This window comes from Dromiciops gliroides, chromosome 3 (genome assembly GCF_019393635.1).
Source record: "Dromiciops gliroides isolate mDroGli1 chromosome 3, mDroGli1.pri, whole genome shotgun sequence".
In the NCBI taxonomy this organism is placed as follows: domain Eukaryota; kingdom Metazoa; phylum Chordata; class Mammalia; order Microbiotheria; family Microbiotheriidae; genus Dromiciops; species Dromiciops gliroides.
Window position 1 is genome coordinate 442,549,542 of NC_057863.1, and position 134,850 is coordinate 442,684,391.

General features: G+C 37.8%; 1 protein-coding gene across 2 annotated transcripts; it reads left to right on the forward strand.

Moving 5' to 3' along the window:
- The first annotated feature begins 1,166 nt into the window (after nucleotides 1-1,166).
- Nucleotides 1,167-118,601, forward strand: SLC25A12 (solute carrier family 25 member 12). 2 transcript variants are annotated; one of them, XM_043994392.1, is made up of 18 exons: nucleotides 1,167-1,448; nucleotides 2,469-2,522; nucleotides 18,797-18,939; nucleotides 31,573-31,688; nucleotides 40,901-41,040; nucleotides 46,891-47,037; nucleotides 50,443-50,581; nucleotides 52,681-52,774; nucleotides 55,063-55,147; nucleotides 86,180-86,261; nucleotides 87,620-87,778; nucleotides 92,393-92,445; nucleotides 92,732-92,812; nucleotides 109,474-109,614; nucleotides 112,179-112,317; nucleotides 115,145-115,303; nucleotides 115,403-115,493; nucleotides 117,949-118,601. In XM_043994392.1, the coding sequence occupies exons 1-18, from the start codon at nucleotides 1,437-1,439 to the stop codon at nucleotides 118,145-118,147; spliced, it is 2,034 nt and encodes a 677-aa protein (XP_043850327.1). In that variant the 5' UTR covers nucleotides 1,167-1,436; the 3' UTR covers nucleotides 118,148-118,601. The 2 variants fall into 2 exon arrangements, with proteins under 2 accessions (XP_043850327.1, XP_043850328.1); XM_043994393.1 differs by lacking the exons at nucleotides 1,167-1,448; nucleotides 2,469-2,522; nucleotides 18,797-18,939 and adding an exon at nucleotides 37,082-37,185 and having other exon boundaries at nucleotides 31,656-31,688.
- Nucleotides 118,602-134,850: the final 16,249 nt, after the last annotated feature.

Here is a 134,850-nt window from a genome sequence, read left to right on the forward strand (position 1 = left end):
ATTAGAGATTTTCTAGTAGAGCCTGGATGATTGATCACCTGTCAGATATGTTGGAGACAATGTTGAGGGTACCCTTGTTTAGGGAGTAGTTGGAGCAGATGACCTGTGATCTTCCTTTCCACTTTGTAGTTTGTTGTTGTTGTTGTTTTTAATTTTATAAAGTGGCAGCACTCTTTAGATAATTAAAGGCACATATCAGTTATTATGTGTTCAGGGTATGGTATAGGTGACCATGGAGGGAGGAATGGAAGGAAGTCTTTTCAAGTTACAGACACAATGAGGTAGCTGGGTGGTACAGTGGAGAAAGCACCAGCCTTGGATTCAGGAGGACCTGCATTCAAATCTGACCTCAGATACTTGACACTAGCTGTGTGACCCTGGGCAAGTCACTTAACCCTCATTGCTCTGCAAAACAAAAAAGAGAGAGAGAGAACAAAAAATCTTAATTTAATAAAAATCAAGGAGCTAAAGTTGAAGAGTAATACATATCTGTTTCCTAAATTGGATGGGAAATGGTTCCAGACTATTGGTAGACACAGGACACAGGCTGAGTCCCAGAAAGGTGGTAAAAGGTTTAAAAGTTTTGTTTTTGTTTCTAGGCTCAGTTTTTTAGTTTTATTTTTTCAATCTCAATAGTATTTTATTTTTTCCACTTCCAAGTAAAGATAGTTTTCAACATTCGTTTTTATAAGATTTCGAGTTCCAAATTTTTCTCCCTTCCTCCCCCTTCCCTGCCCCCTCCCCAAGACGCCAAGCAATCTGATATAGGTTATATATGTGCAATCACATTAAACATATTTCCACATGAGTCATATTCTGAAAAGGTTTAAAAGTTAACAGAATATTCGTGGGATAAGCAGCCCAGTCCTACTCTAGTCAGAAAAATATGTATTCATCAAATCTTTTCATCTTGCTTTCAAATCCTCTTCAATGTAAACAATACTCAATCTTTGTTATCGGTATTATTTATTTATCCATTTTAGTGGCAATAATAACATAACAATAGTAATAATAATAGGTAGTGTTCTGTAACCTTTGGGATTCTGGACTAAAGTCGGGATAAAGAGACTCAGAGGTCGGAAACCTAGTCTTGCCGGAGACAGTGTGCAAAACCACACCCACTAAGAGGCCCAAGGAGAACTGGGGCTTTCTCCTTGGTGGCGGCGGCGGCCTCTGGGCCCGTAAGCAGCAAACCCAAGCTCAGCCCATAGCACGCGACCCTCCGGCTTGGGCTTCTCCGGTCTAAGCGCTCCCCTCCTGGCCTCGCGACCTCACACCTGGACGGTCCCCGGCCCAGCCCGGACCGTGTCCTAGTCCTCCCAGGGTTCATTTGCATAGGGGCGCGCGCGACTTCGGCCAGGGAGGCGGCGCGCGCGCACCCTGACAGCTCTACTCGCTGGCTCGTTCACTCGCTCGCTCCCGGCTTCGAGCACAGCATGGCGGTCAAGGTGACTCCAACTATCTGCTGCTGCTTATGGCATAGGAGACGTTACCGGGGCTTTTTTTTTTTTAAATTTCTTCTCTTTTCGCATTTCCTTTTTGCTTCGCTCTCCGATAAACGCATTTCTGGTCTCCAGCTCCTGGGTCGCGGGGACAAGCTGTGCATGGGTTGGGAGGAGAAGATGCCTGCCTGGGGGAGGGGAGGAGGAGGGACAGGGAGTTTGAGGGTCTTGTGTGGACCATGAATCCGGTTCGGGCACTCTGCCAAGGGGGTGGATTCGGGGGCATACACCCGTGAGCCTGGGATTGTATTGTGGCGGAAAGAGGGTGGGAGGAAGTTGCTTGTCAGCCCAAGGGCGGGGGGGGGGGGGGGGGAGAGTTGCAGTGGGGGAGGGGAATGGATATTTTGTGATTAGGAGCCTCAGAGCTTTAATCAGGGGCCTTAGTGCGGTAATCGGGGGCCAATGTGGGTATTAGCAATGCCGGTTGCAGTTGAGAGCTTTTGAGAATGTTGCAACAGTCTTAATTGGAAGTAGAAAGAAGACTTCATTTTCTATTTCATTTCACCGGCATCATGTTTTAAGCAAGATCGTTTTCCATTTGGAAGGCTACTAGGCCATGAGTTTAACTTGGGCATTTTGACTTCCCCGTTGCTGACCCCTTCCTGGCCTCTTGGTGTGGAGGTGGGCGTTTGCTACTGTGTTGCTAGCAGAACGGGAAAAAATTAACTACTTAATCTTGGTGCCTTCCTTTTCTGTTACAGAAGCACTGTGTATTCAATTTGCAGTTTCCTCCAGTTTTTCACACTACTAGCTATCTCTCTGCCCTTCAGGTCGCAGCCATCCCATGTGACAGCTGTAATCAGCAGCTGGTGTCTTTTTATTTTGTTTCGAATTTAAACTAAATACACTTATTAAGGAGATAAGCGCATCGATTATCTGGAAGTGAACTCTAATCTGCTTAGATTGTAGTAAATTTTTCTAGTGAAGCATTAACCAGCTTTTCTCTCTCTTTTTTTGGCCTTACAGGTGCAGACAACCAAGCGAGGTGATCCTCATGAGTTAAGAAACATATTCCTGCAGGTAAACTTGTTTATGCATCATAGTTTTAATTGAGATTCACTTGGAGTCATGGTTAGGTCTAAACTTTCAAAAATGGCCTATTATTTTTTCAAAACAAAGTCGAACAATACATTCTATGGTTCTGCTTCTCAGACATAGTAGAAAAATTTCATTAAACTTTTCCTACAATTATTTTTCAGAGATGTATATACAGAGAACTATGGGAAGGATAGTAAAAGAATTTCCAGTTTTCCTCAAGAAACTACCACTTAAAATGTTATAGAATTTGCTTGTGTTCATTCTCTTAAAAGAATAATAGGTTATAGTACCTGAAATTCCTTTTCCCTTGGAAATTTGTGTAGTTTTCTTGATCACTAAGTAATCCTTACCTTAATCTATAAATAAGAAATGCAGCTTGTTACTAAGATGTTAGCTTGTAACCCTTTTTTGTTTACTCTGAGTTCATTGGTATTTGACTATGCTTTTAAAAACAATCTGTTATTGTTATCTGTGTATCAAAATGTGCCTTTGTAGAATTCTTTAAAAGATATCCCACAACGTATAGCAAACTTCAAGTCTGCTCAGACTTCAGGACTAATGACCTTGGCTCTGACCTTTTTTTTCCCTTCACTCGTTGTATATGTGTGTGTTTGTTTTGTATTTCTTTCCTTTCTTATGTTTTAGAAGTTCTATGTACAGGAAGGTGTTCTTTAGAAATAGAACTAAAAGTGAGAGAAGCCAAGTTTTTATTTTATTGTAAAGTCTTCTGTTTTCCTTTTCAATTTTGTATCCTCAGCATTTAGCACGTGCCTACCTGAGTAGACATTTGTTTAAAGCTTGGTGAATGGCTATTAAATGTTGTCAGAGCTTTCTTTAAGTTGTTCAGATCTCTAGGCATAGTGGTGGAAGTCAAGAAACTGGAGTTCTTGTCCCAGCTTTTACCTACTCTGACCTTAGGCAAGACACTTAAACTTTCTGTTTGTCAGTAAAATGAAGTGGTCCCTTTAAGTCCTGTAGATATGTGATAATTTAGAAACAGTAATAGCTTCATATATATATCTTCTAGTTAGAAGATGTGACTTTAAAAAATTGGAGACATGGTTTGCTTATTAAATGTAAGTGTATATGTATTAAAATTGAGATTTGATAAACAGATCCAGATTGAATACACAAGGTTATTCTGCCTAGGTTTTAGAAACATCTCATAATAGATGTAACTTCCAGCTAATAGTAATAATGTCAGCCAATGCAACTGAAATGTTAGACTTTATTTCTGATTTTAAAATCTTAGTTCATATAAATATTCTTAAAACTAATAAACATCTTCTAGCCATTGACAGTTGGTCATACCATTATCTTCATTTGCTGGGTGAAATTACCAGATGTATTTTATAGACTTTCATTTATCTGAGAAATCAACTGAATTCTTTCTAATTAATAGGGACTCCCCCCCTCCCCCATGTAACTTTTACCAACATTAAATTGAATATCTTAGATACAATATTCTGGCACCTTAATATCCTTTCAGGTGGCACAGTGGATAGAGTGCCTGGCCTAGAATCAGGAAGACTTCTCTTCCTGGGTTCAAATCTGGCCATTTACTAGCTGTGTGACTTTGGGCAAGTCACTTAACCCTGTTTGCCTCCATTTCCTCATCTATAAAATGAGCTGGCAAAGGAAATGGCAAACCACTTGAGTATCTTTGCCAAGAAAACCCCAAATGGGGTAATGAGAGTCAGACCCAACTGAACAATATAATCTCAATATAAAATATCTTTTCAGGTTAAAACTTTATAGTAGACAAATTGCTGATTTGCACTTGTGAAGGAAGGACATTCTCCACACTGATAAAATCTCATATCTGGACACTCTTTTCCTCCCCCATACCAAACAGTAGTGAGTCAGGTGGAATTCATTAGTGAACTTCTTTTGAGCACTTACTGTTGGCTAAAACATTCCTAGAGGCCTGACTCTCTGACTACAAGGAGATTATAACACAGGAAATTTCAGAATATTTACTTGAACTACCTTGAGGACAATTACAAAGTATCATGTCAATAAGTGAAAAATAAAAATACATGCTCAGTGTGTTATTTTGTATCCTTTTTGCACCTAAAGATGAATCAGAGTGGGGTAGGACAGGATGTGGTGAGAATCAAATCATGGAATCACGTGTTTTGAGCTGGAAAGATCATTCAAGGTCATCTAGTCCAATTCTTTATTTTACTGTAAAGTAAACCAAGGTCCAGGGAGGTTAAATAACTTGCTTAGTCACAGGGAGTAAGTTACAGGAACTGAACGTAGGTCCTAAAACTCTATATGTAGAATTCTTTCTACCATAGGCTGTAAGTTTTTAACCACATCTTGAGGGACTGTAGTTGTGTGCAGGCCAAGAGGAAGAGTGTTACCAAGAACAAAGGCAGAGTTGAATGGAGAGGATAACAGATTGGTTTAGTTAGAGGACAACAGCCATGTTGTGGAATGCTGACAGATAAGGTTAGAAAGGTATGGGATGGAGGATTGTTGGCAAAATACAAAGGTGATTCTTGTTACAAAGCTATTAGAACAAACCCTGATATCAAAGGATTTAACATAAACCAACAGTGTTGCACTGTGTAGTAGTCTTGAATACTAGGCAAAGGACTTTGTATATGAAAAAGCAAAGATCAATTGTAGGTTCTTAAATAAGAGGTAAAGAAAATGGGGTTTATAGAAGGCTGTCCATAACAACAGCTGTGTATATGATGGATGAAAGTGGGAAGAACTTGGTGGGAAGAAGGATGACCACCTACCAGACTCTCCATTACAATAATTCAGGTAGGAGGCAACACAAATCTGGAAGAGGTCTGTCTGTAGAAATGGAAAGAGAGGGATAAATCCAGAGGCATTGTAAAGTTTCTTGTCTAAAGGGCCCTAGGCATTCTTAGGGCATAAGTTCCCTCTACCTATAGCAGAATGCACACAGGCCTAGTAGGAATGACTGACTGATTTGCTGTGTGAACTTGGGCAAATCTGGAAATTGGAAATTTGAGGCTCAGTTTCCTTATCTTATAAAAGGAGAATAGACTATATGATTTGTAAGGTACCTAACAATTTTAACATTCTTAAAATTTATGGAACTTAGTGCCTGGATTGATAGTGAGGAGGCACTAGATGAAAAAGAGGGAAAGAAGTAGAAAAATAACAATAAAGTTTAATGAAGGGCTTTTGGGAAGTCTGAAAGGACCTGAGGCAGTCCTGAAGCAGCCATATGGTATGGAAAGAACATTGGCTCTAAAGTGAAAAGATCTGGTTTGAGTATCCAGTTGCTACTGATGAGCAGTTTGACCTTGGATGAGTCACTTCACCTCTAGTATCTTCATTTCCTTCATTTATAAACCATATTGCCTACTTCTTGGGATTGTCAATAGAAGAGCACTTTATAAACCTCATAGTACCACTGTCATTATCATTATTAATTTCTTTTTAATATTTCAAGTTTCGGTTGTCAAATGTATTCCTTCAGTCATGGAAACAGGAAACTGGGGAGTGAGGCTGGACATATATATATATATATATATATATATATATATATATATATATATAAGTTTGTGTAGGTGAGAGTTGATCTTATGAAATTGAAGGGAGAGAGTACAGAATGAGAAGATCTGAAGATCAAGAACTGGGGTATAGGTGATTGCTAGAGGTAAAGGGATAAGGCAGAAGAGAATAAGCAGGCCCCATGACATGAAAGCCAAGAATAGGATTTTCAGGAAAAAGGGGAGAATTGAAAGTGTCAAATATGTAGATTATCCTATTATACTGAGTGGTTTGATTTTGAGAGGATTCTTGGTATTGTAGTAGTTTTAGAATCACTTGGGTGACTGTATAGAATAAAGGCTTAATTTTAAATTTTAAAATAATTCTACTGAAAGCTCCTATTTTGACTATTTTACCTAGTTCTGGGTCACATCTACCTAAATTCTTTCAGGGATAAGATGTCATTTTATTTGTGTGGATAAATATTAGTATTTCAAGACGTTGTTGGTGGGATTGTGTAAAATCATTTTCCTAAGAGGCACCTTTGGGGACAGTAGTAAGTACGCTGATGGGAAATCATGAGGTCTGAGTTCCAATCCTGCTTCTGTCACTGAGTAGCAAGTTGTATGACCTTGGGTAAGTCATTTGACCTCTCTGATATTTGGTTTTCTCCTCTGTGGGACTTAATGATGTCTGAGGTCCCTTTCATTCTGGTTGTGAATTGTGATGTAAAATAGCATACCAATATGAAGTAGTATGTGATAATACCTATTCATGTTCATGTGGTGCTCATCACAAAAATTCCATGAGATAGTGAAAGTATTACTTCCCCCATTTTATAGACTAAAAAAAATTGAAGCTCTGAGTGGTAAAATGATGAACAGTAGGACTTGTGAATATGTTGCTGTCAGCACAGATTTGAACCTGGATTTCCTAATACAAAATCATTTCCACTATATCATTCTGCCTTGCTGTATTTCATCAGCTTTTAGCATCTGAAGGGACCAGATTCCCTCCATTCATAAATATCTTTAATGGTAACTGCTGGCATTCCTCATCTCCATTCCCAATCTATCTCCCAGATCTTTGGCCTGAGAGGGCAGTGAATCTACATCTATCCAGGTCACCTGTGCAATAATTTCTAAGCTAATTGTTAAGTTAAATGTAGTGTTGTTATCTGTAAGGTCATTTCTTGGTTTATTGTTTCTTTCTTACCCATAACTCTCACTGACTTGCTTTTGTTCTACTTACAGTATATGGTAGCAAAAATTGGGGCAGGGCTGGGAAGAGTTTGAGGGAAGTTAGGTTGGAAGATAGTAAAAAACTTTAAGACCCTCTTTGATTATTTAAGGATTGTAGTTAGCAAAACTGTGCTGTGTTTATTTGCAAAATTTATCAGAAACTATTTTTGGTAAAATAAAATTTTAAGAAATTATATTTTTCATCCTTTTTTAACTGAAAGACTGAATGCTCCTCAGTATAAAAAGAAATGAGAATTGGGTGGTAAGTGCCCCTTATTCCAAACCTACATATTATATATGTTACAACATAAAGGGAATGAAAAGTAATAATAGGGTTAAATGAATGGCCATTTATTTTTGTGATTCCTCATGGATGATTGTCTAATTTGAACCAACTGGAGTACTTCCTCGGAGTGTTTCCTTGGGTTTTCCTCACTGTGGTTACCTTTTCCCATTCTTGAGCTAGTTCCAAGTTAGCATCCTTAGGAGTCATCTGCAATTGAATTGCCCACTGATTCTACAAGAAGATAACTTTGTTCTCTCAATTATATTGGCCTGTTATGTCACTTAGATAGTCAGTCCACACTGAGATACTTGAAGCTAATAAACATGTATCTGAGTGTATAGCTGCATATCTGTGTGTATGTATTTAGGAACATGCTTCATTGAAGAATCAAGATGTTGGGCTCCCAAAGGCAGTTCTGTGCCAGCAGAGGGTAAATTTTGACTGGAACTTCTAGTTAAAAAGTATAAACCTAGGGGCAGCTAGGTGGCGCAGTGGATAAAGCACTGGCCCTGGATTCAGGAGTATCTGAGTTCAAATCTGGCCTCAGACATTTGACACTTACTAGCTGTGTGACCCTGGGCAAGTCACTTAACCCCCACTGTCCCGCAAAACAAAACAAAACAAAGTATAAACCTGGTAATAGATTGAGATCCAGTTTCCTTTCTGTTCTATCACACTGTATCTGTGTCAGAGTCTCTACCAGTATTGACTGGTCATTCAAGGATGTGGCTGCTGCATTGAGCTGGAGAACTACTTGTTTTTAATATACTTCAAAGAACACTAGCTCATGGGCCATTAAGGAGACTCCTCGAGGAGTATTTTTTTTTAAACTAAAAATGGGAGTCTGCATACCGTTCTTCTTCTTGCCAAGAAAACGCTTCTTCTTTTTTTTTTTTTTTTTTTTTTGCAGGGCAATGGGGGTTAAGTGACTTGCCCAGGGTCACACAGCTAGTATGTGTCAAGTGTCTGAGGCTGGATTTGAACTCAGGTACTCTTGAATCCAGGGCCGGTGCTTTATCGACTGTGCCACCTAACCACCCCAAAAGGCTTCTTTTTTTTTTTTTAAGTGAGGCAATTGGGGTTAAGTGACTTGCCCAGGATCACACAGTTAGTAAGTGTTAAGTGTCTGAGGCCAGATTTGAACTCAGGTACTCCTGACTCCAGGGCCGGTGCTCTATCCACTGTGCCATCTAGCTGCCCCCAAAAGGCTTCTTTTAATCAGAAATATTGATGGTTATTCAGGTTGATCTATTTCTTACCAATATCTAAGCTCTTCATAGGTCCTTATGAGTCATACTTTGATTGTCAAGAGACAGGAATTGATCAAACATACACACACACACTTTACATATTTGTACATATTTTTATATACATATGCATATATATTTTTCCTTGTATGTTCCCATGGTTACCTAGACTGAGAAATTAAATGTTTATTTTGGAAACAATGCAGATTAATTATTCAACTTAATCTGCCCTAGAAAGCCTAGTTCTAGTTACGCTACTCCCTATGGTCACCATTTTCCTTTTCAAGGATTTTGGCCATTTCATGGGAAAAAGTATTTTCAGAATTTGTGTATTATGTATGCCAGCACTAATTTCATTGATTAACATGTGAAATGAACAACCCACCCCACTTTTCCTTTTTTGGGAAAGCGGTATGTAGTAATTTGGCAGTAAGCTTCCATAAAGTGGACAATACAAAAATATATTTCAAAGCAAAATGAATGAATGAATGAAGCAAGTAAGCAGCATTTATTAAGTGCCTGCTGTGTTCCAGGCACTCAGTTTCATGCTGGGGATAGAAATACAAACATATAACAGTCCTTGTTCACAAGGAGCATACAGTCTATTAAGGGACACAGCAAGTACACATCTAAATAAATACAAAATATATACTGAGTTTACTGTCAGGTAATTTTTTTTTCACCAGGGGGAGAGAGGGAAGAAATGGAAGCTGGAGGGGAAAGGCCTCATGTAGGAGGTAGCTTTTGAGTAGAGCTTTGAAGATAGCAAGTGATTCTAAGAGGCAGAGGTAAGGAGGGAATGCATTCCAGGCCTGGAGAAAGAGCCTGTGCAAAAACAGATGGGAGATGGGATGAATTTTCAGAATAGCAAATAGGTCAGTTTGTTTAGAGATGGGTTTCTTTCTGGATTTTATTTGTACAGAACAAGGGTGTGGTGTAATAGTCCTGGTTTCCTCTGTGTGTCTCTATGTGTATGTATGTCTATGCATGTTTGCATGTGTATATACATGTATATATATATGTGTGAAATGTACAAGAAAAACTGGAAATTATATATATGAAACTATATTAATATTAGTATACATGAGGATCATTGCATAATTTTTAAAATTCTGCTAATATGAATTGTCTTCCTTGATCTGTGTGGCGTAGGTTTGGCATTTACTGCTTCTTAGACTATTTTTTACAGTGCAAGTTATGTTTTCATGTTACAAAGAAACCAGAAGGTCGAAACAGGATTACTGATCTATTACAGTCTTAGAAAAGTCTTGTAGGCCCGCTTCGCTCAACACCAGTCATGCAAAGAGCATACCATGCTGCTAAAGGGCATACATTCCTGCCTAAATTTGGCTTCTGTTGGAAACAGATCCCAGGAAAGGGGGAAAGACCATCAGGACGGAATAGCTTTGTGTGTTCAATTATTGACCCAGGACATGCTGTACCTATTTCTAGTGTCTGGTCATGTATACGTTGCTTTATTTAAAATGCACAGCAGTTTTATATATTTTGTTACCACACCCTATTGACATTGTCATCATTTTGCTGTTGAAATCGAAATGTTGTTAAGAAACAGGTATTATGTAAGTTCTCAGGTGAAACAAAGTCATGCAACAGTTTATGCTCATGTTACAGTTGCACACAGGAAAAGCAGGGAAGTTTACTCTAACCAGGCCAGTCAGGACTGATCTCCCTGCTAAGCTGAGGAATAATAGATGCCAAAACCAAGAAAACTTTTTGAAGACAAAGAAAAGTTTTAGAACAACTTTTTCCACTTGTTTAGTAAGACCAATGAGAAGAGACAGACAGACAGATACTGAGAGAGTTGGTGGATATCTTGCCCATGAATGTGTTTTTTTTGTTTGCTTTTTTTTGTTTGTTTTTGTTTTTACTGGAGATTTTTTTTCATTATTCCTGAAAAAGAGATCCCGCATATGCTATCTGGGGAAGTTCTTTTTTTTTTAATTGAATAGAATTTTATCTTCTAAAATATATGTAAAAACAAATTTTAACATCAATTTTAAAAAAATTTGTGTTCCAACCATGAATGTGTTTTAATGCTTACATTGATTTGGCACTTTAGAGCCTCCAGATTTCTTTCACTTACATTATCTTATTTGATCTTGACAGCTCTCTTGGGTAGGTAGAGAATGTTAGGGTGGTCCCAGTTTCAGATGAGGATATAGGACCAGAGAAATTAAGTACCTTACACAGACTCACAGCTAATTAGGGGTAGAGTCTTGGTTTTCTGACTTAGTGTCCATTGCTCCATACCTTAGACAATGCTGCCTTTCAATGAATGGGAGACATGTAGTTTTTATGGTATGTTCTTTGTTTCCAGTGAAGAGGTCTTTCCTTCAGAAGTGTTAAGAAATATGAACCTCTAGGAGTATTTCCCAGATTTTTGCCCAGAAGTATTGTTTCTGGATACATGGTTATATTTATTTTATGCATATTTTTTTTAAAGTGAGGCAATTGGGGTTAAGTGACTTGCCTAGGGTCACACAGCTAGTAAGTGTTAAGTGTCTGAGGCCGGACTTGAACTCAGGTACTCCTGACTCCAGGGCTAGTGCTCTATCCACTGCACCACCTAGCTGCCCCCATATTATATGCATATTTTAAAATAAATTTCTTAGATATGTTAGAAAATATGGGGAAACAAATCAGTCATAGCATATGCCTCAGATTTGAATTCTTCTCTTTAGTCATTTGCAGTTATTTTTTTCCATTCAAAAAACTTTTCCCATAAATCCGAGAAAAATGTACTTGTAGTTTGTTTATAGCATGTAAACAAAGGTTCCATGAACTTTGATTCCTAAACATTCTCATTTTTTAAATTTAATTTTCATTTTGTTTCATATACAGATGTGATTTAAGGTTATAGCTGACAGATTCAGTCCCCATGTTTAGCTTGTGATAATTGTTTTGTAAATCTCAAGGTCATTTAAGACTAGATTCAATAACTGATAAAAGTGGGTAATTTGCCAAGTTAGCTTAGATAATCAAAGTCTTGCTGTGCTGGACTGTTGCCAAATAGTATGACCTCATTGGAACTGGAAGTAACTTGATCTAATCACCACATATTTGCATGTGATACTTACATTTTTATTATTTTACAAGCAACTACTTTGACTTAATGTACTAATATTATCTATCTTAAGGAAATCAGTCTAATTTTCAAGCTTCAGAATATTAAGTTTTCCTGTCATCTATAGAGCCATATTTTTTTTAAGTTTTGAATTGTTTGTCAGAGCATGCACACTTTTGCCTGAAAAATAATTGAGTTGCATTTGAAAAGTTTGAAAAAGAAATAGCCTCTCTACTATTTTTATACCACTGCTGTCTTCACACTGGGATTGTCTTTCACTTGTCCTTGACTTGGTGCCCATCTAGGATTCCTAGCTGTTAAGAAGGCATCTTCTAAATAGCAAGTGATTGACTTTGAAATTAAAGTACATTTAAGTTTGTATTAATTGTTTCCATAGTCATTTGAGTTCACTATTAGTACAGTCTTTGGAAGTTTGGTGGGAACAAACTGGATATTATTATTATTACACTAATGCTGAATCATTTATATACTATTGAATTATCAAAACTCCCCACACACTTTTTCTTACTTTTTCTTATCCCATTCCACATTTGAATCATTTGGATTCACCTAAGGCAGAGTCAGTGAAAGAATCCAGATGTTTACCTGAAGTTAGACTATGTTCTATTTCCTAGTAAAAAGTTGTGTCTGGGGGCAGCTAGATGGCATAGTGGATAGAGCACCAGCCCTGGAGTCAGGAGTACCTGAGTTCAAATCCGGCCTCAGACACTTAACACTTACTAGCTGTGTGACCCTGGGCAAGTCACTTAACCCCAATTGCCTCACTAAAAAAAAAAAAAAGAAAAAGAAAAAGTTGTGTTGTCATAAAATATTCATAATGGGAATAGAATCACATTGGAGGTATGGAAGTTTGATGGCTTATTTTATTAGTATTTTATTACCTACATTACATTAGAATGTAAGTTTCTCAATGACAAGGGCTGTTTGCTTTTTTGGTTTGTTTGGTTTTTGGTATGCTCAGTGCCAGGCACATGATAGGAGCTTAACACATGCTTGTGGAATTGAAATGAATTTAATGATTAAACATCATCAATTATTTTCTGGAGTGTTTCAACTATTTTCTTTTCCTGTGTCCTAATTTAGTGTTTCTCTCTCCAGAGTCATCAATGATTTCTTCTTTTTACAATTTACAATTTTATTTTTTCCAATTCCATGTAAAAACAATTTAAACATTCTTTTTTCAAATTTTGAGTTCCAAATTCTCTCCCTCCCTTATCTGCCCTCCTTATTGAGAAGGCAAGCACAATGATTTCTTTTTTTAAAAATTAATTTTTTTTTTTTGCGGGGCAATGAGGCTTAAGTGACTTGCCCAAGACCACATAGGAAGTAAGTTTCAAGTGTCTAAGGCCAGATTTGAAATCAGGTTCTCCTGCATCCAGGGCCGGTGGTTTGTCCACTATACCACCTAGCTGCCCCCAAAATTATTTTTAAATTAAAAAAATTTTTAAAAATTTTACAATGATTTCTTTATTGCCAAAATCTAATGGCCTTTTCTCAGCTGTTAGTCTCTCCTCAGGATATTATTCTCTCCTGATTCTCTGCCTGTCTGATCATTCCTTAGTATTCTCTGCTATATCTTCATCCAGGTTAGGCCTACTAACTGGGTATTTTCCAAGGCCTTGCTTTGAGTCTCCTCCCCACTCTTTCCCCCACTATACTATCTGGCTTGATGTTTTCATTAGCTCTCATGGGTTCAATTACCATTTCCATGTAGATGATTCCCAGCTCGATGTATCCATCTGTCATCTCTTTCCTGAGCTCCAGTTCTCTGTTGCCAAGTACATCTTGGACATCTCTTGAGCTGAATATGTCCAAAATTGAATTCATTATCTTTCCCCCTTTCTAAAGGTACACCTTTGCCTCTTCACAACTTTCCTATTAGTATTGTGGGCATCACCATTACAATGTTAGCATCATCTTCAACTCCTTTTGCACTCAGCCTACATATCCAATCTGTTGCCATATCTTATCATTTCCACTTTCACAACATCTTTCATAATTCTCCTTCCCTCTGATCATATAGCTACACTCTGGTGTAGGTCCTTATTATCTCTTGTTTGGATTATTGTGAAAACCTTTTAACTGGTCCTCACATCTACTGCCCCTGAGGATGCTCCTTTCCTCTGATTGAAGAGCAGACAGTGGAGAGCTCCTCCCAGATCTTCCCTTTAGGGAGGGCCCCAAGGCAACCTTTCTGTCCTGGCTGTACTCTTCTTTCTTTATCTTGCTCCTGTGATGGGTACCCTTCTACTCTTTCCTCATTCTTCCCCTATCTTCTTTTTAAGTGTTGTCTTCCTCCATTATAATGTGAGCTGGGACTCTCTCTTTTCTTTGTATCTGGAGCACTTAGCTCAGTGTCTGGAACCAAATAGACTCTTTTAGAGGGTTTTTTGTTTGTTTGGTTTTTTGGGGGGGGCAATGGGGGTTAAGTGACTTGCCCAGGGTCACATAGCTAGTTAGCATGAAGGGTCTGAGGCTGGATTTGAACTCAGGTCCTCCTGAATCCAGGGCGGGTGCTTTATCCACTGTGCTACCTAGCTGCCCCCACAAAATAGACTCTTAATAAAGGTTTATTGACTGTTGACTTTTGAAATCCATTCTTTTAATGTTCAAGCAAATTGATTAATAACCGTGTGCCTTAGTTTTCTTATATGTAAAATAAGGTTGAGGATGAATCTTCCCCTACTTGACTCATGGGCTTTTTGTGGCATTAAAAAAAAATCTATAATTTTTGTAAATGTTAGCTGTGATGATTATGTAAGGACCACATATGTATGTCCAAGTACATGCCTGGATTTTTCAACTCTATACTTACTAGTCTTAGACTGCCATTCCTCAGACAAAACGCCCACTGAATTTGCCAAGTAATTGCTTTTAATTTAATGAGTTAATTAGTTAACTGCCTCCTGTAGAAGTCAAGCACAATACTTCTTTTGAATGAGAAGACTTTTTCACCCCTCTGAGCTATACCTAGGACTGTTTACACTTTATCTTTCTGTTAAAATTAAATTAAAATAGATTGGGTGAGGAAAAAAACACTTAAGGGAGAAAGAAAAAAGGAAACAACCTCAAGGACAGTGATTCTCTCTAGCATCATTTGTAACTGTTGGCACTAGTAGGACCTGGCTTCAGTGAGTAACAACAATGAAAGCAATTGTTTTTTCCTAGTTGTTAGCTGTGGCCTTGGTAGCTTGTGGGAATGAAGCCCCACTTTTTGGCACTCTGCAGGTCACTGCTTCTTGTCTCCAGAAAACTATGACATGCTGTTTCTGCAACAAGTACAATATGCTTCTATCCTCCGTGTGTGAATGTTGGTCACAGTGTTAGCAATCAAACTCAGAAATTAGAAGACAGATACCCTCTGGTGAATCAGATGGGTTCTTAGCTTCTGAATAGTAAACCAGTAGAGTTTGGACAACAGCTAAAAGTAGAAAAAACATAACCAGCAGGAATCAAGATAACCAAGAGTCACATTCTTTCATCACCCTAATTCTGAGTGTCTTCTGTGTTTATGACATTTTTCTTTGAACTGTGGTTTTAAATTCAGCAAATATTAAGGGCTTACTATATGCAAGACCCCAGGGCAACAAAGATAAAAAATTCCTTAATTTCTGCTCTTAAGGAACATACACTCTATATCACAATGCAAATATAGTACAAAACAGAATGTTGTGAGGGAGGGTTCCACAAAAAGTCCTCTCAGAAAATTTGAAGATAGAGAATACTTTCAATTGGGAAAATCAAGAAGGGTTTCATGGAGGAGATGGTACCCAACCTCCTTGAAGGAGGATTTTTGTCAGGGTTTAAGAGGGTAAATGCTTTCTAGTCTTGCATCCCAGTAAAACAAGATAAGGGAAGAGTATGTCTAGTTTGACGAGAATGCAAGAATACATGATGGTGAGTAATAAGATTGGAGAGATGGTTTGGAGGCCAAATTGTGGAGGGCCTTAAATGCTCATGTAAAAATGCTTACTTTAAGCCAAATGTGTTATTTTATCCTATGGGCAATAAGGAGTCAATGATGGTTTTTGAGCGTGGAAGTGACATGTCTGGGCCTATGCTTTCTTGTTGAGTCACTTAGTCAAGTCTGATTTTTTTGTGATCCCATTTGGGGTTTTCTTGGCAAAGATACTGAAGTGGTTTGTCATTTCCTTTTCCAGTTCATTTTATAAATAAGAAACTGAGACAAACGGGGTTAAGTGAACTGCTCGAGGTCACACAGCTAATAAAGTGTCTGAGGCTACATTTGAACTCAGGTCTTCCTGACTTCAGGCTTGGAGCTCTATTCACTGTTCTACCTAGCTGCCTTTTCATTAGGAATAACCATGTGAATGTTGGACTGGAGAGGGAGAGAACTTGGGAGACCAGCTAGGAGGTTATTACAATAGTTCAGTGAATAGAATTTAAATGTTAAATTGGACATAATCTTTACCTTAAGGGATGTTCAATCCAACAAATATCAATTAGTGCTTACCTTGCAGTAAAAACTATTCTGAGGGGTGGGCTATTTGAGGCTATCCAATTGAAATCTTTTCTCTATAGCTTTTTACATGTTTGGCCAGGAGTGAGCCCCTTAGTTTTCTAAACTTCAGTTTTCTCACCTATAAAGCAGAGATGATAATATTTGTAGTAACCACTTCGCAGGATTATTGTAAGGCAGCCATGAGATTATGTATGTAAAGTCTTTTGCCATTTTAAAGGGTGACAAAACTGTCTATCGATATAATAATCAAATGAAGTTGTTGACAGAGGTTGTGAGAAATAGGAAATATATTAAATGGGTGTCTTGGAAAATGTCTAAAATTATTCAGTCAATAAACATTTAATTACTTATATGTACCACAAAGTAGCATATTATACCTGAGGGGAATGGGGAATGAAAAGCCGAGGCCGACTCTGCCATGAGTCCATAAGAGAATAACTCTGGGGCAGCTAGGTGGCACAGGGATTAAAGCACCAACCCTGGATTCAGGAGTACCCGAGTTCAAATCTGACCTCAGACACTTAACACTTACTAGCTGTGTGACCCTGGCCAAGTCACTTAACCCTCATTGCCCCTCAAAAAAAAAGAAAAGAAAAAACAAAATAACTCTAAGCTTCCCAAGCTGAGTTTACCTTTTTCAGGGGAGAGTTGGAAACCACTGAAATTTTTTTTTGAGCAGGATGACAATGTGTTCAAAAATACATGTTAAGACTGATGTACAAAGAGCAGTTCAGGATTGGTAGTAATAGTTCAGGTGAGAGGGAATGGAGATAATAAATGAAGACTTAATAGGATATGCTGGTAAATGTTTAATAAACAGCTCAATGGAAAAGTTTAATCAGCATTATTAACATTTTTTTCTCCATAACATTCTTAAGTCTAGACAATCAACAAAATAATATATCAAGGCCTGATTTGTACTTTTTTTTTTCCTGAGGCAAGAAAGCACACATTGAAACTTGAACAGCTATATCCAGTTTGAACTGATTCTAGCACACCCCTGACTATACTGTGAAGGGAAATAAAGGAGACGGTATGGTTGCTTTCTGGGGTAGCTAAGTTGAAAAGAATTTTGTTTGATTTTTAAGATACAAGCATGTTTAAGCATATTTATAACAGAAGGGAACAGGCTAATGGAGAAGGAGAGCGGATGTGCTAGAGAGGAGGAATGATCGATTATGCAGTATTCTGGAGGCAAGAAGGATTGTGATCAAGGTCTTCAATGGAGGTATTAGTCTTGACAAGAAAGAGGGTCTCTTTCTCTAAGGCAGATGGGAAAGAGGAGAGGGTAGGTAAAGATAGAGCTTTTATCTTTTGGTGAGGCAATTGGGGTTAAGTGACTTGCCCAGGGTCACACAGCTAATAAGTGTCAAGTGTCTGAGGCCGAATTTGAACTCAGGTCCTCCTGACTCCAGGGTCGGTGCTCTATCCACTGTGCCACCTAGCTGCCCCCCAAGATAGAGCTATTTTGAGGTAATGAGTAGGATAGTTGAGAATTAAGCTACTTCTGAAGGCTTTATTTAAGTCGAACTATGAGATTAATGGTATCCTTGAATATTTACTATGCTGTGGGGTGTTAAAGATTGGAACTCTCTAGTTGTATGGGTGTATTCTGCAGAATTTCAAATGTTTTATTAATTCCTACTTAAAAGGAAGAATTTAAATATCAATGAGAGCAAAAGGTAAACCTTCACAAAAGTGCACAGAAAACATTATTTGATATTAAGTTTTTTCCTATGGCATTTTGGGGTAGATTGCTTGACAGATCATCTCAGAAAAAAAGAAATTATAGAAATTAGGGCTTCTGTTATCAACATTTAAGTAAACTGTGATTATTTGTTGGCATTGCCAGATTCAGCAAAAGAATTTCTAAAAAGAATTTGTCAGTTTGGATTGATTTGAGTCAAATATGCAGATATTAATTTAATAAGAGACATTTCCCATAGAGCAGAGGTTTTGGTTGATCACATTGGTCATCCTTATAAATAAAATCCTTGATAAAATTTTCAAGGAGAAAACATCTTCTCTAATTTCTTGTCACATGCTAGAAATTGGGACCAATAAGAAAAACTGGAGTTCTCCATAGCAAGAATTTCTATTATGGCTAGCTTCTTGACCTCTTTTATGGGTAAGAAAGTCTCTGAAAACTTGAACATTTTTTAGCTTCTGACTTTTAGGTTTTGGCCGCCGTCTTAGCCTTCATACTCTGAAATGTCTTGTTTTTCTGACATTCTTAAATCTGTCAGTGGAATATTCCCTCTTTGTTTTATTTCACACAAAAAGAAAAGATCCGTTAATGTCCCTTCATTTCTCTGCTGAATTTTAATTTATTATTTCATGGATGGTTTGGTTGTTAACAAAATGTTATTTAAGTTATTCTTATCCTTACAATGTTTGTTTCTTTCCTCTGTAGTATGCCAGTACTGAAGTTGATGGAGAACATTACATGACCCCAGAGGACTTTGTCCAGCGTTATCTTGGATTATATAGTGATACACATTATAATCCATGGACTGTGCAACTCTTGGCAGGAGTAGCTGACCAAACCAAGGATGGGTGAGAAATTGAAACCATTTTCTGAACAAAATGCTATTTGAGCAATATTTAAAAAGAAAGTGAAACTAGTGCCCACCTATAACTTTTAAACAAAATATAACCAAATATTTATCTTAAAATGCTTTTGTTTACTCCTGGTAAGAAATATAGTATGAGAACTGTAAATTGATTTTTTTTTGTACATTGGCTTTTTAAAATTGTACATAAAATTAAAAATATTTATATATAAGGATGGGGTTTATAGCACAGAGAGGGGACAGTGAATATTTTTTCCTTTTATGTATATAAGGATGAGCTCTAAATAAGTAAAACATCTCTAATATATTTCTTTCATGATTACAAGAGAGAATATCCATTGTTAATGCTGGTGGTTGTGAATAGGTATTTGGTTTATAGAAATACACAGAAATGTATGACTATATGACTATATGAAATAAGGATATTATAGTAGAAATATGTAATATGTAAGTAATGGGGTACTATTATGTCAAAATTATAGTATATTCACAGTTTTATGAATGGTTATATCAGTTGGTAAGGTTGCTGTGAACTATTCATTCACTAAAGAAATCTACCAGTCCAAAGACAGGCCTATAAGAACTAATTAAAACTAATACAGGTTTCTGGTAGCTTCTGGAGCATTTACTGTTAATTGTTGTTGTTTTTTTAAACTGTCCTTCAAGTCCAGTCTGCACAATATCCACATCTTTTCACATACTTCCTTTTGACCTCTTCTGCTCCAATGTGATTTCATTTACTTATTTTTCAAAGCTTCCTTGGCTCAGTTTGAGAAGAAAGAACTCTTGATACAGTCAAGTAGGGCCAAAAGTTAAGCTCTTAGAGGAAAGTAGTTCAAAAATATTATCAGAGGAGTGGGTATTGACTGAAGAAGAGGAGGAAAAAGTCTGTTAAAAATGGGATACTGTCCACCTTTTTAAAAGGTAGATTTCATTCATTTCAAATTGAAAGCCTCTTAACTCTACTGTTTCTTTTGGTTGCAGATCTGACCCATAGGAATACTTACTTCAGTGTTACAAATTGTAAAATAATTTAGGAAGATATAAATTACTTTAAAACCAGAGAGAATTAATTTTCTAGGATTATTAATATGAGGGAATTTTCTTTTTAGGCTCCTAAGGAGTATTTTTTAAAATGTAGGTTTCTTTTTTGGGTTGTTTATAGCCTAAATGTAACTTGGGATAATTCAGATAGCAGAATATGGCAAAATATGACTCTCTTAGGATTTTATATTACATAATCTTTTTTTATTACATAATTTGCTATGTTTTACTATTTAGAGTTAATGAAGAAATATTATTTGATTTTTCAAGTATTCGTAGTTTTTGTTATTAACATTTAGTTCAGTGTGGTTTTTGAAGAAAAGACAACTAAAATCAAGGCATAGGTAACCCTTAGTTACCTCTTCTGATTTCTGCCAGATGATTGTAACTATCCCCAAAAGATCCAAGAAATGAAATCTACATAAAAGAAGGACTGTAAAATGCTAAGGGTCAAATTCCATTTGATAATTCATCTTGAACTGGGTTAGAGATAGATGCAGTTCTTTTCAATACTATACATTTTCATATTGGTATATGATTCTTAAAATATCTAATAATGATTCAGATTTTCATGGCTTATTAGCATTATTTAATTACAATCACAAGTTTTCCCTGAGACAGCTTAAATATAATCTGTTCATAGTTTAATTTTTAGTGTCTTGAGCACTAAATCATAATGGAACCATATGTTTTAAAAATGTGTTGCTTGGAGGCAGCTAGGTTGGCCCTGGAGTCAGGAGTACCTGAGTTCAAATCCGGCCTCAGACACTTAACACTTACTAGCTGTGTGACCCTGGGCAAGTCACTTAATCCCAATTGCCTCACTAAAAAAACAACAACAACAACAAAAACCAATGTGTTGCTTGACTTATCTCTATAGCCAAAGGGGGAGAAAATGGCAATACCTCTTTTCACACTGAAATATTTCACACTTATGTCATTATATATCACTTGGGTACTCTCTGGTTATTCCCCTTTCCTTCTTTCATTTTCTTCCTTCACTCTACATATGAGGGAATAACATTTCTCCTTTCACTTTTCACCCTAAAAAGGGATAGAGGAATTGATAGTATAATTCAGTGAGTAAATTTATTCAACCCAAGGTGCTTCTTAATTTCATTTTAGTTGTTAGTGGGAAAAGCTCCAAATAATTCTTCTAAATAGCATTTCATAATTATATTTGTACTCACAAGGGAACAGAAATGAAATACTAAATTTTAGCCTATATGTCTCTTAAGCTTTTGAATGAGTAGGAATGGGGTGGTTTATATAAATTAGTCCAGGAGTTCTCTGCACCATGCACAGATCTTTATTGCGCTGATTTTCTTATATTCTCAATGCCAGCAAACCCCCAACTTCACCCCCTAAATGGGCAGAAAGTAAAAGCAGAATATTATGGGTATTTGCTATTTGAGACATATTATAAAGAAGCAGTTGGGCGTGTTATAAATAGTTTGATTTGTTGTCTAAAAGTAGAAGCAATTAGCCAAATGTGTCTCTTTCTTAGTTTCAACTAAAACTTTGAAGTCCTTGTAAATGAAAAGTACTTCATATACAGGTATCTGAGAGACTATTATTGTACAATTTAGATTTGAAGTCTAAAATGTTTAGACAGTTGCTTGTTTTAAGCTGTAACTTACAGAATTGTAGGTTCTATATTTGTCCCTACTCAGGTTTACACATGAAGGCTCTGTTCTCTCATAAAGTTGAAGAAGAATCTAGGTTCTCTCCATTTTCAGAAATTTATTTCATCAGTGTTTATGATGTAAATAGCAAAATGTCATATATCTATATATTTTGGTGGGGCAGTGTGGGTTAAGTGACTTGCCCAAGGTCACACGGCTAGTAAGTGTCAAGTGTCTGAGGCTGGATTTGAACTCAGGTCCTCCTGAATCCAGGGCTGGTGCTTTATTCACTGTGCCAACTAGCTGCCCCCAGTCATTATATATATATATATATATATATATATATATATATATTTAAAATTGGCCTCTTGTATAATAACTATAAAATTTATATGCCACTTATTGGGGGAGGCATTAGGTCTTTGTTAAATTGAGCCTGGGGCATTTGGGAAAAAACTGAATGCCTTATTGAAGAGTAAGCTTTGTGCTGTCAGAGGTATACATTTATAGATTATAGATTGGTTAGATTCTTACCAGTGATATCAGAAAGAAATCTATAACAAGCTAAAGGACTGGAAACTAATTGAAGAATAATTGTCCTAGGAATTTGTTTCTACTTTCATGAAGATGCTGATTCTCAGTTTTCTTTAAAAATGAATATAGTTCTGTTGTAATAGTATAAAATGTGTATGGGATCAGAGGTGCAAAAAGATGAGTCAGAATTGTGAAGTGATTTATTTTAAAATGACAATTTTTCTGTACATCATTTGCTAACTATGCTACTTTTAAAAAATCTTAATTATGTCTTTTGTTTATACATCACAGCCATTTTCATATATTCTTACTATAATAATAACAATAGCAAGCATGATAATAGCAATAGCTAATATTTATATAGCATTTACAGTATGCTAAGCACTGAACTAACTTTACACTTATTTCATTTGATCCTCACAACAGTCCTGGGAAGTTGGTGCTATTATTATCCTCAGTTTACAGATGAGGAAATTGAGGCAAATAGAGGTCAAATGATTCACCCAAAGTCACACAGCTAGTGTGTTAATGAGTCCTCCCTTCTAATAATGATAAACCATTAAGTGTGACCAAAAGAAAGTGGCTAAGTGACCATGTCTGTCACAGTAGATAGCATTCCAGAGTGATAGTCTCCCCCCCCCCACACCTCTCTATCAAAGGAAGGGATCTGTTTTCCTTTCTTCTTTAGGGTCAAGATTGGTCATTATGGTTACCCAGCATTCAGCTTCATTATATCATTTTGGTCCACATTTTGTAGTTACTATATATATTATTCTCCTTGTTCTACTTACTTCACTTTGTATCAGTTCATACATTTTTTTCCAATTTCCCTGAATTCCTTATTTCTCACAGTAAAGTTCTGTGAAATTTGGGAAGTAAAATTTGTTCAGCCATATCTTAGTCAATGCATGCTGCCATTTTGTTTCTAGATTTTTGCTACCACACCAAAATGCTGCTCTGAATATTTTACTATATTTGAGTCCTTTTTTTCTGTCTTTGACCCTCTGTAGGGTATATGTTTACTAGTGGAATCTCTAGGTCAATAACATATACATTTTGGTCAGTTTTATAGCATAATTCAATTCAAAATTGTTTTCAAGAATGGCTATACTTGGGGGCAGCTAGGTGGCACAGTGGAAAGAGCACTGGCCCTGGATTCAGGAGTACCTGAGTTCAAATCTGTCCTCAGACACTTGACACTTACTAGCTGTGTGACCCTGGGCAAGTCACTTAACCCCCATTGCCCTACCAAAAAAATGGCCATACTCATTTGCAGCCTTAGTGCATTAATGTGTCTGTCGTCCCTCAGCCCCCCTGCATTGAATATTTCCATCTTTAATCGTTTTTGCCAATTTGTTGAGTATAAAGTGAAATCTCTGTTTTTTTCTTAGAGATTTAGAGCAAACTTTCATTTTGTTCTGAATAGTTTGCATTAAAAAAAAAAACTTCATATGGGGGCAGCTAGGTGGCACAGTGGATAAAGCACTGGCCCAGGATTCAGGAGGACCTGAGTTCAAATCCGGCTTCAGACACTTGATACTAGCTGTGTGACCCTGGGCAAGTTACTTAACCCTCATCCCCCACACCCCCACCAAAAAAACCCCCTTCATATATTTGATTATTTATTTTTTAGGTGAATCCTCTTCATTTTTAATTGAACATCTTAAATAACAAAGGTTATTTGAGTGTTGAGATTTTCCAACATCTTTGTTATAATCCTTCTTACCATACATATTTGAGTTAGTATAATTTTCCCTTCAGCAGGATTCTCTTGGATATAGAATTCTTAGGTAATAGTAATAATAATAACAATAAAAACATTTATGTAGTACTTTCAGATTAGCAAAGTGCTTTACATGGATGTTATCTTACTTATCATATAAACCCCATTTTATTCCCTTCTTATAGATAAGCAAATTAAGGTGACTTGCTGAGAATAACAAAACTAGTATCTTTGAGGCAACTGTTAAACTCTGAGCTTCCTGATTCCAAATCCAGCATTCTACATGCCACCTATCTTTTAATTGGAGAAAAAATGTAGATATTTTAAAGATACCTAAAGCATTCCTTTTAATCAATTTTAATTGGCCACCTAATCTTTAATTAAAAATTAACAATTTGTGTGTTTAATCTTCGGCTACTATATTTACTGCCACTTTTAGTCTATCAGAATGGTTCTAAGTCCTATGACTGGCACAGTTATGGGTTAGCTTTATGTTTACTTATATTGCCATATGAAGAGGGAGAAAGATACTCCCAGACTCCTGTTGATCAAATTCAGAGCATCCCTAAGAAAAATAGAGCAATAGTTCTGGTTGTACACCAATCTTTGACTATCAAGCAGTTCTTGGAGAGGACAATAGTTTATAAAACATAGAGTCCAAGGACCCATGTTCAAATCCCAGCTCTGCTGCTTTCTTCCTTTGTGCCTTTAGACAAATTACATGACCTTTCTAGTTCTCAATTTTATCATCAGTAAAATGTGGTGCTTAGGGGCAGCTAGGTGGTGCAGTGGATAAAGCACTGGCCTTGGATTCGGGAGGACCTGAGTTCAAATCCAGCCTCAGACACTTGACATTTAATTAGCTGTGTGACCGTAGGCAAGTCACTTAACCCTCATTGCCCTGCAAAAAAAAAAAAATGTGGTGGCTGGATTAGACAGCCTTTAAGGTCTTTTTCTATTTCTAAATCATAGAATCTTATGTATGTAATAGATAAATACAATAATTAACCACTGACAGGCCAAATTGTGAAAAGGACAAAAGAGACAGAAGTAGAAGAATTAAGTCAACAAATGAATAAACTGCTTAGTATTTTTCCTGTTATTTATTAGAAACCTAGTAGAAGAAATAATGTGGAAGTATCTTTTATTTTCCAAGTTTTCAAGGCACTACTAAGTACCATTATCAGAGTGAGGAATGATTGGAAGAGATGCTTTGAAATTTTGTAATTCAGTTGCTATTACAACAAATGGCTAAATTTTTCTCTACTTCCTTAATTTTTAATATCTCAAATATCATCCTTTGCAATTGATGTCTTCCTGTGTGAGTCTATGGAAAATATTCTTCAGATAATTCCTCGTTTGACAGACAGATCAAGATAATGTATTTTTTACAGTAGGTAGGAATATGTAGATAGCCTAAAAGCTGTCATGGAAGGAGATTAGTAGGTTTCCTAAGTAATTATTTAGGAGGTTAAAATATAAATTCAGTGCATTCAATAAATTACATTCAATGTGGAATAAAAATACATGATTTTTGACTATTTAACTCTATAACTATATTTGATCCTGTCTTAGATGGTATTTTTTTTAATGGCCTTTCCATTCCCCTCATTAGTGAAAACTGCAGAATATTTCAGTAGGACATGAAAGCAAAAAACAAATTTTATAAAGGAAGGAGACAACAGAAGAGGCACTATATAAAGGGAGGCATTTTGTATCACAGAGAAGGTAAGGAATGGAAATTAAGATGGTGTAGATGAGGTAAGGACAAGAATAAAAATAGATTTGTAGGAGGAGATTATTTGTGTGAAAGAGTAAAAGATGATTCATGATGGAGTGGTATGTATGGGAGTCAGATAGGAAATGATGTAGATAAGGGTTATAGTTTATTTTCTTCTAGAAATCAAGTCCTTTAATTTCATGCCAAACTTTCAGGTAGTGTCTTATATGCTAACTTTGATAAATATTTCCTATAGAAATTTTCTTCCATTGAAATCTACCTCTGAAAAAAAAATAGTAATAATACAAAGGAGTAGTAATACAAAGAATTGAATTTTGGACAGAACACTATGCTTTTCCACCATATGAATTTATTATTTTCCTATGAATAAAAAAATCCTTAACCTACCTGGAACTTGAAAAATAGTAATTATTGTTTATTATTAGAGGAACTTATCTAGTACAGTGGATAGAGCACTAGGCCTGGAGTCAGGTAGTTTTTGTTCAGTCATTTTAGTCATATCCCACTCTTCATGATTGCATTTGGAGGTTTTTGGTTTTTTTTAGTGAGGCAATTGGGGTTAAGTGACTTGCCCAGGGTCTCACAGCTAGTAAGTGTTAAGTGTCTGAGGCCGGATTTGAACTCAGGTACTCCTGACTCCAGGGCCGGTGCTCTATCCACTGCGTCACCTAGCTGCCCCATTTGGAGGTTTTTTGGCAAAGATACTGGGGTGGCTTGTCATTTTCTTTTCCAGCCCATTATTATAGATCAGGAAACCCAGGCCAACAGGGTAAAAGTGACTTGTTCAGGGTCACAGTAAATGACTTGCTCAGGGTCACAGTCTCTGAGTCAGGATTTGAACTCAGGTCTTCCTGACTCCAGACATGGTGCTCTATCCATTAGGCCACCTAGCTGCCTAAGTTCAAATCCAGCCTTAGATACTTCCTAGTTGTATGACCCTGGGCAAGTCACTTCACCTCTATTTGCCTTAGTTTTCTCAGTTGTAAAATCAGGATAATGACAGCATCTACCTCACAGGGTTGTTGTGAGGATAAATGAGATAATATTTATAAAGTTCTTAGCACAGTGCCTAGAATTTAGGAGGCACTATATAATGCCCCCACCCCCACCTACCCCTTCCCTTTCCTTTTATTTAATATTTATTTATTTATTTTCTAAACTTTTTTTGGTGGGGCAACGAGGGTTAAGTGACTTGCCTAGGGTCACACAGCTAGTAAGTGTCAAGTGTCTGAAGTCGGATTTGAACTCAGGTCCTCCTCCAGGGCCAGTGCTTTATCCACTGCGCCATCTAGCTGCCCTCCTTTCCTATTATTTAATAGCTTTTCTTATGTAGCTGATACTTTTAGAATGCAGTACAGCTATTTGATGTGGAATCTAAATAAAGACCAGGCTTTTAGTCAGACTTTTAGTTTTTGACAGTTTAGTCCTCCTTCCATGCATAGGACAACTTCTGCCTTTTCATTCTGTAACTCTTGTAGATGATTGTCCATAAATTCTCACTGCATCCAAAACTTTCCCTTTTTCATTTAGAATCTCAAGGACACTAATACATGGCTCAGGATTCATTTTTTGGCTCATTTTGACTTTGTGACCCACCTACCACTTCTCAGGTTGTACATATCCTAAGTAATGTTGTTTATATTGCATCATATATGCAAGTCTTCTTTGGTCATTACTTGCATTTTGCTTAAGATCCTCATGTTTGAAGATTCATAAGCATGTATCATCACAGGGAGAATATGGAGCTGAGCTTTTGTTGCAGCAGAGTTTGGGATCATTGAAAGCACTGAGTACTAGAAAGTGAAAGCTAGACCAATCTTCTTTCCAGCTTTGGGCCCAGCTTATTGTCTATTTGCAGTACTTATTCAAAATGCATGTATTTATGAACTAATTCACTTTGTGAATACTTAGATTGATCTTTTACCTTGCTATTTCTCTAAGGAGGACTTGTAGTATTTTGGGACTTAATGAAATTAATTTATCTCCAAATAGAAGTTGGAGAACTTCAACATCAATAAAATATTTCTTTTGCCTTTAAGTATCACATTTTCCATGACCCTAGTAAATACCTTGGGCAAATGGATCTCTTTTTTTTTTCTTTTTTTTTTTTGTGGGGCAATGAGCATTAAGTGACTTGCCCAGGGTCACACAGCTAGTAAGTGTTAAGTGTCTGAGGCCAGATTTTAACTCAGGTACTCCTGACTCCAGGGCCGGTGCTCTATCCACTGAGCCACCTAGCTGCCCCTTAACATTTTCTTAATGTAGTAATGCTTCTGCTTTAATATAATTTCTCATGGAGTCTTATGATTTTGATATATGTGTATACATTTGGATATATATCTCTTGTTGCCTTATAGTCTGTTTTTTGTTCTACTGAGCCAAGTACCTTTGTATAATTAGTCAGCACAGTGGGGATTTTATGTTTTTAATTCTATCAGTTGTATGATTGCAAAGATATTAAGAATCATCTGTGGGGGGCAGCTAGGTGGCGCAGTGGATAAAGCACTGGCCCTGGATTCAGGAGTACCTGAGTTCAAATCCAGCCTCAGACACTTGACACTTACCAGCTGTGTGACCCTGGGCAAGTCACTTAACCCCCATTGCCCTACAAAAAAAAAAAAAAAAAGAATCATCTGTGGGCAGCTAGGTGGTGCAGTGGATAAAGCACTGGCCTTGGATTCAGGAAGACCTGAGTTCAAATCCAGCCTCAGGCACTTGACATTTAACTAGCTGTGTGACCCTGGGCAAGTCACTTAACCCTTATTGCCCTGCCAAAAAAAAAAAAGAAAACAAAAAGAATCATCTGTGAAAGCTATCTGCTGCCTTTTTGTCAAGCATGATCTTGATGCACTCAAATGATTTTAAACAACATTATAAAGATGTAGTAGCCACTGTGTAAATATGGAGACATACTTTTTTGACACACACAATGGGAGGATTTGTTTTGCTTGATTAAATACATTTGATATAAGGGGTTTTATTTTTCTTTCTTTCATTTTTTTGAGGGGGTAGAACCAGAAATAGGGGTAACAAAATAAAAAAAAGAAGAAAAAATAATTGAAAAACATTTTAAAAGTATACAAAAGGAAGTTCTGTAGGAAATGCAGACAGAGCAGGACAGCTCTGATTATAACATGTTGATTTTATTATATATTTTAAAGTAAGAGCATTCTGCTCATAATACAGATTTGCAACTTTATGTACAATATTCTTTTTCTGTTCTACTTTGTGCATGGAAAAATGTTATTTGGTGTTAAGTTTACAACCAAAACCAAAACAAACAAACCCAACATCAAAAAGAGAATGCCATGGGGCAGCTAGGTGGCGCAGTGGGTAGAGCACCGACCCTGGAGTCAGGAGTACCTGAGTTCAAATCCAGCCTCAGACATTTAACACTTACTAGCTGTGTGACCCTGGGCAAGTCACTTAACCCCAATTGCCTCACTAAAAAAAAAAAAAAAAAAAAGAGAATGCCATATGGGTAGGTAGTTACTGATGCCTCAGCAGTCACCTTTATTTTCCTTTAGTAAAAAGCACTGTCTTTGATCATTCTTTTAAAATCATCCCTTCTTCAAAAGACCTTGAGAATTAATTTAAGAATTCATCAATTTAAGTTGTTTCCTAAGTAATAGGAAATGTGATTAGTACCTACAAAATGCTTTTTAATGCTGTTTTATCTGTATCAGGATAGGTAGTTGTACCTATAACTGCTACTTTTAAAAGGTGTTGTCACTTCTGAGGAATTGTGATCTTGGTACATCATTTATAATCTGTTCTGCCTCTATTTCTTTTAAAAATCACATGTGTAGGGGGCAGCTAGGTGGCGCAGTGGATAAAGCACCAGCCCTGGATTCAGAAGGACCTGAGTTCAAATCCGACCTCAGACACTTGACACTTACTAGCTGTGTAACCCTGGGCAAGTCACTTAACCCTCATTGCCCCACAAAAAAAAAAAGAAAGAAATCACATGTGTATATATACTATAAATTTGATTTTATGTGCATATTAATTCATTAAAACCTATTCATTTTTTTTTAAAGATTTTCTGGGTGACGATAACAATATTAAGGAAGGCAATATGCTACAATAGAAAGAGCTCAGTGGGTTTGGGATCAGAGGATCTTCCATTTACATATACATTTTATTTACATTTATGACCTTGGGCAAATAATTTAAACTCTCTGGCCCTCATTTCCACATTTTAAAAACAAGATGGTTGGATTAGATAATCTCTGAGATTCTAATCATATAAAGTTAAGTAACTTCATTTGTCCCATTAGACTAACCTATCACCATGGAACTAGTATTCACTTTAGGTGACTTCATATACTATAGACATGCTTTAGCTATCTAGCCATTTGACTTTTTTTGTGGGGTGGGAGAGGGAGGAGAGGTTTATTGGTATAGGGAACTCATGGTGTAGAAACTTCTCCCAGTAATCCAAATTAGCACAGTATTCAGCAAGTATTTTGTGAGTACCTTTTAGAATTCCTTGTTGCTATATGGCCAAACTCATCCTTTACTTGAAGACTTTTCTTTTTTATCCTAGTCTCTGATAGGATTTTTAGTTCCTTTTTTCCCCCTTCAGTCTGGTGGTTTTTAAAAAAAATTTAATTTAATTTTAGTTTTCAACATTTGTTTTTATAAGCTTTTGAGTTCCAGATTTTTCTCCCTCCCTACTTTCCCTCCCCCAACTCCAAGACAGAAAGCAATAGGTTATATATGTACAACTACATTAAACATATTTCCTCATTAATCATGTTTTGAAAAGAAGAATCAGAACAAAAGGGGAAAACCTCAAAAATGAATAAACAAAAAAGTAGCAATTGTATAGTTTAATCTACATTCAGATTCCACAGATCTTTTTTCTGAATATGGAGAGCATTTTCCATTGTGAGTCCTTTGGAGTTGTCTTCGATCACTGTATTGCTGAGAAGAGCTAAGTCTATCTAGTTACTTGTTTAACAGAGAGTAAGGCAGCATAGTGAAACAGGCCCTATGTAGAAGAATTGGGTCATTCTCATTAATTTATGGAGCAACACTTTCATAGAGCTACTTTCTCAGCAAGCACCACAGAAGTACTGTCTAATCCATTATATAATATAGAACAGATTATATTGCATCTGTGCTGTAGATTCAGTTAACTCTCTGTATGTTAAGTTATTCCAATAAATATAGAATTTCATACTTTTAAAAAATCTGAATTGGGTTTGGAATTAATATAAAAAGTAAAACCTTAAAGTACTTTTCTTTTTTTTAACTTCTTATGGAATTTTTTGCTTCTATGTCCACTGGACTTCCTTTCCCCTGCCTCCCCCCATCCATAATATTTTTTAAAATTATAATGTTCATTTTGTATTCTAACTGGAATTATTTTAACTAAATTTTCCCATTTAGGGGTTATAGCTAATTCAGTGTCCACATTACATTGGGGGCAGGAAAGACACATTTGTTTTTTATTTATATTTTTATAATTTCTAAAGGTACCACTTAAAAATTTCCTGTATTTTCTCTTTTTCAGGAAACTTTTCCTTCATCTGGGCACAGCTTTTTCTTAAGCAATTTAGCTTATACATTTATCAAAAAAGTGTTGGTGACTCATAGTTCATTTCAAATTGTGGACATTGCTATCAAATTTTGCATAATATAGCTTCTAAGAGATGATAATTTTAAGAAGAAAAATACAAGCATACCAATAAAGGTGCAGACTCAACATGTGGATATGTGCACATTATGCATATTGTTACTATAATGCCACCCCTTAGGTATCTCAAGTGTATGAGTGTCCATTAGACCTCTACAGCAAGCTGGTTAGGGAAGACAATTATGTTTTATGTGCTTTATCAGCTCAATGAATGTAGTTTCAAAGCAGTTGTTCCCCAGCCCTAAGCACTGCTGCCCTCATTAAGATTCTAGAAACCTGACAACTTTTTTCTTTTTTTATTTTAGGTTGATCTCCTATCAAGAGTTTTTGGCATTTGAGTCTGTTTTGTGTGCTCCAGATGCTATGTTCATGGTAGCTTTCCAATTGTTTGACAAGAGTGGAAGTGGAGAGGTGACATTTGGTAAGGATATTTCAAGACCAAAAAAAAAAAAAGAAAAGAAAAAATAGAATGCAAGAAAGAAAGAGAGAGAAAAAGAAAGAAAAATGTCTCCTAAGAGCTAGGTAGTGAGGTTGGTTCAGTTTTTAACAACATATACCCAGCAGTGGATATAGATTGCTATCTATTTAGGACCTCAGTTATTAAGTACAGTGCTAATTTCCGAAAAGGATTTATACAGATAAAATAGAAAATCTGATTTCTTTTCTTCAAAGCATTAGATTGTTGCAAAAGATTAAGGAATTCAGGAATGTAATTACTTCAGCTCATTGAATCACTGACACTTTCACATTCCTAAAATAGGTGCTACAAAATTTTCTTGTTCTGGGCCAGCCTGGGCAAAATTCTTTATGAACTGCGTGGAGTAATCCTCTCCATTCTTTAAGGGATTTCTGGGTAAGAAGTTCAGGACTTTTCTGTAGCATCACTGGAGAATTGTTACTTTGACATTTGAAAAGAGAAGAATGGGGTATGGAATGAGGGAGTGAGTTAAAGTCTAATTAGCCCTCTCTCTACACCCCAGTTTTAGCTTTTTGTCTTAAAAGTAAGGCCAACATAAAATGACTTATTCTGTGTTGGATATAGAAATTGACTTTATTCCCTCAGTAGTACAACATACAAGCCAGGATAAAGACTTGTAGCAATGTTTTAGCATTAAAAAAAATTTATATCTGTATAGTTAAAAAAGATCGCCATATGTATAATATAAAGAGTAGCTGGTTGTTTTTTTGTTGTTTTTTTTCTAATGGACTGTGAAGTATGGTACCTCAGTGCTTTCATGCAACAGAATAAAACTATTCAATAAAGATAAATGTATCTATTTTCTTGAATTTGTAGCCCCTTATTTATTGTGGCTTTGGCACCATTTTTTATAAAAAGGATAATGAGGCCATTCCTGAGCCACATATGCAAAATATTCACTATAGTGTTTTGTCCAAAAAAATCCAATCAATCTCCTCACGATAAGCACAAAGTTAAATTTGCCCCTGATTTTGGAGGTTTCCTGTCAGCACAAGAATGGTGCAAAAGCATAGGTAACTTGGGAGAGAGCCTTTAAGCCTGGCTGGTGAGCCTGTCATTATATATTTTGTCTTGTTCCCAATTGTTCTTTCTCTTATTCAGCTAGGTGGATCTTGTGTATATCAAAGATCTTTCCTGATAAATAAATATGGACATATTAATATCAGTAATTCACAAACATCCTATGCCTCTTAGAGGCACTTTTTTTTTCTTTTGCTTTATAGCAGTTTCTGGCCTTTCTGTCTCATGAAAAATATTAACTTGCTTTAGGAACACCTTTCTCCTGCAGCTAGTAAAAAGCACAAACAAAGCCTCTGTCCACTGTCCATTCAGCCTTAAACCTGCACGCATTAATAATGCCGCATTTTCTCCCCTCTCCTCTGTAGGTTATCACATAAAATGGTGTGTTTTCCAGCAAGTCTGGAACAATAGTGCCTCAAAAGTATTTGAAACAATACATCTGAATTAGTGAGAGGAGCCTCTGTTTAAACCATTTGCCTCTTGTTTAGGTATCAGAATTCCTGAAAACCTGTACAAGGTTGTCTTCTTTCACCTTTCCTATCCTGGCATTGTGGTTCTTTTTTTTTTCCTCTCCTCTTTTATTGTTTCTCTAAACCCTCCATTTGAAAAACAAAGCACTTGAGTCAGTTGATCCCAGCAGGTTCTTAACACAGGCCCAAGAAATTGCCACAGCTCAAATGATTAGATTTATAACCAGTGGAGGAAACAGCTGAGCAGTTTCTTGATGCCAATTCAGTTTCGCAAATATTTATTGAGTGGTTACTAGGTGTGAAGCACTATTTTAGGGGCTTGTGATTTATGACTGCAATTCTTGCATCTTCCCGCAAAGGGCCTCATTTTAAAATTTAATACATCCCTTCAAACTATAATACGGCACAGTATGCCTAGCTATTCTTTCCTGTGCTTCTAATTTTAACAGAGTAAGATTTAAAAGTAAGGATTAAAATTAAATTGAATCCAAATGTAGTATCTATAGCTCCTGGCAGAGAGAGAAAGCACTTAGGCATTTTGGATTGCTCAGTGCATACTGTTACCCCTGTGGCATTCTAATTCTCTTTTCATTTTTAGGTCTCATAATTATGGAATGGGAGGATTCTTAGGGAATACAGAGTGAAGATAGTTGTGTCTTGCTATATTGTGACCCTGGTTCCAACACAATTATTTGATCTTACTGGCCAATACTTGATATGTTTGAGTGGTACCATTTCCTAAATTCATTCAATGTTTCCCTGCTTTATATGACATAAAACAAAACATTTTGATGATCTTAAGTACATGAAAATTTCAACTTAAAGCCTTAATAAATGAGATACTATCAGAGAAAATTTTAAATTTGATGCACCAAATTGTGACAAATACACAGATATTTTCATTGAGGTGGTAACAAGCTTTCTGAGAACTGATGATTTCCGATAATGTTCACTATTACAAAGTTCATGTACAATAGAATAATTTAGATCACCAGTTCTCAAAGTGTGATCTTGGTATTTTCAGGGGTCCCAGAGACTTCTTAGGGGGCTTGCTAGGCCATAATATTAAGTCATTTTAATTTCTAACATGGTAGACATCAATAGACATAACCTGTATAAAAGTTGTTTGGGAAGGCAGGTGGTCCTCAATGATATTTTTTAAATATAAAGGGGTCCTGATACCAAAAAGTTGGAGAACTCCTGTTTTAGATAGTTGCTTGTACTTGTTTGTAGTGAGATTTTTCATCTATGTTTCACATTTATTTTACTGAAGAGAATAACAGTCAAGACAGTCAATAGACAATTATTAAGTACCTATCATGTACCAGGCACTGTGGTAAGTGCTGAGGATATAAAGAAAGGTAGCATTGTGCTTATCCATCGTGCATATGTTTGCATATATTCATATCTAAGGAAAATTTCAACCCAACTGAATCCTACCACAATTTATGTGGTCAGTTTTATAGGTTGGCACTTGCTCATAAAGCTTATTTCTTTCTCTTTCTCTCTTTTTGTTTGTGAGAGAGATAGAAGATATAGGTCAGGGATAGAGAGGGAGAATTAAGAGTGGAATAGAATAGGAGAAACTCTTTGGTCCTTGGTACCTCACCTTGATAATAATTGAATTACATAAGTGCACTTGAACACTTGGTTTTCATCTATCTGTATTCTTAAAAAAATAGATCTGCCTTTATATATATATATATGTATATATATAATTATTGTACATGTAAGACATATGTGCCTTGGCCAGTATACATATAAATAGTTGGGTTTGTATAAACGTTACATAGAAATGGCTAAGCTGTACTAGCTTTTTATAGCCTTTGTTTTCATTTGATATGACATACTTTTGAGCCAAAATAATGAGTTATTATTAAAAACAATACCCCTGCAACACAACCCATACTTTTATCACTGCCCATTTTTGGGGGTCTGGCTCTGTACAGTACTTGGGGGGGTGTACTTGGCATTGCTAGAGGTGCTCACCTTTGGGGGAGAGGCCTTACAAAGAAGTCTTTATAGTCTATTTCTATTTCCCAGAGTAGCACAAGACTTCATGGACTTCTTAAGTGTGAGTGTGATGTGTGAATGTGGTAATGATTTCATTGTTTCTCCTTGATATGTTCCCTCAGCAGAACTTCTAACATTGCAAGCTGTGGATAACTGCTTGATGGCTTTTATAACTTCTGTCTTCCTATTAGCCTAAGCGCTTGCCCGCTGAGTTTGCTAGGCAATGCATGACAGTTTCTTGTAGCATAACTCACATCAAAACTATCTACTTCTGCTCAATAGAATTGATTGACATGCCCTGGATTAGCAACTATGCTATATGGTGCAATAGTTATCAATAATGGATTTAGCCAAAATGTGTATTGCCTCAACAGTGGAGTATTTATAACTGAAGTCCTACCTATTTACTAATAAGATGAATGTAAGACATTTTGAAAGTGCTACATATAAATTCTCATCCACAGAAAATATTTTAATTCCTAAGAGCTGGGGGCTTTACACAGGAAATTTTTGGAGAATTTTAGTTATTTGAAAATATTGTTTTTGAGAGAACTCTCCAAATGATCTCTTTTGAAGAAAATATCCTCTCCCCGAAAGTAGCACTCTCTAAAAAGGGGGTTCCATTTGCTTGATCACTTTGTGATTTAGGGTAGAGTACTTTAAAATATAATTTGAGGTTTTATTTTTTTACTTCTGCCTGTTTAGAAAACTTTGCCTTTTTCCCCAATGAGAAGACCTGAGTGAGGCAGATTAGGCAGATAACTATTATATTTGCAGTTTCCATAAAGGGCCTGGTAGGATGCAGCATATATCTTATAACCCAGCAGCCACACCTCTAATGAGTAGAATCAGCAATTCTGACCCGGAAGAATACACAGTTCTGACAGGAATTCAGTAACTGACTAAACATGAGAAGAAGTAAAGGGTATGATACGATGGAATGCCTTTCTTTTGGAGCATCAGCTGAGCATGCCTATGACACCATTCAACAAGAGATGTAGAATTTCTTCTTGGTGGCCTTCAGCCATTATTGAGTGGTTCAAAGCTTGAAATTTGAGGCCAAGGGTGATCTGGTATTATTTTCTTCTGATGGTGTTTTATGATAAAACACTGTACTTGTTGAAGCATCTGGTTTCTACAGTGACAGATGCTGTTTAAATGAAGCATCGTGTATTATCCCAGAGGTGAAATGGCACATAGATTGGTTAGAGTTCAGAATACTTTGCTGTCATTGACAAATGCTCACGTCATTTCCTCCTTAAGGTAGGTAATGGGTGATTAAAAATGTCTCTTCTGCTTCCCTCACCCATGGAGAAACAGAAGATTATAGTGATCTGTTCTAGCTGATTTAATGATGTCCTTGGGAGTAGAACTCAGGTATCTGATCCCTCAGACTAGTGCTATGTCTTTCTGCCTCTATAATTTCTAGATTCCACCCCCCCCTCCAGCCTCTTTTTCTTCAACCATTAAATTCCTGAAAATCTAGGTTCCATAAGTCTCACCATTGCTTTTTTCTAGTTGTATCCAAGGATATTCAATCTATTCTTAAGTATGTGGAAGTTCTCAAAGGGCCTTTTTAAGATGCTCAAAGTGGAACTCAGCTACTCACATATATACACAGATACACATGTGTGTATCTATGTATATAGACATTTTTTTTCCTGAAAGTAAAAAAAAAACAAACCAACAAACCTGTTTGGTCTCTAGACTATAATTTAGAAGCCATGGCTCCTGGGCTGGAATCCTTGGAATAAGTATGACCTCGGACATCTCGTTCTTTGGGCTGATGGTAGGTGGGTTGTGTCACAGGGCTGATGGCTTGTATACCTACAGGAGGAGTTCTCTGGCCACAGCGTTGGTACAGCAGCTCCTTCCAGGCTCATTCATGGAGCAGGCATGGTGGCAGTCTTGGAGAAGAGTGCCAGCCCCGGTCAGAGGTAATTTTGTACTGCAGAAAGATGAACAAGATTAGTAGGAGGCTCCTGTGAGGAAAAAAAAAAGGGGGGGTGGGATGAGGGTGGATGATATGGGGGAGAACAGTTTGGGCTGATGGGGAAATTGGAAACCACCATTAAAAAACATTTACATCATATATGCTATAATATACTTTATCATGTAATCAAATATTGCATTAGTCATATGTGACTAACACAGCTCAAATCACTAATGCTCTGCCTGTGGAATTTTTTTCCAAAACATAGTTTTTCCCATTCTCTGCCCCTTTTCCCCTCCTGCCATATCAATGTGCTACCTCTTATACTATCAGAGAGAGCATTGTTCTATCTGACTTTTGTGTTTGACTTGATTGTCCAAATCAAAGGATATAAAATAATAAATAATATTTCCTAAGTCAAATTCTGCAGGGAGAGGTTTGTTTATTAATGGTATCATGTCAGAAAGTTTTAGCATTTCTCTTTCCTGTTTATATTGATTCCTGCTCTTATTAACAGTGTCAGATTGTTATTTAAAACAAAAAACCTCAACCCACTACTTCAATCTATGGTCTTCATGACTTAATCATGGGATGTTGATCATCATATCACTTAAATTCAGTCCAGAACTATAGTCACTTAAAACAGCACTACAGCTAGTGACTACTTAGAATCTTGTTTGCCCCTGGAAAGACGGGATTCTCTCTTGGAAAAACCTTGCTGTGCTCTTTTAGTCAGTTGCCTTGGGTGTATTTGAGATTATTGTGTTCCCTTTCATGTCACACAGGACCTAATAAAACTGGATAAGATAAGAAGAAAGCCAGCTGCTTGAGATAATACATCACAGGAACATAATCCAGTCAAAAAAAAGAAAGGGGGAGAGACACACATTCGCGTGTACACACACACGAACACACGAGAGCTACCTCCTGTGAATTACTTCCCAGTTCTGGAGCCTTTGTATGGTTTTTATAAGAGGATCCTGGTAATGGCTAAGTGATGAATAAGAGTTGGACTTTTAAGCCACCAATCAGATAAATGATTCACAATCCACTAATTAGTTCTGTAGTATAATTTTAATCAATCTTACATTAAGCAAGTTTTAGGAAATCTGAAGCAGGGAAAAATAGGTTAGAAAAAAGAAAAAATATCTAAAATGCCCAAGTAAGTAAAAAATGATCATCCAATCCCAGCAACAATAATGGAATACCATAAGCAGGTCCTAGATAACCATTTAAAAGATTTTTGGGATGGTTGACAGACCACATTATACTCTGATGAGCATAGCAGAACCTTGTGCTGAGCACTTAAAGCTATAAGTTGCCTTTGGAGAAGTAGGAAGCAGTTAAGCAAAATCCATGATAAATGATATTCCTATATCTGGAAACATAACTATGAGAACTCTCCAAAAGTGAGATCATTAACCTAGGTTGTTATCAAAGCCATCACTTTATAATAAATTTAGTATATTCTGTTTCAAAGACCTTTTAAGAATTTCGTAGCATTAGTTGGAGAGTTTGTAAAAAATTATGTTTCTAATTACCTAGTATTTTCTAGTTAGCTTTCTCCTATCAACAGTTAATTTTTAAGTCTTCATTGAAGTTGAACTTCTGCCTTAGATATTATATCTTTGGGGAGGGGGATAAATCAAACTTATTTTACTGGACCATTTGAATTTCTAGAATTGATAGCTTTCTGTATCCATGTCTGCCAACTTACCTCTTTAATATCCACTTTCTCTTTTGAGAGTCTGAAATATTGTGTTTATATAAAAGAGTCTGCTTTATTCCACAGTTCAGTGGAAATTAAGTGTAGGTAGCAAATACACACTTTTAAAACCAGTAGCTGAGGTTTCTGGAAATTGCTTCTTTAAATATTCCCCATTCAAATTCTTTGGCTATGTGATAATTCATCTTAATATTTTGTTGCTTAATCATTTAACAGCAGCCCTTTTTGTTCCCCATCATTTCCTTCATGTTCTTTACTCCAGAACATTTGTTTTCAGACATCAAATGAATTAATCATGAGAATGGAACTAACTCACTTCGAAGTTCCACCAGCCCTGATAGCTTTTGTTTTGGTCGGCTAAAAATATTTCTAACTCTCATGGTTTGCAAGAGGTCTTTTAATTTTATTTAACTTAACTAGCTGAGTTTTGATGTGCTTTGAAATAGAAATTTAATAGATTTCTAGATTTAAGGATAATCTTTTTATGTAAGAGGCCAAGTTACTCTTGGGTATAGACTTTGTTTTTCAAGATAGCAACCCTATTCATGATCAAGGGAGATGAAAATCCATGTGATATAGTTTTAGAAATCAAAATCTTGGAGACTGTCAGGGCAAGACATGAATGTCGCATTCCATTAGATAGAGAGAGAAAGAATCCCATCTCCCCAGTGACATCCAATGCTTACTTCTAACCTTGGTTAGAATTGCTATGACTTAGTTCAAGACTGGTTATATTAAGTCAATATCAAGAGAATTTCCAGTTCAGGATTCTACTAGTAACTCTTCTGCTTTAATCAGGGAAGAGGAGGTATTCAAGGTATACATTGAAGACGGTCTGTACAGCCATTAACAAACCTGAAGATCATCTTAGTCAAGCCAGCAAAGGTTATTGGGGGGAGCCAGAAACAGGACAAGTTGGCTGAGGAAATAAAATAGGTCTGTATTTGATGATTCTTCATTACAGTAGGTAGTTATTAGTGGCACCAGCCTTTCATGATAAAATTGACTTAAATTTGGAAATAATTTTGGTTCTTAAGATGTCAGTAAAACAGGCTTCTTACTTTCTAAGCCTTGTTAATGATCGCTTTTTGGGGCATTTGTTTTCTAAATTAGGATACCCAGTCTATTCTCATTAAATAATCTGTCAATTGTGAATTGACTTTTATTGCAAATGTTGAACTGTGTAAGAAAGTTAATGATATTTTTTAGTGCATGAAGACAGGCCATCAGAGTAGACTTAAGGGTTTTCGTTGTACAGTACACAGCTTGACTGGTTCCTGTCTAAGAGTAACTGTTCTGTGTTTAGTCCTTCTTTATTTAAAAGTGAATCACTAATTTCACTTATCTTAAAACATTTTAATAATTGAGACTAATAATCATGGCTTTTTATGGGAGTTTTGAAGCTTTGTGTCAAGGCCATATTTTTTTTTGTGACAATATCAGAAGCTTTTAATAAGGTGCTTGCTGCTGAGCTAATGATATGCTTTTGGTGGCATTTCTTATACCTATCTTCAATAGACATATTCAGGCTAGTGTGAATGTAATAATCAAGCCTCAATCAAACCATACTTAGTATGACAAATATTGCATTATACTGTAATTTAGGTATTCATGCCTCTGATAAAGGGCTTAATTCGACTCCTTGAGGAACGGGGAAAACACTATTGATTTTATACCTGAATGCAAAGTAGCAGCCATTTACTGTGCAAGATATAAATCTCTTCCTAATTAAAATTAAATCAAGAGAAATTAAGAATCTTGTGGCCTTACATGGAATAGTACACAATCTTAAGTGTAAAATTATATTCTGTAGCAATTGTGTTCCTGTGCATGTTTCTGAGAAGACCCCCCCAAAAAAAAGTTTGCAGTTAATCTTAATAGAAGCGGATGATATTGACTTTTAAAACTTCTCTTGATTTTCTTCTGTAGGAACATTATGGTGGATTTTATTCCTTATCCTCAATGTAATTGGCTTTTTTTTTTCCCTCCTAAGAAAATGTCAAAGAAATTTTTGGACAGACAATTATTCATCATCATATACCCTTTAACTGGGACTGTGAATTTATTCGCCTTCATTTTGGACATAACAGGAAGAAACATCTTAGCTACTCAGAATTTACTCAGTTCCTCCAGGTGAGCTATTTCTATTAACTATTAACTAGAGTTAATAGACTTTCTTATACTGAACTAAGATCATTCCAAGTCTCACTTTCACAATACAATAAGAATAAATGCATATTCAAACACACTTATGCTTTAGATTTTGCTTTTGTTCTATTTTTTAGTAAGAGTGAATGATGTTTCTACCCTTTCCTTTTCTTGTTCTCACTCTTCCAACCATTATATCATCTGTAAACCCAACTAATTTTTTTCTTCTTTTTTCCTCAATTTTGAGGGATGTGCCTTTTTGAGCAGTGTTTTTTGTTGGGAAGATCAAATGAGATGATGTATGTTTTTTGTTTTTTTTTTGTTTGGGGGGGGGCAATGAGGGTTAAGTGACTTGCCCAGGGTCACACAGCTAGTAAGTGTCAAGTGACTGAGGTCACATTTGAACTCAGGTCCTCCTGAATCCAGGGCCAGTGCTTTATCCACTGCGCCACCCAGCTGCCCTGAGATGATGTATGTAAAGAGTTTTGTAAAGAGTGTTATGTCTTTATGTCTGCTGCTATTAAAAAAACCACAACAAAACGAGTGAAGGATACTGTAATATAATGGCAAGAGAGCAAGAATTGGAGTCAGGAGACCTGGCTTAAAGTCCTGCCTCAGATATTTACTGGGTGTGTGACCGTGGACAAGTTAATTAATTTCTCTGACCTTCAGTTTCCATATATGTGAAGTGGAGATAATCATACTTGCTCAACTTGCCTTATCTTGAGGAAAGCTCTTTGTAAACTTTAAAGTGTCATATAAATGATGTTGTTAATAATCCTACCATGAGTGGCTATTAGTCAAAATACTTAAAAAGTATGAAGACACTAAATAAAAATAAAATGATATCATTTGTGGGGGGTCTGGTGGGGCAATATTATTCCATTCTGTTATTGATCATGATCTCTCCAAGGATAGGGTTTTCATTGTCTATTGTCATTTGTTTCCTTGTGTTTATTAAAAAATTATGTTTTGGGGTAGTGGGGTTTTTTGTGTTTGGTTTTGGTTTTGGTTTTTGCAATTAACCTAGTCTAAATGTTCTTGACCTCTTAGGCTAGAGGTGTCAACCCAACACTTCTGAGTGCAGCCTGAATTAGATTAAAATGTCATTCTGAAATAGTTTTTTTTTGTTTGTTTGTTTTTTGTTTGTGTTTGTTATTTTTTTTTTTTTAGTGAGGCAATTGGGGTTAAGTGACTTGCCCAGGGTCACACAGCTAGTAAGTGTTAAGTGTCTGAGGCCGGACTTGAACTCAGGTACTCCTGAATCCAGGGCTGGTGCTCTATTTACCGTGCCACCTAGCTGCCCCTGAAATAGTTAATAAAAGAAAATACTATAGAACACAGATAATATTAATATTTAGTTTTATTTTTCCTTTTTTTTTCAGGGCAATGAGGGTTAAGTGACTTGCCCAGGGTCACACAGCTAGTAAGTGTGTCAAGTGTCTGTGGTCGGATTTGAACTCAGGTCCTCCTGAATCCAGAGCCAGTGCTTTATCCACTGTACCACCTAGCTGCCCCCAATATTTAGTTTTCTTAATCAATATGTGGTTCACAGGGATGCTTACATTTGGTTTAGTGGGCCTCATTAATATTTGAGTTAGGCCATGATATAGGTAATTAATGCTTTAGGAATGACAGGGGAGAGTTAGGTGGTGCAGTGGATACAATTCCAGGCCTACAGTCAGGAAGATTCATCTTCATGAATTTAAATCTGGCCTCAAATACTTACTATTTGTGTGACCCTGGGCAAGGCACTTAGCTCTATTTGCCTCAGTTTCCTCATCTGTAGCAGGAGATAGAGAAGGAAATGGTAAACCACTTCAGTATCTGCCAAGAAAACCCAAATGGGGGCATTAAGAGTCAGACACATGTGAAAAATGACTGAATAATGACATAGACATTGATTCTTTTTTTTCCCCCTTATAAGTTTTAACCCTTTGACCTTCAACATTCCTGAGCTCATGGACTCTATGAGAGAAGACCTGTGACTACCTTTCATTTTGCTTTTAAGGTGGCAGTGAATAGCCTCAATACCTCTGATGCCACCAGTGGGACTCAACATATAGATTCCTTTAGATCAAGGCTAAAGGAATACTGGTCACTAGATTTCCATAGCACCAGCTGTGTAACTGCAGGCAATTCACTTTACCTCTCTGAGGATTCTCTGGTAGCAAACCAATGATTTTGCTAAAGCTCAGCATTTGTGAAGCACTGGGGGAGGTGATAGAATTGAGTGACTTAGCAAGAGAGCTGGGGGTAGGGGAAGAGGGGACATGATATTATCACAGTCAGTAAGCCAATTGATTTGTGGGGCAGGAAGGCAGCAGCTGTTGTCAGTGATCCCAACAGGAGCACTGGGGGATACCCTCTTGTCCCTCTGAGATTGCCTTTAGCTGATTAATAAAAGAACTATCTCAGCTTCTGGGCTAATGTTCCTAAGTTGGTCCTTATACTGCAGGAAGAACTAGACAGCCAAGTGAAACCTTTGGAGCAAGGCAGTGCACCTGTGGGAAGTCTGATTACCTGTATAACATTACCAATGAATTGTGTTCCTCCTCAGTTGTGTTTGTCCCTGGGGAGAGTCTTATAGGTGGAGGTCTGGTGGTATAACAGATAGTAAAACATTGGGCTATGATAGCAGTGGCTTCAATAGCATCTTCTCAGCTCTTCTCTGTTCCCTTGGGCACACCTGTGGAGGAGGTTAGGGTACAATGGCAGTAAAAGATAATGGATTTTGATAAGGCACCAAGGCCAAACATCATCCCAGGTCAGCATCCTTCTGTCCTTCTTGTTGTCCTCCTCCACAAACACCACCACCACCACCATCACCATCACCATCACCATCACCACCACCACTACCAAAAACTATCTCTGGTACCAATCCCATTTTCTCCTATGCTTTTCATTTCCCTTGTTCCACCTGTAATAACCATTACCCTGAACTCCCAGTACTGATTTCAGTGTTAGTAGCATTCTCTGCCATCTATCTCCTTTCTTCCAGTCTGTTTCCTCAACAAAGGAGATGGGGGAACACCTCCAAGTCTATGACCATTTGCCCAAAGCTTTCCCCTTTCTCCTTCCTGCAGATTTGGGAGGGGAACATTTTTTCTGAGGTTAGGTTTGCAGTTTGTATTTCAGTAAAATTCTGATAATTCTAATTTCCTCACTAATGTGCCCTCCCCACTTGATAGTATTCATTGAAGAAATGGATCCAAACTTTTTTTTTCAGTTCTTAGGGTCATAAATAAATCACCAGGGGAAATGTTTTTTTATTAGTCACAACATGAAATATTACATGAACACCCATATCAGAACCGAACTGGGGTAAAGAGTATTTTTTTTTTTAGTGAGGCAATTGGGGTTAAGTGACTTGCCCAGGGTCACACAACTAGTAAGTGTTAAGTGTCTGAGACCGGATTTGAACTCAGGTACTCCTGACTCCAGGGCCGGTGCTCTATCCACTGCGCCACCTAGCTGCCCCGGATCCAAACATTTTTGACCATTTAAAAGTCCCTTTTAATGTGTTGTTTAATTAAAAGTATCTAACTCCTAAATCTTAGATGTATTTGCCACTTACTATGTTATAAAGTTCTAAAGCATGGGCAGGGAGAATTGAAAAAAAGAAAAAAAAAAGGAGAGAAAAAGATAGAGTGGAAGATATATAGGGCCAAGAATTGGCAAGTGCCACTCATACCCTTCTTATGTGATAGGTACATATTTATTCCTAGCATTTTAAAGTGTTAGATGTATGTTTTACCTTGATTTGGAGCAAAGGAAATGAAATTTTCCCCACCTCCTGTCACTTCTCTCTGAGGTTTCCAAAATGTTCTCATAGTAAACACTTTATAAAATGTGTTATGCTGATGACTTTTGTTGTTCAGTTTCCTAATATAACTGCTCCATTGAATCCAGTTAAGCCATATCAAGTGACAAAGCATCCATGGTTAAAGGTGTATGTAATATTCTGAACCTGTAGTCTTCCACCTTTTAACGAGAGAAGAGATGTGGATTTCATTTCTCTTCTCTGAAATCAAGATTGTTCATTTCAATTCATCTGAGTTCAGCTGCCTTTTAGTGTTATTTCCATTTACATAATTGTAGTCATTGTGTATATTGTTCTCTTGCTTCACAGCAAATGTTTTCTTTCAGCCATCTAGTAGGACCAAGTGCCGGCTAAGACTCCTTCATTTTCTAGAGGCTGTTGGGGGGAAGTGACTGGAGTAGAGTGGGGGAAGTGAAGACTGCAAATGCATGCAGGTGGTTTATTCTGTACTGTCATTTGCAGTGAGTCCATATGGCTTATTGTTTGGGTTTTCAGTTTCCTGCACTAAATGCTATTTTGCAGATGACAAGCAAATCCAAACATGCCTTAATGTTGAAATTTTTTTTCTCAGTCTTTACAAATAGATCAGATTTTTTTTTAAAAGGAATGTCTGGGGACAAATATCAGTATTCTGAACTAACACTCCTAATTTAATGGCTTGAGTAGCTAGGAAGATGATAAATTCTTGGGAGTGATAGAAAGAAAATGAGAAATAAATTAGTAATAAGGGTGAGATTTCTGTCAAGATCTACTTTAAGTGCCTCCCTCATCCAGAATTCATGGTTGTTATTATTGTTAAGAATAATGATAATACCATATGTTCACGTGATGCTCTAAGATTTGCCAAAGACTCTTCTAAGTAATTGTTTGTTGGTCTTGAATTTATAGAGAGTTTACTACTGAAAAGTGCATTGTTATTCTTATAATTAGTATAATGCACGAATATTTAGATATTGGCCACTATTTCCATGTAATTGCATAAAAAGAACACCTAATTGCACCATTATTTTATTGTCTTTTTTTGGCAGGGCAATGAGGGTTAAGTGACTTGCTCAGGGTCACACAGCTAATGTGTCAAGTGTCTGAGGCCGGATTTGAACTCAGGTCCACCTGAATTCAGGGTCAGTGCTTTATCCACTGTGCCACCTAGCTGCCCCTAGTTTATTGTCTTAACTAGTTTCTATGAATTATATTATAGACCAACAAGGAAGGAACCAACTAAATTGGTGTTTTGTATGACACTCAGGGCATTATTAGTGGCCACATTTTATTTGTTATATTATTGATTAGTTATAAAATTTGGCTGTAGAAAAGTTTAGAAAAAATTGCTGGTTATTATACTATAATTGATTATGACTCAGACAAAACATGATTATAGCTAAGTATGAGAGAGACACTTTTAAGACAGTTTTCAAGTCTGAAGTTCTAAAGATTAAAGTAACTAGTTGTTGGCTTTTCTCATTGAATTCATTTGAACTAGAAATTGTTTGAGAAATTTTCTCTAATTCATTTAGTGAGAGGGAGAGAAACTTTGATTGCAAGATTTAGCATTGGAAAGCCACAAATGAACCTAAACCATTATTTCAAGAAGTACTTGTGGATGACAAGAATACTTCCAAGCAGGAGAGAATAAATTAGAACATAATTTTAAAGCTGAAATAAAGAGCTGAAAACATACTCAGTTTATTTTCAGAGCTAAATACTTTTCAAGTAAAATCTGAAGGTTCTAATTTTTTTCCTTCATTTTTCTATATTGCATCACTCATTCATCATTTCTCCTCTGGTAATAAAATATGTAGTACATTTTTAAAAATATGTAGTACATTTGCAAGAAAACATGCCTTTTAGGAAGAAAAAAACCCAAAAGCTTTGTTGTCAATACAGTGCTGTTCATTGTTCATTTCTGTTGTCGGCTTGTGTCTGGAAAGAAACTCCCTTTTCTTTTGCAACATATGCTAATGACGTGTACTTTAAGGCCAATTTAATGCTCTGTTTCTAATTATTTCTTATAGGAGCTGCAGCTGGAACATGCAAGGCAAGCCTTTGCCCTGAAAGATAAAAGCAAAAGTGGAGTGATCACTGGACTAGATTTCAGTGACATTATGGTTACTATTCGGTCCCACATGCTCACTCCTTTTGTGGAGGAAAACTTGGTTTCAGTAAGTAAAAAGCAAGTACTTTGATTTTTCTCAGTATAGAAATGTAGTTCAAGGGAATGTTTCTTCATCTACAGTCTTAATTCTTTGCATCTATGCCAAATATTCTGATGAGTCGTCTAGTCTGATTTACAAGAATAGCCTGGATCTGCTAAGACCTTTAGGTCCAGATTTCCTTACATGGGAGTTAAGACTTGTGGTGGATAACCCATAAATAATGGATTATGTGTTAATTTCATGGCTATAAGGGAAAAACATTGCTTTGTGGACCGTGTTGTTCCAATGTTGATAAACACACCCTTTAACTGGGAAATAAAAGAAGATGAACTGCTAGAATACCAGCCCATTTGCTACTGGACCCCTCTGTCTCTAGATTATAGGCTCTGTAAAGGCAGGGACTGTCTTTCTTTTTATTAATTGTATCCCCAGTGATCAGCACAGTGCCTGGCACATAGTATGTGCTTAATAATGTTTATTGGATTGGGTTGGATGAAATACCTTGAATATTCTTGCTCTCCAAACCCCATGTAAATTTATTTTTAAGCATTACATGACGCTGATTAGCACTTACCCCTGGTTCTTTAAATCTCTTATGAAGTCAGTGAATAGTTCAATTTAGCCTTAATATAGTAGGCAGTAGAGAAATATTAATGTTTTTTGAATTGTGAATAACTGATCAGAGAGAAGCATCAAAAATGGTACTGGCAATGCCGGGTAGAATGAATTAGAATGGGGAGAGATTGACTAGTTAGGCTCTGTAACAGTCTACATAAAAGGTAATAATATAATATAAACTTCTACAACTTTATTTCCTATAACAACTCTTGTTTTGGGAGAAGCAAATATGGCTGTAGATTAGGGAGTCAAATTATTTTTCTTAGTGGACAATATTCCTTACTTCCACCCTTCCTTTGGCCACCAGTACTTCACTAGACTTATTGAGGTCCAACTGTTGGAGCTCTGTTTCCAGTATTCGCTAGTGAGGGTACAGTGTGTCTCCTGTTTACTTTCATTTAGCCTCTGTGGTCACAGCAGAAGATATATTGAGTTAGGAAAACCTATATTCATGTAGGTAGCAGCCTGGCATTGACCCACTCTTCTCACCCATATCCCTTCCCTCTATGTGCCATTTAGTTATTCATTATATCAAAAATGGCACCTAATGCCCATCTATGGTCTAGACAGTGCTCATTATTCTGTTAAACTACCAACCTCTGAAAAACAGTGAGTTGAATTATTCATGGATCAAGTTTTCCCCAAGTCTGGTTTTAAATGCAGAACTAGATTTAGACCATTTTCACATAAATTGCAAGTAGCTGAGCATGTTAGATTTTCAGGCACTTCCTCTGAAGTGACCCTCCCTCACTTGTCTATTTTCTTGTGCATGCCCTATACATATGTGTACGTTTTTGATCACTGCTTGTTTTACATGGAGAGAGGCCAGTGAGCCCTTTTGTTGTTTCAGCTGAAGGTCATTATCTTTGCTTTACACTGGGGTAGAAAGATCAACTCCTGTTCTTTTTCTCCAGTGAATTTGAACAGGATATATGTCACTTCTTACATATTCTACACCATTCCCTCCCCTTTTGCCCAAAACAAAGAAGAGGGGGAGGAGATAACCCCCCAAGGGAGGCGTTTGATTCTTTTGGGAAAAGAAACACTTTTCAGAAAGCAGTTCATTTAACTTCTAACTTGGTTGTGAATTAGATGGAACTCTTTGAGATCTAGAGCTTGAAAGCTACTGGAACTATCTAGTCAGCCTTGGATCTGTCATTCTAGTCTTGTTGGTGTATGACTGGTGCCTCAATTTAGGTTGAAGAGCTGGCTTCCAGTTTGGGTTCAGGTGCACTTTTTTGTTTGTTTGTTTGTTTTTTTAGGCAATGGGGGTTAAGTGACTTGCCCATGGTCACACAGCTAGTACGTGTCAAGTGTCTGAGGCTGGATTTGAACTCAGGTACTCCTGAATCCAAGGCCGGTGCTTTGACCACTGCGCCATCTAGCTGCCCCTTCAGGTGCACTTTTGAATAAGGTGGGAGACACTTGTGCTGCAGTAACCTGTGCTTTTTTCTCTACACCAATAATTTCTGGGATCTAAACAATCATGGCTTGGTAAGCCCCACTTTGAATTTTGAATATTTGCTCCTAAAACACCGTCAATCTTGGTTTACATCCGTTTTATAATTCAGGCTTTTATAAACCTGAAGTGGGTTTATGTAAGTAGGTATAGGTAAAGTTATCTCACCCTTTTTCCTTCTTTGAGTCTTCAGGGCATACTATGGTTCTCTGTAGAGCTGAAGAAGAAAATTTGGTGAATATTTCCTCTTACCAATTAAAATAATTTTTTGTGACTATACTTAACAGCATTATCAATGTACTGATAGCAGGGAAAAGAACAGTGAATTTAAAATCAGAGGATCTGAGTTTGAATGCTGACTCTGCTTGTTATTTACCTATATGATGTGGGGCAGGTCATTTTAATCTCTCCTTGGCTTCAGTTTCCTTGTCCATAAAATTAGGAGGCCTTTACTAGGAGAGACAAAAGATAACAAAACAAAATATAATACAAGGTGATACATGAGTTCTAAGAAGAAAGGATGAGGAATAAGGGAGGTAATGTTGGACTTTTGAGCAGAGCCTTGAATACTGGTTAGAATGGGGCAGCTAGGTGGCTCAGTGGATAGAGCACCGGCCCTGCAGTCAGGAGTACCTGAGTTCAAATCTGGCCTTAGACACTTAACACTTACTAGCTGTGTGACCCTGGGCAAGTCACTTAACCCCCATTGCCTCACTAAAAAAAAAGAAAAAGAATACTGGTTAGAATGACAGAAACAGTATTTCCTCCACTTCACAGTGGGAAAGTGTGGTGTGTATTTTGGTCTCTCCCAGTTCTAAATCCTATTCTATGTTTCAGTACCTAAGTGTAATATTAAGATAAAATTATAGCAATAGTCTCTTTTAAAAAGTAGGATAATATTGTTTAAAAAGCCTTAAAATCTTGAAAAATTCTTTGTAAGTTGCTACTTAGATTGTTCCCTGAAGTCAATAGACTGCCATTTAGGTGGACCACGGCAGACAAGTAGTTCTGGAGATGAGTGCTAGCCAAGAAATGTTGAACAGAAATGATTTTTCCAGATTGGGAATTACACTCGCTAGTTCTGACCTTCCAGGTGAACCATGAAGTCCAGCTGCCTAATGTTGCTTTTTTCCTTAAAGTCTAAAATGCAAAGACTTCCCCTTAGGGTAGGAGAACCCCCTCCCTGCCTTTTTTTTTTTTTTAAAGCACGACAACTTCCTTATACTTATGGATTGGTTCTTTTCAGTAGAATGAGTGCTTTGGATCAAATTCAACAAAAGCCTAGTTGGGTGAAAATGCATTCTTTTTTTCCCCCCATGTTGTTTCATTTCTAGGCGGCTGGTGGAAGCATTGCCCACCAGGTTAGCTTCTCCTACTTCAATGCATTTAACTCCTTATTGAATAACATGGAACTTGTTCGTAAGATATACAGCACTCTAGCTGGCACAAGGAAAGATGTTGAAGTCACAAAGGGTAAGTTTTGATGTTTATGTCTTTATATTTTCCATTTAGTTTTTCATGGGAAATGGCTTAAGCTTACTATCGTAATGTTAGGTTTGGGAGAGTCTGTGCTATCCCAGGTGAACTTGCATGTCCCATCTAGCCCACATGTATCTCTAGAAATTCAGCGGGATTTAATGAGATGGTAATGGTGAGGAATGGAGGAAAGGAAATGACAGGGCTCTGAAGGAACCTGTGAAGCAGGGAGGGCAGTGATGCTTGTAAGAGCAAAATGTTTGGGCTGGGGTGTCAGTTCTGTGGATGGAACTATAGCCTTGTTTTACTTTTGGTTGTTTTTTTTTTTTTTGGTGAGGCTATTTGGGTTAAGTGACTTGCCTAGGGTCACACAGCTAGTGAGTGTCAACTATCTGAGGTCAGATTTGAACTCAGGTACTCCTGACTCCAGGGCCAGTGCTTTATCCACTGCACCACCTAGCTGCTCCCTAGCCTTGTTTTACTGTTTTTGTGTCTTAGGAAGATAATTCCTTCTAAGTGAATTCTATTAGGCAGATTTAGATGAGTGAAAAAGAGCTAGTCATTTTTACCTGTGACTCTTGAAGACAAAGAGCATACTAAAGAAAGAATTTAACTTGATACTGTTCACCTTTGATAATCCAGCATGGTAACATTTTTTTTAAACTTTTGTAGTAATTTGATAATGTACAAATAATTCTTTTTTTTTTTTTTTTGGTGAGGCAATTGGGGTTAAGTGATTTGCTCAGGGTCACACAGCTAATGAGTGTTAGGTGTCTGAGGCCGGATTTGAACTCAGGTCCTCCTGACTCCAGGGCTGGTGCTCTATCCACTGCGCCACCTAGCTGCCCCCAAATAATTCTTTAATAGATGTTTGGGACTGTTAGTTCAAAAGACATTTATTAATTATCTATCGTGGGCTAAGTATTTGGGAAACAAAGATTAAAGCAAACAATTCTAGCCCCTGTGCAGTTTACATTCTACTTGGGAGGAAGTTGAGGACATGACATATATAATTCAATACATATTTATTCAGTGCCCAATGGGCTAGGCAAAGGGGGGGGGTTTAAAGATAAAAATGAAGCAGTCCTTCCTCAGGGAGCTGACATTCTGCTGGGAGAATACAACTTGTACATAGATGAGTAAGTGCAAAGTTATTTCTTGGTGGAGGGAGAGTACTAATGGGTGTGTGTGTGTGTGTGTGTGTGAGAGAGAGAGAGAGAGAGAGAGAGAGAGAGAGAGAGAGAGAGAGAGAGAGAGAGAGAGAAAGAGAGAGAGAAGAGAAGAGAAGAGAAGAGAAGAGAGAGAGAAAGAGGGAGAGGGAGAGAGAGAGATGGTCTCAGGTGTTATCCAAGTTGGGTCTTGAAGGAAGTTAGGTATTCCAAGAAGCATTAATAAACAAATAAGAATAATAAAAGATAGGAAGGGATTAGGGGAGGGGGAGGGAGGCAAAGGAGGTATCCAAAATGCTCTAGGAATATTTGATTTAATTTTAATTTTATTTTTTCTCAATTACATATACATTCTTTTTTTTTTTTTAATTTTGAGTTCCGGGGCAGCTAGGTGGTGCAGTGGATAGAGCACCGGCCCTGGAGTCAGGAGTACCTGAGTTCAAATCCAGCCTCAGACACTTAACACTTACTAACTGTGTGACCCTGGGCAAGTCACTTAACCCCAATTGCCTCACTTAAAAAAAAAAATTTGAGTTCCATATTCTTTCTCTCCCTTTCTCCTTCCTCCTCTTTGAGAAGGCAAGCAATTTGATATAGATTGTACTTGTGCAGTCATACAAACCATTTCCATATTAGCCATGTTGCAAAAGAAAACCGACCAAAAACCTCAAGAATAGTAAAGCAAAAAAAACCGAAGTATGCTTCAATCTGCATTCAGACTCCATCAGATCTAGGAATATTTGAGGAGGGAAAGAATATCTTTTTCTCCATGTGTACATGTGTGTAAATGTTTAAATTTCTGGTATAGTGTTGGTTGTTTGGTTATTGTTTAAAGTCCAATATATCCTTAGCTTCCAGACTGCATTAAGTAAATTAAGAGTTTGTATGTGTTCTGCAAATTTAAAGACTATTTTGTTCCCCACACAGAGGAATTTGCCCAAAGTGCAATAAGATATGGACAAGTTACACCATTGGAAATTGATATTCTATACCAGCTCGCAGACCTGTACAATGCTACTGGGTAACTATTTTAATAATAGGATATTTAGTTTATAAGGAGTTTTTTAAAGTCCTTGTAGATGTTGGTTGTATGTCTTATGTGAAAGTATCCAATGGTCTGTAGAACTTGGGTGGGGGAGAGTTGTATTCAATTATCTGCTTCTCTTAAGTACCTAAATTGTTGTCCAAGTGTCCATAATGACAGAAGATCAGGAACTCTATTCTGATGGACTGGGTCTTCTTTTCTAAGACTTTGCACATCCCTTAGGGGACGAGGAACAAGGAAGAAGTGGAGTTGGGACTGAATCCTCTGGGGTGTAGTCATGTGCTGAAGAAAGGAAGAAAGTATTATTGATTTACTATCAGAAGGTGTTTTGAATAAGGTATCTATGGAAGTTTACCCTTATTCAAAGAAGAGTGAGTCTTCTGTGATGAGTGGTCATGTGTTCTTTGAAAGTAGCTCATTGTTCTCCCAGAGTACCTATTTGCTCATTTTGGGGTGGAGACAGACAATAATGCAAAAGAAACCAAACTACTGTAACATTGTATGACATCAAGGCACCAAAAGATTTAAAAGTAAAATGTATTTAACTGCCAGCCCTATATTTGGGATAAAGGAATTATGTCCTATTAAAATATTCTAACTTTTGAAAGTGACCTCTCTTGCTCATACTTAGTGGCTCTTTTCCCACAGAACTGCTACATATTTTAATTCTCATTAGAAGAGACACTAAAGTGAAGTCAGCTTGGAATCTTTTAATCAGCCAGAATTCTCCTACCCCAGTGATAATCTAGTTTGGTTTATTTTTGGATATTTAACATAGAGTAGGTCCTAATGTTAGGGTCTTCGCAATAACATGCATTCTTTCCTGAGATTTGTGTATGCATGTAATTCATTGTCTCAGAAGGACTGAATGGTCAGGCAAGAGATGAGATGGTTGCTATTTATTTATTACCATGCAATGGAAAGAGCCCTGATTTTGGGTCCAAGCTTTGTCATCATCTAGCATTGTGACCCTGGGCAAGTTGCTTAAAGCTTTGACAATTCCTTAATCTGAAGTTTTGGGTTTTTTTAACTGTTTTCTTTCACAACTAGCTAATATGGGAATTTTTCCATGTCTACTCATGTATAACTTATTTTGAATTGCTTGAGTTCTTGTGGGTGGGGGGGTGCAAATAGAGGAGGGCGGAGAGAAGTTGGAACACAAAGTTTTAAAACAATTGATGTTAAAATTTTGTTTTTACATATATTTTGGAAAATAAAATTCTATTCATAAAAATAATGTAAAAGAAAAGATTCTGAATCTAAATTTTTTTTTGGGCGGGGCAATGGGGGTTAGGTGACTTGCCCAGGGTCACACAGCTAGTAAGTGTCAAGTGTCTGAGGCCTGATTTGAACTCAGGTACTCCTGAATCCAGGGCTGGTGCTTTATCCACTGAGCCACCTAGCCAATGGGCTAAAGTATCTTTAAAGTCTTTCAGGCCAGTGATTCTCAGTCCTCCTTATCACCTGCATAAATGTAATTTATCTATGCTCTGTGGATGGCAGAGCCTCTGCAAACTTGTGGGTCTAGTTTAAGATGCCTTGAGCACAACAAATTGTAGTTCTCAAAGTATGTCTTGGGAAGGTCTTCTAAGTCAGTACTGTCAAATTTAATTAGAAACCTGGGTCTAATATTGACTTAGAAAACCACAAATTGATATTATCTATACGGTATTATATTTTAATTTCTTTTGTTAAATGTTTCCCAATTGCACTTTAATCTGGTTTAGACAACATGGGAGTTTTGAGCTACATGGGCAAGGGGCCACAAGTCTGACACCTCTGATTGGCAAAATAGATTCTTGTGATAATATGCATAATACAATAATGTTTTTATGTTGGTTCCTACCACAAATTCAGCTTGGTTCAGCAAACCTGAATTACCTACCATATGCAGAACCTTGATAACTTTTGATATATTTCATTAGAGTTTCTTCTTCTTCTTTTTTTTTTGGTGAGGCAATTGAGGTTAAGTGACTTGCCCTGGGTCACACAGCTAGTTAAGTGTTAAGTGTCTGAGGTTGGATTTGAACTCAGGTCTTCCTGACTCCAGGGCTGGTGCTCTATCCACTGCGCCACCTAGCTGCCCCTTAGAGTTTCTTCTAAAGCAAAGCCCTTTATGATCTAATTCCCCATTGTTTATGTTGAGAGTTTTGTTTGTTTTTGTGCATTTTCTTTTAACTGTGGTAAGTGAAGATTTTTCCCCTAGTGGTTTATATTTGTTGTTTAATCTAACAATTATTTCTCTTCTATGTTCTCACCTGAAGGCGTTTGACTTTGGCAGATATTGAGAGAATAGCACCGTTGGCTGAAGGTGCCTTACCTTACAACCTGGCAGAACTTCAGAGGCAGGTAGGAGGAATCCCAGAAATATAATGACTTTTTAAAATGCTGAAAGAGCAAGTTAATGAGGGTATAAAGCTTGTTGTGAAAATTAACAGTCTGCTTCCCATAAAGAGATTTTCACTTTGCTCAAAGGATCAAGTTAATTATTTTTTAAAAATTCCTTTTCTTCTTTTCCCCACCCATGCGTCCAGGAAACATAATAATAAAGAGACTAGCCTTATGTTTTTGTTTTTTCCCCCTTAACTTATTAAAATAAGGAAAATACCAGCACAAACACACATAGGATTGATCTCTCTGGGATTAGTGATCTTTTTCTTTCAGCTGCCTAGTCATGTTTAAAGGTTAGTGTTATTAAGTTCACTTTGTCTAATTAAGTTGACATTTATATGCTATTTAAAAAAACACACACCAGAACCCAAAACATTACTGTATGAAATAAGTCACTCAATGGGTGTGTTTTGTAAGACTGCTTGTGAGCAGATGAGTGTGTATACATACATGTACATACATGGAAAACCAAATGATGTACATATTCATGAATTGTAGTTACAATCTTGAGTATCATTAAATAATTTGAAACATTTAAAATTTGTCCATTTTAATAAGGATTAATATAACATTTTCTAATTCCTATAAATGTAACCTAATTCCAATCTATTTCACAAATATTTACTTACAGAGATAAATTGAATTATTTTAATTTTAAACCTCAGCTTTATATTGTAATTCATCCCTATCCATATTTTGTACCCTACTTTTTTGTAGCACCTAAAAGTTTGCTATAGTAGAATATATTAAATTTTAAGATGGTAAGAGATGCCCCAAAAGTGAGGGCTTTGTTGGGAGATAGACAGTCATTTTCTTCTTGATTGTTTTCTAGCTTAAGTAGAGACTCTCATAGAGCCTATCGAAATACTCTGGGAGTTAGTGTTGTCTCCAGTAGGCAGTTGAAATCATGGGAGTTCAGAGGAGAAAGTAAAAAATAAGATAAAACAGGACTTAATAGAACAAAATACCTGTCCCTTCTGAGAATAGAGAGTAGGAGTTTGCTCAGAATTTTTGGCCATGAAGGAAAACTATCAACATACATATTATCAGTGAATATATTTAATTGGGTTTTTTTGAAAATAAAATGAACTAGATTTGTTTTTAAAAGTTTCTAATGTTGCTCTGCCCCCACTGGGTCTCTTACCCATAGTACAGTGGAGAGTTCCCTTGGAGGTCTAAGAAATGTGTTGCAATTTCTGGCGCCTCATGTCTAGATACCACCTATATCTCATTTGTATTTGGAAAATGATGTAATTACTGTTCCTGGTGTGAATTGGCTTCTGAAGACAGGTTCAGAGATGAATTACCAGCATTTTCTGGCAACTCCGATGCTTTCTTGCTGATGGGAATCTCAACAAAGGGTCTAGCCCATTTGTAGTAGGGCCCTTTGGGGGCATCTGGTAAGAGGCCTAAGACTTTGTTCCATTCTCCCCATCACTCAACTAGTACTGATGATTCCCCACTATCTATTCTGAGATAAGAGCCACTCATCCCTCTATGCCATTTCCTTAGCATCAAAAAGGTTGAGAAATTTATTTTAAAGAACCAATGTCACTTTGATTCATGATGTGATTTAAATTTTAGTTTTTTGTAACAAGTTGCAAAAATAATTGGACATATCTGAGAGCAAATGGGTGGATTTAGAACAAGTGTACATTGTTTAATAGGATTATAGGTAGGATTTGAATATATGCTACAGCTATGGGTATGAATGTTGGAGTAATGTTGTAATGTTGGCATCTTGATGTTGCCACTTTTCTTTCCTTTATTTCTATACTATAGTTATAACTTCCTTAAGAGCAGAGATAATTATTTTTCATGTTTGTATTCCCAGTATCTGGCATGGTATTTATTTATTTCTTATTTTTTAAAAAATTTTTTGGTGAGGCAGTGGGGGTTAAGTGACTTGCCTAGGGTCACACAGCTAGTAAGTGTTAAATGTCTGAGGCCAAATTTGAACTCAGGTCTTCCTGAATCCATGACCGGTGCTTTATCCACTACACCACCTAGCTGCCCCTGGCATGGTATTTTATATATAGTAGTTGCTTAATGAATACTTCTTGAAGTAACCTAGGAATGAGGTGAAATAATATACAGATAGGCCTAAATTATTTTTTTTTGGCAACTGCTATAACAAACACAAACTTCTCTCTAGTCTTTACAACAGTCTTCAGTTTAAATAATTCACATTCATATAGCATTCAATAAAATTAAATACATATTTATTAAGTATCTGTAGTGTACAAAGTACTATGTTCTAGGCCTTTGGGATACAAAGACTGAAAATGAAAGTCTTTGTCCAAAAGAAACATATTCTTTCTGGCTCATATGCAAAGAAAAAGCCTGAGAGAAGTTATAGACTAGAAGAGAGTGCTGAAGAAATTGTATTTAATAAACACAGAAAATTGAATGGAAAATTTAAGGAATATTACATCTCTCTTCCCCGCCACTCCCCTCCCCCAATCAACCAAAATATGCCAATACAGCTGACTTTAAATGCCTGCTGTACATATTCATCTAGGAGTCCCATAGGTATCTCAAACTCAACATGTTAAGACAAACCTATTATCTTTCCCTCTGAATCCATATCCCTGCCCCCCACTTCCTAACACCTTTCTCCCTCTATTTCTTCCCCACCACCATTAGAATGTAAAGTCTTTTATGGAAGAGAGTATCATTTTTGTTGAGGATGCCCCCATGGAGGACTTAGAGGCCTATGATCTTGTAATTGAAAAGGTAGAACATCTGAGACAGCATGGCATATTAGGAATTAAAGGACTTAGATTAAATCCTAATTCTACCACTTTTTAGCTTTGTGACAATAGACAAATCACAAAACATCTAGACCTCTAATTCTTCATCTGTAAAATGAGAGGGTTGGACTAAATGACATCTGAATTACTTTCAGCTCTGAATCTAGTGAAATTTGTGGCATCGTAGAAAGTGTACAAGATTTAAAGTCAGAGGGCCTGGGTTAAAATCTTAAACTCCATTATTTATTACATGTGTGACCTTGATCAAATCACCCAGTCTCACTAGGCCTCATTTTCCTTATTTGTAAAATGAAAGGGTTGGGTAGCCTTGAAGATAATTTTCAAAAAACATTTAATTTGCTTAAATTTTATTTGATTTACAAAAGTTACAATTAACATATGTTACTCCCCCATTTTGGTAATCATCCTAACTTCCTTATAATTTCCCCTGTATTACCAGCCTAATAAAATATAATCCTTTACCACTAATTAATTAATAGTAGCTAATTATTAATATTTTTACTTTGAAAGCAGTGAAAATAAACATTTCATCAAATCCCCACTTGCTATTTGATAGACTTGCTAGGAATGACAAGTATTAATTGGCTTTTGCAGGGATAATTAATTTGTTAAACATTTATTGAGTACCCTTATGCATTAGGAGAATTATTCTGGAAGCTTGTGCAAACGTTGGACTACAGTGAGGGTACCAATTAGGATGTTTTCTTTAGTAGTCTGAGAGGCAAATACAGACTTGAAACAGTCTGGTGGCTGGGTGGACAGAAGGGGTTGGATTCAACAGTTAAGTTTTTTGAATCAACAGGACTTAGCAAGTTGATGTAGAGAGAGAAGAAGAGAGAATAAGATTACAAATAACTCTGAGTTTTGATCCTGGGTAGTTGGGCTACCAGGAAGGTAAGAGGGTTTTTGAACAAAGCACTTGATAACCCATATGAGGGATACTAAGAAGACTTTGCCCCCCCCCTTTTTTTTGGTGAGGCAATTGGGGTTAAGTCACTTGCCCAGAGTCACACAGCTAGTAAGTGTCAAGTGTCTGGGGCTGGATTTGAACTCAGGTCCTCCTGAATCCAGGGCCAGTGCTTTATCCACTGTGCCACCTAGCTGCCCCTGAAGATTTTGCCCTCTTAATGCAGCTGCCCCTATGGTATATAGAAAGTTTCCTCATGAAAATCAATCATGGAATAATAGTGGGAGCCATAAGGTATTATGTTTAAAATATAGATATAGACTGTATGAAAATCACTAGATTTGGAATTTCATTGGCTTGAATAAATCCAGCAAAGAAATTTCTCTTCACTGATGCAGATTGGCAGCTCCCTGGTGATTTTAATCTTAGTGATTTTTGCCTATCTGGGACACAGAGAGATTAAAGAGCTGCCCATAGTCACACAGGCAATATATGACAGAGACATTATTAGAATCAGGAAATCTCAACCCCGAGAGCTTTCTAGCCTCTAACAATAATGGCTAGCATCTGTATAATGCTTTAAGGTTTTCAAAGAGTGTTACATATGTTATCTCATTATAGTACTAAAATATTGAGGACTGTTGTCTGATTTCATTGGGCCTCTTTATTTGAATTGACTATTACAAGGCTATTTGGCATGATAGAACTTTTTTTTAATTATAAAAGTATTTTATTATTTTCCAGTTACATGTATAGATAGTTTTCAACATTTGTTTTTATAAGATTTCTAGTTTTAAATTTTCTTCCTCCCTCCCTCTCTCCAAGACAGCAAGTAATCTGATATTGGTTATACATGTACACTCACATTAAACATATTTCTGCATTAGTCATCCCGTGAAAGAAGAATCAGAGCAAAAAAGTATAAACCTGAAAAAAGAAAAACAACAACACCCAAAACAAAAGAAATAGTATGGTTCAATCTGCATCCATATTCCACAGTTCTTTTTTTTTTTTTTTTTCTGTATTTGGAGAGCATTTTCCATCATGAGTCCTTTGGAACTATCTTGTACCGTTGTATTGCTGAGAAGAATCAAGTATATCACAGTTGATCAACACATAATGTTGATGATAATGTGTACAATGTTCTCCTGGTTCTGCTCATCTCACTCAGCATCAATTCATGGAAGTCCTTCCAGGTTTCTCTGAAATTCGCCTGCTCAGGCATGATAGAACTTTAAAGGAGTTGAGTAGTTATCTGATTAATAGGGATAGTACTGGGGCAGCTAGGTGGCACAGTGGATGGAGCACCGGCCCTGGAGTCAGGAGGACCTGAGTTCAAATCCGGCCTCAGACACTTAATACACACTTACTAGCTGTGTGACCCTGGGCAAGTCACTTAACCCCAATTGCCTCACTTAAAAAAAAAATAGGGTTAGTACTAGCTTATGATCAGATTCTTCCTTGTCCTTGGTGTCCTCTTGGCATGTTCTGTCATCCTGTAATTGTCTTCTGCCTTGTATGTTTTCTCCCCAGTTCTGTACCCTTATAAGGTCTTCTTTTGTCTATCTATTCACTGAATTGTGGCAAAAGGAGCTATATGGACTCTTTATTTTTTCACATTTTAATTTTGATTCTGTGCCTGTGCCTTCAACGTCTTCACAACAATTTTCTGCTCCTCAATCAGGAAAGCACGCTTGATCCTGTCACAGACACATTTAGCACACATGGAACCACCATAAGCCCTGCTGACATGCTTTTTGGTCTTTGATAGCCTCATAAGAACTTTAAGTCTCACTGCACAAACACCTCGAAGTCTTCCTGGGCACACACCACAGGCTGATTTTGGTGCTTTTCCAACTTTCTTAGTATAAAGGTAAACACTTCTGTTACCTGGGGTTCATGACAGCCGAGTTTTGTTGGAAGCTGTGTTGTAGGACAGCCTATGGCAATATGTCAGACACTGAACCATTTTTAATTTCTGTTGAGTCCATCACCGGAAGAGAGAAGAGGAAGTGTGTTGCTATATGGACTCTTATAGATGGTGACAAGCAGACTAGAGTCCTAAAGAGAAGTTTCCTTTCTGAAATACAAATACGCAGTTATACTGATATTCTGCAATATCACATTACCTTGTATATACATTATTAAGAGAAAAAAGATTTTATGTTATCCAAGAGTTCAAAAGAAGAAAAAGAGAAAATGGGGAAAGGGAAAGATTATTTTGTGATTAGAAGTAGGACCAATGGGTGGAACAGTTAAATATCAGAAAGAATTTTCTTTTTTTTCCCCCCTTTTTCCTTTTTATTTATTTTTAACACTCACTTAAAAATTTTTTTGATTTCCAAATTCTCTCACCCCCTCTTCCACCCATTGAGAAGGCAAGCAATATAATATCAATTATACATATGAAGTCATGTACAATATATTTCCATATTACCCATGTTGCATAAAACAAACAATAAAATCAAGACATATAAAGTAAAAAAAAAGTATGCTTTATTTTATACTCAGAATTCATCAGCTCTCCCTCTGTAGGTAGATAGCATTTTTGATCATGAGTCCTTTGGAATTTTCTTGGATTATCGTATTAATCAGGGTAGCTAAGTCATTTACATTTGATCATCATTACAATATTTCTGTTACAATGTACAATGTTTTCCTGGTTTTGCTCACTTCATTTTGCATCAGTTCATATATTTTCCCAGGTTTTTGTGAAACCATCCTGCTCATCATTTCTTATAGCATAATAGCATTCCATCACCATCATATACCACAACTTGTTTAGCTATTCTGCAGTTGATAAGCATTTCCTCAATTTCCAGTGCTTTGCCACCACAAAAGGAGCTGCTATAATTTTTTTTTGTACAAATGGGTCCTTTTCCCTTTTCTTTGATCTCTTTGGGATATAGACCTAGTAGTGGTATTGCTAGGTCAAACAGTATGCGCATTTTTATAGCCCTTTAGGCAAGGTTTCAAATTGTTCTCCAGAATGGTTAGACTAGTTCACAACTCCATCAACAATGCATTAGCATCCCAATTTTCCCATATCCCTCCAGCATTTGTCATTTTCCTTTTCTGTCATATTAGCCAATTTGATGGGTTTGAGGTGGTACCTCAGAATTGGTTTTTGGTTTTTTGTTTTATTTTATTTTTGATTTTGCAGGGCAATGAGGGTTTAGTGACTTGCCTAGGGTCACACAGCTAGTAAGTGTCAAGTGTCTGAGGTCAGATTTGAACTCAGGTCCTCCTGAATCCAGGGTCGGTACTTTATTTACTTCACCACCTAGCTGCCCCTCTCAGAGTTGTTTTAATTTTCATTTCTCTGATTATTAGTGATTCAGAGAATTTTTTTCATGTGGCTATTGATAGCTTTGATTTCTTCTTTTGAAAACTGCCTGTTCATATGTTTTGACCATTTATCAATTGGGGAATGACTCCTTTTTATAAATTTGATTCAATTTCATTATAAATTTGAGGAATGAGTTCTTTTTTTTTAAATGAATTCTTTATTAGAGAACTTGCTGTAAAATTTTCCCTAGTTTCCTGCTTTCCTTTTCATTTTGCCTGCGTTGGTTTTGTTTATGGAAAACATTTTAATTTCATGTAATAAAAATTATCCATTTTACTTCCTGTGATCTTCTCTATCTCGTGTTTGGTCATAAATTCTTCCCTTATCCATAGATCTGACCGTGCTTTCCTAATTTGCTTATATCACCCTGTATGTCTAAATGACGTACCCATTTTGGCCTTATCTTAGTATACAGTATGATTTATAAGTGTAGAAACACCACCAATGCAGAGGTCTTACTTCATGGCTTTATTGTGAACAGAGGTTCAGTCAGGTCCTTTCATATTAGAAAGCCTGTAAATATAAAGCCATAAATGGATAGTATTTTGGCTGAAGAGAAGCTTCACGGAATTAGGTTGATGAATTTGTCAATCATAGCATCTCCTGAAGACCCTATCTATTATGTTACAGTGGTACTTTTGTTGGAAGAAATATCCATCTGCACTGCTGAAATTATAGATTAATAAAATATTGAAGTACTGTTAGTCTTGTTATTATTTATATATTCATTCTCATTTTGCAAATTGTTCTTTTGGTTCTGTTTTCTTTACTCTTCAATGTTTTACATCTATTCTTCTTTTAAAAGACAATATAAAAAGAACTGGGGGTTGGGGAGGGACGGATATGAGAATGATGGACTTTTGGGGATGGCCAAGAAATGTTGTATGAACCTATTAGACAAGATAAGGTCAAGTTTCCCCTATTGGAGTCCTGTTTTGTAAGGAAAGAGTAATAAGTTTTCTTTCTTTCTTTCTTTCTTTTTTAAGCGGGACAATGGGGGTTAAGTGACTTGCCCAGGGTCACACAGCTAGTAAGTGTCAAGTGTCTGAGGCAGAATTTGAACTCAGGTACTCCTGTATCCAGGGCCAGTGCTTTATCCACTGTGCCACCTAGCCGCCCCGCCCCCCCGCCCCCCCCCAGTAATGAGTTTTCTTAAGGGGAAGATGAAGATGATTGCATGCATGGATAGCATGATTGTATGGATAGCATGGTGTGGAAGTAGTATGGTGGCCTGTATCTAGACAAAGTAAAGACTTACCAGTCAGAGCCTAGCATCCCAGGGATAGAGTACAAAATTCAGGTAAGGGGAAGATAAGCTTGGTGACTCATATGTTTTCTCTTCTTTCTCTAGCCACTAGATGAATCATTTTTTTATTGCCATTTGATTGTACTTTTTTGAGCTGGGTAATTGCTTCATCTTTTTCTGCATCCTCAGTTTGTGTTCTTCTGTACTCAATGAAATAATTGTTTGTTTACTTTTAAATTTTATTGATATCTTTTATTTTTACACCAGTTTTTATTCCATGCTCCTCTATCCCCAACAAACTTCCTTGAATAACAAAGAAAAAAAGTTAAGCAAAGATGAGTAACTGCACTTTAAGAAGAATTTTACCCCTGTATATTCCACCTCTTTTTGGAGAAGAACATAATGTATTTTAAAATCTGTTCTCTATGACCAAGATTGTCCATTAATTTGGGTTTGACTGCTTTTTCATGTTGTTTTAACTTATATTATTGTAGTTTTAAAAATTGCAGTTATTTTTGAAAATTTGTTTTAATTAGCCAGTATCCACATTCTTACTCTTACACCAACTCTCCCTCCCCAAATTGAGGACGGAAGAAAAACAAAATCCATTTCAAACCAATGTAGTCATTCATAACAAATTTTCACATGACCATGTCCAAAAAAAAAGTGTTTCATTTTGCTTTCTGACACTTCTCTATCAGGAGATGGGTAATATTTTTCTACCAGTGAATCAATTAATAAATATTCATTAAGTGCTTACTGTTACCAGGCACTGAACTAAGTCTAAGTCAAAACTAGAACTAAGGCTAAGTCAAAAACAAAACAAAACAAAAAACAAAGGCAAAGGACAGTTCCTTCCATTAAGTAGCTAAGTGATAGAGTATTGATTGGAAGATACAGCATGGATTGGGATTGCTTGAGAAGACAGAGAGATTCGCCTTGGTAAAGAGTAAGGCCACCTTGTCTTGTGAGACAAAGGTGAAGATAGTGGCAGAAGCCATCTAGGTAAAGGAGATAAGGAAGTGGGGAGAAGTGAATGAATGATTTTTCCCCCTTGCAAAACAGAGGCAAAGTTATTAGCTGAGGAGGGGGTTGGGTAGAGGAAGCCATGGAAGGCTTGAGGAAGGATGGAAAAGTTTGAAAGAACTGCTGTGGAGAAAGGGATGGTGAGTTGAAAAGGTAGTTATAGTAGAATCTCCTAGAAGTACTCAGGACCTAGTTGAAGTTATATAACATATATTTGTAGGGGATGCAGTCAGAATGTTTGCATGATTTACTCTACCTTTCTTCAGTAGTATGCTCATAGGAACAAAGGCAGCAAATAGAGGCAGTGATCCTAGGCTGAGTCTGGGTAGGGTGTGATTGGTGAAATAATGAGGGGGTAGAGATTCAAGAGAAGAGGACCTTGTATAGTTGAATTGGTTCACTAATATGTCAAGATGGGGAAAAGAGGAGAGAGTGGCTAGTACAGGGGAGATGGCCTGGGAGATAATTGAGGTATCAATGAATTGGAGGTCATGGGGAGGAAAAAAGAGTAGGCATTTGTAAGGGAAGGCAGAGGGAGAAATGAAAAGCCAATAGATTATGGTTGGATAAGGGGAATTTTTGGATGTGGAGGTGGTACATTTGTGGGTGATAGGGAAGATCAAAGGTATGACTGTGTTTGTGTGTGGCTCAGATGGGGCGGAGGAGTAGTTCATGGGAAGTGTGTAGGTTGAGGAATTGAGTAATTAGGGTGTTTGAGGGAGAATTAATACGTATATTGAAGTCCTCTAGTATAAGGGCAAGAATTGGGGAGGAGAGAAATATTGAAGAAGAAAGGGGAGTGAATTGGAGATCTGTAGAAGACAGCTACCAGGGTTTTGATTGGGTGGTAGATGTGAACAGCATGAACCTCAAAGGAGGAGAGATTACTTAGGAATGGAGGAAAGAGGAGAACCTGGAAGTGGCAATGGTCAATGAGTATTTCAACTCTCTTGCTTCAAGTTGTGAGCTAGGAAGAAATAAATAAAGATGCAGCTTGTACTTGAATGTTTTATCATTAGTCCTCTGAAATCCTAGTTGGTTATTATGATAAAAGCTCAGCACAATGGTATTCCATCACATCTATATACCATAATTTATTCATCTGTTCCCTAATTTATGAGCACCCCCTCAGATTCCTATTCTTTGCCACATCAAAAAGAGCTATAAATATTTTTGTACATCTTTAGAGTTTGTTTTGCCTAGGGCTAAACCTTCCCTTAATCTACCTTCTAATTTCCCCCTCTCCTTTTCTGCTCTTTCCCTCCTATTTCACTGTTGAGTGAAATGTATTTCTGGCCTCAAGTGTGTATACATATGTATGTGTTCTTCCTTCTTTTGACCAGTTCAGATGAGAGTGAGGTTCCAGTGCAGGCCATTCCCTTCTACCCATTCCTGGTTTTGTTTTGATATCTACTTGTACACCCTGATTATGTGAGATAATTTTCCCTAACTTTCTTTTCTTTTTCTTCCCCTTTCCCCTAATATTCCATTTTTCCATCTTTTCCCATACTTTTCTTAAAATAATTGACACACAACAGAACCACTCCCAGACCCTGTCTAATCGAATTCCTTCTTTTTAAAAAATATAATATTTTATTTTTCCCCAATTACATGGTTTTTTTTTTCTTGTGGGGCAATAAGGGTTAAGTGACTTTCCCAGGGTCACACAGCTAGTATGTGCCAGGTGTCTGAGGCCAGATTTGAACTCCTAAATTCGGGGCTGGTGCTTTATCCACTGGGCCACCTAGCTGCCCCCCAATTACATGTTAAAACTATTTTCAAACTTTTAAAAAAAAGTTTTGTCTTCCAAATTATCTCTCCTCTTCCCCCCCCCCCACTTTTTGAGATAGTAAGCAATTAATTGGATTCCTTCTATGACTCTCAATGATGTCAGAATTCCAGGGTGACACATGTACTATCTTCCCATATTTGAATAGATGTAGTTTATCCTTGTTTAATCCTTTATCATCATTCATCCAGGTTTACCTTTTTATGTTTCTCTTTATTCCTATGTTTAAACTTCAGAGTTTCTCTACATCTTTGGTCTTTTCATTGGGAATGCTTGGAAGTCTTCTATTTCATTAAAAATCCATTTTTTTTCCTCTGTAACATTATACTGGGCATTATTCTGCTGACTGCTTGCAATATTTTTTCTTTGACATTTCTGGAAGCTTTGGATTTTGACTATGATGTTCCTGGGGGTTTTTAGTTTGTGGTTTCTTTCAGGAGGTGACTGATGAATTCTTTCCCTTTCCACTTTGACCTCTGTTTCTAAAAGATCTGAGCAGTTTTCTTTTAAAGTTTTTTGAAATATGATATCTATGTTCTTTTTTTTTTATCATGGTGTTCAAATGGTCCAATAACTCTTAAATTTTTTTCCTCCTCAGTCTGTTTTCCAGGACAATTGCTTTAGCTATGAGATACCTTATATTTCTATTTTCCCAGCCTTTTGACTTTGCTTTAATATTTCTTGTTGCCTCTTGAAGTTATTGGCTTTTATTTAGTTGATTCTGGTTTTCAGGGATTTTGTTGCTTGGGTAAGGTTGTATACCTTTTGTGCCAAATTGTTAATTCCCTTTCCAATACTTTTTTCTTTATCTTTCATTTCCCAAGTTTTTCCTCAAATGCTTTTTATTCCTTTTATTTTTAACTCTTTTACTAGCTAGCTGTGTGACCCTGGGCAAGTCACTTCTCAATTTTTTTTTTGCAGGGCAATGGGGGTTAAGTGACTTGCCCAGGGTCACACAGCTAGTAAGTGTCAAGTGTCTGAGGCTGGATTTGAACTCAGGTACTCCTGAATCCAGGGCTGGTGCTTTATCCACTGTACCACCTAGCCGCTCCCTAAATCACTTAATCCTCATTGCCCCACCCAAAAAAATTTGTATTGTTTTATTCTAGGATTTTAGAGATAAACTGGGAATCTGAAAGCTTCCAGTGCTCTTTTTTTTTTTTTGGTGAGGCAGTTGGGATTAAGTGATTTGCCCAGGGTCACACAGCTAGTAAGTGGTTAAGTGTCTGAGGCCGGATTTGAACTCAGGTCCTCCTGACTTCAGGACCGGTGCTCTATCCACTGCACCACCTAGCTGCCCTGCTTCTAGTGCTCTTAAAGTGGGCCGATCCAGGGCAAAGTCTTCTGGTCTGAGCTCTCCAAGTTTCTAATTTAGGTTTAGGTCTGGGCTAACAGTGGACTGTTGTTGGACTCTGAGCCAGCTGGAAAGCTGTGTTGACTCAGAGCGGCAGAACTGTAGACTCTTCTTTGAGCTGGTATTCCTGCTTCTGTCATTCCTCTAAAGGCTGGGCTAGATGTTGGAAGTGAGACCATGCTCTAATTTGGGAGTCTCTGAGCCATACCACTTCTGCATGCTTGCGAGCTTCCTCTTTTCACAGTACAGGTATATTATCCAGGGCCACTCTACCTGGAAATGCCACTCCCCTGCACAGGTCTCCTTCTCAATCAGTCCTGAATCTGTGACCTGGAACTGGGTAGGAGGCAGCAAAGCTACCAGTTTACACTTGTCCCAATCACAGAGACCCTGCGTGGACTTGGTCCTGCCCTTTATGCATCTAGGACCTTTGTTTGTCCTGGTGTACAGTCACTTCCTGGTTTTTGGAGTTGTCCACAGGCATGGATACTTTGGGCCAAATCAATCCTCAGTGCACACAGACCTCCCTCTGTCTCTCTATGTCAATCTGGGTTTGAAAAATGACTCACTGTAACTTTTTCTGGCTTCTCTCTCTCTCTCTCAACTCCTTTTTTTTTTTTTATTAGGCAGTGAGGGTTAAGAGACTTGCCCAGGGTCACACAGCTAGTAAGTGTCAAATGTCTGAGGCAGAATTTGAACTAAGATCCTCCTTAATCCAAGGCTGGTGCTTTATCCACTGCGCCACCTAGCTGCCCACTCTGGCTTTTCTTGTAAAGATTCCATCTGGTACATTTTCTGTATCTATTTAGAGGAGTAGGTGGAGGAAAGCTCACTGTGCTACTTCCTATCACTTCACCGTTTTAGCTCTGCTTTCTGTATTTACCTTTTCCTGGTTCCGTGCAGCCTTTTAGTATTTTCTTCATTTATACTTATTTTTCATTGTATATCATTTTGTTTATTTTTTCTGTAAACTAAACTGCTGAATTAATTCATCAACTTCATTGCCCTGAGAATCCTCAATGACACTCAATTTCTCCTTTATTTAATCTTCTAATGACTTTTTATTTCATTTTTAAAGATTTCCTTCTGTGTGTTTATAATTTACATTTACTTTGTCTAGGGAATTCAAATTTTGTTTTTGTTGCTTCTGTTGATGGTATTTGAACATATTTTTCTTTTGGAATATTTTTCCTCTTTTAATCTATATTATTATTGTAACGTTTTTGTTCATTTTCTTTCCTCAGCCATCTTGGCTCCACCCCAGAAATCCTGTTCATTTTCTTGAGTGCTGGGTGTGCTTTTTTCCCTATAAAACCATTTTTCTCTTGAGAGTTTCTGGTATTTGTGGTTCTTTTTAACTATTTATGTTTTCATTTTGGGGGAGGATGTTGAAAAGCTAGACTCTCTTGTGACCTCTCATTCATCTTCATTTCTTAAAGTTCTTTATATTCTATCTGTCTGTCTCTCTCTTTCTGTCTCCCCCTTTCCTCTCTCATAACATTCAGTGGGTTTTATTAACTTTTATTTTTGAATAATCTCTTTTATTGCTACATTTCTATGAGCCTTTTATTGATGTTATACTTCTTTGGTGGTATCAACTTATAGTGAGACCTCTGGTTCTACAAGTTCAAACTATTTAGTAAGTTTCAAAAGTATAATTCAAAATTGTTTTTCAAAATGGTTGGATTGGTTTAGAGTTCTATCAGATGTATATTAGTCTTTCTATTTTTCCACAGTTTCTGCAAGATTTTCTCCATCCTTGTTAATTTTATGGGTATGAGATGTGCTTCATAGTTTTCGTTTGCATTTCTTTGATTAGTACTAATTTTGGATTAAAAACATTTATTTATAAATTTTGTTTTAATGTATCATACAAACCTTAGCATACTTCTAATAGAGTCCACTACAATGTCTAGCTCCCAAAGCAGTTATATAAAAGAATGTGCCTTTCTAAAGTATATAGAATCTTATGATTTCTTGGTAGTTTTCTATTGTTTCCCATAGGAAAGGACAGGTATGTGTTTTGTAAATCTGTACCAGCTGTCTAGTCAGTTTGATCTATGTGTTATTGATTTGTCACATTTTTTTGCACATAATAGTATTTTATTTTTTTCCAATTACATGTAAAGACAGTTTTCAACATTCATTTTTGAGTTCCAAATTTTTCTTCCTCCTTTCCTCCCCTTTCCCCAAGACAACAAGCAATCTGATATTGGTTATACATGTACGATCATGTTAAACATATTTTCACATTAGTCTTGTTGTGAAAGAAAAATTTAAAAAAAAAGGGAAAAACCACAAGAAAGAAAGAACAACAAAAAAAGTGAAAATAGTATGCTTCCATCTGCATTCAGACTCCATACTTCTCTCTCTGGATGTGGATAGCATTTTCAATAATTAGTCTTTTGGAATTGTCTTAGATTATTGCATTGGTGAGAAGAGCCAAGTCCTTCACAGTTGATCTTTGCAAAAAGTGCCATCATTTAGATAGTTATTGCAATTGTGTACACTGTTTAGTTTTGCTTTGTTCATTCTGTATTACTTCAAGTCTTTTCATATTTCCTTAAAATGTTCCTGTTTGTTTGTTTGTTTTTTTTTATTTTAATTTTTTTAGTGAGGCAATTGGGGTTAAGTGACTTGCCCAGGGTCACACAGCTTAGTAAGTGTTAAGTGTCTGAGGCCGGATTTGAACTCAGGTACTCCTGACTCCAGGGCCGGTGCTCTATCCACTGTGCCTTCTAGCTGCCCTGCTGTTTGTTTTTCATTGGATCATAGAGTTAAAAGAGACCTCAGAGACTATCTACTAGAATCCCTTCATTTTATTGATTCCTTATGGTCTAGTAATATGCCGTTACATTCATATACCATAATTTGTTTGGGTGTTCTCCAGTTGTTGGGTGCATAATTTCTCTCTCTCTCTCTGCTAAAACAGATAGTGTTGCTATGAATGATAATAGATTGTTATTAGATAAGGCAATTTGAGGCTTCATGAACATGGAAGTAGAATATTTATGGGTGACAACAAGATCAAGTGTATAACTTTATCTTTTAGTATACCTCAGGTAGAGTGGAGGAGTAGGTCACAGAAATTAAGTAGATCTATAGTTCCCAAAGTTGTTTCTTCTGTGAAGAACAACAATAACAATAAAAAAAATATATTGTGAATTCCTGGAGTAATTTAATATACTTCTTATAATATATATGGATATATATAATATATATGGATATATATATTATATAAAATATATATATTACTATTTACTGCTTAAGGCATCATTAGTGGATTTTGATCATAAACCCTTGGGCAATTATCACAAACTCCCCCAAGGGGTTCTTTAACCACCAAATGAGAACCACTGGAGTAGTCCAAGTAAATGGGAAGTTAAGGTATCTGAGGGAGCAGCAATATGTATGTTGAAGTCCCCTAGAATGAGGATAGGAGCTGGGGTGAAAAGAGAGACTAAGCCAGGCACTGAAATTACCAAGAAAGGAAGGTCCATCCTGCTGGTCTTGTGGCTCCATAGATGCTGTCCAACAGGATCTGGATTGAATTGGAGATGGGAAATGTCTTTTGGGAACTGGTGTAAGGCTGTTTATAATCACTGGATGAGGAGAGTATGAGAAGGTCAGGTTTACTAACTACCAACCAGTGAATTTAGAGACTATATCAGTACATGGGGAGAGGTCACTGAGAAAAGCAGATGGTTATAATGTTCAAGGCTAACTTCATGGCAGGTGTTGCATTCTGGAAGGACCCCGAACCACATATGCCCTCTACTACTCAGGATAGTAATATTGATTTTATAGTTTAGCTACATTATAGGTAAAATAAACAGGCTTTTGTAAGCTGACTTATGAGCTCAATTGTAAGCATTCTCCATCTCCACTACCTTTGCAATGGTATCCTCCATGCCTGGAAATCTGTAACAAGATAGCACCATTGTATTTCAAGACTTCCTTTTTCTTTTTCTTCTTCTAAACCCAAACACTATACATACTGGAAGAAGTCACTGGTTTTGGTTGTGAAATACATGGAGCAGAAGTAATGATACAGCATGTTAAACAAGCAAGTTACTCTCTCATTCCCATACTGTTTTATTTTTTTATATCTTAATTCTTTTTTTTTCTTGAGATAGTTTTCAGCATTCATTTTTGTATGATTTTGAGTTTCCAAATTTTTCTCCCTCTCTCCCTTCCCTCCTCCCTCCCTAAGACAGCAAGCAATGTGATATAGGTTATATATGTATGATCATGTTAAACATATTTCCACATTAGTTGTGTTGTGAAAGAAGAATCAGAACAAAAGGGAAAAACCACAAGAAAGACAAAATTTAAAAAAACAATAGCAAATAAAATGAAAATAGTATGCTTCAATCTACATTCAGACTCCACAGTTCTTTTTCTGGATGTAGAGAACATTTTTCTTCATGGATCTTTTGGAACTGTCTTGGATCATTATATTTCATTTTCCATTCCCATACTATTTTAAGGAAATAAAAATCCATAAAATTACACAAGATGTTTCTGTTCATCATTTAGCCAATACACTCTTCCTTAGGAAAGAAAATAACTATGACTTAAATGTCCTCACCTTCAACTTTTGTTTTGTAGTGAAACCCATGGAAGCAATTTTGTTAAGAAAAAAAAAGAAAAAAACAGAAAATAACCTCCTTGATCATAATCTAACTTTATGTAAAGGTGGATGTTTCCTTTGGCTCACTTGCTGATAGTCGTTTTTCTTCTTAATTCCAAGTATTTTCTATAAGTCTGAGTCCTAAAAAATCTAGCTCACAGTAGTTAATGGGGATGACAGCTACAGTATCATTCTGTTTATGAATATTCATGAAATGAAATCTATAGCATTAATTATATTAATTTACATACTTGAATACAAGCGAACCATAAGCTATAGTGATAACTAGGCTTTTAAAAAAACATATCTTAGTAACGATATATTGTACATTATCTTATAAATGCTATTTAATAGGATGGAAGTGACATTTCTTTCAAAAGGCATTTGAGTATTTATAGCTAAAGACATTTTAAGCCAAGAACTAAAACACAATGTAGTCCTACAGTTTTTATAGGATTTTATAAAGCTTATGGAGAAGATAAATGCTTCAAAAGTGGGGGAAAGAATGGATGTGACTGAAAATGGAACAAATCTATAGAGGAATAGGCAAATAGGTAGATATATAATTCTTGTTGAGGTCTCTACTTAAAAATGTTTTTAAACTTTTTACATTTTAATTTAATATTTCCTGTATTGTAGAAAAATACTGAATTTTTTTGTTTTGTTTTGTTTTTTGTTTTTTTTTTTGCTGGGCAATGGGGGTTAAGTGACTTGCCCAGGGTCACACAGCTAGTAAGTCAAGTGTCTGAGGCCGGATTTGAACTCAGGTACTCCTGAATCCAAGGCCGGTTCTTTATCCACTGCGCCACCTAGCTGCCCCGAAAAATACTGAATATGAAGGATGATATAGGGACAAGCTTCAATTTTATTATCTCAAGAGTTATGATTTTGTGGAAAAAATATATATATTTGGAAAATCATTTGATTATTTATATGGTTAAAAGGTACCATATCACCTACACAATCAAATAGCATTTGTAAGCTTAAACTCTAACTAGTGTTATTCATATCTGGTTTTTTAGATTTCATTAAGCCTGAGTGAACATTGATAGGTAGATTTTTTTTTTGGTGGGGCAATGAGGGTTAAGTGACTTGCCCAGGGTCACTCAGCTAGTGAGTGTCAAGTATCTGAGGCTGGATTTGAACTCAGGTCCTCCTGAATCCAGGGCTGGTGCTTTATCCACTGTGCCACCTAGCTGCCCCGAGGTAGATTTTTTAAAATGCCTAAACATTTAGTTTGTTTGTGCATTCACATCTGGATTTTGGCTCTGCAAGGGAAACCTGTAAAATCTTGGATATGTATGCATGGATGCTGCCATCCCTTGGATGCCTCTGTGGTGTTAATTGCTTATGCTCACCCCATTCACAGAATGTTTTCCTAACTTACTGTGCTTTCTTTTCCTTGTGTGACATTTCAGTGTTGTTAGTACCCACAGCTAAGTATTATTAGTTGACTATGGTACTGGGACTTCAAATAACAAACTATCTAGATGTGATCCAAAACATTTCTAAATAAAGAGCTGATTTCTGAGAAACAGTAAAAGGGAATAATCAGAAAACAAAAAAAGTCATTAATTTGAAAAATGGCAAAGATGGAAACACAAGCCTCTCACATTTCTATCTCATACATACAGTCCATTTCTGGAATGGGGCATTGTATTGATAGAGGAATCTGACCAGCATATATAGCTATAGATAGAGAAATCTCTCTCTCGATTTATGTATGCATATACATATACACAAATATACATATTTATACATTAAAGACTATTAAAACCAGTCATGGATTTTAAAATCAGAAAACAATATTTGTTTTGAATGAGAACTAGGCTATTTTGAATAGATAAAATTCTATAAAATACAGCACAAGGATTTTTCTAGCAATGGTTGTCTATTGGTTCAATTACACTTGTAATTTCATCATACTTTCCCTTCCACCCACCCTGTACCCTATAGAGCTGTTAAGTCATTCAGTGCCACTCTCTCTTTCCCCCACTTCTCATCATGATCGCCACTTATATTATTTTCTAACATCAACTCCTACTTTTCATCTCATTCCTTTTCCTCAAACTCCTCATGAGCTGTTCTTTGATAGTGGATACCCCCTACTCAGGGTGGGCTATATTAAGTTAGGTATTTAAATCCAAAGCTTTTAAAACATGTATCTTTATGTGACTTGTATTCTCATTCTAATTCGAAAGGTATTTACTAAGTGTTATATCTCTGCAAGGTTACTGTATTAGTCCCTAGAGGAGATTAAAAAAAAAAAAAAAATATATATATATATATATATATAAATGATCTTTCCCCTAAATTGTAGTGGTAATTACACACATAGTTACTATACAAAATAACCCTCTGAGGAAAGTGCTGTTATTATCCCCATTTTATAGATAAGAAAATTGAGGTTGCCAGAGGTTAACTGACTTGCCCAGGATCACACAGCTAGTAAATATACGAGGCTAGATTTGCAGTGAGGTCTTTTGGTTCCAAGGTTGCCAGCATTCTAACCACTGGGCCACTTAGAAGAATAACACATTTTCAGAAGGCAGTTGGAAGTCTGGATTGGCTGGTACATAGAGTGTAAGTGTGAGATGAGGCTGGGAAAGTATGCCAGACTGGTGTATCTGATTCATAGCTACTATACTTCCTTCACTGTTGCTTTGTGGGTTCAGCTAATCTTAGGCTCTGCATTGCCTTTGTAAATACATCTTACTTTTGTGATTGCTGCAAAGGAAAAGATACATCTCAGGGACACCCATGGTTTTATTGCTTTCTTGACTGCCATAAAACAGTTTTATTTTTTTCCCAGTTCTTTTTTTAACAATATTTTATTTTTTCCAATTACATGTAAAGAAATTTTTCAACATTCATTTTTGTAAGATTTTGAGTTCCACATTTTTCTGCCTCCCTTCTTTCCCTCCTCCCTCCTGAAGCCAGCAAGTAATCTTATATAGGTTATACATTACAATCCATGTTAAACATGTTTTCACATTAGTCATATTATGAGAGAAGAATAAGGATAAAAGGAAAAAAAAAACACAAGAAAGAAGAAACAAAAAACCCCCCCAACAAACATGAAAATAGTATGCTTCAATCTGTGTTCAGATTCCATAGTTCTTTTTCTGGATGTGGAGAACATTTTCCATCAGGAGTCTTTTGGCATTGTCTTGGATCATTGTAATCCTGAGAAGAGATAAGTCTCACAGTTGATCATTACACAATGTTGTTGTTACTGGGTACAATGTTCTCTTGGTTCTGCTCATTTCAATCAATATCAGTTCATGTAAGTCTTTCCAGGTTTTTCTGAAATATGCCTGCCCATCACATAAAACAGTTTTAAAGGAGTTGGAATTCTGTCTCCTGTTTCAAATCTGCATGTCTGTAAGCACATGATGCTTTCGACTACCTTCTTTGGTGCAGATTTAGATGAATTTGGTAAAATCAGATCTTATCTATAGAAATCTTTTTTTTTTTTTGGTGGGGCAAAGGGGGTTAAGTGACTTTCCCAGGGTCACACAGCTAGTAAGTGTCAAGTGTCTGAGGCCAGATTTGAACTCAAGTACTCCTGAATCCAGGGCTGGTGCTTTATCTACTGCACCACCTAGCTGCCCCTATGGAAATCTTTTGATCAACTTGCCTTAGTATACCCAGAGCTCCACTTGCGCTCTATCTGACACAATCAAAAATCAAAAAAGTCTCTTAAAATAAAGAAATCCAGAAGTCTTTTTTTAGAGCCAGTCAAATTTCTTGTATACATAGAATGGTTTGATGAATAGAGTACTAAATGAGAAACCAAAATCCCTTTTTTTCAGATTATGTATTGATTGCTTCTTAATAGAGGAAGCTCACTATAATACTCACTGTAGTATAAGGACCTCATGTAAGGCGATGCAGTAGATAGAACACCACCTGGGTCTGGAGTCAGGAAGATCTGAGTTTAAATCTAGACTTGGCACATACTAGCTATATGACCCATACCAAGTCATTTAACCCCTATTTGCCTCAGTTTCCTTATTTGTAAAATGGGATAATAACAGAATCTACCTCCCATGGTAATTGTGAGGATCAAATGAGGTAATAATTTTAAAGTACTTAGCATAGTGCCTGGCATATATATAAATGTTTGGTTGTTGTTTAGTTGTTTTCAGTTGTGTCCAACTCTTCATGATCCCTTATGGTGTTTTCTTAGCAATGGTACTAGAGTAGTTTGCCATTTCCTTCTCCAGCTCATTTTACAGATGAAAGTGAGGAAAACAGGGTGAAGTAACTTGCCCAGGGTCACACAGCTAGTAAGTGTATGAGAACAGATTTGAACTCATGAAGATGAGTTGTCCTGACTCCAAACCTGACACTTTACTGCTCCACCTAGCTTCCATAGAGAGAATTCCTACCCAGGATTAAGTTGGACTAGATTTGAATTCAGGAAGATGAATGAGGCTTTCTGACTCCAGGCCAGGCACTAGGCTGTCGCTCTTCCCTCTCTCATAGCACGATTGCTCCACATCCTTTTCTGGTCTCTCTATTGATCTTCTCTATGATACTTCTCCAGTGCTGATAATATGCTGCAGTCTGGTGGTGCCCACCCTGCTCTGCTCCATTTTCCTCTAGGTAACCTGCAATTTTAATTCTTTGTTTTTTGGGGTTTTTTTGTTTTGGGGGTTTTTTTTATGGGGCAGTGGGGGTTAAGTGACTTGCCCAGGCTCACACAGCTAGTAAGTGTCAAATGTCTGAGGCCAGATTTGAACTCAGGTACTCCTGAATCCAGGGCTGGTGCTTTATCCACTGTGCCACCTAGCTGTCCCCTGCAATTTTAATTCTTATAAGACTTGTACAGTATCACTGTAAAAATATTAATGATAAAAAGATGAACCTTTGTTTTAGGGAGAAAGCAGATAAAATCTGTTCCCCAGACTATATTCAGAGCTTTTCCAGTATGACACAACCTACTAAAACATGTGCCCCACTGCTGTAGCCTTTGGTATGGTAGATATATATTATTTTATCTCAACTGGGATATATTTGAAGTTTTAATTTCTTATCTATTTTAATCATATATTTAAAATAAAAAGTGGTAATGACTCCTGACATTAGTTTTAATTGAGACTTTCATTTTTTTTGTAAAATCTCTATTTTTTAAAAAAATCATCATGAGCATCCTTTATTAGAGCTCATTGAATAATAAGACACATGATATGGAATTTATTTTAACTTAATTTTTTTTTATTTATAAAAATCAATCTACCTTCTCTCCCTCCTGTTCCTCCCCAACAGAAGAAAAAACAAAAAGAAAAAAAAACCCTCATAACAAATATGCATAGCCCTGCAAAACAAATGTTCATATTGTTCATATTCAGAAGAGTATCTGTCTTGATCTGCATCCTGAGTCCATCAGGAGGTGGTTAGCATGCTTCATTCTGAGTGTTCTGGGATTGTGATGGTTCTTTGCTTTGATAAGACTTCTTAAGTCTTTCAAAGTTGTTTGTCATTACTATTATTTATTGTATAATTTGTTCTCTTGGTTCTCACTTCTCTTTTTTTATCAGTTCATATAAGTCTTTCTGTGTTTATCTGACATGTTCCCCTTCATTGTTTCTTTTTTTTGTGGGGAGGGGGGCAATGGGGGTTAAGTGACTTGCCCAGGGTCACACAGCTAGTAAGTGTCAAGTGTCTGAGGCCAGATTTGAACTCAGGTCCTCCTGAATCCAGGGCTGGTGCTCTATCCATTGCGCTGCCTAGCTGCCCCACCTTCATTGTTTCTTACAGCACAATAGTATCCCATCACATTCTATTATATAGAATTTGATAACATCTTTGTATTGTATAATTTAAGATTCTAAATGTGGATTCTAATCTGTTCCTCTAGTTTTGGGGGAAACTGACTAAAACGAGTTTAGGTTTTTAAGGGTTTATTGAAAAATAGAAAGAGAAAGATTGAGAACAGAATTCTAACAGCCTGGCATTCCTATCTTTCCTCAAATTTCCTGTGAAGTTCTCTGCCGCCACCACCACCACCAAGTCAGGAACCCAAAAGTGAGAGAGCTCTCCACGCAGGCCCTCTTTCCTCCTTCCTGTCTCCTCCCAGAAAATAGGAGGCTCCTCAAGTTGATTGGCTGGTAGCTTTGATAGACAGCACCCATGAGCAAATGTCACTTCCTGATGCCAAGGAAAAGCCACATGGCCTTGCCCTCTGAGGCATTTTCCTCGTGGTGGAGCTTTCCCATAGTAAGTCTCCAGTAGGTGGCATCATTCCAATCATTACAGTATATAGCTACAATAAGATAAACCACACACAATCATTGTATGAGTTGTGGCCAAAAGCATCCATAAAGGCCCAAGTTTACTAGATCTGGAGGCTAAAATTCCTTCTTTAGTTAATGTTTTTCCTGTTGGTTTATTTGTGTATGTTTGTGGTCTTTGACTTTCTTCTACCTGAGATCTTTAGATTTTCATTCCCCCCCCCCATGCTCCCTTTTTAACTCCCCTCCCTCTGATTGTAGTTTCCTTGGGGGCTGGATCCTAAAGCATTTCAGCCTTTTCTTATACTGGATAATTCATAGTTTACCAGCCTAGGTTTTTGCCCCATGTGCCTTTTGGAGGGACAGAACTGGCCCTAGTTGGACACTGAGCCCTTTTTCTCAGGCTTAACAGAGACCACACAGCCCCCCAATACATACATACATGCATACACACAATGACCTCACACAACCCTTTCCCCACCCACCACAGTGACCTATTCCAGGGTTCTGCCACTCTACCTCTGTTCCTCAGTTCTTTACTCCTTCACTGGCTGTTCAGAGTGTTGCAGCACTGGTACTATGGGGTTTATTTCTGTCGTTTGGGTGTCCAGAGCCATAGGAAGAGGTGGAGAGTGTTGTGTGGTGTTGAGGTAAGTTTTGAGCTCAGATATGTGTCCTTCCCCTTTGCCTCTGTTCCTCTGCCCTTTTGTAGAGATCTTTGAAAGCACAGAACACTTCCTGCTATGGTGCTGACTACTGTCCATTGTAGTTCTGTGTGGTACCAGCAAGCTTCTGCCCCTAGATGACCAACACAGATCTGTGTCTGTCTGCAGCCTGGAGCTGGGATCTTCAGTGCATTGGAAAGAGAAAGTAGGGACTGGGATGCAGGGTTTGGTTTTATTGAAAGCTCTGTTGTCAGGTCCTTGGGTCAGTTAGTGCAGCCTTGTTGTTGATAGTGTAGGAGGTAAGAGAGTGAAGCCAATGAGTCCAGGGTTGGTATCATTTCATGGTTGTTTTGTTTTTAATCTTTTGGATTCCAAGAATCTTAGATCTCAGAGACAGCTAAAGTTGCTTTATCTTTGGCACTTAATTACTGTTTTGGAGAAGTTTGAGAGGTCATGGGGATCAGAGAAGATGTCAAGTTCTCCATCTTGCTCTCTTCTCTCTGAGTATTCCCAGGTTTATTGCATAAATAAACCCCTTGGGGCAGCTAGGTGATACAGTGGATAAAGCACTGGCTCTGGATTCAGGAGTACCTGAGTTCAAATCCGGCCTCAGACACTTGACACTTACTAGCTGTGTGACCCTGGGCAAGTCACTTAACCCACATAGCCCCGCAAATAAATAAATAAATAAATAAATAAATAAATAAATAAATAAATAAATAAATAAATAAATAAACTCCTCTTTCATGCATGTTTCTGACCAAATCACCTTCTTGCTGCAGCCTGTCTATGACATCCCATTTCTGTGTCTTTGTTTAGGCTTTTCCAGGAACTTCTGCCTTGCCTTTGCCTTCCATAATACTTAAAGGGCTTCCTACAAGGTTCAACTTAAGCACCTCCTCTTTTGAAAGATTTTTCTGATCCTTTCAGTTGCTAGTACTCCCTCTCACTAAAATTTCTTTGTACTTTGAGGGTTGAGAGTTGTTCTTAGAAAGATCTGAGTTCAAGTTTTGTCTCTGATCTATGCTGGTTGTGGGACCCTGGATTCAGAACCTCTCAATGTGTCACAGTGGGCAGAGTACTGGATTTGGAGTCTTCCTGAGTTCAAATCTGGCTTCAGACATGTGACTACCCTGGGTCAAGTCACTTAAACCTGTTTGCATCAGTTTCCTCATTCTACAAAATGAACTGGAGAAGGAAATAGCAAACCACTCCAGTATCTTTGCCATGAAAACCCCAAGTGGGGACACAGAGAGTTGGACACAACTGAAAAATGACTGACTGAAGCTTCCAGGCAATTCTCTAAGATTAGTTGTTGATCTACATTGGTAGAAAGCAGTTTCTTACCTGTTTCCTCCAGGGATGGGAAGGCAAAGAAAATAAGCATTTATAAAGCACCTACTATGTACCTGGCACTGTGCTAAGCATTTTACAAATATTATCTTCTTTCATCCTCACAACAACCCTGTGAGGTAGGGGCTCTTAACTATATTTTACATTTGAGGAAACTGAATCATACAGAAGTTAAGTGATTTGCCCAGCATCACACAATTGGGGAGTGACTAAGGGCAGATTTGAATTCATCTTCCTGACTCCAGACCTAGCACTCTACCCACTGTACCACTTAGCTGACTGCTCCAATTGAATCATAGATTTAAACAGCAATTTAAAAAAACACACCACACATATGCTCAGCTCAGTGCCTGGCACATAGTAGGCACTTAAAAATCACTTGAATAAATATTGAATGAATTAATGAAAAGGGATTTGAGTAGTACTTGAATGGAAAAATCAAGATAATTAAATTTCAGATGATATTGACAAACATCAAAACGGGTTGCTATTGGCACCTACTGTTGGGGGGAAAATCCATAAAATAAAAAGACCCTCAGGAGCACTGGTGATCTCATTCAAATTGCTTATTTAAAAAAAAAAAGCAAATGACTGGATTTTTGAACTTGTCAAGTTGGCTAGTGCAGATCTGGAGATACTGTGACAAAACAACAGTATCCAACTAGACCCTTAATCCCTAGGTCTCTTATCTTCCTGCCACTTACTTTTTTGTTTTTGAATTTGGAGTATGTTTTTCCTCTTTCATGTAGATGACTTGTGATAAATATAAAATTTCATAAGCAATTTTTTTGAGGATCATTAGAAATTTATAGTTCTATGAAGGGCACCAACCTCTTCTTAAGCACTCAGGTTTATAAATTTAGGATTAGGGGCAGCTAGGTGGCACAGTGGATAGAGAACTGGCCCTGGGTTCAGGAGGACCTGAGTTCAAATCTGGCCTCAGACCCTTGACACTTATTAGCTGTGTGACCCTGGGTAAGTCACTTAAACCCAATTGCCTCACCAAAAATTAAAAAAAATAAACTTAGGATCATTCTAAACTCATCCCTCTTCCTTATTCCTCATGTGACTAAGTTTCTGTCTCCTCTTCACTCATATGACCAACATTCTGGTGAAGTAGCTACTAATTGATCTCTTTGCCTTTAATCTCTTCCCTCTCAAATCATTTTTCTGCATAGTAGGCAATATAATCATCCTAAAAGAGCAGGTCTGACTATGTCAGTCCCCTGTTTAAAAAAAAATCTTCAGTAGCATTCCATTGCCTCTAGGCTGAAATACTCCTAAGCCTTACATTTGAGATCCTCTGCAATCTGGTTCCAACCTACCTTTCAAGATATACAGCTATATCACTTACTTCACATTACTCACCTTCAAACACAGTGTTCCAGCCAAACCGGAATGAATACTGGCTGTTTCCTGATTACCAGCATTCCACCACTTGCCTCTGTGTTCTTTGCCCAGGCTGACCTAGATAGAATACATTCCCTCTTCGATTCCATCTCTTACAATCCTTTTCTTCCTTCAAGGCTCAATTCAGATGTCGGCCTCTGGGAGGTCTTCTCTGATCTCACCACTTATTGGCACTTTATCCCTCTCTGTGTTACTTTGTATCCCCCAAGAGTTCTGGTGGGGAGGGACTATTTTATTTTATTTTTGTAACTACAATACTTAAATGCTTAGCACAGAGTCTTGCAGAAAGTGGGTACTTAGTAAATATTTTTTGAATTCAATTTCTATTTTTGATAGCTTCCTTTAAGATATGGCAGATCTTGGGGCAGCTACGTGGAGCAGTAGATAAAGCACCGGCACTGGATTCAGGAGGACCTGAGTTCAAATACAGACTCAGACACTTGACACTTACTAGCTGTGTGACTCTGGGCAAGTCACTTAACCCTCATTGCCCCACAAACAAACCAAAAAAAAGAAAAAAAAATTCAAGATATGGCAGATCTTGCCTTGCTATGCCTGAAACATGTTATCATAATTTGGTGGAAATCTTTTTAGGATTTCATTATTAGTAATAGATGTAATGACTTGAATTTTTATAGCATTTTAAGGATTTTATAAAGCATTTTTACTGTATATAATTATACTTTGAAAAGTAGTATCCATAGAGAGTTGGAAAGACCCGGGTTCAAGTCCAGCCTTTACCACATACTGGCTCTGTGACCTTGGACAAGTCACTTAAAATTCTTAGGGCCCCAGGCAGTTCTTTCAAGCTATAAGTTGTCATGAAGGTAATTATTTGCATTTTAGACATAATTTCTTGTTGATAAGTTTCCTATACCAATGAAATCACAAGTCTGGTTTTTTTTTTGTTTTTAAATGTGCTTTGAGCACCAGGTGACAATAACATTTACTAATCTTTTTTTTTTTTAAGTGAGGCCATTGGGGTTAAGTGACTTGCCCAGGGTCACACAGCTAGTAAGTGTTAAGTGTCTGAGGCTAGATTTGAATTCAGGTACTCCTGTCTCCAGGGCCTGTGCTCTACCCACTGCACCACCTACCTGCCCCAACAATAACATTTAAAAACTGATTCCAGGGGCAGCTAGGTGGGTGCAATGAATGGAGTACTGGCCCTAGAATGAGAAGAACCTGAGTTCAAATCTGACTTCAGACAGTTACTAGCTGTGTGACACTGGGCAAGTCACAACTCCAATTGTTTCGAAAAAAACCCCAAAAAACTGCTTCCATCATATATGTCTCTAAACTACGAATGTGACCTGTACCCTGTTACACTAACACTTCACTTATCCAGAAATCACATTCCTGGTAGCCTTAAGCATTTCAGAGGAAATCAGAAAATAAGAAAGGTCTTCAAACTCTGGAAATAGATGTCATGAAGTACATTTTACTCCATGGGGAGACTCTTTAACCCACTCACTGTTTATTGATTCTTCATGTACACATGTGTCTGATTTCTTAAATCCCAGATAACTTGAAACAGAAAATAATACTAGTAAAGTAATAATGATGATAATGGTAATGATGCTAATAATAATGATTGATATCTGTCTGGTGCTTTAAAGATTGCAAAGCTCTTTTCATACATTACCTCATAGCAGTTGGGTGAAATAGATTCTATCGGTATTAGTACCATTTTCCAAATGAGAAGACCGAGAGTCAGAGTTTAAGTGATAACCACTTGGCTATATAACTAGTATGCATCAAAGGCAAGATTTGATTCCGAATCTTCTTGACTTTATCCACTATGTTGTGCTGCAAAGGCAGCTAGGTGGCGCCATAGTGCACAGAACTCTGGGCCAGGAGTTAGGGATGATCTAAATTCAAATCTAGCCTCAGAGATTTCCTAGCTGTGTTACCCTGAGTAAGTCACTTAACCCCTGCCTGCCTCAGTTTCCTCAACTGTAATATGGATATAACAATAGCATTTACCTCTCAAGGTTGTTGTGAGGATCAAGTGACATAATATTTGTAAAATGCTTAGCACAATGCTTGGCACATAGTAAGTGCTTAAATAGATGCTGTGTCGTTGTCATCATCATCATCAACCTCATTATTGCAAATCAATGAAGACAGAAACCATAGCATGGAAGAAAGTATTTGCATCAGATATCACCAGTTTTGTCTCATATCCCAAATATGTACGAAATTGACCATTTGTAATACCAAGTAGCAGTCCCCTATAGATAACAAGTTGGTCAAAGGATATCAATAAACAATTTTCAGGAACACTGTAAACTATAAATAAAAGCATGGTCCAAATCACTAATACTAACGAAAATGTCCATTTGAACAACTCTGAGGTTTCCCCTCACACCATGCAAATTGGCAAAGATGAAAAAAGATGGGAAGAGTCCATGTTGGAGTACTGTGGGAAGGTGGGCATGCTGATGCACTGTTGGTGTGGCTCTTAAGTGATTCAGCTACTGTGTATGTCTGGTTGGAATTATGAAAGAAAATAGCTAAATTGTCCACATTCTCACTTCTGGGCATGCATCTTAAGATAGTTGACTGAAATGAAGGACTAATATATATCAAAATATTCATAGCAACATTCATTGTCAAAACTGAAAACAAAATGGGTTTCCATTGATTGAAGAGTGACCAAACAAAACCAAAAAGCCTTAAACCTGATGTTTAAATGTGATAGAATAGAATTGTGTAGTAAGATAGGCTGACTTTGTGGAAAGGTAGTAATAACTGAAGTTTCATGAAGTAAGCAGGGCCCAGAGAGCAGAACACATACATAGTGATGATGAAAATGAGATGAATGATTATTAAAAGGAAGTTTAATAATGAGTAATGGAAAAACCAGGAATGCTTCTGGAGTTCTCATGAAACGTATCTCCTGCTTCATGGAAGGAGGTTGGAGGGGAACTTCTAATATAGCATATTGATTATAGTGTCAGATGTTGTATTAGATGGTTTTCTTAATTGGTGTTTGTCACAAGGATAGTGTCCATCTGGAGGGGCATCAATGAAGCTCATTTAAAATATAAAGATATGGCTTTCTTTTCCAAATTCCAGAATGCCAAATTAGGGGTCAGGAAATTTTGCTTCATATGAGGGATCATACACTTACAAAACTTGTTAGTTCAATAGGTGTCACAAGCTAAAAATGTAAATTAGGTTCAAGAAGAGTTTTCATGAATTAATGATTTAAAAGTATATAATGGGTATTTTCTTTGAAATTTTTATTTTATCGCTATTTTAAAATTGTATAAGTATTTATGACAATAGAGGAAAAAAGGAAAAAACCAAAATTCTTGTAACAAGTATTCATAGTCAAGCCAAGTAAGTTCCTACACTGGCTCTGTCTTAAAATAATTCACAGTAGGTAATTAAGGGAATTTGCAGATTTTGGAAAACCTTTTAAGGATCCCAGAAAATGTCCCTTGGGGCCCTAAGTCATGTGCCACATTATAGTGCTTAGCAGTGTATAAGATACCCTGTTGACCATTTTCTTATATTTTATACTTTTTTTAAAAAAAACCTTTTTATTTCTATTATCTTACAGAACATGTGGCTGATCTGGCATGACATTTCTTATATTCTGATGCTTACTTAAATTGGGCTTCCAAGAGATGTGCAAATAAGGCACTAAATACAGAACCTAGCCAGTTATATACTATAATGCCAACACAGTATAGTCACTAGTCAAAATGATGCCCAATGTATTTTTTTTTGTAATTTGTTTAAGAAATGGGGAAAGGAGGAGCCTTTTTTTGAAAAAGAAAGTTTTCTATTTCAAATTGCCAGAAATATTTTTAAACATTTTATTCCTAAAATATTGTTCCAGTTATTGGGAAACATCATTTATATAGATTTTTTTTTCTTCTATAAGATTAGGATAAATGAAGCATTACTCTTCTTAAAATAATGAAAATCTGAGAAGTTAGAAATTAAGTTAAAAAATACCAAAATTACTTGGTTTTCAACACAAGGAAACTGATATATTACAAAAGAACCTGAAAGATAAACATTTAAAATGTACAAGCGTTATATCAAACATGAAAAAATGGGGGGTGGGGGATGGTATTTGTCTCAGAAGTGAAGGGATAAGCCCTATCAAATGCCTTGTTCACATGCCTTTTTTTTCTAATTTTATAAAAGCTGGCTCATAGCTGCTTTTATTTCCCACATACTTTTCTAAATTTTTTACATTTTTTTTTGTCCCCCTTTTCCCAACAGCAATCTCCTGGGTTAGGCAGGTCTGTCTGGCTCCAGATCGCTGAGTCTGCTTACAGATTCACTTTGGGCTCAATTGCTGGAGGTGAGTGACATGTCTATGTGCTGTTTCAAGCCTGGGTTAATGTAACATTATCTCCTCAGAGCAGGGCAGATCACCAAAGGTGCAGTTCATTGTTGTGGCGGGCAAGGCGGAAGGCTCTCTGAAATGCCCTTTATTTTTCCCGATGATCAGAGGAATTGACCTAGCGCTACTCTGGCATTTCTGGCTCCACAAAGTCTTCAGGCCAAAACCTTGGTGATGACCTGGAGCTCTGAGATACAGTGCCCTGTTCACATGAATGATACAAGGTGGGGCCCCGTACCAAGAACAAGAGTTTAGAACTGAGAGAAATTACAAAGAATCAAAGACATGGCCTAGAAGCTGCAGGAAATACAACCCTCACCTTCTGAAACAGTTTTCCCCATTTCTCTACCTTGGTTTGGACTGTGGTTTATTTAATAAAATAAAAGAACACCTCTGCTGATATCTGAGTTAATATTTTTTAATGAAATATTTATCACATAGAAGGTTAAATAATCTGAGAAAGCTTGGTTAAAAGGAGCCAGCAAGAGTAATTTAAATATTTGTGAATGTGTATATTTTTCCCCCCTCAAAACATGCCTGTAATAATGACTGATTTTCCTGTCCCTGCTTTCAAAGAGATGATTCTGAATATGGTGCTCCCCCTACCCCCCAATAATCTAAAATATATTACTGTAAGTTAAAGTAAGAAATGTATGATGGTCATTAGGAGTTACCTTTAATTTCTCAACATTGGATGAATTGTTTTGACTCAGATATGCTCTTGTTCTCATACAAGGCTGTTGCATATGCAGAGAAAAAGGTTTCAACCTTTCTTTTCTCCTTTTTCTTTGATGTTCTTTTCTTGATATGGAATTCCTCTTGCTAGCATTTCTTCCTGTGACTGCAACTAAATGTAGTCTGTGCTGAAATGCTTCAGTAGGCTAAATTTAAAGAATTATATAGATATATGTGTAATAATTTTTAAAAGGCAAAATCAATATGGTGTTTAAGTGCCTTACAGAGAATGAAGGAAAAAGTGAAATGTTATAAATAGCAGTCTTATTGTTACAGGAAACTTAGTGTTGATTATCTGATGCTGATTGATAATCTGTTCCTTAAATTAAATGCCTAAAATATCAAAGAGCATTCTTGGCAATTATCCCCTGAAGCAGCTTGTATAGCGCTTGCGTTTATGGATCCCAAAGGTAGCTTGTCATCTTTCGGCTGTGTCTAGGAGGAGGAAAGTAACATGTGTTCTCTGCAAGAACAAATACTGCCGAGACTTTTCTGGTCCTTTTGCGATTGGATTTATTTTCATCTTATTCTCTTCATTTAGTTGTACTGTTCCTTAAGTCTAAAAATTGTTCTATTTGTAGCTGTGGGAGCCACTGCAGTATATCCCATAGACCTGGTAAAGACACGTATGCAAAATCAGCGTGGCACCGGCTCTGTCGTAGGGGAGCTGATGTATAAAAACAGCTTTGACTGTTTCAAGAAAGTCTTACGTTATGAAGGCTTCTTTGGACTCTATAGAGGTAAGTAAATGAATTTGAGCTGCTCAAGTCAAATGATTGTAAAATCCCCAGCAGCAGTGTTTCACATCCTAGAAATCAATGAATGCCTACTTCAACCTAAGCAGACTATTCCTGTCTTTTTTTTCCCCTAATCTCTTTCTGTGTATGTGTCTTAGTAGCTAAAAAGAATAATAATAGCTAACGTTCATATAACACCTACTATGTGCCAGGCACCGTGCTAAGTACTTTTACATTTGATCCTCACAACAACCATAGGAGATAGGTGCTGTCATTATCCTCATTTTGCAGTTGCTTTTTTCTTCTTGTTCTCCTCATTCTTTCTTCCCAGAGGCTAGTAACATTAACCAGGGAATGAAAGCTTCATTTTTTTTCTTCATGCTATTTATTTCTCTTGAACTTCTAATTACCCATTTGTAATAACATAGGTCTGGGAGATACCACAAATCTTAAAAAGACCCATGTCCACAGGTGGGAGACAAAGATAAGCATCTTTTTTTTTTAAAGGTATCTTCTTTAAGAATTAGAGAAAGGAAAAAAAAAAAAGAAAAAAAAGAATTAGAGAAAGGAAAAATACACTGCATTTTTGCATCATGGAAGCTAAATTCCTTGAAATGACGTTCATCCTTTGGCACTTGTTCCCATCCACCATTTGTGTGTGTGTGTGTGTGTGTGTGTGTGTGTGTGTGTGTGTTTGGAAAGATATTTTTCCTCCTCTATCCTGAGGGAGACATTTATATATTCTATTCAGTCTGTCATCTGAGGTTTAAACAACCCCTTTGGCTCCAAGTGTCATGTCCTCTTTTTTTCCCCTCCTGGGACTTCATTTTGATTTGATTTGATTTTCTGTTGCTTTCTGAGATTGGGAAAGTTGGAGCACGAGATCCTGTCAGTGGGGAGGCATCAGAGCAAACCACAGGCAAACGGAACCAAAGCTAGAAGATTTTATTTTTCAAGGGAAACTTTCCCTCAGGTCCAGACTATAGTCCTGACTGAGTTCAGCACTCTCAGCATCAGAAGCAGCAGTCCAGCTTGCACTCATTTTTCTTGGCTCTGCAGGAACTTGTTTCTCTTTTGGAGTGAGAATGACTTTCATGTAAATGTTTTCACATTAGAATTTTGTGTTTCCTTCTGGAGGGAGATTAATTTTATAATCCCCTTGGGCGCCACTTGGGATTCTTTGAAAACATTCTCTGCCTGCTCAGGTCCTGGGTATTTAGATGGTTTACAGTACTTGTTTGTTTGCAGAAACATTCTACTCAATCCCTAACTCATTATTTGAGTGCCCTGTTGAACTGTTTCCCTTCAAACCTTCTCATAGAAAAGATGCTCTGGGTCTTATTTGTGGTTTATGCTTAAACGTGTGAAGAAAAAAATGCTCTTGTTGAAATTCGGCATGGTGAAAAGAGCCTTGGATTTTGGAGTCCAAAGACTTGAGGCCTACATAAAAGATGTAGGTCTAACAGATTTGGACTGGAAGGAGAGAATGGTCATTGTTAGCTATGATTACAAGTTAAGAGAAAAGCATATTTTTCTGAAATAGAATATATCTTGTCTTCCTAATTCTGAAGAGTCAAGCTGATTCCTCTTCCTATAAGGTCCAGAACCCTAGACTTTTAAAATATTTACCTTTATAGACAGGGAGTTCTCAATATTTAGCCATCAAGAAAATGGTGGCAGTATGTTACAGGGCTCTGGGTTGGGGAGGGGGGGAGAGACAGACTTCCCTTAGGTCTTTTCTTAATAATAACTTGTCTTCTTTCCTTTCCCACTACCCTTTTTACCCTTTTTGTATTTAATATCTGCCTTCCTCTGCCACGATAAACTTTTAAATTGCAGATAAGAATAAGAGACTATGCTGAAGTCTGTTAAAGGTATTTATCTCTCTCTATATATAGCCCTGATCTGGATTTTAGCCCCATAGCACCAACTCCTTCATTGAAATAGCCTTTTGGATGTCCCATAAGTATCTTGAACTCAATATGTCCAATTTAAAATCCATTCTCTTTCCCCATAAATTTGCACTTCCTACAAACTTCCCTTTTCCTATTGAGGTCACCACTATTCTTATAGTCATCCAGGGCAGCAACTTTACAATCCTCCTTAACTCTTTCTTCTTCCACACCTTCCATAGCCAATCAATTTTCAAATCTCAGTTGATCTACCTCCCCAGCATCTCTTGAATCTCTCTCTTTCCACTTGCATGGCTACCACCCTCTAGTGTAGGCTCTTATCACTTTTCACCAGGACTATTCAGTAACCTCCTATCTGGTCACTGTTATTCAAGTATCTTGCTCATCTAGTCCATTATCCATAACTGCCAAAATAATCTTTTCACATTATATTCCCTTGCATACTCTTTTTTTGTTTTTTTGTTTTGGTGAGGCAATTGGGGTTAAGTGACTTTCCCAGGGTCACACAGCTAGTAAGTGTCAAGTGTCTGAGGCTGGATTTGAACTCAGGTCCTCCTGAATTGAGGGCCAGTGTTCTATCCACTGCGCCACCTAGTTGCCCCTCTCTCATACTCTTTTGTTCCACCTAGACTGGTCTGTTTGTCATTTTCTCAAGTTAGCCTTCCATCTTCTACTTCCATGCCTTTATATAGGCTGGCTCCAATATTTAGAATACATCTAACTTCAAACTCCTAGAATCTTTAGCTTCTTTTAAGGTTCAGTTCAGATGCCACCTCTGAGATCTGAACATTTGAATCCAGGTCTTTCTGATTCCAAGATCTACATTCTGCTCATTACACCATACTTGCCTCTTTGCCTTTCCACATACCTAATAGACACTTAATAATTGTGGAATTGAACCAAAGAAACCTAGGTACCAAATACATTAATCACTTTTCTAGTGGGGAATATTTACTGGTGGCTACTTTGGGGGAAGATGTCAAGGTCACAAAAATGGTCTTGGTCTCAGAAGGGGGTGATCTCTGGTCTTATGTAGGATGTGAGCTTGATAAAATCAGCTCTTTTAGATGAGAGACTGCAGTATTAGGAAAAAGACAGTGTAAACTGTGTACACATATACACTGTGATTGTTGAGATTGTCATATATTACATAGAACTGGCCCATTATTCTGTCAGATAATTGACAAAATTGTTGACAGATTAGCCCAAGATTCTTTATAAGCAACAATGAGATAAGAGAATGACACAAATCAGTACTTTATTAAAATTCTATGAGCCTTTATTTAGGCAAGTTGGACAACAAATGCACATGCTGACATGGCTGTAAGGGAGAGTTAGATTAAAAGTAATAGGTGCTGATAATCATGAATGTTAGGAAGTTAAGACTGCCATCTACTGATTTAGTCTTTTAAATCAGTCTGCTCCATTAAAGGTATGTGAAGATTATGCATTTGTCATTGATAATTCAGTTTGACTGACAGTAGCCTATGTGCATGATTACTTGCTGGTTCCCAGCTCATGGAAAATCACTCAGCAGTGTCTTCAAAGTAGGCTTAAAATCTGTGGTGAGTGTGCAAATACACATGGTTCTCCTGTTCTTCCCTCCCTCACCCCCACAGTGATTTAAAGGGGAGAGAGAGCAGTGATTGGGAGCATCTTTAAAAATCCATGCCAACAATTTGGATAAGTCACAGTTTTTAGAAAGCTGAGTTCTTTGAATATCTGCAGATGTTAAATTGTGAATTTTCCTATTCCAGTCTGTTACTAGCACATGAAAATTCAACCTCTCAAGAATATAGCATTCCTTGTTGTTTTATTAAAGGCTTAATTCTGACATAAATCAGTGAGTAAGTATATTTATACATTTAGGAGATTCAAGGAATGTTATATTTTCTTCTTGTGATGCTTAGCTCCCTTTTTAATGATTTTTAAATTTTATACCATTTATTGTTTATTTATTATTATGAAAGGAGAACTGTGTGAGTTAGTTTTATAACCATCCCCTTCTACCCTACTAAATGGGGAATTCCAATAGCAGTAAAAGTCTACTTAACAATAAAATTTCAGCTGTTTTTCAAAATCTGTGACTTTAGACTAAAAAAGAGCCTTTCTTGATTTGTTTAGGTATGTAGTTAATATGATTTAATTTTTTATTGATGCTGACTGTGTCTTAGGTATGGGAGGGTCCATATTTTTCATTCATTCTTTATGTATTTTTGGAGAGGTGTTGAATGAGTAGACTCAGTATGTGTAGAAAACCAATTGATAGGCTCATGAAAATAAAAAATTTATTTTTGACATAAGCAGTCACTAATTTTATTATTAGTTTTAAGGAAACTCCTAAAGAATTTGCTGGATAAATGATTATAATAATGATAATGATAATAGAATTTACATAGCATTAAAGGTTCTATGGTGCTTTTACATATGTTATCTCATTTGATCCTCACAACAGTTCTTTGGAGTAGGTACTATTATTATATCCATTTTACATAAGAGGAAACTGAGGATGTGAGGTGACTTGCCCAGAGTCTCATAGCTAATTAAGCATCCAAGGCAAGATTTATACTCTGGTTTTCCTCACTGCGATTACAACAATCTAGTCTCTCTGCCACCTAACTGCCTTCCTCTTCTGAAAAACTGATTCTTATTGGATTAATCTGCACAAGTCTATTAGTCCTGATGATCATCTTTGTTTACCTAGGTCTGGTGCCACAACTTATAGGGGTTGCTCCGGAAAAAGCCATTAAACTGACTGTAAGTAATGCTCTTTCTTTTAAATTTGGAGTAATTCACTTTACTCTTCATCATTTGTTCAAATTTTATTAAGAAAAAAAGTGGAATTTGGGTTATTGAGACCAGCAGAGTCTTCAAAGGCAGCTTTGAAAGATGTAAATTTATAAATAGCCACGTACTGGTTTTGAATCATGACATACAATGCGCCCTTGATTAGAGAAGGAAAACAGTTATGTGTCTGTAGAAGGAAAAGGGTATGGGAGCTGTTGGGAAGAATTTTTCTTACTGCTCTTATCTTTTTAATCAGGTTAATGACTTTGTTCGAGACAAATTCACCCAAAGAGATGGCTCCATTCCGATATTTGCAGAAATCCTTGCTGGAGGTTGTGTAAGTGTTAATCATGGGCTATTTATTCATTTGAAAAGAAACTAACTTCCTAGTCGTAGTCTTTCTTGGCAAGAGAAAAATGTTCAGTTGCTATTTTATCTGATCCCAGGTGAGTCCAAGCAGTTTCTTCTTATCCTGGGCTGTCCTCCCGTGAAATGGCCATTGGATGTTTTGAGCAGCCCGGTTGACTTTGAGCGGAGAAAAATGGCAATGGGAAATTGTTATCGGCTCTTTCTTTTAGAATCTGCTGACAGGGAAAAAAAAAAGAATCTGCTGACAGAGCCTCACAGGGCTGTTCCCCCTTACCCCCTTCTTCTAAAGTTCCTATTCTGGATTCCCATTAATATTGCAGAACGGAGAGAAGAGAAACTTAGTTGGCCTGCGGTGGTATATTTACACTGACTACAACTTAAAATCAATGCGAGGTGACTGATTAATTGGGCTATTAGTAACTTTCAGGTAATGGGGCTGAGAAACACATTGTGGTGTAATTTTCATTCCTTTTAGGGCAATAAATTCCTTTTTGGTTTTAGCTGCACTGAGACTATTGACACCAATCTCAAAACCAATGATACAGTTTGGACATTTACTTAAATTGGAGAGAGCAGGGCAGGGACCAGAATCTCTGTCCTCGTCATTTTTTTGTGAGTATGCTCTGGGGTTTAGACATAATCACAAAGGTAGATTTTCAGCTCAGCTAATTTTGCTTGTGGGATTGGCCCCACATTTGGTAACATTATGGTGTATTTAAGGCTAGTTTAGCCCATTTTGTCCCTGAGAACTCTAATAACTTCCAGTTGAGTTGGCTGACAGGCCAGAATAAACCCTCCTCAGCTGGTTGTGGAACCTGAGGTGACGAGGTTGATGACCTCTGCAGTTTTTAATTCAGGGGAGATGCCCTGGAGGGCTAGAGAGAGAGGCTGCTTCTGGTTCTCCCTGATTAGATTTGGCAGCATGGCACATACCTGAGGCCTCACCTGTCAGCAGTAGATGTTCTTATGGAAAAAGCAGCTGTGTGTGTGTTGTGAGAAAGGAAAACCACCTTCACTGCCAAAAGCAGCTTCTTTTTCTGGAAGATAAGTGCTATGCACAGAATGCACCATGTGCCCAACTAGTCCATAATTCTCTTAGGTCCTCCACCCTACCCACATTCGATACTCTTAGGGTTTTTTGGCAGCATTTTCCACTATTCACCACTCCTCTCTCCATATTCTTTCTCTCTTTCATGATACCTCACCTTCCCATCTAGCCGCTCCATAATTCTCTTTGTTGGAGTCATTAATGTGCTGCAATGGATGAAAGTTGGAGTAGCAAGATCTAGGTTTCAAATTCACCAGAAAAACCTAATCCATGTGTAAGCCTGGGAAAGTCACAAGCTCTGATGCCTTTTTCCTCATCTTCAAAATGAGAGTGACTGGACTCAATGTCTTTTCCAGTCCCATTCAGCTCTAAATCTCCGATCCTTTGTTCATTATTTCCTGTCCATCCCATTAACGTGGGGGTCCTCTTAGGCTCTGCCCTGAACCTTCTCTTTCTATACTCAGAATCATAGGTTTTCAGAGCTGGAAGGAATCATAGAGCCCACTGAACCTCTCTGGACAGTTGCCCTCCCAAATCTATATATTCAGCCCTCATAGCTCTCCTAAGCTCCAGGCCCATATTAATGACTGTCCTGGGGGTATTTCCTAGATGTTCCAACAAAATCTCAAATTCAACTTATGTAAAATGGAAATCATTACCTTTCTCTCTAGACCAGAGGTTGTTTACCTTTTTTGTGTGTGTGTCATGGACTCACTCCTATTTACCTTCCCTTTTTTTGGGGGGGGAGCAGGACAATGAGAGTTAAGTGACTTGTCCAGTGTCACACAGCTAGTAAGCATCAAGTGTCTGAGGCCAGATTTGAACTCAGGTCCTCCTGAATCCAGGGCTGGTGCTTTATATACTGCACCACCTAGCTGCCTCCTCTTACTTGCCTTCCTAACCTTATTTCATATTGTTCTTTTTGAAGAACTCTACATTCCAGAGAAACTGGAGTAGTAGCTGTCTCCCACATTTGACACACCATCTCAACTGCCTTTTTGCATCCATACAAGATATCCCCATTGCCTGAAATGTGCTTCCTTCTCTCTCAGCCTTGAAGAATCTTGGGTCTTGGTGGGAAAGCTCAATTCATATTCATTCATCTCTGTAAAGCCTTCCCAGAATCTCTCCCAGCTGTTAGTGATATAACCTTCCTCAACTTGTTTTTTTTTTTCTTTTCGTTTTTTTTTTTTTCCAGGGCAATGAGGGTTAAGTGACTTGCCCAGGGTCACGCAGCTAATAAGTGTCAAGTGTTTGAACTCAGGTCCTCCTGAATCCAGGGCTGGTGCTTTATCCACTGTGCCACCTAACTGCCCTTCCTCAACTTGTAACAGTTCTTTATGTCCTTGTAATTCTCCCCAGCAGAATGGAAACTTGCTGAGGTCAGGGGCAGAATGCTTTTTTCTTGGTTATCTTCAGAACCTTGCATGTCTCTTGTCAAACATGTCATGATTATGTTGTCAAATTTATGAGAGAACATTTTCATAACTTTAGAATACTGGTTTTGTTTTTGCTTTGCAAGTTTTCTCTTGCTAGTTCAATATTAAATAACTGTAGAGTTAGATGGGTAATGTATTGGGTTTGTCTATCAGCCTGTTTGTGACTGATGGGACAGATGATGACTTGGGCCCAGAACTGAACAGGAGGAGGAAAAGGAGCTGCATTGCCTTTAGGAAAATTACAAAGCTCCTTTAATGATCCTCCTACACTTGTCAGAAACAAATACCCTTTTTAAAAAATGTCAGTCATGGGGCGGCTAGGTGGCGCAGTGGATAAAGCACCGGCCCTGGATTCAGGAGTACCTGAGTTCAAATCTGGCCTCAGACACTTGACACTTACTAGCTGTGTGACCCTGGGCAAGTCACTTAACCCCCATTGCCCCTCAAAAAAAAAAATGTCAGTCATGGTATGGTTAGCTGTGGGTCATGGCATAGTCCACTGCCATCTCTGGAGAACTAAAAATGGGTGTCACATGGAGAGCAATGGAGAGACAATCTAGGGTGTGGGCAGGTAGCATCATATAACAAATAAGGAACTTCAAAGAAGAGGTGGAGTAAAGGATGTCATCAGGACCATGAATAAGTGAAAAAGAAGATAGATTGGTCATGTGGCTAGACGGAGGGATAACAGGGAGATAACCCTAATTCTCCACTGGGAGATTCTCAATGGCAGAAGAACAATGAAAACCTACAGCACTTTGGGTGGCCCCTTGTGGCAAATTTTGGGATGACATGGACAAAACTAGCACAGGATGGGCAGGCTTGGACAGGTTAAGAACACAGCCACATTTGAGTTTAAGTATTTGGGGAAAAAAAAGTGTGAGAAATATTTGGATTTGGCAGTGTTATTGCTTCTATTGCTGCCATTTTGGTTTTCCTTTCATTAGAAAGCTCACTTGCCCATTTCACAAAAAACAGGATTTTCCCTAAGAAAGAGAAACAGAGAGAGAGAGAGAGAGAGAGAGAGAGAGAGAGAGAGAGAGAGAACAAGAAAAAGAAAAAAGGAAGGAAAGAATGATTTCGCCCCCCCCCCACTTTGTGTTGCTAATTACTGTTCTGTTTACATTTGTGGAATTTCTAAAAGTTCTAGTCCTGGTGACTAAGCCATTCAGGTGAGATGAGAAACTGAGCCACAGGAATGAGGTGGTTAAAACCTAGCCCGCTTATTTTCTCATTAGTTGCTTTGTTCTTTGTAGGATGTATCTTTTCTTTAGGGAGCTTATTTAGAGATTGGGGCTTTGGCTAGGCTGGGCTGATAATCCCCTATGAAGCTTGGAGAGTGTTGAGGGTTATTTTGATGCTTTAAATCTGTTCTTTATCTATGATTCATTTCTGGAAGACCTACTGTCCTTAGTAGTCTTGTACTGACTGACTCAGAAATTGATAGCTCAAGGAGTACAGTCAGGGTGAACCTCAGATAACTATAAAATTAGGTGCAATTGGTCTTCCTGCTCTTCCTACTTTCTGACCCTTTCTCTTTTCACCCTCCTGTCTCCTCCCCCTCCTCAGACGCCCATTTTCCTCATGCATGCTCTACCCTTACTGCTTCTTCCCAAACCAAACTCACTGAGAACCAAGTTATAAAAAAGATGGACAGGGCTTAATATGTTACCTTTCACAGGGGATTCGTATTTTAACTTGGAATAAAACTATTTGCCAGAGGAATGCACTTCCAATTTTCAGCCATGATTTGGATGGTGGGGAAAGTATTCTTTTTGTGAAGAGGTTTTTTTCTCCCCCTGAAATCATCCCCCTGAGAATTCTTAGTCTTGGGATTTAGTTGGTAAAGGTGTAGTTTTAAAAGTCCCTGGAGCTGTAGGGCTGGATGTTGTTGGCATAGTCAGCACCCTGCTTCGAAGGATCAAGGGCACAGCATCTTCACAGTCAGAGAAAAATGCTGCCATTCTTCCCCAAATAACCTAATTACAGTTTTTAAAATCTAGCTAATGCAAGATAATCAGGAAGAGACGACCTAAGCTTTGGCATAGTGGAGACTGGCTCCTTGGGGGGAGTTGGTCTTTTGCAGCAAGACACTCTTCCTAGAGCTGGGACTTACAGGTTTTGTGTGTGGGAGAGAAAAGCCAGGGCCCCAACTCTGATCTCAGGGGAGGTAACTTTTTTTATAATCATGTCTGTAAAAGTTGGGATAAGACTTTCCTCTCTTAGTGACTTTCAGTGGCTGGTTGTCAGGATTGTTCGAGTTTAAGCTTTGCTCAGCTCTAATCTCAGCTAATAATAATGAACATTTTAGAAATCATTCTCTTTATATACTTAAAAAATGAAATAAGAAGAAACACGTAACAAAGTTGGGCACAAGTAATTTCAAATACTCATGATTTCATGGATGTGGTTCTTCTTCCCACCACTGAAGTTTGTAAGCCCTCCTCACCTTAGTCTTTTTTTTTGGGGGGGGGGGGGGTTAAGTGTCTGAGATCAGATTTGAACTCAGGTCCTCCTGAATCCAGGGCTGGTGCTTTATCCACTGCGCCACCTAGCTGCCCTCCCCTTACCTTAGTCTTAATGTGTTTCTGGGACCCCAAGATTCATCCTCTGGTGGACAACCCTTTCTGAACTAAATTAAGCTGGTTTTAGGAAGGACAGGTGCACAAATCCAGGCCTGTTTTCTAAGCTTTTGTAGCTTGGTAAAACCTCTAGAGCTTTAAGGAACTCATTCTCCTACACATCATGATGAGTGGTTTAAGTCGTCAGTCAACAAGCATTTAAGTACTGTGTGTGTGCATGGGTCTGCTTGCGTGCGCGCGCACACACACGCCCCAGGAATTTTGTTAAGCACTGGGGAAAAAAAGAAAGTAAAAAACACAGTCCCTGTCCTTAAGGAGTTTATATTCTAATGCGGGAAACAACATGTAAATAACTATAAATAGAAGATATATGTAGTATAGGATTTTAGTGGTGGACACAGTTAATCATAAAACTAGAACTGTAATTAATCAGTCCCTGCCACAACTCTGTGAACACAAAAGGTGTCTAATAATAATAAATGCCAAGTGTATTAATGGTTTGTTCCATTGGAATCAGACATCTGGCTCATTTTTGCATTCATTTTGTATCTTGTCTCTGATATAGACAGGCCCAGAGCTTATAGCTAAAGTCAGTTGTGCAGGGGTGAGATTAGAATGGCTTGACCTTCTTGACCTCCTTTTCCCCAGTGGAGGGTCTTTGTTCCATGAGTCATGTCAAAAGCTGGGAAAATAGAGGGAAGGTCCTCTTTATATAGAGAACCGGGAGTGATGATGATAGTGGATCTCAGCCCTGGAATATCATGCATCTGCTTAAAAAGAAAGTCTCTCGCTGTAGCTTTCACTTATTTCATTATGAGGATTTGAAGCAAGGTTCCTTTAATGCAGTTTTATTCATTTTGCCACATTGCCAGAGAGAGAGAAAGGAGAGATGTATGCTCATGTGTGGGCTTCACATGCATGCATGCACTCACCCATACATGCCAACATAAATGTTTGCTTTTGGATAGGCTCCTATTCTCAAGGCTTATTGTTTACTTTATTATAGCCTTTTTGTAGTCAAAGGTATTTCCATACAACAATATATGATGAACCCCAGTTTCCTGGTGTGAAATATGAATCACTTTGAAAGTGCCAATAAGCAAGGCATGTTTGTGTTTTGTTTTTTAAAGAAAATTAACTTTTGAAATAGAATATAAACAGAATTGAATATAATAATGGAATGTGATGGAATAATGGAATAGACTATAAACAAAACCATATTTTTTGAAACTTTCAGATTATTAATCTAATTTGTAAACATTAGCTAGCAGTCTTTAGCCATTGACATATATAGTATTTAGAGTAAAACCTTATGATTTGGAACTTCGAAAATTTAGAATTTAAAACAATTCAGGTTTGTCCAAAATGTAACTTCATACTGCTCACAAACTGAACTAGTTCTTTCTTTCTTTCTTTCCCTCCCTCCTTCCCTCTCTTTCTTTCTTTCTTTCTTTCTTTCTTTCTTTCTTTCTTTCTTTCTTTCTTTCTTTCTTTCTTTCTTTCTTTCTTTCCAGGGCAATGACGGTTAAGTGACCTGTCCAGGGTCACACAGCTAGTAAGTGTCAAGTGTTTGAGGTCAAATTTGAACTCAGTTCCTCCTGAATCCAAGGCCGGTGCTTTAGCCATGAATTAGTTTTCTCTTACTGTCAATTTTAGAAAGTATAATTATGGTATGTAGATGTAAATATAGTAATATGCAGGTGTCCCAGTGGATAGAGTGCTAGACCTGGAGTCAGGAAGAACTGAGCACAAATCAAGCCTCAGATATTTGCTAGCTGTGTGATCTGGGCAAGTCATTGAACTTCTCTCTGCCTCAATTTCCTCCTCTGTAAAATGGGACATGTACCTACCAGGTTGTTGGGAGGGTAAAAAAAAATAAGAGAGAATATTTATAAGGAGCAATTTGCTAACCTTGAAATACTACATAAATTCTACTTTTTATTATTATATGACATTTGCCTACAACAGATATATAATAGTAATGCTAGTGGCAATGACAGCTAACAGTTATATAACACTTATTATGTGCCAGAGATTGTGCTATTCACTTTACGGTTATTATCTCACTTCATCCTCACAACAACCTTAGGAGGTGGGTGTTATTATTATCCCATTTTACAGATTATCCACTACACTACCTCGTTGACCTTTTAAGCATTTATAAAGTACCTATTATGTGTCAGCCACTATGTTAAGCACTTTATAAACATTATCTTATTTGATCCTTACAATAACCCTGTGAGGTAGTTATTATTATTTATCCCCATTTTACAGATAAGGAAACTGAGGCAAAAGTAAGTTAATTGGCATATGAAGGGTTACACAGCTTAAAGGGTCTGATTTGTATTCAGGTCTTCCAGACTCCAGGTTTGGTTCTATCCACTAGCTGCAGTAGATATTATTATAAAAAAGTTCTGGATGAATCAGAAACTAGGACATTTTTAGCTACACCAAATCCAAATCTAAATGTGTTTTCTCATTTTAGAAAACTTGTGGAAAAACAAGTGAAAGCAAATTATGTAGATTTTCCTGGGAAAATTCAGGCATCTTAGCAGGAACTAGTTTATTTAACTGTTTTGTTTGTTTGTTTGTTTTTTGCAGGGCAATGAGGGTTAAGTGACTTGCCCAGAGTCACACAGCTAGTGTCAAGTGTCTGAGGCCAAATTTGAACTCAGGTCCTCCTGAATCCATGACTGGTGCTTTATCCATTGTGCCACCTAGCTGCCCCTCTTTTAACTGTTTTTTGTTGGGTTTTTTTTGGGGGGGGGCACTTTTGAAGTCCTCAAAGCAAAGTTCTGAGAAGCTCAGGCAATTATTTTTTTAACCTATTACTTGACCTTTGTTACAGGCAAATTGATACCTTTTGTCTGCAAGTCCTCCTTTGAAATGTGTCTACATTTAATTTCTTTTTGAAAAATTCTCAGGACAGGCTTTCGTCGATTTATTGTGCTTTGCTTTTTTGCACTTTGCAGATAGTGTGTTTTTTACAAATTGGAGATTTGTGGCAACCCTCATCAAGTATATCTATCCACATGTGCTCATACTGTGTCTCTGTGTCACATTTTGGTAATTCTCACAGTATATCAAATTTCTTCATTATTTTTATAGCTGTTACAGTGATCTGTGATCAGAAATCTTTGATGTTACTGTTGTAATTGTTTTGGGGTGCCTTGAACTGGGTGTACTTAATCTATAAATGTTGTGTGTGTTTTGACTGCTTCATAGACTGCCTATTGCCCTGTCTCTCTTCTTCTCCTTGGTCCTCCCTGAAACAAAACAATATTGAAATTAGGCCAATTAATAACCCTACAATGGCCTCTAAGTGTTCAAGTGAGAGGAAGAGTCAATCAACACGACAAACTTTATGGTTGTCTTATTTTAAGAAATTGTCATAGCCACCTCAACCTTCAGCAACCACCACCCTGATCAGTCAGCAGCCATAATGAGGAGGCAAGCCCCTCCACCAGCAAAAAGATTACAAGTCATGAAGGCTCAGATGATGGTTAACATTTTTTTAAGCAATAAAGTATTTTTTAATTAAAGCATTTTTTAGACGTAACACTATAGCACACTCATTAGACTATACTATAGTTATATATAACTTTCATATATACTGGGAAACAAAAAAAATTAATGACTCGCTTTATTGCTCTATTTGCTTTATTGTGTTGGTCTGGAACTGAAACCTCAATATCTCTGAAGTATGCCTGGATTTGGGCATGGCCCATTTGGACATTCTCAGGTGGAGATTTAGAACACTCAACCTTTTTTAGAGCTGGTAGGGACCTTAGAAGTTAATCTAGGGGGCAGCTAGGTGGCGCAGTGGATAAAGCACCAGCCCTGGATTCAGGAGGACCTGAGTTCAAATTCAAGTAGTACTTGAATTAGTAGTAGAAGATACTTGACACCTACTAGCTGTGTGACCTTGGGCAAGTCACTTAACCCCCATTGCCCCGCCCCCCCAAAAGTTAATCTAGTTCAATCTTTTCCTTTGATAGATAGCAGAAATTTACCATGCTGTCAGTGACAGAACCAATTCTAGAAGCCAAGTCATAGATTCATAAAGTTCTTGGAGTTTTTGAAAAAGCCTTGGAGATCTATTCTGACTCCCCGTTACTAACTCTCCGGTCTCTGGTGGCCTCTCCAGCCATCTTGCTGCTCTGCCTAGAGAAACTTCTCCACTGGTAAATGTGTCTTAATCTTTATTTCAGGAAAAGTCCCAGCCATACTTCATTCCTGATTCTCTGACCATCTCAGTCCTTCATAGCCTCACTAACCACCTTGCTCTGCTGGGCGGGTACCTTTCCTCCCTACTTCTCCAATTTTGGAACCATGAACCATTACCAAGTCAAATCTGTTTGGATAGGGTGGGTCAGTACAGCCCTGTAACTTTCTGGGCCCAAGTGCCTGTCCCTGGATCTTTGTGTACTATGTCTCCCATTAGAATATTAGCTTCTTGAGAGCAGGAACTGGCCTTACTTTTTGTATTTGTACCCATAGTTTAAAATAAGGACTTATTAAATGCCTATTCATCCATTCACCTATACCAACTACACCATTCAGTAGCCATCATGTTTTCCTTTTCCTTTCAGATGATTAATATTATTTATTTTGCTACTTAAAAGGGAGGTGGCATAAAATTGTAGAAAACAAACCCTGAGAGCATCAGCTGGTTTAGTGGATACAGCGTTGGACTCTGACTCAGAATACCTGCGTGTGAATGTATCTTAGATGCTCACAAGATTTATATAAAATAAAGACATCTGGATTTGATAATTTCTAAAGTCCCTTCCAACTCTAAATCTGTGAAGTAGCATTATGGGTAGAGTGCTGAGTCTCAAGTCAGGAAAATCATGGGTTCAGATCCAGCCTCAGATACTTACTGGCTGTATGACTTTGGGCAAGTCACTTCACCTGTTTGCTGCCTCAGTTTTCTCATCTGTAAAATACCAATAATAATAGCACAATATGAAGACCACATGAAATAATGTTTATAAAGTGCTTAGCACATAGTAGGTGCTATAGAAAGGCTAGCTATTACTCCTCTCCTTTTCCTCCTCCTCTTTGGATGGTAGTGTCTATTTGTGGGAAACAGAAATCCCCTCCATCCTTTTCCCCGTATATTCCTCCTTCCCTCCAGCAGTATGATTAGACTGAGTCTGTCTCAGCTACTAATTCTGTGGGTTTTGTTGGTTTGAGATACAACTTTAAACATATGTATTTTGTGATCAGTGTTGTGCCGGGAGATGTTGAGTAAATTGTGGTTACCCCACTAAGGAACTCAGAAACTGCATGTTTTCCAGCAGGAGTGTAGGAACTTTGTGATGGAGGACTATGTCTTTACCTCTTGTTCTTTAAAAAAAAAAAAAAATGAAAAAAAATGACTGGATTGAGCATTTATATTCACATTTTTGTGGCTAGTGGGAAATAGCTCCAGTCCAGGAGGCAACAGTTCAAAGTAGGAAGTAAACAGGGGACTGAGCAGAGGCTGGATCTGGCCACTCTTTTGTAGACACTGCCTCTGGGGTGGAATCAAAAGGGCAAAGGTCAAATGTTGTGGGATCCTTTGTGTAGGCCCTCCAGCCTCAGGCAGGTCAGGAGGGGTTTGTGCCTGGATCTGGAACTGTTGCCTTTTCTTCCCTAACCTTTGCTGTCAGATTTATTTGGTTTATTTTCTCATGGGTTTGAGACTTGGGGGGAGGTGGTAGAGAGTTAGGAAGAGGCTTATTTTAAGTGACATGAGGTTAAATGGAAGCATCAAGGTTTTCCTTAAATTTCTGTTGCATAGGAATAATCCCTATTCAAAATGAAATTTGTCAACTGTTGAGATCTCTTGTAATTGATTTAAAACAAAGAAACCACTACTCTATGTGGAAAATAAAAAGATAGAAGTCAGCTTGAATATGGGTATTTGACGCACTTTCCGAAAAGAATCTGCCCTGTGTGAGAGGGTGCTCAAGAATGACCTCATCTCATGATGATGAAATAAAACAATTTGAAGCCTTTGAGCCAATTTTTTTTGGGGGGGGAAGCAAACCGCACCCACCCCACCCCCACCCCCGTTTAACAGTAGGTGGCTTGTCATCTAATTTCTACCTCAGTACAGGGGAAAAAAACACATCAAAAAGATCAGCCTTGAAAATCTCCATTTGATATTGGGAACTGCCTATAATCATGGGTCGTTTTGGATTTTTTTAAGCTCAAAGTCCAGTACTTTGGGTTTCATTGTTTCATAGCATCATAGAATCAGAACTAGAAGAGTCCTCAGAGGTCATGTAGTCCAACTTCCTCAACTTCCAGATGAAGAAATTGAATGAACCCCAGAGATGAGACATGCATGACCTGTCGGAAGTCACAAACCAAGGAACAATACACATTTTCAAACCCCTAGGTTCTATTACTCCAAAGTCAGTGGCTCCTCTCTGCGGTGCTACGCAGTCTTTCCTGTGTCCAGCCATTAGGTAGTGGCTGAACAAAAGAGGCTTAGGATTGGGATAGAATTTTATGGTACCTAAAAAAAGAGGAGGGGGGCAAATCTGAGGAATAAAGAAAAAAAAAGGAAGGTGATGCAGAGTAAAGGGATGGTGGGGGGTGGTTAACATTTTTCTGATAAGACATATTTGCCTACCTATTTTTGAAGTTTTAGGTCCATATTGAAAGCAAAAGGTTGCATCTCTCAAATGAATGCTTTGCTTTATTATTATTATTAGTAGTAGAAGTAATAAAAATATAATAAGGTACCTTAATGATAATTGACGTTATTATATAGTGTTTTGTGGTTTTTTGTAGCATTTTACATGCATTATCTCACTTTACATGAATTATCTCATCATAGTCCTGTGAGGCAGGTTCTAGAGGTTTCCTATCCCCCTTTTACAGTTGAAGAAAATAAGTCTTACAAAGCCTAGTGTTAAAAATAATATATAGGGGTAGCTAAGTGGCACAGTGGATAAAGCACCAGCCCTGGATTCAGGAGGACCTGAGTTCAAATGTGACCTCAGATACCTGACACTTACTAGCTGTGTGACCCTGGGCAAGTCACTTAGCCCTCATTGCCTCTCCCCCCAAAGCCCCCCAAATAATATGTAATATATATTATATATAATAATATATAAACCCAGGTCTTCCTGACTTCAAAATTAGCATTCAATCAGCCTTGCCATATGATGCCACTTCCTCTAAGGCACAAGTGTCAAACGTGCAGACCACATACTACTCCAGTTAAAAATTTAATTGGGAAATGTTTTACAAAATAAATAAAAATATAACATGACACATAATGTTAATTTGTGGTTTTCTAAGTTAATAGGAGGCCTGCCGGCATCCCTTTCTGTTGGAGTTTAATACCATTGCTCAAAGGGATTAAGAATTCAATGCCTTTAGACATGTTCTCTCTGAAATTGTCCCAAGAACCTGAATGTTGTATCCACCTCAAATTGTGAAACTCAACATAAGTTGAGATTTCTTTTCATTTTAAAAAAACTTACAGAAGTAATATAATTGCGATATGTTACCCTGTATCTGGAAAAGCAGAGCCCATGGCTATGAAACATCCATGACTGTGCCTTGAACATAGCAGGGATTCAATGAATGTCTTATGGTGTCCTGGAAGGAGCATGTATATATTTATACAGGTGAATGCACACTGGGCAGATTTAGTTTTGTAAAACACCTGAGACACTGTTGTACACATCATTACTTGCTAAATGATAGTAATGAAGAGAACCAACAATTAGTCCTTTAAAAAAACCAACCCCTTTGTCCACCTAATTGCTCTACTTTATCAGTGAGTCCTTTTCATTTTCTGAGAAAGCCTCAGGCTGGTGTGGTGAATACAACTCTAAATTCAGTCTGGGAAACCTGGGTTTGAATCCAATCTCAGACACTAATTAGCAGGATGATCCTGGGTGAGTCACTTAACCCTCTCTGAGCTTTAGTTTCCTTATCTGTAGAATGGGGATAATAATAATACCTGCTTTATTGGATTCTTAGGTACTTTTACATACAGAAATGAGATTCTATAGAAATGTTAGCTGTCACAAGGATGCATAGATCTCATGCTTTCAAAACTCTCCAGTGCCTTTTTAAAAAAAAATTATTTTTAATTTATGGAATAAAACAAGCATTTCCATAATATAGTATAATACAAAAGATGATTGCACATGAAATTGCAAATCTTTTGTTTATAATTTGCTATTCCTTTTAAATATATAACAAAATTATCATATAGATTTCTTCCTTCCTTCTTTCTTTCCTTCCTTCCTTCTTTCTCCTTTCTTTCTTTCTTTCCTTCTTTCTTCCTTCCTTCCTTCCTTCCTTCCTTTCTTTCTTTCTTTCTTTCTTTCCTTCTTTCTTCCTTCCTTCCTTCCTTCCTTCCTTCCTTCCTTCCTTACTTCCTTCCTTCCTTCCTTCCTTCCTTCCTTCCTTCCTTCCTTCCTTCCTTCCTTTCTTTCTTTCTTTCTTTCTTTCTTTCTTTCTTTCTTTCTTTCTTTCTTTCTTTCTTTCTTTCTTTCTTTCTTTCTTTCTTTCTTTCTTTCGCCTTTTTGTTGCCTCCCAAGTCCATGCTCCTCTGCCCGTTGACATGTTATCTTAATTCCCTTAATATACACACTTCAGATAATCTAGACTATTTTCTGTTCCCTAGACATTTTCTGCTCTCTGTGCTTTTTCCTTTCTTTGCTTATGCTCTTCTTTAGATGTATGCATCTCATTCCCCAAATAGACATTATAGTTGTGTATGTATATGTCTCAAATTCTCCCCTCCCTTTAGTCTGTAAATTTCATGAGGGCACCAGGGACTGTGTCTTACCTAAATTCGGGATCTTCCCCCATGGTATACTGTACATAACAGCTGCTTTAAAAATGTTTGTTGAATTGTGTACCTCAAAAAGTAATTTGGTGAATTGCTTAAAGGAGTAGAAATATCAATTTAAAGAAGAGGGGGAGAGGGAACTAGTTTGAAACTGGTCCCATTGTGGGAATGAGAATATATGTGTTCACTGAGGAAGATTACTTGTTTGCTTGGCAAGATGTTATTATTTATAATTGATTAAAATATAAACTAAGTTCCCGTTTGTTTAAATATAATGTCCCCACTTAATGAACGTTACCCAGGGGCTGACGTCTGGTAGTCCCACATTTTCTGTATTATGATCAAAATGTGTGGTTTTGATCTACTTTAGAAAATGGAGAACATTTGGACCAAGATTCTCTTTGTTACGATTATTTTATAGCATGACTTCAGGGAAGTCCATTCACTTTTCCAATTGGTTTGGTCTTTAACACTCCATCAAGAGGAATTACTTGGATTATCATTTTAACATAATTTGTCACCCAGCAATCTCTTAAAAAAATATTGTTTGCTGAGACTTAAACATTGAAATGTTTCCTCCTGCTGGGCAACAGATTAAAAGAGGGAGAGACACACAGAGGAAAATCAAGATGCAAAACTGGGTCAAATCATTGTGTTGGGCCATTGTGCCAATGGCATTATGGGGGTGCAGATCGGGGCTGTTGCATATGGCTCTAGTCTCAGGAGATGATGAGACTGAGCAGCAAAAACTTGTTGCCTCTCTCTGCTCTATAGACAAAGAAGGGATTACTGTCCTGGGTCATAATGAGCAATAGGTTTCCCACGAGGGGGAGAGGGCCCAGGATCCAGCCCCAACATAATCATTTCCAAATAATTGGGATAGTCAATTTACAGACGAGTCTGGGGGGAGAAGTTGTGGTTTTTAGCCAGAGGAAGGCAAAGGATAGTGACTGATAGTGACTGCAGATAGTCACCCTTCTTTAGGGTGTTTTCTATATATTTTATTGTTTTAGGAGAAATAAAAGAGAACTTGGACTCTAAGTAAAAAAAAAAAAATCAGAGTCAGATTGTATGATCATTCTGCTTGGTAGAAAGCACAAGACAGGACCTGGGTCGCTGCTAATGCAGTCTTAAAAAGGATGTTGGTTAGGCTTTCTTTCTGTACTTGTCCCCCATTGAGGATGTCGCTTATATGGGAAATGCTGCTTGGTGAAAGGCCTCTTGTGGCAGATCAGGCCTTTGTGAACAGCTTACCATTATGGGATGGAGATGTGCAAAGAGGAATTTTCCTTCTCTATGTGGGCTGAGGCAAGCAACTTCACACACAAACACACACACACACAGAACACTGTAGAAATCCAAAGAAGGGATGTTAACACCCATGTTAAACTTGTTTGTGCCTCTCCTTCTCTTCTCTGGTACTTTGTAAATTTCAGATGCAAAACACTCATTTTCCCAATTGAGGTTTCTGTCAGTCAGACTGCTAGAGCATGTGTTGTTTTGGAGGGGAGGCGGGGCGGGGTGTGAGCGGGTACTCCTTGTGACTAAGCATTCTATTTCTGAGCTCTGCTTTAGGAAGTCTAAGCCCCTCTTAAGTAAGTGGCGATCTGTCTCAGAGCTGTGTTCATGGTGTTAGATTTGAAACTTGAACAAGAGTGGCTCATTCCCCCTCTGATGAGCCCTGAGGATGCCTGAGTTATATTGATTGCTCTCTACAAGGCTCAGAAATAAAAGCCAAGAAGGATTTTCAGAACGTTACATTAATGCTTAGAGGGAGGCAAGCAACCAAACGATTAATTTGAAAGGCATTAAATGCCTAGTGTGTGCTAGGCTCTGACGATACAAAAGCAAAGCAAGGGATGAATAGCATCTGTGTATAACGCTGGCAGCAAGTAGCTAAATAAGCTTAGAACTAGAAGGGACCTTCCAACTTGCCTAATTCACATCTCTCTTTTTAATGGAAGAGGGAACAAAGGCTCTGAGAGGTTAGTTAATTTGTCTAAGTTCACACAGGTAAGGTTGTAAGGAGCCAAATGTGGAGGATCTTGAAGGTAGGGACTCTTGTTTTTATCTTTGACAAGTGTACACCAGCACTGTGCCGTGCCTTGAAAACACTAGGTGAATGAATGAAAATTCATAGCTATGTCAATATAAGCTTTTATTAAATGTGAAAGAATATCATTAAGTCCTCATCTTGGAAAAAGAAGACCTGGGTTTATATCCTGTTAACCTGTGTCATTTTGGGCAAGTCATTACACTTCTCTGGACCTAAATCTAGATCCCTTGTGCCTAAGCCCCATACATAACTTCAAGTTTTTCATATATCATAGAATGATTTTGGGGAAAGATTTCTACAAGTGGAAGAGAAAAAGCTAGATTTTCTATCTTACTTACATGTGCAGAGGTCCTTACTTTTCTCAATCATCCTAAAAGGATGGTTAGGGACAGACTGCATTAGAAAAGAGACAACCCACCAACAATTTTCACATTTCCAGCCCGGTGAATGAAAAGACCCAATACAACAAGAATTGGGCTCTAGCCAATAATGGGGATTACCTCCTTTGGCCTGTGCTAGAGAGGCCAGTTGCAATGCAGCCCAGGTAAGGTAGAGAATATCTTCAGGGTGTTGTGTTTAGCACTGCCTGGTGCATAATAAAGACTACCCGACTGAACCTTTGCTTAGTGGTACCCTTGGCATCATACCCCCAGTAGGGAAATTCTTAGTTTCTTTTCTTCCTTATCTTGCAGGCTGGAGGCTCTCAGGTCATCTTTACTAATCCCTTGGAGATTGTGAAGATTCGATTGCAGGTAGCTGGGGAGATCACCACAGGTCCCAGAGTCAGTGCCCTGAATGTTCTTCGAGACTTAGGGATCTTTGGGCTCTACAAGGTAGGTGGTAGTCTCCAGAGAGAATCTGGAACTGGCTACACCTTAAGATGGATGGGAAAGACTGTTGAAACAAAAGTGTGTTGAACAAGACCTTTTCACATTAAAAACAAACAAAAAACCCCAACGTTTTCCTGCCGGGTGAAAAAACAAAAGGAAAAATACCTGATGCTGTAGTCGTGGTGGTGGGATATACAAATACTGTCTCTGGCCCCCAGCCCCAGTCAGTGGGCTTTTATGCCTCTCCCTAGGGAGGCGTCTGTTGCAGACCTGCTGGCTTCAGCCACTCATCTTTTCATTTGGTGAGGGTTTGTGAAAAGTTTCCCAGCTTTTCTTTTTGTGCTTGTTTTGGAGTTTAAATTGTCTTACATTTATTTTGAATCTGTTATCTCTATTGTTATCTTCCCAGTGGGAGCCTCCCTTTGTCTTAATAATTTGAGGACCAGGAAACAGTAGTAGAGTTTGGTAGGATTCAGATGTTTAAGAAGTTAAGTGGTAGGATTTGTCAATAATGAATTCCATTTAAAAAAAAAAAAAAGCCCACACCATACTGTACTTTAGCAAAATGCCAGTCAACAGATTCCTTCCCTGCAGGTATACTTACTCCCATCATTACAGATCAGATGAAATGGAGCAGAAGCTATTAGTTTTCTTAAACAAGGAAGTCTTTCTTCCCATCCCCTTCATTGGTACAAGGGAGTAAATTCTGTACCTACAGGCAGCTGTGCACCGAGCTTCCAAAGCATCCTCCTGGAAGCGGATTTATTTATAGATCTAACACTTTAGAAATGTGTAAATTTGCCTCTGTAGTGGCAGCTTTTATTAGGAATTCTGTAGATTAGAGTCACACAGCTTTAGCGTGGTCAAAGAGCCTGGCCACCACAATTCCATAGTAGGATGAGAGCACCCATACTTGGGAGTCTGGGGCCGGGATTTTAAATTTTCTGCTTCCTCAATTATTCCTTCCCCCATTGGACCCCCCAGTTTTAAATTATGTCTCTTTGTACATTGCCTTAAGGGGACCTTGGAGTTTTTCCATGACTGATATTTATGTCTTTTTTTTTTTTAAATCAGAAAAAATTGTGAAGATAGAATTTTCATCTGCCCTGGTAAAGACCAGGAAGTTGGTAACTCATGGATAATTGATGATGTAGCTTGGAAAGGTACTCACTGAAGTTGGGTGGGGCAGGTTGTCTCTAGATAATTTTACATTGACAGCCAGAGCTGAACAATCTTATTTTTGCCAAATAATTCCTGTCTTTACCTCTACTCCCCTGCCCCAAATGAGGGAACTAGAGGAGGGTCACTGGCTCTTGTCTCTGCTTGCCAACTTTGGTGCCTCCCTTCAAGCAAGTAATAGTACCCTCTTTGGCTCCGGAATTTACTATATTTTGTCATGGACTGACTTGGTTCTTTGTTAGCTCTGTTGGCTTTGTTTCATTAGCAAAGGGAGACTTTGCTGGTGATTTGTAAACAAATGACCTCAGGATTTCTTCTGTTTCCCAGAGGTAGTTACCCATTAAGTCATTTGACCAACTATATCAAGCAGCAGTGAGGCTGTGTGAAGTAGTGCTTAGGGCAAGTTACTTGAAGTCGAGAAAGCCTGGGTTTAGACCCCCTTTTCAGATATTTAGTAGTTGTGTGACACTGGACAAGTAACTTAACCTTTCCGTGCCTCAGTTTCTTCATCTGTAAAATGAGACTCCATAGCTGCTAAGATCCCTTCTGGCTCTATATCTATGATCCTATAATGTTATGAAATGCTATTAATCTTAAAAATAAGGATCTGTGACAGAAGCACCACTAGCTCTTTATTTGTTTATAGTAATTCCATTCAAGTGGCCAGCTGCAGGTACCAATATTCACTAAGGCTTAGGGAACCCTAGGAATATGCAGTCTTTTTTTTTTCTTCATCAAGAAGTATTTATTAAATACTTTCTTTTAAAATCATTTTTATTTATTTTATTTAATATTTCCCAACTAAATATACATTTTTTAACAATCATTTTTTAAACTTTTGAGTTACAAATTCTCCTTTCCTCTGCCCCTCCCCCCTAATACAAACACTTTGATTTTGATTATGCATGTGAGGTCATGCAAAACATATCTCCATATTAGCCATTTTGCAAAAGAAAACACAAATAAAAGAAAACAATAAAAATGAAGAAAGTTTAAAAAAACTATGCCTCTAATTTGCACTCCGTTCATCAGATCTCTCTGTAGATGGAAAACATTTTCATCACTGGTCCTTTGGAATTATATTGGATCACTGTCCTGATCAGATTAGCTAATCATCCTTACAATATTGCCCTTACTCTGTATGATGCTCCCCTGGTTAGGAATCAGTTATCTTAAAATTTACTGTGGGTGTGTATCCCTCCTCACAGCCCCCTTCTCTAATGATTACCTCTCCCCCCACACCCCATTCCCCAGCCAGACCCCTGCAAAACTGTTGGAGTTTTAAGTGGTTTTTCACCTGGAACCCTTTTTTCCCACTTGGGTAACTTGCTAGCTTAATTCTCCCTGTTTATACAACTGGTGTGCACTGTTTTCTCTGTATGTGACAGGGTGCCAAAGCGTGTTTTCTCCGAGACATTCCCTTCTCTGCCATCTATTTTCCTGTTTATGCTCACTGCAAACTCCTCCTGGCTGATGAAAATGGACGTGTTGGAGGCCTGAATCTCCTGGCAGCTGGGGCTATGGCAGGTAACAGTAATTTTTTTTTTAATCAAAAGAGCCTTTTATTTCTTCTTGGCATTTGGAAATAGAGAATCTACAGGTACCTGTACCCTTTATAGAGTCAGGATTATTGTTTGTAGATGACTTAGTTTAAATCTGATCACCAGTCTCCTTTGTGGGATATACTTTAATTCTGATGAGAGTTAATTACATTTGCATAATGTGGATAAACAGCTTAATGCCGCTTAGCAACTTGTAGCCAAATTAGATCTGCCCATCTAAATTGGGCTTTCATCATTTACATGTTTCAGAGGCTTCTATCCTACTGTAAATCTTGGGTGAGGCAAACCAATAACTTAGAAGGTTGGGGTGCGGGGTGGGGGGAGGTGCAGGGGGGTGAAGGGGTTTAGCTAGTCATAAATCAGGTACCAGGAGAGGTTCTGCTTTGAAAGGTGTATTCAGTAAGGGTAAGAATCTGTTTTCTTGTCACCTCATGCATTTCTTACAGATGTTTGGTTTGGAGCGGTAAGTAAAACAAGGCTTCCTCGTGAGCTGTCAGTATTCCACACTGACACGGGAGAGAAGGTCACACGGCCCCAAATCACTTAACATTTACTTGCCCATCAGTAATTGTAGAGATGCAGCATGGTATAGTGACTGGAGTCAGCCTCAAAGGTTCCAGTCCTAACTTTGGCACATGGAGGCTCTAACTTTTCAGTGCTCTAGGAAATTCTCTCAAACTGTAATTTGCAGAGAAGGAACAGCCTCAAATTAGTGGCAGATTTCTCACCTGGGTGTTCCCTGTACCAGTGACATGCCACAGCTAGTCCCCATCACCTATCCAGTTAGTACAGTTATCCTTTCCACATCAAGACTTTTCTCATTGTGGGGTACACACACACACACACACACACACACACACACACACACACACGTGTGTGTGTATATATATATATATATATATAGGGTTGGCATAAAACTCTAGATGGGAATTTTGTGGAACCCTCAGATGACACAGAAAAGGTTTAGAAACTCAGAAATGCCTAAAATATGTTTAGTATTGTATAACATCAACATATTTTATTATTTAATACCATTAATTCAGACTTCTTCTCTGGTATGAAGAGGGGAGAGGAGGAAGGAAGAACACGAGCTGCCAACCCTGAGTCCAGGGTCCAGAAACTGTATTCATAGAAAATGTTCTCTGGCAATGTGACTCTACTGGGTTTAGCAGGACAGTCTGAAGATCCCTATCTTCCTAAATTTAGGTGCCTATGGGGCTTCCTGAGGTCCTTCCAGGCACAGGGGGGCCTTGCCAATGTCATTGGTTACCACCAGATGACATTGGTTACCACCAGAGCTCTAGAGAGGCATTACCACCATGTTTCAGCAAATCATTTGCTTTATTCTACCTCTTATCTTTATTAAAGTGGACAGTTGAAAGCCAGAGAGTTTATTTGCTCTGTACTTGGTATGGTATGCTGGCTGGCCCAGCTCCTCTCTGAAGCTCACTCATTCTGACTGAAGTCTCCCCATTTTGACTTGGGGTCAGCACTCCCATGCCGAGCTTTCTTCATGTAATTTCCAAATCAACAACAAAAAGCAATGAAAGATGAACCTTCCAAGCTGAGCCGGGCATTCTGCCTTGGGTTGAGCTGTGGTTGGTTTCTTTTTCAGTTGGGAGAGCCAAGTAAATAAACCAACCCAAACTTCTATGATTCTCAAAAATGTCATTTCCATGAAATGCTGTCAATCCCAAATTCTCACCCACAGCTATTTGATATGAATTTTCAAAATTAGAAGTGAAGATTTCTAATTTTTACCCATAAATTGTTGAAGTGTAGGTGGCCACTGAGGAAAGTACTGAGTGCTCAATGAAGGAAAGTTATTTACCCCCAAGTTGTAGTTAAACACGGTACAAGAAGGTACAGAGAGAGGCCGCGTTAGCTTTTCCCTGTAATGCGCCAGCCCCTCCATCAACCCTTCTAACTTTGGTAGCTGTTTCAGTGGTATTCTGGTCAAAATGATTTTTAAAAAAAATTCTTTTTGTGTTATTCCTTTGTTCCCTGTTTTTGCTTTTATAAGTGAACTGTGCATTTGTGAAATCCATTTTCTGGATCCTGCTGATCGGTCTCAGTGTGACCCCAGGAATCTTAGACACAGTAAATGATATGCCCTTTAAACAGCTAGCTGTCCTGTTTTTCTTAAAACTGGTGGTTTGTCCTCCTCCTTGGCCTGCTTTACTGGCCTTCACTTCAGAAACTGCAACCGATGGGGGTCACCTTCAACTTTCATGTCGGCCCATACTGCAGGTGGGTTGTTCTGATGATTAATATTCACAGAGCAAGGTGAGGCTGAAAAGTCAACTAAGAACACCACAAGTTGGTATCAGATGTATTTAGCAGCTCATTAAATACATGTCATCATCTTACCTTTTTTTTTATTACCCGTGAAAATGCTGGCATCTTATTTGAGAAGAAAAGGGGAGGCATTCAAAATGATTGAGAATGCAACTCATAGGGGAACCTTGGAAAGAATTGTTCTACTTCTATCACTGTGTAATTTTCATATAGTTCTTTTGACTCATACAGTGTAGAATTATTTTTAATTCTTGTCACAAAATATGACATTCCTAATTCAGGAGAAACGCAAAAAGGTTTTACTCTGACCCCTGAAGCATCTAACAGTCATGTTATGGTTTGTTTGTTTTTCCCCCATTAGCACCCAAATGCCTGTTTAATAAAGTTTAAGCTTCCTGCAAGGGTTAAAGTTGGTAGTTATATTGTTAGAGGTTAGAAGTATTTCTCTCTTACAGGATACTTTGGGTGAATTAAATGTGGTTTTCTCCTGAAAGGTGTACCTGCTGCTTCTTTGGTAACCCCTGCTGATGTCATCAAGACAAGGCTGCAAGTGGCAGCCCGTGCTGGTCAGACAACATACAGTGGCGTTATTGACTGTTTCAGAAAGATACTAAGAGAAGAAGGGCCATCGGCATTCTGGAAAGGAACTGCAGGTAGGGGCTGAGTTAAAAGTAGAACACTTCCCTCGTAGCTTTGCAAGATCCATCCTTGGTTGCTAAATCCAGCCAATTTGCTTCTTTCCCTTTCTGCAGCCCGAGTGTTCCGATCCTCTCCCCAGTTTGGGGTCACACTGGTCACCTATGAACTTCTACAGAGATGGTTCTATGTCGATTTTGGAGGCCTGTAAGTGCTGGTGTGGATCCTCTTTTATGAAGAGAGAGTAGAGCCAGGTTTTGTTTAGTGTACTAGGTTTTTAAGGTTATTAGAGAGCTGGTAGAAAAAGACTTTCTGGGATACGTCCTTGTAAACTAGTGGCATTGAGAGACCAAGGAGAATGAGATGGTGTGTCTTATAGGTTGTCACTTAACTGTCTCGGGGAGAACAGAGGGGGGTAACAAAGTGCTGTTTGGAAATACCTGCATTTTAACAAAATGTATTTTTCATCCTTCATAGCACCATGAATCATGAATCCCTTTGTCCCATCACTCAATATGTAGTTTTCAATTTCAAAGCAGATATATGTCATAACTATAAGTTAGAGTATATGTAATCTTTTTTTTGCATTGATATAGAAAATATTGAGAATTTTCCATTGTAAATAACTTGTTTCGGTGTGTGTGGGATAGGTGGGGTTTTTAGTGGTGTAGTGGGTAGAGTATCAGGCCTGGAATGAGGAAGAATTGAGTTCAAATTTAGCCTCAGACACTTATTTAAAATTTTTTTTTTGCGGGGCAATGAGGGTTAAGTGACTTGCCCAGGGTCACACAGCTAGTAGGTGTCAAGTGTCTGAGGCTGGATTTGAACTCAGGTCCTCCTGAATCCAAGGCCAGTGCTTTATCCACTATACCACCTAGCTGCCCCAGCCTCAGACACTTATTAGCTCTGTGACCCTGAGCAAGTCACTTAAATATTGTTTGCCTCAGGTTCCTCATCTGTAAAATGGGGATAATAATAGCACCTACCTCAGGGTTGTTGTGAGGATCAAATGAAATCATAATTGTAAAGTGCTTACTTATCATAGTGCCTGGCACATAGTAAGTTCTATATAGCATTAGCTATTACTATTCTTATTATTATAGTTGGAGAAAGGACTTCGATAGTTATACTCATGGGAGGGAACCTCAGAGATTATCTAGCCTGCTCCCCTTATTTTACAGATGAAGAAATTGAGGCCTAGGGAGACCAAGTAACTTGTTTTTTTTTTTGTTTTTTTTTTTTTGGTGAGGCAATTGGGGTTAAGTAACTTGCCCAAGGTCACACAGCTAGTAAGTGTCAAGTGTCTGAGGCTGGACTTGAACTCAGGTCCTCCTGACTCCAGGCCAGTGCTCTATCCACTGCACCACCCAGCTGCCCTGAGACCAAGTAACTTGTTAAGGTTCTCATGGGTAATATTTAATGGGATCACCATGGGTCCAGGTATTGGTGATCTGTTTTATTGACCAAGAGAAACACTGCTTTGTCAGTTCAGCTAGGAAGGGAAGGGTAGTATAATGGAAAGAACACTGGCTTTAGACTTGGAGGGCCTAGGTTCAAAACTCACTTCTGTCACTTATTATCTGAGATATTGGATTTATTACTTGGCTTCAGTTGCCTCATTTGTAAAGTGAGGAGGTTGTTCTTTTATTTTTAAATTTTTAAAAATTTATTTATTTATTCATCCATTTTTATTTATTCATTCATTCATTTATTTATTGCGGGGGAGTGAGGGTTAAGTGACTTGCCCAAGGTCACACAGCTAGGAAGTGTCAAGTATCTGAGGCCAGCTTTGAATTCAGGTATTCCTGAATCCAGGGCTGGTGTTTTATCCCCTTCACCACCTAGCTGCCCCCAGGAGGTTGTTCTTTATAGCTTCTGAGATCCCTTCTTGACCTAGATTTCTGATAATTTTGGGGGTGGGGGCAGGGCTTTAGTTCACACTAAGCAGTTCCACAAAAGGTGAATTTGTTAATTTATGGAAGCAGTTATATGTGGTTGAAAATTGGTTCCAGTTATCTAGAAAGAGTTACCTTCCAGGTAAGTCTGCATAGGAAGCCAAATTAGAAAATTAGGAGGTTGCTTGGTGAATGTTGAAGCTGAGTAAACAGAAGGATATTCTCGAGGGAGGTTTCCATCAAACGGTGGCAGCTCTGGGTACTGCTTTTCTGTACTTGAGGGTTCCTTCTATCTAAGGAACCTTTGACAGTTCCCTGGAATTAAAACATTCTTTCCCCCCTTGTGTGTCACGCCCCCCCCCCAACCATGTAGGAGAAAGACAAATTCTTGGCATTCAGGTCTCCCTTTTTCACTGTTTCTTATCCATCAGAAATGTTGAGCATGACACCCCTCTCTGCCACGTGCTCCAATTTCCAAGATGACAAATTTAATCTTACAGTACTTACCCTCTAAACTGACCGCTTCCCCTTTGGGAAGGCCCCCTTTTGCTCTTTGCTGAGATTCAGAAAGCACCCATGTCTTAGCAGCAGCATGTTTATAAACTGTGTCTTAGGGTGTATGACTTCAGGAGCGCATGCCTCCCTTCGAGGGTAATACTGGCTGGCCTTGCACCCTCATTCTCTGGAACCTATACCTATATACTTACTACAACTGTTTCTCTCAAGCTTTCTTTTATTGACCACCTTTGTTTTCTTTCTACCAATAGCAAGCCCTCGGGCTCAGAACCTACACCCAAATCACGCATCGCTGACCTTCCTCCTGCCAACCCTGATCACATTGGTGGATACAGACTGGCAACAGCCACTTTTGCGGGCATCGAAAACAAGTTTGGCCTCTGTCTTCCTAAATTTAAATCTACTGTTGTTGCTGCAGTTCCACCAAAAGGGGCAGCGGCACCACAGTGAGGAGACAAAGTGTTCACCGCGGCCAAAGGTGGTGATGGAGAAAGGCATAGGAGAGCAGCACTGTCATTTATCCAGTCAGCTGCATGGTTCTAGCTGAACTGAGAATTGAAACCAGTCCTTTCTATATGATATATACATATATTTGTTTATAAAGTAATCATTTGCACAGAAAAACAACCACAAGAGAGTTTCAAGCTTAAGTCTTGTGTTGAAATGGTTTGTTTTGGGTTTTTTGTTTTTTTCTAACCCTGGCATGAATTAGCGCCCTTGACACAGCTTGCACCTAGTGACTGTACATATTGTACATCTTTGTACAGAGACATCTTGGCACCTTCATCCAATGAGTGACATTTATTAGAAGGGAAAAGCAGTTCTGAGTGGCCGGAAATGTACAGAATGTTTGGAAAGTGTTTTATGAAGAATCATGTGACAATAAAAATGTATTAAAGTTAAATTCATTCTCTTGCTGGTGACACGGCAATAAAGAATCAATAGAAGATGTATTGAATTCATGGTAATGGGTTTTCCATTCTGGAATTAAAAAAAAATACTCGCTGATAAAGGCAGAATGGGATCTGTCGGTGAGATGCCTGAATAGCATTTTTTGGGAAAAAAGATGCATGCTAGCGGATGTCAGAGGACTAGCTTTACCACTTCTGGATGTCGGCTTTTTTTTCTTAAACCTGTCTTTAACATGACCCTTTTCTGTCATGGCTTACAGTATAATCCTCTGTTCACTCAGTAAGTTCCTTCCTGGACAGCCCTTCATCTGCCAGGGTCTCATCTGGCCGCCTTGCCTTATTCTGATACAGCAGGGGTGAGGAATGGTAAAGGCTGCCTTGGCAACAGGATGGGAGCTTCAAAGCTGTACTTTAATTTGCCTACAAATGAACATGATTCCAATCAAAAAATAAACTGCGCACCAAAACGTATGTTTGTGCTTGGATCTTCCTTAGTAGATAAAATGTCAAGTGCTTTCTGGTCCAGTTCTGACCTATGGGTTTGTCCTAAACTTGCCACTATAGGGCACATGCATACTTCATTTTCCCAGTGTTTAAAAAACAACCCCCCAAACATGCAGACAGGTGTAGTAGGTGGTTGGGTTGGCTATTTTTAAGGTTTTGTGTTAAAGTGCTTTTCCTTCAGGGCTCTTATTATCTAGAAACTCACTTGGCAATGATTCGTTGACCGGTTTATATATGAAATTGCTGTTTATCAGCCCCCCCCCCCAATTTGGAATAGGGATCATGTGATTTGCAGTTAGTTCACAGTTTGCTCCATCACATGGATTTGGGGGAATGCTGTTGCTGTCACTAATGAGTTAATATGTGACTGACAGGCCAGGGCTAGGTGGCTGTATACAAACATCTCCAACAAGCTTACAGATACACAATCCACAATGTATCCTTCATGGGGGTGGGGGTTCTTTAGTTTGAATAGAAACATGGCTGACAGCTCTTCCACAGTCAATTCAGGATTTCAGGCCACAAGGCCCCCAAACACTTGCTCTGTCAACAGTAAGTTATTTCCAAATGGCTTCAGCCCTTCTTGAGACTAGGTCAGACCAAACACGTTTAATGGCTGAAACTACTTTGAAGAAAAAAAATTATGGGGTGGGGAAGGGCAAAGAAGAGATAATTTCCTTTCTTAATAGGTTAGAATTTCTTTGAGGACAGAGTTGCCAGAGTGCCCTGCTTAAACAAAATATTCTGTGATGACTGACATTCATAAGGAATGAGGGAAACTTATCTGCAAAAGCATGCTGTTGAAACGTCAATTCCTCCTCCTTTCGTCACCATTCTTGGGACAATCAGTATTCTCTCTTTTTTTTTTTTTTTGGTGAGGCAGTTGGGGTTAAGTGACTTGCCCAGGGTCACACAGCTAGTAAGTGTTAAGTGTCTGAGGCCGGATTTGAACTCAGGTCCTTCTGAATCCAGGGCTGGTGCTCTATCCACTGTGCCACCTAGCTGCCCCAGACAATCAGTATTCTCATAGCTGTCACTTTGATTTGATTTTGAAAATCATAACCTTTCAAGTGATCAGTGACCAGGCCTACATACAAACTCAGTCTGGCAGCTTATGGTTGCAACTTCTAAAGAGTGTATGGAAAGTGTATATGGAAAGCCCTGAACCCTAGGACTTGGGTAGCTCTACCTACCATCTTCAGAGGACATAGGGAGTTGTCTTTTTGGTTGCTACAACCCTTAATTCCAACCAGTTGGTTGTTGTGAGTACTGTCAATGGTAAATTCATGAATGCATAACCCAGAGCTAGCCTGTTCAGAAACCACAGGTATCTACTTTCTAGAGAACTGAATGAGCCAATGTGTTTGAAGCACCATTAAAAAGTAAACACTACATTTTGCAAAATGTGTCTAAAAAGGTTTATAGGATCTGGAGAGTTGCAAATTTAAAGGCTAAATTAATAATCTTAGATCTGCCTTTGCTTTACTGAGTCACCTTATTAATGTCTTTTGTGAACATGATGCTGTCATTGGTATGGTGTAATAACAAGCACTTTCCTCACAATAGCATTAGTGCAAATATCATTACCTCTCTTTTAGAGATGGGGAAAGTCCCAGAAAAGTGAATTGATTTGCCTGTGGTCACAGAGGTCATAGGCTGTAGAGCTGGTCTTCTGGTTCTAAATTCAATACCCTTTCTACTTTAGAACACTGGCTTCCATAAAACCGTAATTCTCAGCTTCAGGCCTCTCGGCAAGGGTGTCTGAGATATAAGGGCTTTATTGTAGAGGGCTGAACAGGCCGGGCCTGAAGTTGCAGTATGGGCTATTAATTCAGCCTTTTGCTAAATTTAAAGAGTTGCAAGAGTATGAAGAGAGACCTCTAAGACTCTTTAAAACACTCAACTCTACATTCCATGTGCACACAATACCCAGGAGCAGTATCCTCTGACCTTGCTGGAATACTCACTTGTTGAAGATGTTAGCTCGTTGAGTATTAATTACTCTCAAGCCTTTGTCTTGTTTAAGAACAGTAAGTACAAAAGACCTTCGTTGGCATAAATACTGGTCAAGTAACTAGTGTGTTTCAGAGGGGACCAGATATTCATTTTACAATGAAAGGATAAGAGGGCCTTTTCTGAATTTCTTGCTGTCAACCTGAGCATCTCAGATTGAAAAGATGTGGCCAGCATCTGTTAATCACAACGACCTCTGAAGTACTGTCCAAATTCTTTATTGTATCAAGAGTTTGAAATTAATGGGCCACTAGTTAGGCCTTGGAAATCTTTACGTGAGAGGAAATCTGTTTTTCACAATAGACGTGAAAAAAGGTTTGGGGATGCAATTGGAAAGTGGATGAACCAGAAAGCTCTGCCACTGGAGATCAGAGAAAGGCAAAGCAAGACCATCTATATAAGATGAAGCTTACCATTGAGGGCAGGCAAATCCAGAGGCCCATGAAGTCACAGACTCTCTTTTATCTGTCTCCCAATTTAATCCATAAGTATTTATTAAGCTATGTGCAAGGCACTGAGAATACAAAGGCAAAATGCAGTCTCCCTCTCCCTTCAAGGATCTTACAATGTACTGGGAAGACACATGTCAATGGTTAATATAGGATAAATTTTTTTCTTTATTAAAATTATAAACTAACATATGCAAACAGCCACAGATAACAAAACAAAAAAGAGGACTGAATATGAAATGGTGACCTTCAGTTATGCAGTGTTTATTTTATTTTATTTTATTTTTGTTTTTGGTGAGGCAATGGGGGTTAAGTGACTTGCCCAGGGTCACACAGCTAGTAAGTGTCAAGTGTCTGAGGCCGGATTTGAACTCAGGTCCTCCTGAATCCATGGCCGGTGCTTTATCCACTGCGCCACCTAGCTGCCCCCCAACTTCTTTTAAAATAAACCCTGCAGGGCAGCTAGGTGGCACAGTGGATAAAGCACTAGCCCTGAAGTTAGGAGGACCTGAGTTCAAATCCGAACTCAGACACTTGACACTTACTAGCTGTGTGACCCTGGGCAAGTCACTTAACCCTCATTGCCCTGGGGGGTGGGTGGGGAAGAAGTTGTTCAGGATAACATAAGGAAGGAAGCAGCCAGAACTAACAACTAAAGGCATCAGGAAGGCCTTCCAATGGGACCTAGCACATGAGCAGAGCCTTGAAAGAGGCTAAGGCTTCTGAGAGGTAGAACTGTGCAGGGGATGCATCTCAGGCAGGGAGGCCTATTTGCAAAAGCCCAGGTGGGAGGTAAGAGTGCCAGGTTGGGGGAACTTCAACTAGGCCAGTTTGGCTGGAACTTAAGATGTGTCATAAGGAAGGAGTCAGATTCTGAAGGGGGATGGCAGACTATGAACTGCCAACCTGAGGATTTTGTACTTTAGCCCAGAGGTAATGGGGAACCACTGGAGTTTCTTAAGCAGCCCAATATGGGGGACCTATCTAATTGCTGACTGGAAGTTCAGGGGTCTGTTAGGCAGTAATTGGATACGAAAATACAAATCACACATTTTGCTCTGGTGACTTGGGGAGAGAGGCAGTCCCAATCCTGGGTTTTAGTCTTAGCTCTGTCAATAAATTGCTCAGTGGGTGTGACCTAGCACAAATTATTTAACCTGCCTGGTACTCAGTTTGTTCATCTGTTGAAAAGAAGGGGTTGAACTAAACAACGTCTAAGATTCCTTCCAACTCTGACATTCTATCATTTTGTGTCTTTGTAGGAAAATGATAAAGACATTTAGTCCAAGAGCAGCAATTACACATTGACCCAACAATGAAAAAGTCTGGTATTAAAATGCACCTGTTAGTTATTCTTTTTTTGTGTGTGTGTATTAATGATTCTAGCCCTTTAATTTCATAGGACTAAAAAAAGGACACCTTGTTGTTCATTCACATCCAACTCTTCATGAGCTTGGGGACCATACTGTCCATGGGGTTATACTGACAGATACTGGAGTGGTTTACCATTTCCTTTTCCAGCCCATTAAGGCAAACAAAGGTTAAGTGACTTGCCCAAGGTTATACAGCTATTAAGTGTCTAAAGCTGCATTTGAATTCAGGTCTTTGGGACTCAAGGCTGAGCACTCTACCTACAGACCAATCTATCTGCTTAAAAAAACCACCATGTAGGTGGTCTCAATTTATTCCATTTAACATCAATTTGCAACTTAACCACAAGATTCTTTTCTTTCTTACAATGGTTTCCTCAAACTATATTGTACTATGATTCATTTACTTAATCATAAAGCAAGAGCCGGAGATTGAGCACAGCATTTATTTATACTAAGTATTTAGGTCCAAGCTTCCTTATTAAAATGCTAGTTTCTTGGGGTAACAAACCATCCCGGCCGGGTCCTGTCATACTCTGCTATGACTAGATAGGCATTTGCATATCTCTTTTACCTCAGATTCTTTTTTTTTAAGGTTTTGTTTATTTTTTAATTGCACTTGGATTTTGTTCATGAATAAATACATGGTTTATTTTCTTTCTTTTTTTTAATCATAAAAGTATTTTACTATTTTCTAGCTACACGTAGAGATAGTTTTCAACATTTGTTTATATAAGATTTCTAGTTTCAAATTTTTCTCCCTCCCTCCCCTCCCTCTGATTCTAAAAGAAAAAAGTCTAAAATTTTGATAAAGATCATTATTGTAGCTTAAAAAAAAAAAGGATTATGTAGACAAGTTTCAAAGACAGTAAAATTCCTCTCCATGAACACGAGGCTGATTTTCTGGTGGTGCTTTAGCTTTCTGGGATCCAGTCAGTACATGTTCAGTAGGGAGTGTGTGTTCTGCACACTTCCCGATTCAATTCAGTCACTGCCTCACCGCATTAGAACCAAGTCACCAACAACAGAGGGAAGGAGAGGTTACGCTCTATACCATCTACCTCCTCAGCAGTGACCACGCAGGGGGAGGTCTTGCTTTCAGAAGTGCAGTTTGAGTACAAGCTGTTCCAATGCTTTGAGTTAGTAATGAACATAAAGAATTCAACCTGAGATTTTAGTTAGGAAATAACAAGCCAGACTGTGATTTTGAAAGTTTGCAAAAGGAAAAAACAAAAACAAAGACCACTGATTGGCTGTTCTGAAGCCATTCTGGTTTAAAAACTGCATAATGAAAATCAACATGTTTAAAATTTACTCAGCCTCTTAAAAGAGTTTTAGGGAAAAGTGTGGTTTAGTTAGTAGGCATATATGATCATTGGCACCACGATGTAGTCAGCTGTGCCCTTCATTTGGCCCAGTCTGTTTGCTGTGAAAAGGACTACAGTCTGGCTGACTGTTAAACCTCCTTTTGGCTCTGGTCAGAAACCTGGGAAGCTTTTCTAAAATATAAGACTTGCTAACAGCTTCTTGTATCTGAAAAAAAGCTTTGAAAAATGTAATACTCTACACAAAGAAGCCAGATCCTTTTGGGGGCAACACTGTGACTGAAGAACAGCTTAAAGGATTGCTGGTGGATGCGTTTATCTTAATGCCCCTTTTAAAAGGGGGATAACGGACACATGTGCTGGATTACCTTGATTTTTGTGAAACCTGCTTTTCACCCAAACCCAAAGCTCCCCCAGATATGTAAAACAGTAGAAACAGGCACTAAGAAAATCATTTCCTATGTACTTCATTTGGTTAATGGAGAGTGGAAAGAGCAGTGGATTTTGAGTCAATTGATCTGGGTTCAAATCCTGACTCTGCCACTTAAGTCATTTCATCTCTTCGGGGCTGTTTATTTATCTGCAAAAAGAGAGGAGTAGATTTCGAAATTCCATTCCAGCTCTAAGAACTGTGAAATAAAAAGTTCAATTAGAACTTTTCTCTACAAATGCTTCCCTAGCCAAGGTTCCCTGCCCCTCCCCCCCTTTGCCTCTGAGACAAAGTCAGAATAAAGAAAAAAAACATCCTAAAGGGAAGCTCATGACACTTTCACAAGAGACAAGGCTTCTCAATGGAGCCTTGCCTTTGCTCTGCCCAAGACACGGGTCCAAACTCTGGGGCTTGTGGGGCCTAGTCAAATTAAAAAGAACTCAGTTCTCCCCGCATTGGAGCAGCTAGAGCTATGTCCTAGCCCTCTGTGCCACCAGCACAAACTTAATGATACAGCTTTTTAATATTTAGAAAATGTCACAATACTGAAGGATTGAAGATATAAAAATTCAATGGTGAAAGTCGAGAAAAGGAAAAAAAAGACATGGCCCAGAAGAAGGGGGGGGGGGGGAGTGTAAAGCCAAGATTATATGCTTTACACTAGATTTTCATTCAAGGCCTTCCTTTGAATTCTAAAGAGTGTGTGTGTGTGGGGGGGGGGGAGTTATTATGGCCTATCTGTAATGAGCCAATATAGTTTCACAACATGGAAAGAATAGGATCATACTGAACACTACTTTTCCTCAGTCCCTCCCTCTAAGAGTTTTTAAATCCTTTTCTTCAACACTTCCACATGAAAAGATTGAACTTTATATAAAGGACTAAAATGTGTTCTGTGGAATGGATCAGTGAATAGCTTCTGTGAGTGACTTTTTGGATTTTATAAAAGACATCAACCCTTTCCTCTAAATGTACCTTGATCACAAAAGAAGTAAAAATCCTTGACCCTGAAAAAAAAATCCCATTTATTAAAGCGATCATAGTTCCTCCTAGTCCTTTTCTAAATGGAAGGGCACAGCGCCTCACTCTAGCCCCAGTGACTGTAAAGTTGGTCTTTGTTGCTTTAAAAATCTTGACACTGGTTATGGGCAGCTAGGTGGCGCAATGGTCTATAGGGTACCAGGCCTAGATTCGGAAGACTCATTTTTCTGAGTTCAAATCTGACCTCAGACACTTGTTAACCATGTGACCCTGGGCAAGTCACTGTTTACCTCAGTTTCCTGGAGAAGGAAATGGCAAACCACTCCAGTATCTTTGCCAAGAGAGCCCCAAAAGGGTCACAAAGAATTGACATGACTGAAAACAACTCAACAACAATAAATGTTTAATTTCATGGTAATTCCCATTTATGAAGCATTTTATGATATACAAAGTGCTATATTATCTGATCTTTGAAACAACCTCAGGTAGCTAATATCCCCTTCATTTTACAGATATGGAAACTGAGGCTGAGAGATTAATGACTTGTCTAGTGAGTAACTGCTAGTGTCTGGTGTGGGATTTGAACCTAGATCTTTCATTATACTGCCTTGACTCTGTCCACCCTGCCCCTCTCCCCACTAAATATTCCCCAAACTAAAAGTACCACACGGCTCATTTATTTTTCAGATGAGAGAATTCCAGATAATGTTATGTCAAGAATTTCATCACATTCCTTAGAGATAACTGGAAGGGCCAAATGTCATCACAAAATCAGCTTTAGGAATTGCTGTTCTTTCTTCATTCTCTTCTGGCAAGGGAGGAGAAACATCATCACTAACATAATTTATATTTTAGGGGGTGCTTTAAGATTTATAAGGAACTTTCCTCATAACACTTTTGTGAGTCAGGTATTGCAAATATTATTTTACAATTGAGGAAAAAGACTTAAATCTTAAAATTTTTCAAATGTCACACAGCTCGTAAGCATCACATAGGATTTAAGTCTAGCATTTTTTCAGTTTCAACACAGTAATTCACATTTATGACATATCACACACTATGTATATATACACACATATATGTGAAGATATATGTTTACAAAACTTATTCCTCACCATCACTTTGGGGAGGAGGTGGGGCAGGAAATGAGAAGAACAACTATTATGATCTCCATTCCTACTTTAAAATCAAGTGACAGGCAAAGAGAAATGAGGTAAACTGATCAAGGTTTCAGAGCCAGTAGGTGGCAGAACCAGGACCTGAAACTGGTTCCTTTGAGCCCAAAGTCTGTGCTCTTTCCACATTGTCAGGGCAAAGTTTCACTTTGAGGTTTCTTGTCCTTGAAGATGAGTATACCTTATCTAAAGAAAGAGAGTAGACAAGAGAAGGGAGAGAGGGGATCGCATCATAGATGAAAAAATCCGAGAACCAGAAGGTTTGGAAAGCATGAGAGAGTATTTGGATGAAGGTCAAATGAGTATGCTACAGACCACCTGGATAGAAAGAGGAATGGTTGAGTAATTTGGGAAACAGACCCAAAGTCAGGCACAGGGCTTAATAGTAGTGATGAGAAACCTTAAATATCCAGACAACTGCTAGACCTCTCTCTTTGCCAGAATCGGAGTAGCTATTAACTCTTTGACCTGCCTTAGTGATAATTATGTCCTTCAAAAGATGGCAAATCCAACAAGAGGGTAATTCTATTCTTAATTTAATGCTCATTAATAGGTAAGAGCAGGATGCTAGGATGGAAATGATGGGAAGCCTGAAGGGAGTGGCCATTCCATCCTTGAGTTTAAGGTGGAGGGGTGTAAACATCCTGGTATACCTTTACATACATTCTAGATTTGGAGAAAGCAGATTTCAAAGGGTTCAGGGGAAAGATAGATGAGATCCCATGGATTAAAATGCTTCAGAGGAAGTCTGTTCAAGAGGGCTGGGAGGAAAAAAAAAGGGGATTTGTTTTGAGACCAGTAAGGATGCAAAGAACCATCCAATCAACTTAGATTTTTTAAAAGAAGTGGGTTTTTTTTGGGGGGGGGGCGGAGCTAGGTGGCACAGTAGATAAACCACAGGCCCTGGATTTAGGAGGACCTGAGTTCAAATCCAGCCTCAGACACTTGCTAGCTGTGTGACCTGGGGGAGTCAGTTAACCCTCATTGCCCCACAAACAAACCAAACCAAACCAAAGAAAAAGAAGTGTTTTGAAGATGGAAACAAAGCCACATAACAAAGAGTGAGTATGAGGATGGCATGGTGTTGCAAAAATAATGTCAGAAATGCTAACACTCAGAATTTGAGGCTGAAAGAGGTAAGGGAAGCAAAGGATAACAAAAAGTGGTATTTTGTAAAAGCTATATAGGAAGAAAAGGAGGATCAAAGAAAGTATGTTTTTTGCTCCAAGTGGATGGGACAAGGAAGAAAGAAAGGAAACAAGCATTTATTTATTTAGCTTTATAAATGTTAACTATTTTGATCCTCACAACAACCCTGGGAGGTAGGTATTATTGTTATTATCACTACTTTACAGCTGAGGAAACTGACGCAGAGGTTAAATGACTTGCCCAGGGTCACACACTAGTAAACGTCTGAGGTCATCTTGAATTAGGTCTTCCTGAATTCAGGCCTGGCACTCTATCCACTGAGCCACCAGCCACTTCCAATGCCACAATGATAACTGACAACAGGGTAAGAAAGATGCTGATTTCCCATTTTGTTTGTTTTTTTTTTCCTGCCAAGAGTGACTTTTGCATTGGAAAAGACAAGACAAAAATAACAGGAAGGGGTACCCAATATAATTAAGGAGTTAATAAGGTAGCACCTTACTGTCCTTAAATGAATTCAAAGCCACCCAGTCAGGATGAACTATATCCTCAGGTCCTGAAAGAACTGGCAGATATGACCATGGAGCTACTGTCACTGATACTTGAAAGATTACGAACAAAAATTATTTAAGAAAGAATTTTCTACTCAACAGGAATTATGAGGAAAGCTAGAAAAGAGTCTGGCAGAAATTAGGCTTAGGCCACAATCTTCTGCCATATTTTACAATAAGTTCAAAATGGATATGCATCTTCTTGTGTATTTATCTAAAAGATAATACCATAAAAATTACAAGAAGCAGATCAAACACATTTCACAGCCTGGGAAGGAGGTGTATTTTTAACCAAAGAAGGGATAATTATAAAAGATTACAAGGCAATTACACAAGATAAAGTCAATAACTTTGGTTACATAACATTGAAAAGCTTCGGCACAAATAAAATTAATATGAGGATAAGAAGGGAAGTAGTTGAATGGGAAGAAAAAATCTGTATCAAATTTCTCTGATAAGAGTTTGTTATGCCAGATACATAGAGAGCTAATAGAAATGTATAAGTCCCCAAGAAATTTCACAATAACTAACTGGTCAAAGGATATGAACATAGTTCTTGAAAGAATTGCAAACTACTAATAAGAGAAAAGCAACTTCATATCCAGCAAAATTGTCAAAGATAAGAAAAGATGGGTATAGTTAATGTTGGTGGGGTTGTAGAAACAGGCATATTAATGTATTATTGGTAGAGCTGGGAATTAGTATAACCATTTTGGAAAGTAATTTGTAATCATGCAAAGTAACTAAAATGTCCATACCTTTTGATTTGAGATTACTCTAGGAACATACCCCAGTGGATGTCATACACCAAGATATTTATAGTAGCACTTTTTGCAGTAGCAAAGAAATGGAAACAAAGTAGATGCCCATTGAGTGGGCATGACTAGACAGTGTTACATGAATATAATGGAATAGTGTTGTGTTGTAAGAAATGATGAATATGATAAATATAGCAAAGCATGGAAAGACTTACATGTACTGATGCAAACTGAAGTAGAGCCAAGGAAAAAATACACCCAATGACTACAATGTTAATGGAAAGAAACACCACCACAAAACAATAAAAAAAAAATGAATGTTGCAAAATTACAAAGAACAAGCTGGATCTCAAAATGAGATAGATACAATAAAACAACTCCCCCAATTTCTTTCCAGAGTTAAGAGTCTCCAAGTGTGGAATATTGCATATCTTTTCAGAATTCTTTGATGGGCTAATCATTTTTGCTAATTAAAAAAAAAAGTTTTTTGGTCTTGTTATATGGGGTGGCTCTCTGGGACAGATACAAAGGGCACCTGTAGACAATGTAAAAACAAAATATATCAATAAAATTTATTTTAAAAGGAGTACATAAAATGGGCTAGGTACCACAATAGTATAGAAGGGCAAGTATCTCAACTTTCCAAAAAACAGTGTAACAATTGGAATGACGCCACCTGCTGGAGACTTACCGCAGAAAAGTTCCGCCACGAAAGGAAGATCTTTGAGGGCAAGAACATGCGTCTTTTCTTTGGCGTCAGGAAGTGATGTTGGCTAGTGGGAGGAAGAAGGAGGAACCTGGCGCTCTGACTGAGGCGTTTTTTCCTGAGGACGCTGGTGGAGAAGGGAGCTAGAAATGCGCTCTCCCTTTAATAGATAGGAATCTAGGCCTTTTCTTCTCTCTTTACCAAATTCTTATTCTCCTTAATAAATGCTTAAAAGCCTAACTCTTGCTAAAGCTTATAATTTATTGGCGACCACTCATTAGATATTTTAGACAGACTAGCTAGAATTTTAGCCCTTAACAATAGGAGAGACATCTACAAACTATAGGCCAAGGAGCTTGACTTTGATTCCTAGGAAAATTCTAGAATGGATCATTAAAGAAACAGTTAGTGAACATCTAGATAGGGAAGTAGTGGTTACAAAAGAGACAGAATAGTTTCATCAAGAATAAATAATGTCGGGGGCAGCTAGATGGCGCAGTGGTTAAAGCGCTGGCCCTGGATTCAGGAGGACCTGAGTTCAAATCCAGCCTCAGACACTTGACACTTACTAGCTGTGTGACCCTGGGCAAGTCACTTAACCCCCATTGCCCCGCCAAAAAAAAAAAAAAAAAGAATAATGTCCCCCAAAAAAGTCATGCCAGAAAACCTCATTTCTTTTTATGAATAGGACTTCTAAACTAGTAGAAGGAAATGCTGTGGATATGGTTTACTTAGATCTTTAGCAAAGCTTTAAAAAAAAAAAAACCTCATATAATTCTTTTGGAGAAGGAGAGATACAGAAAAGATAATATAATCAGATGGATTCAGAACTGGTTTGAGAGCTGGACTCAAAGAGTAGCTGTTTATGGTTCAATTTTAACACAGTGGGCCTCCAGTAAAGTATCTATGCTTGACCCTCTGCTGTTTAACAATTTTATCACTATCTTAGATAAAGCATTTATGTTATGCTCCTTAAAATTATAAATGACAGCAAGTTGGGAGGTAAAGCTAACAGTCAGAGTTAGGATTCAAAGAATTTCCACTGGTTATAACATTGGGCTTAGTGTAAGGTGAAATTCAGTAGGGATAAATCTAAAATCTTGGACTTGGGTATAAATGTTCACAACTTTATGATAGGAGAGGCATGGCTAGATAGCAGAAGTGAAAAAGAAGTAAATGTCCATTAAAAGTGGGCTGCTGAAAAAAAAAAAACGTGGACTGCAGACTCAATAGAAATCAGTAGTGTGATTTTGCAGTCAAAAAAGTTAGTGCAATCTTAGGTTGCATAGGGAGGTATAGGGAGGTGAGAGTTCCACTACAGAAAAACTCTACTGTTCTCTTCATGATCAGCCATCCTTTGGAGTACTGTGCTTAGCTGGGAGCACCACGATTTAAGGACACTGATAAACTGAACATTGTCTAGAGGACAACCAAGATGATGAAGAACCTTGATTCTGTGTCATGTGAGGATGAGTTGAAGGAACTGGGAAGATTTAGCCTGGAGAAGAGAAGGAGGGATTATACTTGTTTTGCTGGATACTAAAAAGGCCAAAGCAGAAGCAATGGGAAGAAGATGCAAATGAGCAAATTTATGTTCAATGTCAAGAATAACTTCTTAGCAATTAGAATTGGGTGAAAATGAGAGGCAGCTAGGTGGTGCAGTGGATAGAGCACTGGCCCTGGATTCAGGAGGACCTGAGTTCAAATCCAGCCTCAGACACTTAACACTTACTAGCTGTGTGACCCTGGGCAAGTCACTTAACTTCAACTGCCTCACTAAAAAAAAAAAAAAGAATTGGGTGAAAATGAGGGGCAGCTAGGTGGTGCAGCGGATAGAGCGCTGGCCCTGGATTCAGGAGGACCTGAGTTCAAATCCGGCCTCAGACACTTGGCACTTACTAGCTACGTGACCCTGGGCAAGTCACTTAATCCCCATTGCCCCACAAAGACAAACAAACAAACAAAAAAAGAATTGGGTGAAAATGGAATGGGTTACCATGAGAGGTGGTGGGTTTCCTTTCTTTGGAGGTCTTTTAAGTAGTGAGTAACATATCCACTGGCATGTTACAATGGGGACTCTTTTTGTGTTTGAATTGGACTAGATGGCCAATGAGGTCCTTTCCAACTCTTAAATTCGATGGTTCTGTGAAAAGCTTTTCTTCTAAAACATTACTATGGTAACTCACAGAACAGGAAAATGAATTCAGCCACAAAATCACCAAAAAATACAGCTTTTGTATCAAGTACTAAAGAGCAACATACCACCTAATAGTTTTTAAAAGCACCTTTTGAAAATTGAAGTGAAAAGGAAAAAGGATTTATTTGTATTATATATAGTCCTCTCTAAGAAAGAAGTGCTCTTTTATTCTCTTATCTTTTATATCCGAGCAAAAGTTGGTACCAGGAATACACATCAGTTAATAAGATAACTTTCCAAAGAAAAATTGTTCCCATGCCAATAAAAATGTGATCTTTCATACTAAAGACAGCAGGGCTAAGTAGTAGCCTATTTTGGAACTCAACATTTGGTATTTTCTAAGATGAAAAAAGAAAAGACCAAAGAACTTTCAACCCACAGAGCACAGGGAAAGAACAACTTGCTAATTCTTTGAACAAAAATGTTCAGGAAATTCCATATAAATAGGATAGTAATTATTTCAAAATGGTATTGAAAAAATGGGCAAGTCTTCAAATAATAGGCAGGCTTTTGCTTAAAGAAAAACCACCAAAAGGAATACATTTTGATTCTGCATTCAAAATGCATCTAAAGGGCTAAGTCAAGGAAAAAGAGTTTACATTTCCAGGTCAGAAAGGAGTGCTCATTGCTAATAGACACCAAATAAATGAAAGTATTTGTTGGAAGGTAGGTTGAAATTCAGTTCTCAAAACATTCTAAATTTAGCTATCTCTAAAAAATGCCAGTGACGGAAGGAAAACGTTTTTCCTAAAGTCTCACTTTGTACATTGTTATTTTCTTTTTTAAAATAAACATTTTTATTTAAAGTTTGGAGTTTCAAATTTTATCTGTCCTTCCCTCTTTTCCCTTCTCCCTCCATGAGGTGGTAAGCAATCAGACATAGGTTATCACATTGTTATTTTCAAAACCTCCTTCTGTGATTATATTGATATTCTGCATCTCAAAAAAAATGCAAGCTAAAGGAAAAAAAATCACAATCTAATAGTCTTGATTAGAGACAATAACTGGGAATAAAGAAAAAGAGTCTTAAGACAGTCTAGCAGGAAAGGGCTTCAGTTCATCTCTGACTTAAAAAGCTTTTCATTTTATAGATTAGGAAAATGAAACATGGAAATAGGAAGTAACATGCTCTGGGTCATAGAGCTTAATCAGCATTGGGCTTCAACCAGGCCTCTGATGCTCAGCCCAGCGCTCCTTCCACTTAAGGGTATTAGAAGGGAAAACACACAAAATCCTCAAAACCAACTTAATATTTTTCTTCAAGATTTGGATTTTATCAGTATAATTCTAACAGATCTGGCAACTCCTGTACACCTCAGGAGACAATCTTTCCTAGTTACTATGCCTGCTGTGGACCCCCACCCAAACACTTTTCAAAACATACATCATCCAGGGGCCAACCTTCTCATGTGAGTCCCTCTGAACAAAGCTGTTCTTGGATGACAAATATGGTCCTTGGCTAGGTCTATACTTGAAGGATATGACCTGCCAAACCTCCAATGGCCTAGTCCTAAAAGACCCAAGTATTGTAATAGGCTTTTTTTTTTTTTTAATTTTAGTGAGGCAATTGGGGTTAAGTGACTTGCCCAGGGTCACACAGCTAGTAAGTGTTAAGTGTCTGAGGCCGGATTTGAACTCAGGTCCTCCTGACTCCAGGGCCGGTGCTCCATCCACTGTGCCACCTAGCTGCCCCATAATAGGCTTTTAGTAATTTCATGTCTCCCAAATTTTTTATGACAATTGTTAATAAGAAAAAATACAGAGATTTTGAGAATTTAATTTCCTCTTAATTCTTGTTCACTTTTTTTGGGTAGAAAGCTACTGCAAGTGAACAAGTCAACATGCTGGCAATAGTATGAATGAAGAATTCCCCAGAACTAGACTAAAAATTAATTCCTCTCCAACTCTAGGTTGGTGCATAAGCCTTTAGAACTTGCCACCTGCAAACAAAGCCTGGATAGAAACATGACAAAATTAAATTCACAATAATGAGGACCTGACTCCTTAATCTGTTGTGTCTTCCATGCCTTCTATTGAAATTATGAAACTGATTCTAGTCAAAGGAATTCTTACTTTCAGAAACTACATCTAGCTAGACCCATATCTTCCTATACCTAGCTAGATGGAAATCTATTTAAAAACTAGCAGATATAGTACGTGATTTGATAAATAGCTACCTATTTAGCTAGATAGAGCTAGATATAGATAGTTATATCACAAACAAGGGAAAAAATTATCAAGATTTGTCTGCCCTTTGAAATACGTCCTGGTTGGAAGAAAAATAGCCAAAAAAAAAGTTAACCTAGAAGAAAATGACCACTTTCATGTTCTAAACATCAATGTATAATGTGCTGGTATAGAATTCTCAGTAAAAGATTATGAAAGCAACTGTTAGAACCAAAATAGAAACAAAGAGGAGGTGTAATAGTGATTGATAAATTGAAATTTCATGCAATGACTCAAAATGAAAGTCTGGATTTGACACAGACTGATTCTTTTATTTGTAGCCATAGCTATCACTACTTTAAAGAAGCAAAGCTATGAAAAAGGACAGAAAAGATGAAACTTGAGTGGGGTACATGCATTTTAATGGTTAACAGTAAACAATGTTCTCAGATATTAGTGGTCAGAGAT

Excerpts from the sequence above, each read along its gene's own strand:
- SLC25A12 (XM_043994392.1), top strand. Across the intron at positions 2,523-18,796 it reads TAAGAAACATATTCCTGCAG|TATGCCAGTACTGAAGTTGA; the intron begins GTAAACTTGTTT and ends TTTCCTCTGTAG. Across the intron at positions 115,304-115,402 it reads ATTCTGGAAAGGAACTGCAG|CCCGAGTGTTCCGATCCTCT; the intron begins GTAGGGGCTGAG and ends CCCTTTCTGCAG.